We start from the raw sequence: 130,647 nt of genomic DNA, 5'->3' as shown, positions 1-130,647 counted from the left end.
GAGATGTTTTGGCCTGTTTAGATGCTATGGACGATGAGATGCAAGTCCTCAGGATGCAAAACAGTTTTGGTCCCTGGGGAATCAGCTTGACAGGATAGGGGAAGCCAGGGGCATTGATGTTGCGCCTCTAATGAAAGTCCCTGAATCAAAGAGGTACAATGGTGCTCGGGATGCTAAGGAATTTGAGAACTTCTTGTATCATATTGAGAAGTACCAAAGGTAAACCAGATTTATGATGATGAGATGAAGATCACGACCACCTCAATGTTTCTGACTGATGATGCCTTGCTGTGGTAACAGAGGTGGGATAATGATGTTGAGAACTGTCTTTGCACTATTGATACTTGGGATGAATTCAAACACAATGTGTGAGCATTTCCTGCCAAAAGACACAAAATACATGGCAAGACGACAACTTATGAAACTCAAACAGACATGTTCGATCCATGACTATGTGCAGGCATTCACAACTAAGGTGTGGAGATATTGAAGATGTCCGATGAGGATCGACTATTCCACTTCATGAATGGACTGCAACCTTGGGCTGAGCAGGAACTTCGACGGCAAGATCCTAAGGACTTGAGCAGTGCCCTTGCAGTTGTCGAATGCTTGGTTGACACATCTAGGTGGCCCAAGTTCGAGTATAAGCCGTACAACTCAAGGAAAGGTGGAAACGGCAATCACAATAATGGTTGGAATAGCAAGAAAACTGGACAATAAGAAAAGGGAAACATTTAATGTAGCTGTTCAGATGAGCAGGGGCGGGAGTGGGCAAGATGACAACAGTTACAAGCCTCATCGACCACCTTCGAGATTGAAGTTCTGACATTGTAGTGGAAATCATTTTGCATCAAAATGCCTAAATATTGGGAGCAACTAGGCAAACTCTTCAAAACAATCTGCTTATGTTGTGCAAGGTTAGGAGGATGAAAATCCGCATATAGGAGTCCTCCAACTCTTCAATGTCTTGAAGGAGACGGAAAAGGTATCCTTGTAAATAGGGAGTCCACGACAGCAATGGTGGAGATAAGTGCAACCCATAATTGCGTCTCAGAAGAAGAGGCGAAGAGATTGTTCATCCTTGAGAAGGGAGAGTTACACATAAAGGCAGTGAACTCAAAGGCAAAACTCATTCACGGAGTGGCCTGGGTTGTGCTTGTGAAGATTGAGAGTTGGTTGGGAAAAGCCAATTTCTCAGTGGCACTGATGGAGGATTTTAAGATGATTCTAGGCATGAATCTCCTTAGTTTAGGAAGATGGTCCTGATGCCGCATATGCGAGTCATTAGCATTCTTGACGAAAGGTCCCCATGTATGATTTCGACATTGGCATCGAGGAAGGATAAGGGCAAGGTTGTGATGTTGCCCACCATCCAGTTAATGAAAGGCCTGAAGCGTGGAGTTGGAACGTATTTGGTGGCAACCAGGAAAGTGTTTGAGGATTTCCTTGGTTTGGTCCCAAAGACGCTTGTGCTGTCTTGGAAGAATTCACATAAATGATGCATGTGAAACTCCCTAGACGACTGCCACCTTGACGTGAAGTGGACCGCGCCATTGAACCAAAAACCACATGCGTCACCTGCTATGGAGCCTACGAGTTTCTAGTAATGTCATTCAAGTTGACAAATACCCCTATCACCTTTTCAACGTTGATGAAAAAGATTTTCTACCTATATCTAGTCAAGTTCGTGGTATTCTATCTCGATGATATTGTGGTGTTCAACAACAACTTGGAAGAGCATGTGGAACATCTACAAACGGTGTTCAAAGTGTTGAAGGAGAATGATGTTTATGTGAAAGGGAGAAATGCCTCTTTGGCCAAGGAGAAATAAGTTTTCTCGGCTATGTTGTTGGGCATGGTCAATTGCGGATGGACACAAAGACGGTAAAGGCCATCTAGGAGTAGAACCTGCCAACTAAAGTTCAAGAGTTGCGGTCCTTCCTTGGGTTGGCGAACTACTATCAGTGGTTTGCTTAGGGGTTTTCTCTGATTGTTGTGCTCTCATTGATTTGTTGAAGAGGAATAGGATATGGACCTGGCGGAGCCAGCTCAAAATGCTATCGGTTGGCTGAATAAAGTCCTTATGCAAAAACCTATACTGAAGTTGCCTGATCATTCAAAACAATTTGAAGTCCACACGAATGCTATGAGAGCCGAAAGCTAAAGGATGTGGAGTGGCACTACTCCGTGCACGAATGAGAGATGACAACAATCGTGCATTGTCTCCGTGTTTGGAAAGATGATCTACTAGGAGCTCAATTCGTTGTGAAAACGGACAATGTGGTTACAAGCTATTTCAAAACTTAGAAGAAGTTGACCCCTAAGCAAGCCCATTGGCAGGAATTTCTAGCTGAGTTTGATTTTGTACTGGAGTACAAAGCAGGAAGAACTAATGTCTTGGCCGATGCACTGAGTTGTAAAGCGGAACTTACGGCCACTCGGGCAAAAGCCTCTGAAGCACAACTGGAGGGTGATCTCCTCGAGCGTGTTTGCGAAGGCATGCAACCGGACTCCACTGCAAAGCACCTAGTGGTCTTGGCTGAGGCAAGAAAGACTCAAAGATTCTGGCTGCCAGATGGACTTCTCTTCACCAGAGGTGGATGCATATTCATGCCGAGATGGGGCAATCTTTGGCGGGATCTATTAAATGAATCCCATGAGACATTGTGGGCAGGCCATCCTAGCCAGGATCAGACCTTAGCACTGCTTGAAACTGGCTATTATTGGCTACAGATGAGAGATGATGTAGAGACTTATGTAAAGACGTGCCTCATTTGCTAGTAGGGCAAGGCGATGAATCAGAATACTGCTTGCCTCTTGGAACCTCTTCTTATTCCTGAACGTACATGGGAAAGCCTTTATATGGACTTCATTGTGAGCATTCCAAAAGCATATGGTTTCAGCTCTGTCTTTATGGTTGTAGATCGATTTTCTATATATGCCACCTTCATCCCGACTTCAAAAGAGTGTCATGCAGAAAAGATGGCAGAGATGTTTGTAAAGAACATAATGAAGTATTGGGGCATGCCAAAAAGCATTGTAAATGACCACGATGCTCGCTTCACAGGTAAGTTCTGGCGTGAAGTGTTCCAATTGTTAGACTCAGACCTATTATCTTCAACAAGTTGTTATCCACAAACAGATGCCCAGACCGAGTGCATCAACATTTTGTTGGAGCAATATTTACGACACTTTGTTAGTGCAAATCAGAAAAATTGGGTGAAATTGGTGGATGTAGCACAATTTTGCTATAACTTACAGAAGGGTGAGTCTTTAGGGCATAGTCCATTTGACATATCCACAGGCCAGCAGCCGCTGATGTCACATACTCTTGCTGCCCAAGAGAATGAAAGGCCAACCTTCGCCTACCAGTTTGTCAGAGACTGGGCAGTAGAAAACAAAGTTAGCTAAAACATTCTTGCACAAAACTGCCAAGAATATGAAGAAGTGGACTGACAAAAGCGACGACGTGCAGAGTTCAGAATTGGAGATCACGTCCTCGTGAAGTTGCACCCAAACTGCACAGGAATCTTTCGTGGGTGACATAGTGCTTTGACACGAAAGTATGGAGGACCATTCAAGGTAGTCAAAAGGATCGAAAAGCTGAAGTACAAGCTATACCTGCCGCAAGACTTCAAAGTACATTCAGTGTTCCATATATGCAACTTGAAACCCTTCTATGTCAATGGTGAAGACTCAGAATGAAGCACACCGCAGTGCGAGCCTATCTTACAGAGAGCACTATCAATCAAGCGAGCAGCAGACTGACAAATAGAGTAAATTCATCGACACAAAATTAAGTGAAGTGGGTAGGCAAGGAACAACTGACGTGGAAGTATGTAAAAAGCATGGAGGAAGTTTCAGTCTACCCTGCAGCGTTTAGCACCGAGGACGACAAATGATTTAAAGGGGTGAGCATGTTCTCCTGCGCCCGAGTTTGTTTTGTCACAATTTTTCTTTTGATTATAATGTCTTTAGTTTATGCTTGTTTACTTGTAGTTGAGCATCCTCCCACTGGTCTCAATGCATGTTGAGGATTATGTGTTTTGGGTGGTCAACATTTGAGTCCTATGTAAGCGGCTTCAGCCATTTTATGTAAGTAAAGTCGAGCTTTCTTCAAAACCTCCTTGCTTACGTTGTCTTTCTGATGAATGTAATCTATGCTCATTGCAAGTGCCTCCCTTCATTTCTCTACGTCTTTTGATTTCTGCACACACTCGTTGTTTTTAAGTTATCTGCGTGCTGCTTTTATCTCCTAAGGCTTACGATATATAGGCAACCGTCGTGCCACACGGACCTAAGAAAGTAGGCCTGTGACACCATATGCATTTTTGTCACATCTACTTCAGCACAATGGCAGGCAAAATTCTGCACTATGGGTCTGCCTGTGAAAGGTAAAATAGAAGAGGCCTAGTTTTGTGCATTACCGACTATGGGGGTTCCATAAGACATCTCTATCTTATCATCGTATAAGAGAATGGATTGACAACTTGTACTTATACTTTTACCTGAGCATCTTTTTTGTGCTTTTACTTTTTCAAAAGCTTGTATTGCAAGTTTGCATGATTTCCTTCCGCTGTAAGCAGTCGGTTCGGAAGAGTCGATTGTCATCTTCAATTACATATATTCCTTCTCGTGTAGGGTGTGGCTTTAATTATATTGACGGTCGACTTGTTCCACCTTAATGGAGAAAGGCCCTTCATTGGTGGAAAAGAAAGCATTTTGCGAAGACATCAAACCGCGTATTCATCTTTGTCTTCGTCAGGCACAATGACACGAAGCGAAGAAAAGAATAACATTGTAGGAAGCCATGTCGAAGAAATGACTCGAGAAATGAAGCTACAGGAACCATTAAAAGTCGTGGGACTTTAAGGAATGAGTAGGTATTCATGTCAAATGAAGCTACAGGAACCATTAAAAGACGTGGGACTTTAAGGAATGAGAAGGCATTCATGTCATCATGCTTTTGTCGAAGATCGTGTGCCATATATTTACATCATATTGTCGTCTCAAATTCAGAACAACATGCTTGCTTGGCTGCAAATATGGCGACAGAATGCCACGTAAAAAAGCTATGGTCCGTCATTTCATGTAATTTAACTTAAATTGTGCGCTGAAGCAAATTAGTGCACTTGCTTTTGCATAACTAGCCTCTGCTTCATCTCCATGATTGGATTGCTCGCTAAACTAAAAAACATATTTTTTCATTAAAGTTACATATACTATAACTTAATTGTCTGAGTTGGATATACTGTTTCTTGAGTCACTCCCTATAACTAAATCACCTCTTGGCATCTAGTTGAAACTAAATTATGCATATGTTTTCAGCCATAAATTAATAAAATAGACACTCCGTGGAACTGAATCGCCTTTTTTTTTTCTCATTTATCTTTTCAAGTAAATTGTCCATCTGCTTTTTTTGCCTAATCTATTTTTGTAATTAACTTTAAGCTAGTTCTGCCAATAATATAAATTGCTTGTCTGCAATGGCCATCAACGAACTGAGCTTTATTGTAAAATGGATTAGATGTGAACTTAGACAAATGTGCACATACCATTAAAATTTATGCACAAAATTATGTAACCAAAATAAGAATTAAAGTCAGTTATGTGCATCAACGCATATCACCAGTCCCAAATGCTCATAACTCAATCTTAAAGAGATTCAATGTGTGACAGTGCTTGTCGGTCTTGCCATGACCTGCTAGAAACATCCAAGAATATCACTACAGTGCATTCTCTATGCATCTTTCTTTGAAACAAGTCCCAAATGCTGTTGAGTTAAAGAAAATAGATAAGCTTATAAAGAAAAAAGAAAAAAAGGATAATGATGGAATGATCAAGACAGCTTTTTTTTTTTAACATCCTCTCTTTAACATAAATTGCTGAAAAAGTTGTTTTTTTTTTTATTTATCTACGTCCTTTTATATAGATATTCTAAAAAAAAACAAACAACTTTTCTCAAGCACTTTCCATTTGCATAGAATGGAAGATGATCAAGAAGAACTATGTCTTAAATCGGTCATTCACATCTATTTGCATTATAAGTACATCGATTTTCCTTAAGCTAACCATTTTTGGTATTCCAAAGAGTTGAGTTCATATATAATGGTAGTAGATTGAAATGGTCCTCAACCGATTTTGTGCCTTTTCTACAACTTTAAGAGATAGACCACAACCATATGTTGCCCTTCAAGTGGCTCTAATGCTTCGAGGTAGGGATGAGGGGGATTTTATTAACACCAATCAAGTTAAAACAATAGGTCTTTGTGAATTAGAATATTGTGAATTGTTGAACATTACAATGTTTAGGTAGGCATGGTTGACACCTGTTAGATAGACTGTGGATGTGACTGCTATGTTTATCATGAATTGTCAAATTGTGAAAACAATGAGTCTTTACTGTGATTCCAAATTACCTTTGGACCTATTTGTTTAAACTAAACCATACGTTTATTCTTGCCTATAAAGTAATGAAACAACCCTTTCATGGAACTAAAATGCAAGTCCTTTTTGCCTACAAAATAATGAAATGATTCCTAGAAACAATTCCTCTACAGAACTAAATGGCACATTTACTTTCACATGTAAACTAATGAGATAGCCCCTCCATAGAACTAAATCAACCATATGTTTTCCCCTATAAACTAATGAAACAACCACTGCTAGGAATGTCAGGGATTGGATTTGAATTGGATATATACTTAACCATATATGCTTTTCCGAATATTCATATATTTGGATTTGAATTGGGACACCAATATGAATTGAAAAAAGCCATATCTGAATCTGAATTTTGAACCAAATTTTGCCATGTTTCAAAATGTAAGAGCATTAGATAGAGGATATTTGTCTAAAAATAAATCCGATCTAAATCCGTATCTGAATCCAATCAAATATTATGTATATCTGAATTCAATTGGATGTCATTTCCTAAATTTGAATTTGATCTGATTTCTTAATCATATATTAAATTTCTTTTCATATCTGATTTTTTCAGATCTGTTCAATTGGATATCTAATTCAAGCCAGATCTGTTGACATCCCTAACCGCATATAATTGTATCACCAATTTGCTTTTGCCTCTTGTAAGTTACATCATAACCTAAATCACCTAATCTACTTTTCTGATGTATTTAAAGCTAGCTAATCCACCAATAGTACAAGTCACTTAATTGTTTTAACCATCAACAAAGGTGTGCTTTGTCACATGTAAAATCTAGTGAAATTTGATTCATTTAGTTTTCATACTGCAAATCGTTTGGTGACATTGTTATCATCATCATTTAGTAATAGTGGAGAAGAATATGAATCTCAATTATTGGAAAGTGAATATAATAAGGATACAATTGCATGAACAACATAGATGGCAGGATTGTTTTACATGAAAACTTTATGGTTGATGATATTTTACTTGAATGCATGAATGTTGCATTTGTACATGATAGACGTGTTATTTCTAGTTATTAGAACAAGATAAATGTTGACATTTATAATATTATTCTAGTCAAATGAATACAATGCAATAATGCCTAAATTGATCTAATGTTTAAAGTATTTTGTTTCTTAGTGTTATATTGATTAATCTCATTTGATGCAACAGTGGACTCATTTCTCCTAGTTAAGTTGCTTGATTGAATTAGAGGTGGCCTTAAACAAGACAAGGCCATCTGCTTTCTCCACCCACAAAATCTAACAAATGGGCTAAACAAATTCATATCTTACGATCAAATAGCGACCTACTATTGCTACCTAAAAAGTCACACTCTTTATGTTTCAAAGGTAGTTGGCTTAGTATAATCCTTCAGTAACATTTCAATAACTTTAAATCGTATGGAAAATGAAACGATTTATATCTCATTCAATTGTTATGTAAACATTCCAATAAATGTAGAGCTCTATGTTTGGATACAAAATCACATCATCATACATGTGCTTCACTATGTCACACATATCTACCTCCGGAATTCAGTTACATTGTAAGTTATAGCAATGCAACCGATAATATAGGGTGACAAACATTAGTAAAATAAGTAACTTACACAGTGGAATGTTTGTTCTTGTCTATTGCAGATTGCATCCACATACTTCATGATATACTCTAAGACTATAGCCATTATTTTGGTGGGAAGCTTCTTCATATAACTGGCTGGTGTCTCTTGTTGATTCCCCACTCACTCTCAAAAAATCACTTATATGAATACAACAAAAGAGCGTGTGGAAGGTTGCCATCAACCATTGTAGTTATGCCCCCAGTCTAGCTCTAATGGCTACATGCATGTGACTATTGCATGCCCCCTTTTTGTTTATTGGCTGAGCTGGTATAACAACCGCCATTTGGTTTGACTATTACCTAGATATGGTTCTGACCCTCATTGGAGTTGCAAAAATGGTAGTTGTAGGTAACGGTTCTAAGTCCTCAAATTTGTTCCCTCTGGTTCAATGAATGAGTTCTAAGGAAGATGATAGACTATTTATTAGAATTGAGAATATTAGACATATTGATGATAAACAATAGATCACACATGCTGGAAACATAGTTGAAGGAGAAGACAGGTGCTTGAATGTCTGGGGTGGTAGAAGAAGATCACCTCCTAACCCTACTCAAATTTTTATAAAACATAGTTACACTTGGACCAAAATACATCATATAAAAAACAATATTACAAGACTGCCATTAATAAGACACCTGTGAGTAAGAAGACATCAATAATACATTTAATATCTATGTATGGATATGGATCCAGATCCAGATGACTTCACCCCTTAATACCCTCAAGTTGTACATAGTTCATGATCATGTACAACTTTTTCTTCAATAACCAAAATAGTCAATCTATCAATCCTTTTATAAATAATTTTGCAACTTGATCTTTTGTCTTTACATGCCATGGTTCTATCTCTATCAGCTCCACTTTCTGCTGAACAAAGTGATGATCTATCTCAATATCCTTCGTTCTATTGTGTTGAATGAAATTGAAAGCAATATTAATTGCATTTTGATTATCACATAATAACATTGACCGTAAAATATTTTCTCCTAGATCACCCCATAGATGTCTCACCCATGTGATCTCAGCAATGTTCACTGCCATGGATATATACTCAAGTCTTTGTCTTGGACTATATTACTGCCTTTTGTTTCTGACTACCCAATGATACAAGATTGTTTCTAATGAATACACAATAGACAAAAATTGATAGTCTCTCATCTGATCACCAACCTAATCTGTGTCTGCATATGTAATAACTTCATGTCTTTGGCCCACATACTTATTTTTTCAATACACAAATAAGTCCCTTATGGTTCCTTTTAAAATATCACAGGATGCACTTCATAGTCTCCATATGACCTTTTTTTAGAGAATGCATAATTGAGACACTTGATTAACTGCATATACAATATCTAGTCTAACAAAAGTGAGACATTGTAGCATACTTTCCAAACTCGGCTTAATCTTTAGTGCAGTGCACTTGGAGTATTAATTTTCTTGCAATTACACATCTATGCTCTTTCTAATAAACCATGTAAATTTATGCTAGACAAGTATGAATCTTGCCTATCAATTTTCACACCTAGAAAATATCTTAGTTCTCCTAAGTCTTTCATTTTGAAGACTTTCATTAAATACTATTCTTTAAAAACGTTTTTCAGAGCTACCAGCCACACAATGTCATCCACATATGTTAGAAGAAGAGTAGTAATATACTTTTCTTGATAAATGAAAAGGGAATGATCAAGGGAGCACATTCTAAAACTATACCTTTTAATCTATAGAGGAAACTTGTCAAACCGAGAGTGAGATGCTTGCTTCAAGTCATACAAAGATTTCCCAAGTTTGTATACCCATGTAGTAGGAACACTCTCAGCATATTTAGGGGGTTGTTTCATATACACCTCCTCCTTTAAATCACCATATAAGAACATATTTTTGACATCCATCTCAGCTTCCATCCTCAGTCAATGGCTAAAGATATAACAACACAAATGATATGTATCTTCACTACTAGCCTAAAATTCTCATCATAGTCCTCTCCATAACGTTGTGTGAATCCTCAGCCACCAGTTGAGCTTTATGCCTATCGATACTTCCATTAGGTTTATACTTTATTTTACAAACCCAATTTAAGCCAACCACATTCTTTCCTTCGAGTCATGGATTGAGCACCCACATTGAAGCTAGTAGACTTATTTTTCATTGCAAGATGAAACATAAACAACAGAAATTCAATTGAAAAGTTATTATAACTCACCTATCACTGAATGGGATACATGATGGGGGCCGACCTACGAGCTAAACTGTTAGAAACCTCTTCTAATATTGACAGACTTGTATCTCTATGTCTCATAGTATAGTGTAGATATGTCTAGAAACCCTTGTATATGACATACCCTTATACTTGACTAAGGACTATCTTATTCTCAATCAGCATTGGAAGTATGACAAGTTTCTCTACACCCTTCACCAACATTGATAAAAAAATCTGCACTTAGCCTTGGATATCACTTCCTTCTCGCTAGTAGACACCTGTGTAGGCCTACAAGATTTAAAATTATGCTCGTCAAAGATAACATTTCTGAAAGTCCTGATGTGTTTGGTGATGAGATCATAACATCTGTACCATTCATAAACATCTGCATAACCAACAAACCTGCACTTAACTTCCTTATTTTGAAACTTATTCCTTAGAGGCAAATCAATATGTATATAACAAATGCAACCAAAAACATGTAACTTGTCATAGGAAGGATGTTGCCCATACAAAACATGATATGGGGACTTGTGTCTCAAAAGTATCACAAGAAGACAATTTATAATGTGAACTAAAGTGTCAAATGCTTCTCTCGAGAGATTAACAGACACATGATTGACAAGAAGCATACTTATAGCACTTTCTACAACATGCCTATGTTTTCTCTCCACAACTCCTTTTTTGTTGTGGAGGATGTAAGTAACAAATTTGCAGCCCAATGCATACTCTCCTCCATAATCACATTGCAAATGCACAATATTATAAGGAAACTTAGGTTTGACACTAGAATAGAAAGCTCACAAAATTGAAAACACTTTATGCTTATGTTTCATAAAATACATCCAAGTATATCAAGAATAGGAGTTAATACAAATCACATAATAATGACTTCTAGATAAAGAAGTAATGGGGGTGAACCCCCAAACATCAGAAAACACAATTTCCAATGTTTTTGGAAGCTCTTTCATTAATGAAATGGAAAGGAAGTACATGGATCTTGCTAGAACACTTTATTTTTGGAAAAGAATAAGAAACTAGACTTTGGAATAAGGTGATCGCACAGAAGCTTCTCAACAAATCCCTAACCATAATGCCCCAAATGACTATGCCAAACATTTGGCTTATTACAATAAGAAAACTCAGAAACCCCCAAGCAGACAAAAACTCCTAGACAATGGCTCAAAGAATGAAGACAATGATGCAGACTACATGGATGGCCCCGACTAAAGAACTGGGATAGAAGGCATCTCTTTGAAGATGTATATGTTTCCTTGTCTTTTCCCTTCAATAAACATCTCATTTGTTTAAAGATCCTTAACATAAACAGGGGAGAATTCAACAAAAGAGTTCATATCGTCTACAAGTTTAGCAACAAAAGCAATATTCTTGCATGGAGCAAAGAGAGCATAGACTTAGACATAGGAATACATGCATTCCCAACATGAGTGGTAGAGTGGTAAGCTCTATGTCATGTTATAATGTACCTCTTTGAGAATGAATGGATATGTCAAACAACTTACCCTCATTACCCATAACATTTGAGGTAGCACTAGAATCAACGTACCACTCCTTTTACTCATTTTGTTTGACCATCATTTATGATATGGCTGTAAGATTTTGATATATAATACCAAACCACCGAATGAACTTAGATGCAAGAGGAGGAAGAGAGAAGTGGACTGCACGTTCAAGCAAGAGAGAGATGAAAGAGAGCAGCAACAAATGACGTCTGCCTCTTGTTATCATTATATACTAAACACGATTTAGGGTACATCATAAAATACACAAAATAACATTAAGATTTACAAGTATGTCACCGCCCACGATGTGTTGGGCGTGTGGATCAAATGGGTCGGGTCTGGGCGACCTGATCCACATTGTACAAACTTAACAACCCCCCTCAAGTTGTGCATGGGGTTTGATCATATGCACAACTTGTTCTTCAATTCCCAGAAATGGTGCCCTATGAGTCCCTTTGTAAAAAGATCAGCCACTTGTTCAGACATGGATATATAAGTGGAAACAATCTCGTCTTCCGCAACCTTTTGATGAATGAAGTGTTGATCACTCTTTATATGCTTAGTGCGATTATGTAGAACAAGATTGAAGGCAATCTTGATCGCACTTTGGTTGTGACAAAATAGAAATGACTGAGCAATGGGAAGAGAGAGTTCCCCAAGTAGATGACGTAACCATGAGGCTTTAGCTGTGCTTGCAGTCATTGCCCTATAATCTACCTCTGTGCTAGATCTGGCAACTGCATGCTATTTCCTGCTACTCCAACAAATAAGATTGGAATCAAGGAAGAGACAATAACCAGAAACTGATCGTCTATCGTCTGGATCACCTGCCCAATCTGCATCAGTATAAGTGGAAATGTTGTGGCCATGCAAAACAGTTGACTGTCTTGTGTAGATGAGTCCATCCCCAAGAGTAGCCTTAAGATAATGGAAAATACGTTTGGTAGCATCCATATGCCCTTTTGTGGGTGCGTGCATAAACTGAGAGACTTGATTCACAGCATATACTACGTCTGGGTGTGTAAAAGTGAGATATTGCAACATGCCAACTATACTCCGATAGAAACTAGGATTTGGGTAGGCATCACTCCCATCAGAGACATTTAATTTTGTGTTGAGAACACTAGGTATATTTATGGGCTTGCAATTTGTCATACTTGTCCTATCCAAAATATCAAGAGTGTATTTATGTTGTGTAAGAGTTAATGTGTCACCTTTTCTATCAAGCTCAACACCCAAGAAATATCGTAGTTCGTGGAGATCTTTCATCTTGAATTCTTGTTGCAATACCTCCTTAACATGAGACATATGACATGAAGAGTTTTCAATAAGAACTATGTCATCTACATATATGAGTAGCCAAGTGGTAACTTTACATGAATGATAGATGAATAAGGAATGATCAAGTGAATTTCTGAGGAAACCAACCTGTTGTATATGGAGGGAAAATCTATCGAACCATGAATGAAATGTTTGCTTAAGCCCATACATTGATTTTTGTAATTTGCACACCCATTTGGTTGGATCATTGGAAACATATCCTGGAGGTTGTTCCATATAAACTTCCTCCTTTAGAAAGCCATGAAGAAAAGCATTTTTAACATCCAACTGATATAAATTCCAACCAAATGAGACAGCAGGAGAGATGATAACCCAGATCGTTCCCATCTTGATGACTGGACTGAAAGTCTCATCATAATCTTTCCCGTACTGCTGAGTGAAGCCTCTACCCACGAGTCGAGCCTTATATCTATCAATGCTTCCATCAGGTTTATACTTGAGTTTGTAAACCCATTTTGAGCCCACTACATTCTTACCATCTGGACGAGGAACAATCTCCCATGTTTGACATTCATTTAAGGCAGTCATTTCTTCATTCATCGATCCAATGTTTGCTTTTGCACGCTTGCTCATAGCATTTTGGCTCCACCTTTTTGTTCAATTCTGTCATGAAGAGCTGAAAATCCAAAGAGAAATTACCATAACTTACCCACCTATCAATAGGGTGCCGCACACGTTATGATCTACATGGACAAGTAGTGGCAGTTTTTGGATCAACTGGAACTGATCGTCGATTATACACCACTCCTGAAAACTGATTAGGTGATGTCATGCTCATGTTGTTGGTCTGAGTAGATGAAGGTATGTTGTCCATCTGAGTGTTTGTGGCCATCCCGGGCTCATCAATAGTTCTGTCACTTTGTGCCCTGGTGTGTATCAGCTCTTTGATCTAATATTTCAGCATTTAGCCATGAGTCATATACATCATTTCTAACATTAAGTGTTGCATGTGGCTCCTTTATATCCTTCAACCTGAGCTCATAAAAAACAACATGTCATGAAATATGCACACGTCTAGTTTTTGGATTGTAACAGTGATAGCCTTTATAATTTTCTGCATAACCCACAAATCTACACATGACAGCTCGATCTTAAAACTTATTTCTCAAAGAAAATCAACATGAACATAACAGATGCGTCCAAAAACACGTAGCTCATCATAATTTGGTTGTTCTTGATGTAAAATAAAGAATGGAGATTTTCCTTCAAGCATGGATAGTGGCAGTCGATTAATAACATGAACAATAGTATGGAAGGCTTCAGTCCATAAACTCATGGGCACATCAGTGTTATGTATCATACTGAGAGCACTTTCAACTATGTGCCTATGTTTTCTTTCAGCAATACCATTCTGTTGTGGTGTGTAAGGATAGGAAATCTGTCTAGTGATCCCATAATTTAGTAAGTACTCAGTAAATTCATTTGAAATAAACTCACCACCATCATCACATTGAAAATGCACGATATTACTAGAGTATTTATTTTGGACCAAGGCGTGGAATTGGGTGAACAAGCAGAAAACTTCTGATTTGCTTTTCATGAAGTGGATCCAAGTGTAACGAGAATAAGAATCAATGAAAACAACATAATATTTACTCCCGGAAGATGAAGAAATAGGAGCAGCCCCCCAAACATCAGAATAAATGGTGTCAAATAACTTCGAAGCTCGCTTATTTATTGATTGAAAAGGAAGAGCATGGCTCTTACAAATATGACAACTTGAGTACATGTTAGACTCACTGACAGGACTTGGACTGGACTTTTGTAATAGTTCGTCTGCAACAAGACTTTGAATGAAAGACTAACTACAATGTGCTAAACGACCGTGCCAAAGAGATGACATATCATACTTTGTGATATTGACTTCACTATGACTTGGAAAGGATGAATCTGAAACACAAGACTTAGACATTTTTGGAGCTTCTTCAATGACGTACATGTCTCCTTTACGAACACCCTCAGCGAATGTCTTCTTGGTTCGAGCATCATTAACATAAACAGAAGAAGGAGTAAACTCAACAGAGGAATGAGTATCATCAATCAGCTTTGACACAGAAATAATATTTTTCTTGACATTTGGAACAACAAGAACATTCTTTAAAGGTATTGAGGAATGAGCCATGGATAAGTGTGCACTTCTAATATGTGATATATTGTGATGGGAACCATCTCGTATGACAACTGAGCCTTTAGCTAAATAAGGGAGAGCACTAGAAAGCTTACCTGCGTCACCAGTTACATGAGCTGCAGCACTGGAATCCACATACCATTGTCCTTCCTCATTTTGCTTGAGATTGATTTTAGACAACGCTGTCATTAGAATTTGCTACACATCAGGGGAAATGTTCGATGCCACAGTCATGTTCGAAACAGATGACCCTGCTCCCTTATTGTCACACCGGACCTGTTTTCCTTTGTTCTGTGGGTTATGCCAACATTCTGACTTCACATGACCTCTCTTATTAAAATAAAAACAAGTAGGTATCCTTCGTGGTACATTTGCATGTGCATTTGTGTTAGGTGTTAGGTGTAGGAAGGACACCTCTCCTCTCCCCATCCCTGCCTGTGAGTTCCAAACTCTTGGACGACTTCCTTGTAAAGCATGGGTCCAAGTGACAAATACATTGTGACCGCCAAAATGAACTAATTCATGTCGTTGTACACGACTTGCTTCATGTTGAATCAACTTTGCTTTCAAGTCTTCAAAAGAGGGAAGAACAGGCAATACCTCTAAAGCAGTGCAGAAAACATCAAATTCTGGCTCCAATCCACTCAAAGCCTGTTGTACCTTGTTCTTGTCACTGACTGGATGCCCTATGATGGCAAGCTGATCGCTAACATTTTTTATCTCATGTATACATTCCAAGACTGAACGTGTACTTCGCTTGATATCCTGAAATTGCCTCTTGAGTTGTAGAAATCTCGCTTCTGATATTTGAGAATATGTGGTAGCAAGTACATTACACAACTCAAGTGCTGAAAGATCATCATCAACACCCGCCAAAACTTCATCTGATAGTGTGGAGGTGATATAAGCAATGAGAGATTGATCATGAGCCATCCACATCTCATATTCAGGATTGATTTCTGCAATAGTCTCTCGAACTTGCCCTGCAGCATTCTTCATCTCTCGCATAATCCATTCAGGTGGCGCAGGTGTGGTGCCATTGAGATGTCCATAGAGACGGTGACTCTTGATGAACGGGACTATTTGACGTTTCCATGTCAAATAATTGGTATGATTTAGCTTTTGTGAGATAAGTTGAGTGATGAAATTGGACGACAAGATGCTGTAATTGCGGTGGGGATCCATAAATGCAATAATCAGAAAATAAGAGAAAAATAGAAATTTTGAGATTAGGGTTAGGTGGCTGACGGTATGGCAGATTAGGGCAGACAGTAGGATTAGGGCAGATGGTAGGGTTAGGGCAGATTAGGACAGACGGTAGGATTAGGGCAGATTAGGGTAGACAATAGGATTAAGGAAGATTATGGCAGAAAATTTGGGGATTAGGGCAGAAATTTGGGGATTAGGGTTAGGGCAGAAATTTGGGGATTAGGGCAGAAAATAGAGATTTGAGGATTAGGAGAGAAAAGAAACAAAAATTAGGGCAGAAATTAGAGATTCTTACCGAACATTCTCAGTGGCAAAACCTGACTCTGATACCATGTAAGATTTTGATATCTAATACCAAACCACCGAATGAACTTAGATGCAAGAGGAGGAAGAGAGAAGTGGGCTGCACGTCCAAGCAAGAGAGAGATGAAAGAGAGCAGCAACAAATGACGTCTGCCTCTTGTTATCATTGTATACTAATCACGATTTAGGGTACATCATAAAATACACAAAATAACAATAAGATTTACAAGTATGCCACCACCCATGATGTGTTGGGCATGTGGATCAAATGGGTCGGGTTTGGGTGACCCGATCCATATGTACAAACTTAACAATGGCTAATGGTAAGAGTTGTTGTACTTTTGTAGGCTGCCCTTTTGTGCCCTAAGTGTTGACTGGTTTGTTTTGTCCCTTATTCACCTTTTCTTTTTCTTGAGAGTTGAACCAGCAATCTGCCTTTACATCTACCTTTGTGTTACATTGAAACAAATGGACACTCTTCTTTAGTTCCCTGCATTAAATGTCAGATGTATGAAGAAGGCCAGGTCCTCCTTATCCAAAATGTCCTCTACCTTCCCCACCTTGATACCCTTAATTTCCTCATCCATAACCTATGGAGGCATTCATAGCAACCATTGAATGAGAATTTGTGGTGAAATCATTCACTTTTGATCTTTGCTTCATAGTGCTCTCATGTTCAAGAAGTTTGCCTAAAGATCTTCAAAATTGAGCATATGAGAAAGACACTGCAAAACAATAGTAAGTGTATCAAAATCAGGCCCTAGACCATTGATGAGTTGTTGCAATGTCTTTGTCTAAAACCACAATACCAATAACAACCAACTAATATGTAATTCCCTTCATACGACCTATGTACTTCATCACAATCATGAAACATTTCTTATGATTCTGTAACTCCTTCAACAATAATAAAATTCAAGCCCCCGAGATCTAAGAGTAAGTCTGAGTTAAGTGTTTACATAGTCTAACTACTGTGTAGTCATCTGAGAGAGTAGATAACACCTCCTAAGAGATTGGTCACGCTTTCTCCAAACTGTATATTCCAGGTTCTCCATGGTTTTGGAAGACGTGACACCCTTCTTGTCCTTCATTTCCTGCACAATAAAACATAGTGGTGTGAGAGCAGAACCATCAAGATTCTCATTGAGATCATGACTCTGTATAAATAGGGGTATCTATCTCTTCTATTGTCAAGAAATTAGTATGGGTGAACTTTTCACTAACAAGCAAACATTTAGGAAGCTGGCTGAGGGGCTGGAACTCGAGGAAAAATCCATAATGAGAATAAAAAAATAGGAAGTCAAGGACAAAGAGAAACAAGAGATATTTATGAGGACAAGAAAAAGAATGAGGAGTCTCCAAATCAATTAGCATTATAGGTGAAAACACCTACCAACATACCAAAGTTCGCCTTTTTTTTTTTTGTGGCGGGGGTTGGGGGGGGGGTACAAGGGATGGAGGAGGGATGAGAAAAAAGGAGCAGAACTGCTGCAACCTACTCAAACTAAAAAGCAAAAGCTCAAATTAATGTTTAACAACTTCCCTTCTTTTTCTTCTTCTTCTTCTTAGTTTATTTTGCTAATTGCTTGACAGCAAGAATGACCACTAAAAAACAATACAAGACTGTATAAGGAGAAATAGAGGTGATGTCAAAAAACAAGAGTAGGTGAGATCGAGAACAATAGCTCAGACATATGATGTTGAAGCTAAAAACAATATGATACTGTGCAAGGAGAAATAAAAGTGACATCAAACAGCAATAGTAGATGACATCAACTGCAATAGCTCAGAAATATGACGTTGAACCAAGAAATGTAACAGATCATATTCTTAATCAGATTGCACCCAGAATAACGACTAAGAGGCGGCAGAAATATAAGGGCATGAAAACTAGGGAGAAAAAGTTACAACATGAATAGAATATAACAAAACAATAAGACAGGAAGAAGACTAGAAGACGAGGAAATTCAGCATAGAACCAATTTCTTGAAAGGAGAAATAGATTGGATCTCTTAGATGATAAACCACATATCAAAATTTTCAACAGAAACACTATCAAATGCATTTAAAGCAGCTTCAACAGGAACGTCCACATACATCCTTTGCTCATAAAGCATTCTCAACTAGAGCAATTTTAAAAAATATGACTATAAGAAACAAAATAAAAGCATCTATACAAGTGAAAAATTGTTTAAAAAGAAAAACCTTCTTAGTTAAAGAACTTTCCAATAATATACAAAGATCAAATATGAAGGGAAAGCGTAGAGTCAAATCAGCCATAGATGAGTAACAAATCATGCCAAGTACTGAAAAAAAAAAACATAGTTGGGAATTGTAAGACTATAAAATATAGCACAAGAAAACAAATCATACAGTAAACACCAATCTATCAAGGACCTTTTAGTTGTCTCCATCACAGTGGAAAAGAATGGGCCATCGTACATTACATCTAAGTAAGTGCATCACTCACACAAGCAGCAAATTTTGTCACTTTTCTCCACCAAAAGAGAGATTAAGAATTTCCCATTAAGAAAAAAGTTCCATGTAGATAAGAAGTGAAAAAACGAACGGACCATTGAGACAAGAGAGTGAGTGTCACCTAAACAAGAGACAAAGATCTCTAGAAAATTGCTTGATCGGGGCTAGCAGAAACAAGTTGTCAAAGGAGAAGCCATGGCGAACAACGGAAGATAAGCTATTTCAAAGTTGCAGCTGGTCTCCCAAAGTCATGCAAAAACACCTTGAATGTTGAAAATTAGGTCAGCTAGATGAGAAACAACAGTGAGCCATGCGATGTCGCTAAAGGAGGAACAAAGCAAGTCATTAGAATAGTGAAAGAATAGAGGTCGATCACCAGAACAACACAATGCCACTAGAAAAGGAGTGAAACAATGTGATTGATTATTGAAATACACAAATGGATTGTAGAAAATTCAAAATGCTACCAGATTAGGAGGAAAGAAGCTGGTGGTGGATCACAAGAACAATGACCCTTCCTGTGGTGGAATGCCATAACAACGAGCCTTCGTAAGAAAAAGAGAACCTGCAAAAAAGAAAGGAATAAAAGAGTATTGGTAAAATAAGGCTGTGCTAAAATATGTGTCTTTGCTGTGGCACAAGGGAAACTAGACCAAAGAAGATCCACTACAAAAAGCTGATGAATTACTGGTGGCCAAAAAATGTTGGTGAAACATAAGTGCACGTTGGTAATGGTTTTTTTTTTTTAATGTTTGTGATGATCGTTGGCGAAGACATGTCGGCAAAAACCATCACCGATATCTTGGAGCCCTACGTTGGTGTAGAGGCCATCATAGACACGCTAAGCATGTAGGTAACATAAGATTATTACTGATGTCCAAAGCATGTCAATAATAATTTTTTACTGACACCTAGTAGATGTCAGTAAAATGTTTTACCGATAATCAAATGGGAGTCGATAAAGATGTTTACCAACAACTATCATAAACATCTTACAATTGTCCTGAATGTTGGTAATACTTTAACCGGCATCTCATAGACGTCACCATTAATTTTTATCGGTGCAATTTCATGCGTGGGTGAAAATATTTAATTTTTTGTACTAGTCCACGTATGACATATTTCATTTTTCAAAAATCGGAATAAATATACAAATAATTAACTTGCTTACATGTTGCATGTATCAAACGAATTAAACGAAATAGTTAAATGTTCATAAACCAAACAAATATTTATAACAAACGTTCAACCTTATTTTACAATAGAACTGATTAAGTAAGGTTCAGAGTTACAAAAACATGAACATAAATTGTTCCCATGGTAATGTCATCGTAGAGGTGAAAATCGTGCAAAGTTTGGTGGTGTCGGAATGTCTATAATGAATATTAAGAAAACTAACTTCTTTATATCAACGTCTGCAAAATAGTTGTCAACAAAGTCACTTTTTACATACGTTCATTGCTGGACGTCCATAAAAATTACTTGTTTAGTGATGTTTGCAAACAGATGTGGAGAAAAGCCCAAGTTCAACGACACCCTATCGTCACATGTCCGTGAAGGCTACTTTTCACCGACGTTTTTTTCCTCATATGTTGATAAAAAATAATTTTCATCAACATATACCACTGCACGTCAGTAAAGGTGGCCTTTCACAGACATTCATTTCACATGTCAATGAATTCATCCTTGTTTTTTTTTTTTTTTTTTGTAGTGTTCACATGTTTAACACGAAGGAGGCTATTGTATGAGACAAATTCATTTTCTTACATGTCAGTGAATCCATCTTTTTTTTTTTGCAGTGATCACATGTTTAACACAAAATGAAGCCATTATGTGAGACAAATGATCATAAAGGTGTTAAAATTAATGGTGTTTGAATTCTTCGCCACTCATTGTGCACTTCCACTCCTATGATGCAGGAACCTATTCATCACAGAAAACAAGTACTAAACCATGAAATTTTAACGCAGCCCACCTTGCGCTACAATAGATGGGATTTCTTAGCCTTCAACCAGAGTTTTCATTGCCATAGCACCAAACGCTACTTTCCCAAGTCATGCACGATTAGTTCTATGCTGCTATGCTCTCTTTTAAGTTTCACACAGTCGATTCAGACAAACAAGCAGCATGCTAGGAGTCGATGGAGTTTGCACATCACAGTAGACTAAAGGAATAGTACATGGGCAGACTCGTCGGGACTCGGTAGGAAGGGCAATGTCTCGATGCGAGGGCAGGGCATCATTGTCGAGAAAACGGCGGGCGGCGGATAGGTTTATAATGGGACTGACTTGAGGGCGGGACCACAAGATACGTGACAACCAAGGGGTTGGTCTACCATCGAGGAGACAAAGAGAGATGGGGCCAACCTGGCTTTGGTTTGTCTCCGGAGGCCCTTAGGGGTTGAGGCACCGTGGTCAGAGGTAGATAAGAGAGCGTGACGGGACACGTGGCTATCTTTGGCCTGCCGAAACTTCAGCACAGCTCCCTTATCGTCTTAGGTGCTGGTGGACGTTTGCTTTCGCCTTGCGCGCCCGACCGGTAGAGAGCACAGGAGGACGAGGAAGCGGGGGAAGTGAGGGAGGTGCATTTTGGTGTTCTATTTGTTGAGGAGGTCAAAGATGTCAGCTGCATCGGCCTGCTGCGGCAGTCAATCCTTCCACCCTCGCCTGGTGATCGAGGGGTCGCGACGAAGTGCTGTTCTCACCTCAGTTAACCCAACAGCTTCATTTCTTTCTGCCAACAGGCTGGTGAATTCAAGCAGGTCCTCTCTCCCTCTCTCTCTTTCTCTGGGTGGGAGAGTTCCTGTCAGTATATCATAGAGAATTTTTTGTTCGTGGGTTGTCTGTCTCCTTGAGGTAAGAAGTTCGTGTAAATATGAGATGCGAAGAAGGGTGAGTCGAAACTGTCTTTGTCCTAGTGTGTTTAATTTCCGCATTTCGTAGCGTTTGGGGATCTAGTTTTTCAATATTCAGCTATACGCTACTCGATTGGAAGAGCCATGAATGAAACGAGGTCCTTAATTTGCTAATGTTTGAACTTCGTTTGCTGCCCGTCTTTTCGCTCGGTCGGTCCCTAAATGAGTTGTTGGCGTTCATTGAAAGTCTAGATTTATCTTCCATCCCGTCCCTCCATTTTCTGGCGCAAAATAGCAAGTCTGGTTCTTCTTTTTCTCAGTGGCGACTTCTGCCGAACCGGAAGACTTGCATCTGATTCGAAATAGAATGGAAATTCTACTTCTTCTCCAGTGGTTAATTCTACTGGAAGAACAATATATAAAGGACTAGAATGGAAATTCTGGAGATTCCTTTTGGTTTTGGCAGATTGGATTTTATCCTTGAGACCTATTGTTAGATCTGTTTGTCCTGCATCCTCCACCTTCTTTTGACTGGTAGGTGGAATAGACTAGAAGAAAGGTAGAAAGAGAAAGAAAAACGAGATAAGTAGATGAAGCTTTTTAGTTACAATGAGTTTATAATTGCCAGTATTACCATTAGGCATCCCTTGGACAAACAACATTAACTGCAAGTAATCCAATGCGACGAGATGATGTGAGACTTGCCACTTGTTTGGGAAATTCCACAAAAATTGGTTATGGTCAATTAGTCTATGCAACCTAATTTTGGAATTAAAAGGAAAGACAGAGAACGGAGTTAAAAGGAAAGCAGGAAGCCGAAGAAAACTTATTTTTTCTTAACAATGATCATGCTGCTTGGTGTAGTCTGTTGGCCTTCTTAACAAACTCCTACTTTTTAAGAACAGATAAACAGAAAAGAACAACTTTGAACAGAATGAGGAAATTGCAAAAAACAGAACAGTGGAAGTTCTTTTAAAGTTGAGTAGAAATCATTACAATTAATCTGGATTCTTCTAAGAGACTACAGAAAAAGAAAGCACTGAAAAATCAAATTCCTACGGCACAGGAAAAATTCTAACAATGTGGTCAAAGTTCTAGATTCTGAGAATCTTGAATTTTATTAATATAGACTAATTTGGCTCTGAAGTTTCCCAAATTTGATTCTATGCACCTAAACTTGCCACATACAGAAAATAAGGCAAACCTTGGTATATGAAATTTTCCCCCACAAGTCTCTAGTCTATCTAGAGAACAGGAAGCTGCAATTTCTGCGTGGTTTCAAAGATCGACCAATACACCGGCCTAAAATAGTGAATTGAATCCAAACTAAGACCAGGACTAACTTGGGATACATTAGAGAACAACTAGGAAAAAAAAATCAGATTTCTTCCTAATTTATTGATCACTTAAAAGTAATTAAAAGGAAAAATAAAAAACCTGACACATGCTCAACCCGTTTTGTCAGGTCAACTTCAAAATTTTTTTACAAATTAACTCTTAGAAATTATGGAATTTGCACTATAGTTTCTATACATCTAAGGTCACCTGTTCCTGAAATTTTAAAGACCTCACAAAAAATCCACATGAAATGTCATCTTGAGTCTTTTAATATTCAGGCCTGACACTGAACTGGGCCAGATTGAAACCTTAAATCCTACCCTATTTCTACCTATTTTAATGACTAGACCAAGGTGTAATCTACTTGATCAAAATAGAAACTCTGAAATCTACAGTAAAACAACATAAAAGCATTAACTAAAATAGGAAAACAGGCCAACCCATATGCTAAATAAATGAAACTAAAACTAATGAATGCAACGAGGGACTGATTCTCAAACCAGTCCTTCTCCGCTTTAGTTAATTATTTCACAAACTCAGAAACAATGTTCATTCACCTCAAAATATCTAAAAAAATGTAGTAATTAAAATGAAATAGGTAAACTACAGCTGGATTAAAAAAGAGGATAGACAAGAGGAATACCAAGTTTGCTTAGCTGTGGGTAAGTCGGGGAGCCTCAGGGAATCAGGTTGACCACTAGGCTCCATTTGGTCACCCATTTGCCTTCAGAATCAATGAGGACAAAATAATCTCTCCGGCTTAGGACCAAAGGGATATAATGAGATACATACGTAGGTAGTTGTAGCAGTTATGGCCCATGATCTAACTATGGTTTTCTAACCTAACCCAAGTTACCTAACATACACATGTAATCAGACTCTCAGGTGAAATCTAGTGACCAAATTGCTAATTGTATACCCAACTAATAGTAAAATCAAGATTGTAGATACTAATAAATCAAGCAAAAGAACAATGAACCTATGTATAGTAACTAAGTTCAATAACATATTTAGTATGTTAAAAATCTTATATTTACTTACAAAAGAGGTAAGAAATAAAACAATAGTTCAATTGTAATGTGCCCTAAATCAAAGTCCCTAGCTATCTCACATGGATGTGCCTAAATAGCTACAACACGTGCCTTGACATGTTGCAGGTGATGGTGCTGGTGTGGCTTCAACACGACACTTGACGTGGTCAATGAGCATCCACTAAGGCCAGTTGCACCGGGCCATTGTCCTCTCTATTAGAAAAAGATATTCTTAAGGGATCAATTGAAACCCTTGCCTGTGTTTGCACTTACATGCCTCCTTGCTTCTACAACCATCTCCAGCAGGTTCTCCTTTGGCAATGTCCCCTCCGGCGAGCTTCTCACCAATGTTTTGTGTGGTTGTCTAGTAACCAGTTCTCTATTAAAGAGTGTTTTTGAAATATTAGAAAGTTAGAGAGGAGGTCTTTAAATACTTTCTTATAGTAGTTGGACTGTTTTTGTACTGCCAGCCCTAATCTCTTTAAAAGGAGATTAGGGTTACGTTAATGAATGATCTCTTTGGCTCATCTCTCTCTCTCTCTCGTCCTCTCCTTTCCTCAACATCTCTCTCTCGTCTCCTGCAATCTGTAACATGGTATCAGAGCCCTAGACCTAGGACTGTGCTATCTAGGGTTTCACATTCCTTCTTTTATTTCTTGCCTCTTCCTCCAAGTTAGGGTTCACGTCTATATTTTTTTTTCTACTGATTTCAAGAAAAGCAAGTAATCTGTTTGGTGAAAGGGGCTAATCATGTTTAACATGTAGAAACGTGATTAGCACCCTTGTGTTGTTGCTGCCGTGGAAGACATGGAGAAACCTTGATGACGTTGCTGCCGTGGAAGATCAGATCTGATTTTCTGCTGATTGGTTGGAAGCAAATCTATGAAGTCTTGTATCAGATCTGCCCTAAACAGATCTGATTTTTTTTGTTTTTTTTTGTTGTTGTAGAAGAAGATCTGTGAAGTTATATATCAGAGCTGCCCTTTTGCTGTTGTGTGTGGAGTCATGCTGTTTGAAGGCTGTTGATTGGCGTGTGGAGCATAAATAACCTGCTGATCGTGGAGGCTTTAGCTGCTGTTTGTGGGTGTAGTTTGGCATGTGGAGCAGAAATGATCTGCTGATCATGGAGGCTATTTTAGCAACAACTTGACGTGGATGATGTTACGCTGATCATATGTGGGGGGCAACAACAACAGTCAGCCATAAGTAGCAGAGATCAGCAGCTGTCTTTTGGAGTTGTGTTCGTGGGCCTGCTATCATCCGCAGCAATTGATTCAAATCTCTGTAATCTGTTATCTACTCCCTTTTATACGGTTCAGATTTGGTTAGTTTCTGTGATTACAGATTCTCCCTTATTGCATAGCGTGTGATATTCGTATAATCTTTGAGGATAGTAGAGATTTTTTTCTGTGGTGTCTGACTGCTGCTTCCTATATATTGTGTGCCATACGTGGGTGGTATTAAGACATGATCTGATTATCACATAGTTCATGTGGAGCAGAATGGTAGACTGCTAGACATATGTCAGTTGTGTGCAGAGTTACTAAGTGTGTTGTTGTAGCAGCCATCTAATATTCAGGTGGAGTAGAATTGTGGACTGTTGGGGGTGTGTGCAGTCACATGTGGGTCAGTTGGCATTGGGACTGTTGGGACTGCTTATTATTATTATTTTTTTGGAGTTCTGTGATCCGTAAAGATACATTTCTTGATTGAAGTTGACTGCTGCATCTGTACATACATATTATGCCCAAAATTTTGATTGGAATTTTACTATGGCTGATGGTAATGTGTTCGAGAGTTCCAATGACTACAAGATGACTGGAAATTCCTTCTCATATGCCAATACTACTGGAATAGACTCAGCCTTCTCTTTTGGTGCTCCTACCGATGGCCTAGATATGATGTGGATGATAGATTCTGGTGCCTCCAGGCATTGTTGTAATCAATCACACATTTTTTCATCTTTAGTCAGATTCTCTACACCACAGCATGTCAGACTCGCTGATGGCAAACTATCTCCTGTGTTGGGCAGCGGTGATATTTATCTCCCACATTTAGACACTATTACTCACGTGCTCTATATTCCTCAGTTTCTTGTTAATTTGTTATCTGTTAAGCAGCTGGCTATTGACTTATAGTGTAAAGTCATTTTTGACCCTGGTTCATGTTCTTTTCAGGACTTACTAACTGGGAAGGTGATTGGTGGTGGCCATGAACGTGAGGGTCTCTATTTCTTGTCTGTTCCAGTAAATGTTGCTGGATCATCATTCTCCTTGAAGACTTCTTCTTTCCAGTGGCATCTCAGACTAGGTCATCCATCAGTGTCTAAACTTCGTCGCATGTTTCCAGGTATTACTGCATCAGAGTCCTTCTTATGTGATGCTTGCCAGTTAGGCAAACATACACAGAGCAGCTTTCCATCGAGTCAGAGTCCATCTAGTCAAAGTCCATTTGGTCTCATTCATGTGGATGTGTGGGGTCCTAGTCGGGTTCCTTTTCACTCACGTTTTCGGTATTATCTTGTTTTGGTTGATGATTTTACTAGAGTCAGTTGGGTATTCTTGTTACGGGAAAGATTGGAAATCATATGTATTCTTCCGAAATTTGTCAAAGAAATAAAAACTCAGTTTGGTTTTATTGTCAAAAATATTCGCACTGATAATGCTCTTGAATTCAAATCATCCGTGCTACTTCAATTTTATGCCAATCATGGAATTCGACCTCAATATACTTGTCCTCACACGTCCCAACAAAATGGTGTTGCCGAACGTAAACATCGACAACTTCTAAATGTGACCCGTACCCTCATGTTGCATTCACACATGCCTGCCTCTTTTTGGGGTGATGCGTTCTTACCGCATGCTATCTCATTAATAGATTACCCTCGTCAGCCATCCAAGAACGTATTCCCATTCAACTTTTATATCCATATCGATCATTATTTCATATACCTCCCAAAGTGTTTGGATGCACCTGCTTTGCACACATCCTAAGCCCAGACAAAAACAAACTTGCTGCCCAAGCCATCAAATGTGTATTCATTGGATACTCTGCCAATCAAAAAGGATATAAGTGCTTTGATCCCCAGACCAAGAAAGAGATTATTAGTGCGGATGTTACATTCTTTGAATCTCGTCCTTATTTTTCTCCTTCGACTTCTTCTTCGTCTGAGATGCTTATACCGGTTCCTCTTCCTATTCCACCAGTGTCACTTGTGTCGATCCCTCAATCTCAATCTATGTCATGTGAACGTTTCCTTGATCCTCCATTAGTTTACACTCATCGTCTGGGTCCCTTTCTCAACCGCCCACCAGCGCCTTCTCAAGAGGTAAGCTCCGCTGATAAGACTGACTCAGGTTTCAATGATGATCACACTGCAGATGATCTCCCCATTGCTATTCGCAAGGGCAAGCGATAGTGCACACTACATGCGATTTCTAATTCTGTCTCTACTGACCATTTGAGTACAAGTTTGATGCAGTTTGATAGAGCTTTGTCTAGCCACATCATCCCGTCTTCTCACCATCAATCTCACCATCAAGCCTTGTTAGCCATCAAGCCTTGTTAGATTCAAGGTGGCTGCAAGCCATGCAGGAGGAAATGGATGCTCTTCTCTCTTGGGAGACTTGGGATTTGGTGGATCCAGCGATGCACTGTGATGTGGTTGGCTCCAAATGACTGGAACTAAACCAGCATTTATTCTTATGAATTCTCGTACTCACGTATATGATAAATATATCATTTGCTGTGAGAAAACTAAGCCAGTTTATGGATAAACAAAGAAAAGCTCATTGGGATGCAGCTATGTTATTATTGAAATTTCTAAAAGGCTCCCCTGGAAAGGGTCTATTATTTAGAAGAAGCTCTTCACTTCAGATAGAACCTTATTTTGATGCAGATTATGCAGGCTCAATTGATGACAGAAAGTCCACTACGGGATTTTGTATCTTTGTTGGTGGCAACTTAGTCTCTTGGAGAAGTAAAAAGCAGGCTGTTGTTGCTTGATCTAGTGCAAAGTCAGAATATCGAGCCATGGCCCAAACAGCCATTGAAATCACATGGGTGAGAGCCATGCTAGAAGGTCTTGGAATTCAGATAGAATTGCCTATAAAAATGCAATGTGATAATAAAGCGGCTACTTATATAGCAAATAATCCGGTCTTCCACGAACGGACTAAGCATATTAAAGTTGATTGTCATTACATTAGAGACTTGGTCCAAGCAGGGATTATTTTTACTGAGTATGTTGCTTCAGAAGACCAACCTGCAGATATATTTATCAAAGCTCTTCCGATATCCAATTTCATGAAGTGTTGTAGCAAGTTGAGCATGATAGACATCTATGCTCCAGCTTGAGAGGGAGTGTTGAGAAAACGTGCTGCTTTGGTATTTAAAGTTTTATGTATTTTGGAATTTAAGATTAGGTAGCTTTTTGAATTTTTAAAATTTTGTTGGACTATTTATGTAAAGGGCTAAACATAACCCTAATCCTTATTTAGTCTAATTGAAAAGGAGCAGCCGAAAGATTGATGAAGGCTACCTATTCTCTCCTCCTTCCTCACGTTCTCCTCTTCTCCCTCTTCTCCACCTCTCTACGCAACAAAACACAACTTATGTCATAAAAGAAATGAACAAGCTTGACCAAAGGCTGGCATTTAAGCCCCAATATGAGTTCTCTTGATGCAACACTTGAAAATGATTGGTCCAGAAAAAAATAGTCAGTAAAAAATGACCATATAGCTCAGACTGACCAGATTTATCGCACTGACATACGTTGGATAAAGCTCTAGAAATTCTATGGCTCATTGAAACTTGATACAACCTAGGTTCATGTGACTCCTACCATGGAAAACCCAAGCCCAATGTTTGAGGTTGGTGCAGATCGTTCAAGAGGAGAACACAAATACACCTGCTAATCTCCTCAGCTCATATGTACTTCTTTTCCAACTTGAAGCCTTATAGTAACTATCTGCTTCTCTTACTTCAGGGGTCTGAAAGAGAGTGAGGAAAGGAAGTAGAAGTCCAAGAGATAGATGAAGTTTCTCTTGTTTAACGCAATAAAAAGAGTTACAAGGAAGAATATAGAGGGCATCTTTCTCAGCCCTAGGAAAAAAACTACGCTGAGACAAAAGTCTCTAATACATTATTACTGTTACAAGTATGTTACAGGGACTAGAATACCGCTTAAGAATATAGCAAAAGGCATGTACAGTAAGATGCAACCCTTAGCAATTTGCATATGTAAGAAGAAGAATGGATCTGTCCTTTTTTCTTTGTTGCCATGCTCAGGATGTTCTACAGCAAGTGCACCCTATTCTTTACTATAATGATAGTGGGATGTGTTTTCAGCAGTTTAGTCAAATTTTTAAATCTCTATGAGATTTAAAAAGTCTTAACAGGTTGGAAATAGGTAGTTTGCATTCACAAATGATCAAATTATTTAGATGGCTTTTTGCCACGATATCGAGTTTATTGCTTCTAGTGTATATCAAGTTTCCTGTTGAATTCTCAGGAAAAACCACAAGCCTCTCTATTCTTGTTTCTTTCTGCCAGAAGGATCAAATTATTTGGTTTTGTATGATGTGATTGTAAAGCTTACTTTAATCATCATGTAATGCATCCTTGTTGTCACCTTTCCTAGAAAGTCCACACTCTCCTTTCCAGAGTTTACTCTCTTATCTGTTTATTATACTTGAATAGACAATATCTTGAGTTTAATGTATTGAATTCCATTTTCATGAGAAAGGCTGCTGATTTCCTGCTTATATTGTTTGTTAACCAGTGCCTGCTCCATGGTAAATGTTTTGATAATATTTGCCACCTTTCAAGACATTATCATAGTATGACTACTATGACTATTTCATTCTCTGATGTTTCACATATTCTATTTTTCACTGAATCCATCTATGCATTAATCATCAGCAGAAAAGCCAGACTGGTAGTTAAGGCCTCGGCTAGAGTGGATAAGTGCTCAAAGAATGACATTATGGTGGCTCCTTCAATTCTTTCTGCTAACTTTGCAAAGTTGGGAGAACAGGTTTCTTCTTCTTCTTCTTCTTCTTCTTCTTCTTCTTCTTACTTCCATTGATAATGGGGCAAATGAGGTAACTGTCGTAACTCTGATATCTGAGGTTAGAGGACCTAGAAAAAACACTGTGATCTCATGTTTAAGTTCCTGAAAGAAGAAAAAAATTGCCTTTAACATTGTACTTCTACTATGTGTTGAACTCTTATTCTTACTTACCTAAGTAATGGTGAACTCATATCTGAAATATTTGCCATCTAAAAGGTGCAGTCTGGTTTTTTCTGCCTCTCTTTTCCAAAATATAAATCCAAATTTGGTTGACATTGAGACAAAAAAGGTTCAAGCAAAAGGTTAAGAACCTAATAATATTTCTTGTTGACTAAAATTTTGATGAGATTTAATTTTGTCAAAATAGGCTCTATCCGCAAAATCAGTCCAAAAGAAATTTTGGCAATTAATCATAAGACATACGATAAGCAATCAATTTGCTAAATCTTCATATTTGAAGCAATATAGAACTTCATGCTACATCAACCACTAATACTTTACGCACTTACTTTCAAAATGAGAAAGCATAATGACTTTGTATCCTTTACGCACAAAATCCTTTTTTCATTTCCACTTTCATGCTTTATGGAAAAATCCTAATTTTGTCAAAAGCTATTATGCTAGTACCATATTCATGAGAACAAAATTCGAGAAAAAAATGCATACATATGTAAACGTTAGCTTATATTGGCATGTGACCATAGGGTTAAAAAAACCTGTACCTTATTATATCAGCAAATCACCATAAATGTCATTTAATGTTGTATTGATGATTTAACTTACAACTCTGGCAACAGAATATGTTCATGGTTGGACAACCATGCTCAAATTTTGTCCTGTATAATTAAGATAAATGTTTCATAAGGTGATTGTGGTAGTGTGAATCTGAATATAGCAACTTGCAGGTTAAAGCTGTGGAAAAAGCAGGTTGTGATTGGATTCATGTTGATGTGATGGATGGACGTTTCGTACCGAATATCACCATTGGGCCACTTGTTGTTGATGCCTTGCGTCCTGTGACAGATCTGCCACTGGATGTGCATTTGGTAAGATTTTGTATCTGTGTATTCTTTTATGGCCTATATGTTGCACATATGTTAGATAGAAAGTAAAATTTTGAAGAGATTTCTTTTTGAAGCAAATATGAGGACCTTTTATAGAATTTAATTGCCAGCTGCTCTTATATGTCCAATAGATGATTGTGGAGCCTGAGCAGCGTGTACCAGATTTTGTGAAGGCTGGTGCTGACATTGTCAGTATCCACTGTGAGCAGTCCTCCACTATTCATTTGCACAGAACAATTAATCAAGTGAGTCCAGCTTTTTTTGTCATTTAACATAAATAGGGCTACATTTATATGCTAATTTATTTATAGTCTTTGCCAAAGAGAGCATATGAAGCAATTTAAGGAGAATCTTATGTATTATAAACATGTGGATGCAAACACACATATATTAAATGTTCTGCATTTGTGTGTGAGAGGATGCCCGAAGAAGGCCTAAAGATGTACATGTATGTTTGCATGGTGAAAATTTATTATTGCCATGTGTGCAAGATAACAGTCTAAATAGTGTCTCATTATGATTAAACAGAATCAAGATTTCATGACCTAATATCATGATTTTATTTCAAGAAACATGAGGTGCAGTTGTGCGGTATAGAAAACCAATACTATATATGTATATATCTCCAAGCCTTTTTAGGTTGAACTTGAATGCACATGGTTTGTCTCTTTTAAGGTTTTCCCAACATGAATTTCAAAAAGATATCTTCTGTTCAATCATTCTTTAAACTAAAACTTGCTAACCTAATGATTTTATTCTGAATAAAGAAAAAGGTGAATGTTCTTGTTTTTATTGAAAAAAACAGCATTATGTAAAGGTAAATATATTTGACAAAGCTAAATATCTATTTTAAAGAGAGCATTTTTAGATTTTATTGTGTCAAATTAAAGAAATTTATCTTTGTAGAAACACACACCAAGATGGAGAGAAAGAAAAGGAACACACAATATACGTGGAAAACCTCAAAGAGAGGTGAAAAACCACGGAGAAGCTCTAACCTAGGGGCAAAACCGCAACCCTAGGAGAGAGAAAATGTTATTCCACTTAATCAACAATTACACCATAAGTGGGATTAAATAAGAGGGAAACCCGCCTAGGGTACCGAGCCACTCTCGGTACCCGTGCCCATGGGACCGGGTCTGGATCCAGACCCGGTTCCCTATACATGATATGTTAACACTCCCCCTCAAGCTTGGCATACATGTCAAACATGCCAAGCTTGCTTACATTTTTCTCGAATTGAGATGTACATAAGGCTTTGGTTAGAACATCTGCAATTTGATCTTCAGACTTCATATAAGGTAGGATCAACTCCTTTGAATCTATGCGTTCCCGTATGAAGTGGCGATCAATCTCCACATGTTTAGTTCTGTCATGCAGAACGGGATTATTCGCAAGGTTAATTGCAGACTTGTTGTCGCAGTACATCCTCATCTTCTCTTCTGTTTCAACACCAATATCTGCTAGGAGAATCTTTAACCATAACATTTCTGTAACTCCTATAGCCACAGCCCTGTATTCAGCCTCAGCACTGGATCTAGAGCAAACTTCCTGCCTTTTACTTCTCCATACAACCAGGTTACCCCCAGAAAGATGCAGTACCCTGTGGTAGACCTCCTAGTATCAGTACATCCTGCCCAATCTGCGTCAGAGTATCCTTCAATATTAAGTTGGTCTTGCTGAGTATAGAGTAATCCTTTTCCTGGGTCATTCTTTAGGTACCCCAACACTCTTTCTGCACTCTTCCAGTGACAATCAGTAGGAGCATGCATAAACTGACTCAACACATTCACAGCATAAGTAATATCAGGATGAGTAAGAGTAAGATAGATGAGCTTACCAACCAGCCTCTGATACCGCCCTTTTCCTTCCTCATCTAGGATGTTGCCAGTTTTGATGCTTATCTTTGTACCAGACTCCATTGGAGTTAGAAAGGGTCTGCATCCAAGTTTGCCTGTCTCCTTTAGAAGATCCAGAGTGTATTTTCTTTTGGCTCATAACCAGCCCTGTCTCTGACCGAGCAATCTCTATCCCCAGAAAGTACCTTAGTTTACCCAAATCTTTAAGATCAAATTCAGCAGCTAACCTCTCCTTCATCTTCTTTTTCTCTTCTTCATCGTCACCTGTGACTATCATATCATCAACATACACAAGCAGAAGACTCACCAGGCCATCTCTCTGCTTAATGAATAGGGTGTGATCACCATTTCCCTGTTTGTATCCATTTGTCTTAATCATTATCCTCAGTCTTTCAAACCATGCTCTAGGAGACTGCTTTAATCCATACAAGGCTTTCTTGAGATGACAGCATTTTCTGCTTTGAACATATCCAGGAGGCATACTCATATAGACCTCTTCTTCTAGATGGCCATTCAAGAATGCGTTCTTAACATCAAGTTGATCCATGCTCCACCCCTTTTTCACGGCAAGTGCTAATATGACCCTCACAGTTTTCAGTTTGGCAACAGGGGCAAAGGTTTTAAGATAATCAATACCATATTTCTGGCTGAACCCCTTTGCAACAAGCCGAGCCTTATACTTTTCCACAGTACCATCTGGTTTGTACTTCACATTGAACACCCACTTTGAACCAACTAAATGAGTCCCTTTGGGAATATCCACAACTTCTCAAGTGTCATTCTTTGCCAAGGCATTCATCTCCTCTGTCATGGCCTGTAGCCATTTAGGATTCTCTCTAGCATCTTCCACACACCTGGGAATAACAGACTTAGACAAGGATGTTATAAAGCATTTGTAATTCTTACTCAATTTCGCATAAGAGACAAATCTCTGAATAGGATGAGAAGTGCAAGACCTGGTGCCCTTGCGCAGGGCTATAGGAAGCTCTTCATTGATTAGACTTTGGTCATCCGGGGAACTCACAGGATTGGGATTGGTTACATCAACATTTTCAATCACGGAACTCACAAGATTGGGATTGGTTACATCAACATTTTCAATCACATCTGTCTTCTTCCTTCTGTACACCTGGCCAAACAAATGATCACAGGCTGTAGGCTGATTATCAACAAGGCCCTCGTCCATGTGACGGTCTCTATCATCTCTGACTGTGTCTGCCACACTGTCACTGGCCTTGTAATCCAAGAAATCCGTAAACTGAATCAACTGATTTGAGGAATACTCTTCACTACTGTGCCCTAGATACTCCCCCTGAAGAGGATTCACCTAAAAGTATGCCTCATGTTCATGGAAGGTGACGTCCCGGGAAACATAGACTTTAGAGGTGGTAGGATCAACACATTTGTATCCCTTCTGAGTGGAGGAATACCCCAGGAAGACAGCCTTGATAGACCGAGGATCAAGTTTCTTGAGGGTGGGACTATGGTCATGAACAAAACAGACACACCCGAACACCCGAGGAGTAAGAGGCCAGGGATTCTGAGTAGGCCAAAGCATAGAGTACGGGGAATGGCCCTGCAACACACGGGTAGGCATACGGTTGATAAGGTGGGCACTAGTGAGAAGCGCATCACCCCAGTAGCGCTTGGGAACCTGTCGATGGAACAGAAGAGCCCGGGTAACATCAAGCAAATGGCGATTCTTTCGTTCAGCCACGCCATTTTGGGGAGGTGTGTAACTACATGACGTTTCATGAACAATACCCTTGCTCTTCAAGAAATCATCTAGGGATTGAGAGACATACTCTCTAGCATTATCGGTGCGAAAAGCTTGGACAGACGTCTGAAACTGAGTCTCAACAAAGGCCACAAAATTTTTGACAATAACGGGAACTTCACTACGTTCTTTCAACAGATACACGAACGTACAACGGGAGTAATCATCAATAAGGGTCATAAAGTAATGAAAACCACGACAAGTGGGTACTCCCGAAGGACCCCAAACATCAGAGTGAACCAAAGCAAATGGACGAGTGGTTTTATTGAATGAAATAGGGTACGAGGCCCTAACATGTTTAGCCAACTGACACACTTCACAGGTGAAGGAGTCCATGGAAACAGAATGAAACAAACTAGGAAACAACTTCTTAATCAATGGAAACGGAAGATGACCAAGCCACTCGTGCCATCGCATAATAGTAGATCTGTCTTCCATGCCTGACACCTGTCCACTAGTGGCTGAAATAAGAGCGGACGCAACCTGCACAGGCAGTCTGTAGAGTCCATCAATAGCCGAACCAATCCCAATCTTCTGCCCCGTCACCAAGTCCTGCAGAAAACACCGATCAGCAGAAAAGATCAGATTACAGTTGAGTTCTTTAGTAATGCTGCTGACAGATAACAAATTCACAGGAATATTGGGAACATGAAGAGCATTATGAAGACAGTATTTATTTAACAAGGACAAACTTCCTTTTCCAGCCACAGAGATAGAAGAACCATCAGCCATAGATACACGTTGCTGCCCCGAAGACAATTTGTATTCTTGGAACATCTTAGGGTCCCCTGTCATATGATGCGTAGCGCCACTGTCAACAATCCAATCACCATGTGAGGAATTACCTTGGTCACTAGTGGCCACGAGAGCTTGGGCTAACTTAGCGCCCTCAGACGTGGAAGTATCCTCCTGAGTAGTAGACAGCCGGCTGATATACGCTTGCAGTTCTTTGATTTGATCGGAGGAAAGCTTAGATTTGGCAACATTTGAAGAACTACTCTGACTAGGCTCAGGCACAGAAGGACTCCGGCGGCTAGAAGGAGGACGACCCCGGACAAGCCGCCTCTCAGGATGAAGATCCCAACAAAAATCAACAGAATGTCTTGATTTGTTGCAATGGCTACACCGCCGAACAGGACGCTGTCCAATCCCAGAAGCACGACTAACAAAGGCTGAAGGAGAACTCCCCTGACTGGTGTCAATATGCATCACCTGACGACGTTGTTCCTCAGATTCCACACGGGCATACACCTCTTCAATTCCGGGGACCTCGTCACAATTGAGAATTTGGCTCCTAATGGATTCAAATTCATCGCGTAAGCCTCCAAGGAAAATAAACGTCCGATCCATCCATTCTTTGTCCCAGTACAAGGCATGATCAGACCCACAGTGCCAGTCATCATTCACATGGTAGTCAAGTTCCTCCCACTTAGTCTTTAGGGCTGCAAAGAAAGCGGCTACAGACAAGTCACCCTGTTTAAGAGAGTATATGCTACGTTTGATTTGGTACGTACGCAATACTCTCTTCTTACGGCCATACATCCGTGCAAGCACAGTCCACATGTCGTAGGCAGTCGATTTACGCAAGATCAAAGGATGAATATCTGCAGAAACAGAACTAATAATCCATACTTTAACCTGACTATCTTCCAACGCCCAAGTAGCCCATCGCGGATCGGTTTTTGAAGGTGCAGGCTTCTCCCCAGTAATGTAGGACAGGCGACCACGACTGGTTATCCCAATTTCTAGGGCAGCCGACCAAGAGAGATAGTTATCCTTGTTCAGCCGGATGGAGGTGACTTGAACAGGCAAGATCTCGCTCTTGGTATTGCTGCCCGAGTCTAGGGCATCATCGATCTTGAGGGACATATCCTCGGCCATCACAATCACCAAGGAGAAAGAATACCCAGCACCAGAGACGACAAACAAGAGGCAGCGGCGCTGGACGGCGGCGGTGCTGAAGAGAGCGACGGCGGTGGGCAGCGGTGGCGCTGGACGGCGGCGGCGCTGAAGCGGGCGACGACGCTGGACTGCGACGGCGCTGGAGGGCGGCAGCGCAGCAGAGAACAACCACGCTGGACGGTGGCGGCGCAGCTGGCAGCGCTGGACGGCGGCGGCGCAGCAGAGAGCGACGGCGCTGGATGGCGGCGCAGCAGCGACAGAAAAAACAGTGGAAACAGCAGCGGCAAAAAACGGCGGAAACACGACGATCACACCAACGATCTCTCACGCGTTGGCTCTGATACCATGTAGAAACACACACCAAGATGGAGAGAAAGAAAAGGAACACACAATATACGTGGAAAACCTCAAAGAGAGGTGAAAAACCACGGAGAAGCTCTAACCTAGGGGCAAAACCGCAACCCTAGGAGAGAGAAAATGTTATTCCACTTAATCAACAATTACACCATAAGTGAGATTAAATAAGAGGGAAACCCGCCTAGGGTACCGAGCCACTCTCGGTACCCGTGCCCATGGGACCGGGTCTGGATCCAGACCCGGTTCCCTATACATGATATGTTAACAATCTTATATAAGTAATGAAGAGAATAAAAACTTAAAAGTGGTACTTAAGTAGATACTCGCTTCGATGTGCTTCCTCAAAGGGAAATCAAGTGAATAAATTTCTCTTTTTGAAGTTGAAATTTTGCTTCAAGGAAAAAAGTGAGAAATAAGGTAAGATATAAAAACAGTAAGTGACATTTCTGAAACTAGAGCCGAGGCAACTCTGAACATGCGAATCATAGTACCCGAGGAAGTTTTTGGCAGGGATTTCTGTGGTCCTGAAGCCGTTTCTAGGAAGCAGCTACTTGGTAAGGCTCACCACTAAAGAAGGTTCAGGCTTGCTTTAAGATAGGGCATTATTTTGCCTGGTATGATAGTAATGCACTTTTTCCATTGAAGCCGAATTTCAGGTGGGCTTGCCTTACATGAACTAAATGTGTGCATAATTTCTAATAAAAAAATATGCTTAGTTGAGGTTTGGTTCTGTGCGAGAGGTTCCTGATGTCAAGAACAATTCCGTTCAATCTAAAAGGTCTTCCAACTACTAATTTTTGTTATTTATGGTTGCCTGCTTTTTCGTTATCTCTATTTTTGGTGGTATACATTTACAGATTCCGCTGCTTAAACATTCTTCTGTGTTTATTTGTTTTGCAAGTTCCTTTTTGTTTAAAAAAATTGGATTGCATGTATTAGTTAAATGATACTTGTAGGATGGTGACTTTCATGTTTTTTTTTTGTTGTTTATACATTTTCTCCTCATTCAGGTGAAAAGCTTAGGAGCCAAAGCAGGAGTCGTATTAAACCCTGGAACTCCATTAAGTGCAATTGAATATGTTCTTGATGGTAAATATGAAAAGTCTTCCATGAATTCCCTTCTCTTTTTATTATGGATTTCATTGCACACACAAACCATTAGAGAAAAATTTTTCTTCATGAAAAAGTTCGAATTGTTGTTGGGAAAACAGTAGTTGTGGAGGAGTAGCTTATTTAAGGTACATAAAGTTCCTTTTAACTGAATGTTGCTATATCTTCAGTAAAGGAAAAAGGAAGCGTTTTTCTATACTCTATAGACGTGTAGGTTTTCCAAATGTGAACATAATATAAATGAAACATGAGTTGTGCTTGTTAAAAGCAATTTATTTTTTATTTTTAGTACTCATATGTAATTTAAAAAGATTACATATGCCTAATTATTTTCTACTTAACCCTAATCTCTATTTAAGAGTAGTTTAGGAGTCTAATGAATGTGACAATCTCTCTCTCTGTCTCTCGTCTGCATCTGGCCTGTTCTAATTGAATCCTCAACATGGTGAGAGAGCCAGGTTTCTTTTCTGTGGTTGATGCTACTGCAGGTCATGGGCATTAAAGAAGAACTAAGTGATCGTGGTTTCAGTTTTGCTGTAGATGTGTTGGACCACAATAATCAGAACTAATGGTTGTCGTAGAGATCTGACTACAGTCAGTGATTAGATCTGAAAAATAAACTGGATAGTCATTGAAGTTGTGGTAATAATCCTTTTGTTATCTGAGATTGTCACAGTGGAGATCTGAGTGTTGCTTTCCTCGTTTTGAGTTGCAAACAAATTGAAGAGCTGTAGATCTGAATATTAACTATGATCAGATCTAAAATTCTTATGATGACTGATGTTGCAGCTGATCGTTGATAGCAAGAGGATTTTTCTTTAAGGTAAAAAATTTCTTGACAGTTGAGATTAGATCTGGGAATATGTTTTATTGTTTGAGGAATGATGCCTACTGCAAATAACCTTTAGGCATTGAAATCAGATTGATGATTCAGATCTGAATTGGACTGGGTCGTTGTGATGGAGGGTCATCACTGAAAAGGAAGGGGCTTGGTATGCCAGTTGTGGTGGCTTGGTATGCCAGTTGTCTGGTGCCTTGGTGGTTGGGGCCCATTGCCCATAGTACGGCTTTGCTTCAGTCCTCTACCGCCATCACCCACCCCACAGAGCCTGGTCCCAATGCGTTTCAAGCCCAATGGCATGACCACCCTCAGTGAGCATGGTCTTGCAGCTACTAATCCCCATCGTCACCATTCTGCGGTTCGTCGTGCACCCCCGAATGCTATACTTGATTAACACAAACCGAACAAGACCAGGCCTCGTACCTGACCGGCCGTTCCTTTGCAGTATACACCTCTTCAGCCATCACCATCGTCTGTGCTGCCCCTCACTGCGGTTGACATGGGCCAACCTCCGAATGGTCGCATGAGCGGCTGGCCAGAGGTCGGCCACAGTTGAGGCAGGGTCGGACATAGGTGGGATTTGTGTATGCCATGTGCCGGCTAAGTCTGAGACACAACCGGCCACATCTGAGGTTGCGTCGACTAGAGAGTTTAGTCTTCAACTGCTTGTCAAGAAGGTGCCCGACCAAGGCCCAGACAAGGTGAATTTATGAAACATTTATGGTATACCAAGTGAATTTCGTATTTGCCCTTTTTACTTCGCAGCGATCGCCCACAACTCCTATATAGGAGACCCACTGATTGAAAAATTATGGTTGACCAAGTTCACTTTTGTCCACTACATAGGTTTTTCTTAAGCCATCATGTATATACAAGGAAATGAAGAGCCCTTGACAGAAAGGGCTGTTCATGTCCTTTGTCTAACACCTATTCAGCAGGATTTTCCGGTGACCGGCAACTTAGTTTTCTTTAATAGCACTTTCTATGTTGTTTATATTTCGTGTGTTGTCGACTGCTGTGTCCCCATAGCCAAATTTTTTGACAGTGCTCCACACCCGTACCTGTAGCGGAACCCATACTGGCACCCATACCCATACTTATGTGACATAGATTGCATCCCATTTTTAAGTTTGTTTCAAAAGCAAGACTTGGGTTCGTATGAAGAATTTTATCTCCACATTGTCAGCCATGTCAGTGCCACTTAATCATCAGTAGGCTTTGTTGGATCCTAAGTGGAAACAAGCTATGTAAGATGAGATCGATTCCTTTCTTACAAAAGGCACATATGACCTGGTTGTACCATCTTGTTATGCTGATATTAATGGATGCAAGTAGGTTAGGCTATACCATTAAATATAACTTAGATGGGTCTGTTGAACAATACTACTAAAGTTTACGAGATAAAGGAAGATAGTGGGCAAGGAGAAGAAATAAGAAGAGAGAAAGAGAGAGAATAATCGGTCTTAACTCATTACCATGATCCTTCCCTGTCCCCTCCATCAACACCTCTCTCTCTTTATTCTGCATTATCACCTGTCCTAATGTCATCTCAATGCCAATAATTTGTTTTGTTATGGCCAAATTGTTAAAGCTGAATTTTGTTGGATAGTGGAAATCTTTGGCCGACATTCTAACATTTTACAGATATGCTGAAATCTGCTGGATCAGGAGTCCACTTAATGCCTTGTTTGTCTCTTGGAAAAGACCTTCATTTTGTACAAGTGTCGTTTTTTCTCACATCCATTTCTGAGTTCTTTATCTCTAGGTTGAGGGCTTTTATCTGATCCTTCTATCCATGTTCGTAGAGGTTTCTTGGCCCGCAGACACTTTAATTAGGTAATGTGGGGATATTTTCAGTCTTTTCATGGGTTTGTGTTTCCAGTGTCTGCAACAAAAGAACCTTGATGCACATGGAAGAGATGTGATCCACAGATCTGCCTGTGCATGTTATGCATTTGCAAGGAGACATATGCATGAATGGAGTGAAGGCTAGCTTTACGTACCTTATTCTTTGGATGATACAAGGAGGAACATATATGGTGGATTTATTCTTTTAAAGTGGTATATGGGAGTGGTTAAATCAATGGTAGTGATAATGTTTGATAACTCCACAATCGTTCCTGATGATCAATCTTGTAATATGTGCAAGAGTTCATGGCTGTAATCTCTTTCCCATATTACATCTTTGGTTTTTTTTAATATGCAATGTCCTATTGATTGCATTGCTCCTATTATTGATATTTAAGGTTCGCTTATGCCACAGAAATGATACTAATGTTGCCCATTTGGATTTTTCAATTTCTTGAATAGCTGTGGATTTGATCTTGATAATGTCGGTCAATCCTGGTTTTGGTGGGCAGAGCTTCATTGAAAGTCAAGTAAAGAAAATATCAAACTTGAGAAGATTATGCGCTGAGAAGGTAGTCTGGAGCTTAATTTCTGTGACTAAATTTTGAATTCTTTAAACACTGTACATGAATGTATAAGTCACGAAGGGGAAAAATTGCAGGACGTGAATCCATGGATCGAAGTAGATGGTGGAGTAGGCCCTTCAAATGCTTACAAGGTTCCATCTGGACCTGCAATCCCCTCGATGTTATTTAATGATTTTGCTAATTTATCCACCATGATGACAGGTTATTGAAGCTGGGGCAAACGCTATAGTAGCAGGGTCTGCTGTATTTGGAGCTAAAGATTATGCAGAAGGTGCGTAGCCAATCAACTCAGATATTCTTGATGCAGAAGTTACTGCTATACATTTCAAATACTCCATACTAAGTTTCAGAAATTTCTTGCAGCAATCAAAGGGATCAAGACAAGCAAGAGGCCAGTAGCAGTTCCAGCGTGACTATATAAACTGAATTAGATCCCAAGAAATTTGATGGTTCATGGTGCAGGTGTTTGTGCTCTTGATAATAGATTTTATGATTTCCCTTATGGTCAGTGAACTGCTTATTATGTTCAAATCTATCAACTAAGAGGAAATGTCACAAATACCTTTTTTAGTCAGTCCATATTAATCTCTGATTTTGTGGGTCAGTGATTTTTACTAACTGGTGTTGTGATTCGCATCTTTGCAGGTACGAAATATTTTAGCCTCAGTAAGGGGGAGATGTTCCACGTTTATTATATGCCTTTTCTTAATTAGTTGCTGTGATTGGTATGCTCAGCATTGCATTTGCATGGAAACATCGATGGAAGCTTTGGCATGTTTTTTCAATAAAATAATTTGTTAATGTATATCTCGTTGTTTAGCACCTTGTATTCTCATCATCTCATCTCAAAATGCTGTGGATGTGCTGCGAATTTTGTTCTGCAAATATGGAATTAAATGTGCTAACCACGGCACTACACATTGGAGGATGTATTTTCGCATAAACTAGAGAGTTGGAAAATTTTACACAATATTGGACATTGTTAACACATTTGAATTTAATCGGATCAGATGCCAAGAATGGATATGCTAAGGTTAAGACCCAACCTTTTTCTTTCACATATAATACTGTTGGTTTTCTATTGGATATTGGCTTTGGATACCTGTTGTGCGACAAATTTTAGGCCAATTAGAATACAGATTCCTTTTTCCTTGATTTGACTAGAAAAATTAAGCTTCAAGTTGGGAATTCGATCATACGGACCAGTTGGGCATTCACCTCATGACATCCCCATTAGAATACCATTTAAATGCTCAGGTCATTTGTATTCATCTACACATTGAAGGATGTATTTTCGTTTTTCCCTCTTATGATGTATGTGCCAATTCTGTAAGGAATGCTATAATTTTTTTTTAAGTAGTCCAGCACACGAATCCTTAGAATCCTTCAGGTCGAGTATATATCATCTTTCATGGATCCTACTTATTATGTATCATGATGTGAAGATTTGGTAAATATTTGAGTGACGAAAGATGCTAGCGTTACTGCAAGGGTTGTCCTAATCAAGCATTTCAACTGCTACGATTCATCTAGGTGGTAATCCTTTTCCTTTCAAATTAGCAGTTTAAAAGTAAAAATTATCAAATGAATTTCAGAAAGTGGTTTTTTTAGTAAAAAGGCACTAACTAGTCTGATGGGAGCATGCATTAGATTTGGAAGGGGGAGAGAGATAAAGACATGGAGAACATTATTGCATAAATAAAATTCGCAATTTGGTTAACTGTTAGAGAAAAAGTACTGCAGTTAAACATTGAGAAAAAAAGGAAACTTCTTGCCTTGTCCATGCAGCAATGTGCCTTCCACCAGATTACGGGAACTGTACCCAATAGTAGTGACTGACGTTGCTAGAATAGCCGCCATGACAGACATCTCACGCTGAACCTACATCTATGACTTATTATGCCAATAAGATTCTTTCCGAATTTCTTGCAACTTGAAGCGTTCACTATATCGACAAGAGGAGTTTCATGATCATACCAATTAGAAGCAACAACTTGTATGCATCTCCACAAATGCAACTGGTAGTGTAGAGCCAATGGACTAAGCATTTACCGGTTTTAAGATAAAAGATGAGAATGTAAAAAAGTATATAATATTATTTTCTTGAGAATTCAATTTGTTTACTTACATTACGTTTTTTTTTTTTTTTTCGACTGGTGTGATGATAAATCTCACTCGTGCAGAGTATGGATATTTCAACGATCTTCCCGTTGCAATCCTTCTGGCTGTCATACCCCAAATTTTTTTATTACCAAAAAATAGGAAACAGTGAACAAAAACTGAGTAGAAGAATCTCTTCCCTAGTGGGATAGTTTTTAATGAGCTCCTAGAGGCTGAAGAACAAGGGCTTAGGGGAAGATGAAAAATCTGTACTTCAGGGTTACAACTAAAACTAATAACACCAATACTAAGCATGTATAGCATAGATGAATTATCTTCAAAATTCTATGGGGACCTAAGCAGCCTACGGCGTTCGGAGTGCCAAAATTTTAGACCTATGATTAGCTGAATCTTTCTCACCACAAAAGGAAGGAGATCAAACCTTCCTCCTGCACAAGCACTAGCGTCATGGTGTCGATCCAGTAAGCAGGCAATTGCTTGAATACAATGGCCTAGCGAGTTCTGAATGATGAGAGCTTATTGCACCTTATGTCCAGTTGCAAACCACAATCTGGACGGTATTATCTACCCTAGTGCTTCACAAATTTTATCAGGAACTAGCCCATTAGGGAACCATATCTTTACTTATTTTTCTGATCATTACCATCAAGCCCCAACCACCATGCTTGAACGGTATCCCATACCGTGCTGATCATAGTGGCCGTTGGGAGAGCAATTGGTCGTGGACACTTCATTTTGTTTTTCCATATTCAATCTCATTGCCATCAATGGCATCATCACCCATAGCTTAAGCATCCAACCTCTCCTAAAAGAGTAAATGACCCACTTCCTCATAAGAACTCTGATTTCTACATCAAATTTCTACTCAAGATTTGACCATATGGACTTAGTCTTATCATAAAGCAGCATGAAATGGTCCACATATTTCTCATGGCATTGGCACAAACAAAACTTATTTGGGAGAGGAATGCCAGTGCTTTTGGGTCTATCTAAGGTGGGAAGCCAAGGATGACCCACAGTAAACAAAAAACAAGTAGAAGAAGGTGGAGCTTTACTATGTCAGAAAGCCTCCCTCCACTTCTCATGTCAGTGACTTCAAGAAGCTCCTAGATTTGATTGGAGTTGAACTCGCGAACGTTCAGTCCACGATATATTGGACCATATGAAATCTCAGAGAGAATCAGGGATGTAGCATATCGACTCCAGATGCAGGCATAACTATCTAGGATGCATAATGTTTTTCATGTATCTATGTTGTGAAAATACATTTATGATCCTTCTCATGTTATTAAAGAACAACCAATACAGTTAAATGAGGATCTGACTTATTGAGTGAAACCGATAGACATTATGGAACAAAAGGATTCTCTAATTGATGAAGAAATTGTATCACTTGTGAAAGTACAGTATGACGTCCTCTATGTTAGACACTTGTTGAAGGCCAAGTTATTGATGAATCAAGATATTAGAGGTCACTCCTTTGATCATTTCCAAGAATTGATATGCTTGGATCACCGACAAAGACATCATCCTCTAAACTCTATACAAAGTTTGAACTTCCCAACAGTTCTTGGATTAATCTAATGCCCATGATTCATTTCAAAATGGCATTCTTTCACCACTCTTAGGGCTCCAATCAATGAGGTGGCTTGGATCATCCTAGTCCCACAACATGGCATTCCATGCCTACAAAGTTTTTGACGAGCTCTTGGCTGTCCAAACCCTTGCTTTTTGGAGGTACTTGGATAGAACCAGCCTAGCCAACAACATCACATTCAACCAAACCTTCAGTGCAAGCTATAACATGTAAACTCAGTTAAGGACAATGAGGTCTTTGTGGTTGACCCCTCCTTCACTGTATGGGAGGCAGATTCTGTCAGTTGACCAAATGCCAACCTTTGCTATCTTCCCACCCACTCTAAATGAAGTCCAAAGCTACTTTAGTGATTCTCATGGCCACATTCAAGGCAATGCAGAATGTCTTAACCCAATAGTAGTAAAGCTACATTAAGACCAACTTGATTAGGCATAGCCTCTCTACAAAGGAGAGAAGTCAGGTTTTCCATCTAGATAAAATAAAATCAATTGACAATCAATGTCACACCCCGAATTTGTACCCTTATGTATTTTTTTTTTCTTTTAACACAATACATCAAAGTGAGCCAACACAACAATCAAAACAGAGCTACACATTTTAAAATTAGAATGGGAAACTAATTTATTTATATACTGTAGAAATAGTAAAAGAGTAGAATACTGAACGAACACGGATGTAACGTGGAAAACCCCTCAACTAGAAGAAAAAAACTACAGGTGAGGAGAACTGGTGCTCACTAGCAACCAGACACTCTCTCTCTTAGATTCTCATTCACACACATAAATTAGGGTTTACACATGTTAAGTAGGGCCATAACAGTAACACACTGGATCGGGTCTAGATCCAGACCCAGATAGGTGACCCAAATACAATATATGTCAACACTATCCCTCAAGTTGGGCATACATATCAAACATGCCCAACTTAGATATATTTCCCTCAAACTGAGTCACAAGTAAGACTTTAGTCAGAACATCAGCAATTTGGTCTTCAGATTTCATATATGGTAGAATCAACTCTCTGGAATAAATTCTCTCCCAGATGAAGTGACGGTCAATCTCGACATGCTTTGTTCGGTCATGTAACACAGGGTTGTTGGCCAGATTGATTGTGGACTTGTTATCATAATACGTCTTCATAGGTTCTTCAGTCTCTATCCCAATATCAGTCAGCAATATTTTCAGCTACAGTAATTCTAACACTCCAATAGCAGTAGCCTTATATTCAGCCTTTGCACTTGAGTAGGAACAAACATCGTGTCTCTTGCTCCTCCAAACAACAAGATTTTTCTCCAAGTAGACGCAGTATCCTGAAGTAGATCTTCTAGTATCAACACAACTTGCCCAGTCTGCATTTGAATACCCTTCAATTTCAATAGGCCATTGTTTCATATATAGAAGCCCTTTGTCAGGATTCCTCTTCAAGTAACACAAGATTCTGTCGATAGCCTTCAAGTGAGTATCTGTAGGTGCATGCATGAACTGGCTCATCACATTTATAGCAAATGTGATATCAGGTCTAGTCAGAGTGAGGTAGATCAATCTTCCAACCAGACATTGGTACCTCCCCTTAGCTTCTTCACAAAGAGGTTTTCCATCCTTAATACTGAGTTTGTGTCCAGCATCCAGAAGAGTAGAAGTCGGTCTACACCCTAGTTTTCCTATCTCCTTCAGTAAATCCAATGTATACTTCCTTTGATTCAGCACAAGGGTTGTACCTGATTTAGCAATTTCAATACCAAGAAAATATCTTAGTTTGCTAAGGTCCTTCAGATCAAATTCAATAGCCAGTAAACACTTTAATCTTATTATCTCATCATCATCATCACCTGTAACAATCATATCATCAACATAGACTAACAAAAGAGTAACCTTACCCTCCTCATTTTTTACAAACAGAGTATGATCTCTGTTCCATTGATTATAGCCATGTTGTCTCATTACAAGTTTAAGACGTTCAAACCATGCTTGGGGAGATAGCTTGAGCCCATACAAAGCCTTCTTCAGTTTACAACATTTTTCTGGTTTCTCATATCCTGGGGGCATACACATATATACTTCTTCTTCAAGATCTCCATTGAGAAAAGCATTCTTAACGTCAAGTTGGTACATCTTTCATTCCTTCAACACTACTGGAGAAATAATAACTCTAACAGTCTTCATCTTTGCAACAGGAGCAAACGTCTCCAAGTAGTCAATCCCATATTTCTGATTAAATCCCTTGGTAACCAGGCAAGCTTTGTACCTCTCAACATTTCCATGTGGTTTGTACTTAATGGTGTAGACCCATTTGGATTCAACTAGATGAGCTGCTTCATGGATCTCTACCACTTCCCATGTTCAGTTTCTGCTCAAGGCTTCTATCTCTTCTTGCATAGCATGAGTTCACTTGGGATCACTCTGAGCCTCTGTCACAGTCTTGAGAATCACAGCCAAAGAAAGAGATGATACAAAATATTTGTAATCCGTGCTCAGTCTAAAATATGATACAAAGTTACCGATAGGGTGTTGAGTCAATGACCTGACACCCTTTCTCAGGGCAATGAGTAGCTCTTCATTTTCAGTTTCTGTCTGAATGTCTTCCTCAACAAGTTTCTTCTGAGCACGACTTGGGTCATCTAGGGAAAAAGTAGGATTGGGATTATGAGTATAATTCTCACCATTATTCACCTTATCTATACAAACTCTTCGCCTAGAGTACACCTGCTCAAACAAGCGATTACATTCCTCTTCCATTCTAGTGGAACACCCTTCATTCCTCTCATGTTCAAACACCTCAACAACCGGTGGACTCTCTTCCCACTTGTACTCCAAGAAATTTGTAAATTGGATTTCCTGACTCGGAGAATACTCTTCCCCTGACATAGATTTCTCCTCCTGAAGAGGATTCTCACCAAAATAAGGGACATGTTCCAAGAATGTGACATCCTTAGTAACGTAAACACGGCCAGTGGTAGGATCAAGACATTTATACCCTTTTTGAGTAGAAGGATACCCAACGAAAATTCCCTTAATTGACCTTGGATCAAGTTTTTTAACATTAAGGTTGTGATCATGAATGAAGTAAACACATTCAAAGACACGAAGGGGGAGGTGAAAGGGTTGATGATTCCCTGAAAGCATAAAGTGGGGGGTCCGTCTATTTAACACACAACTAGATATGCGGTTAATCAAGTATGCACTAGTAAGAACAGCATCTCCCCAATAATAGTTTGGAAGATTCATTTGAAACAAGAGGGCTCTAGTGACATTAAGCAGCTGGCGATTTTTCCTCTCAACGATCCCATTTTAAGGAGGGGTATAACTGCAAGATGTCGCATGGGCCCACCGTGCTATACCAGTAGGTTACTCTACAGCTTGATATACATACTCATGAGCATTATCAGACCGAAAGGTTTTAATAGAACCACCATATTAGTTTTCCACAAGAAGAATGAAGGTATCTATGACATGAGGCACTTCGCTACGATCTTTCAACAAGTAAACAAAGGTACTTCTTGAGTAATCATCTATAAAGGTTATAAAATACTGAAAACGATAACGGGTATGAATTCCTGAATGCCCCCATACATCAGAATGGATCAAGGAAAAAACTTCATTAGCACGACTGTTGGAAACAGGGTATGAAGCCGTAACATGTTTAGCAAACTGACATATATCACAAGATATCATAGATATGTCCAAACTAGAACATAACCCAGGAAATACTGTTTCAAAACTCCAAAAGGGAGATGCCCAAGGCGTTCATGCCAATACAAAAATAATTGAAGACAATCTTCTCTCTTCTTTTCGGTTTTGCTAACTGTTGTCATAAGAGCATTGGCCACACAGATGGGAAGTTGATATAAGCCTTCAGACACCAAACAAATCCCAATCCTCTTCCCTATCACCAAGTGCTGCAAAGCACAACAATTTGCAGAGAATCTGAGTTCACAATTCAACTCATTTGTAATCTTGCTGACAGATAAGATTCAAGGGAAGATGAGGAACATGTAAGGCACCATGCACTAAAAATTTTTTTAACAAAGAAAGACCCCCTTTTCCTGCAACAGAGATAAGGGAACCATCGGCAAGAGAAACAAATTCCTTCATAGAAAATAACTTATACTCATGAAAGAGCTTAGGATTGTCAGTCATGTGATGGGTGGCACCACTGTCGACAACCCATTCTCCCATGCCAGAATTACCTTTTTCACCAAAAAATGGCCAGAGCATGGTTAACATTCACATCATCTGACACTTCGGTCTGACCAACATCAATCTTCTTAGATAAGCACGAAGCTCACGAATCTATTCAGCTGAGATAGAGGCTTTCCCTCCACTAGAGTTGGTAGCATCAGAAATAGATTTCTTCCCACTAGGTCTCCCTCGACTATTCTTCTTTTCTGGATGGAGGTCCCAATAAAAATCTACTGTATGACCAGTCTTCTTGTAGTGAGTGCACTTGCGAGGAGGTCGAGCAGCTTCTACAGGACCATGGCTAACATGGGTAGACCTCTCATTATATGAGATGTGATCCCCCTTTTTTCCAGTAATAACAAGGCGTCTTTGCTCTTCAGCCTCTACACGGGAGTAAACATCTTCAATACTAGGCAGTCCGTCAGAATTAAGGATTTGACTCGTTATACCTTCAAAGTCATCATTTAATCCTGCCAAAAATAGGAACACCCTATTCTCCCATTCTTTGGCTAAATGGCGCACTTGATCTTGGGGACAATCCCAAGTGTCATCAGAATAGTAGTCAAGTTCCTCCCACTTAGATTTCAAGGCTGCACAGAAATCTGCTACAGAGTGTTCACATTGCCGTAGAGAATAGACATCCTTCATCAACTGAAACACCCAAACAACTTTCTTCTTTTGGCCATACATCTGCTCAAGTATAACCCACATATTCCTCGTAGTCCTCTTGCAAAGAATGAGGGGCTGAATCTTGGGGAACACAGAGTTGACAATCCAAGTCCTAACTTGGTTGTCCTCAAGAAACCATGTGTCCCAAGCAACATTCGTCTCAGCCGATTCAATCTTCCTCCCATTTATAAATGCAATTCTGCTCGACCAGCGATCCCCATGGCGATAGCAGCAGACCATTGAAGATAGTTTTCTTTGGTAAGATAAATAATGGTGACATGAACAGGTATATTTTTAGTTCTAACTTCTAACACCCCCAACATCAACATAATTAGTGTTAACAGTAGAGGAGGATGAAATAGCCATCTCACAATAGTAAAATAGTCAACAACAAAAAGAGAAGGCATGTAGAGCACAACATCGAGCACAAAATAGCAGTACCAGAGGATACCAGAAGGGGGAACGAGTGGAAACAAGGATAGTCGTGGCTGAAACCCAGCTTCGTTGTAGCAGGGAGACGGCAATGAGCCGTAAGCAGCAGACCCGTGCAGCTCAGGTGACAACAAGGTAGGCGACAATGGGCAGAGCTCACGGTAGAAGGGGTTGTAGTCGACAGCAGAGCTCCACGAGCAACAACAGAGAGTCGGGCGACAACGTTGAGCAACAGAGCGCTGATCGTCTGGAAGACCAAGTAGCCCAGGTGAAAACGATGCCAGGAGAGCTGTTGCCACGCCGAAGAAGGGAGTCAACCACATAGAAGGTGCCTTCCTCAACAGGGCGAGCTGAGGGACTGATCGACGACCAAGGAGCAGACGACAGGCGATGGCGGGAGACCAGTAGACGACAGGGCGATGGAGGCTGACAGTAGGCGATGGTGAAACCTTAGGCAACCGCAAGAAGGCAGAGAGACGCTGCAGACGGCACCATGCGAGCTAGCATCAGGCGACAAAGAGGCAGGCAGCGTCGGGCGAGCTAGGAGGTCTGAAGTTGGGCGACGATGACGGACGACAAAACTGGGCAACATGAAGCCAACCAATGTCGGGCAATGCATCAGGAGATGGAGAACAGCACCAGGTGAGCAATGGAACAGAGCCAGAACTTCACGGCAAACTAAAAAATTTTCAGAACCTTTGGCTCTGATACCATGTAGAAATAGTAAAAGAGTAGGTTAAGGACTATGTTTGTAACAATAATTGGAGTGAGCAGTTGTAAGCGCTTTTGCCCACTAATATTAGGGATCAGCTTTCATTTGTGCAGCTTCAATAGGATGAGCAAGATAGGAATTTTTGGCAAGCTTCAGACGATGGCAACTTCTTTCTTTCCTCTGCTTATAAGTTGCTTATTGCTGATGTTCACACAGATAGCATCTGGTCTAAACTATGAAAACTGGATATTCCCCCTCAGGTTAAGTTTTTTATTTGGATATTATTTCATAATCATCTTCTTACTAGATCTACTTGTGTATGTCGTAATATTGTGACTAATGCAGTTTGTCCTTGGTGTGGTGCACTTGAGGAAAATACTCTGCATGTCCTCTAGGATTGTAGTTCTTCTCAAGCTATATGAGATGCTTATCTTCATGGGGCTAAATTGTTAGAGTTTAATATAGCTAATTTGAAGGTTTGACTGAGAAATAATATTTCTAGGCATCGCTTTCTGATTAACGATATGATTCCTTAGTCTATTTTCTTTTGCTTCACTTGTTGGCATATCTGGCGATGGCAGAATCGAGTTGTATTTGAAGATGGATTTTTCTGGTCTAATGATGCTTTATTTCACATATTTGCTTCTATTGAAGAGTTCAAAAACCATATGGCCCAACTTCAATTACCCCAATGGAAAGTTCATACCTTTATTACATGAATGTCATGGTTTTGTTAAGTTGAATGTTGATTGGGCTGCTAGAACAAATCTAGGTGACTGAACCGCTGGTGGTTTATTTCGCAATGATAATGGAAAATGGCTATTTGGCTTCACTTGTGATGCAGGTTGTAGTCATATAACTAAGGTTGAAATTAATGTTATTCTTCATGGTTTGAAATTAACTTGAGAACGTGGCTTCATAAAGTTATTGTTGAATTAGATTCCTTGCTAGCTGTGAACAATGTTCTAAATGAAATGCAACCTCGTGACCCTTTATTCCAAATAGTGAAGCAATGTCAAGAATTGCTGATACGAGATTGGAAGTGTGTCTTATATCATATGTATAGAAAAATTAATATGTATGCTGATTTTCTTGCCTTATGGATCTTTCAAAAATCCTTTGGAGTAATTGCTCTTATCAATCTACCTGGTCATTTGCATCGGTTGATTGATGATGATTTAATTGGTGTAGCTCAACCTCGTGTTATTCAGTTAATGTGGTTCTAAATCGCTCTTACGTACCAAAAAAAAAAAAAATTCCTAGGGGCCATTCTTTCTAAGGCAATGGCAAATTCATTCAGATACAGGTTAGTAAAAATGAAAAAATAACATTCCCATTCTAATTGAAACACAAATTTTTTCAATGTGAAAAGCTCTGGCTACAACAATTTCAAAGTTTTTGGCTGCCACTTTGCTACTTGTTTCTTTACGCACCACCTATAATGGCTGCCATGGAAGCCCTTCTTGGCTGATGAGAGAGAGAGAGAGAAGTGGATTAACAAGTGCACAGGGCAAGGGCTACGTCAGCCACATAGAGAAAGAAAAAGAGAGAGAGGGCCTTCCTTCCTCCTTTTAATCATGTTAAAATGAAAAACGGAAAAAGAAGAGAAAAACGCTCTTAATTTAGGCCATCTGATCTGATTTGATAGGAGGGCCCATACGATCCCATTTTTCATTTGGGAACAAGTTTCTTGGAAGGACCAGTCTCTCTCTCTCTCTCCCCCCCCCCTGAGTATGTGTGTGTGTGGTACAACTCTCAATCATTAAATAAAAGTTGTTCCAACAAAAATGTGCTCAACAAAAAAATTATATATATATATATATATATATATATATATATATATATATATATATATATATATATATATATATATATATATATATATATTCCTCAATACACTTTTGTCACTTCACAAAAGTACTTGTTGAACTTTCACTTACAAGCATTCTAACCACACATTCTCTCTTCCAAACTAAATAGCTGACAAGATACATATGTAACAGAACTAAGAGCGTAAACAGTTTAACTCACCTGAAAATAAGGAACTTCTCTGGATTAGCTTTCTTTGTACAATTTGCCAGCAGGATTAAAAATATCTTCATTTGATTCCACAGCTAAAGACGCATTGGGAACTAACTAGATACAAGACACTTGGTAAGCTGCATCAATGAAGTTTGATATGAATGACAGACCTGGCTTCTGTCAAAATCTGGAATTAACTATATAGTATATACTACTAAATACATTTGTAGCCTAGGTCGTGTGACCTCCATCAAATAACTAGAAATCAGACGCTGAAATATTATTGGCTTCACAATTTGAAGTGTAGCAGAGGCATTCCTGAGGATTTGCATAGAAGTAGTCTTCTTCCTTCGGTCTGTCTGGTACTATTCTGCGCAAAACAGGTTGACCCATTCGTTGTCTGTGCATCTGACGAACCGCAACAACAAACTCCTCCCATGAAAGTGTGCCATTTTGGCGCAAATCTAGAAACTCCACTAGTTTCTTTCGATCTAGCAAAATGGTTTTTCGAAAACCCAAATATCTACACAGTAATAAAAAAATAACTTATCACAAACACATCCATAATGTTCTTCAAGAAGCGCAAGGTGAGGTTTCCTCAATACCCAGGAAAAGTACCCGATTTCCTGGACTGTAGAGGCTTCCTGGGTTTGGTGACCTAGGAGGTGCAGTTTTATTATGCTTGCTTTTTGCCGTATCTTTGGTGTAAGACCCTGAGATACCCCCACATGCCCCTCCCAGTACCCATAATGCCCCTCTCGGTAAGGATTTCTCATTGCTTTCGCCAGTAAACTCCTAGCTTTGAACTCTAAGCCACCTTCAACACTCAGTACCCTTTTGGGCAAGGTGAACTATTTTTATCTATCTTGTAAAAGTATATGCACACAAATACACCCACTATGATAGAGTCATAAACACACCTGCGATGGCCTTCAACCAGTTTTGCCATGTTTCCATCGTAGGTAGGAATAAATATATCACTTCCAACGGAGACAAGATAATCCAGTGCGGCCATTTGGGAAGAATGATTGCGGAATTGCTTTAATTCTTCAGAATCAAGTAGCATCTCCTTTTTCACCTGAAATAAACATTATAAGGAGTAAAATCGGCTCAAAAAAATTTTGAGAACAAATATATGCTTCAAGCAAAATTAATCAGAGCCATTCAGTCATTGACTGATCACAAAGCAATTTGAGCCACTTCATGTCACAGATAACCCCTCCTTCCGAGGAAGTGACAACATACATTCAATGATATATGGAGTATGGACACAGATACTGCAAAGCCATCTTTTTTCATTTTGCAAAAGTGCAGCAAGGCATTGGCATAGCTATTCTCTGAAATTTGCTAAAGCAATGCAAAATTAGCTTTTCATGATGAGTTGATGAGAACTCACAATGTGAGGATAAGCAGCATGTAATGCTGAAAGCCTTCGTTTACTCCCATAGGTTTCACCAGAAGCAACATATATCTGTGTTTCCTTTCCAAAACCTAGTGCACGCAAGGTTAGTGTAGCCTCCTCTGGAGTAAGAGGGCACAAACCCTCTAGTCTTCTTTTTTCAGAAACAATCTCTTTCTGCCTCCACCATGGATATGCATACCTGACAACACGGGTCCACGTGGATAAGAGAGGCTTTTAAGGCCAAAAAAAAAAAAAACTTAAGGGATTTAGTTAATAACAGAAAAGACTGCTAACTATGACAGAAACCAGAATTGCACCTTCCCCTTCTGACTGACAAAGGCTGCGTACAATTGCATTAGGCCAAATAATTAAGAATTTCATGAAAAAAAACAGTTAAATTTTACCACAATAATAGAAAAAACCCAAGTTTCAAAAGTTTTGTTTTACCCACTTGAATTAGGAAACACAATATGATAAGTAGGCTGTGATATGAAGCATTTAGAAATATGAGTGTTTTTTTATCTGTTTGTCTAGTTGTCATTTTGTAGGTTTTCCAACTAATACTTGGTTATCTATTTCTTCTTTTTCTTTTTGGTATTGGAAAGATGAAAATGGTACCAGATTTTGCTGGGAGATAAATCCAACAAGGTGGATGGAGCTCTCATTGGCATTAATATTTGAGATTGACAAAAGAAGCAAAACGACAATCCTTGCTCAAACTTCAAATGTATTTAGAACAAGATCAGGTATGAACAGAAAATTGAAAATTGACTTCAAGTATTTTGTAATAATGATTAGATAGTAAGCTAAACCGAAAACATGAAATCCACTATTCATAATCTCCAATCACCAAACCTCATCCTCTTCAGTTCTTCTGCTTCTTCTTCAGAGCAACCATGGGTACAACCAGAGAATGCTAGAATGTCCATTTCATATCTCAAGTGTAATGCAACAAATGGTCCCTTTGCATGGAGGACTTTTACCAGTTTCCTCCCTAGAGCCTCGATTCGGCGGTTGAACTTTAGTGCCTGAAAATTAACATGGCACCGGAGTTTCTGAAGCTCAGCTGGAAGTCCATTATTTGCTAACCGTGCATCTGTCTTGTTAAAATTAATTACTCTGTACTTGCTAAAAAGTGGTAAAATCTGCAACGCAAATTGCAAATAGTTCATATCAGCAGACAACAGCAAGAAAATCAAGTGAAAGTTGAGACTTAATCATGTCAATTTGCAATATAAAGCAACCTACATGCACAACAATCTCAGCATGTAGTTCTTCACAAGATCTTGTCAAAGTTATTTCAGGGAACTTATCAGTGTTAAGTTTGTACAATGTGGATCGGGTCACCCAGACCCGACCCATTTGATCCACACGCCCAACACATCATGGGCGGTGGCATACTTGTAAATCTTAATGTTATTTTGTGTATTTTATGATGCACCCTAAATCGTGATTAGTATATAATGATAACAAGAGGCAGACGTCATTTGTTGCCGCTCTCTTTCATCTCTCTCTTACTTGGACATGCAGCCCACTTCTCTCTTCCTCCTCTTGCATCTAACTTCATTCGGTGGTTTGGTATTAGATATCAAAATCTTACATGGTATCAGAGCAGGGTTTTGCCACTGAGAATGTCCGGTAAGAATCTTTAATTTCTGCCCTAATCTTTGTTTCTTTCCTGTCCTAATCCTCAAATCTCTATTTTCTACCCTAATCCCCAAATTTCTACCCTAATCCTAAACCCCAAATTTTCTACCCTAATCTGCCATAATCCTACTGTCTGCCCTAACCCTAATCTGCCCTACCTTCGGCCACCTAACCCTAATATCAAAATTTCTATTTTTCCCCTATTTTCTGATTATTGCATCTATGGATCCCCACCGCAATTCCAACATCTTGTCGTCCAATTTCCTCTCCCAACTCATCTCACAAAAGCTAAATCATACCAATTATTTGACATGGAAATGTCAAATAGTCCCGTTCATCAAAAGTCACCGTCTCTATGGACATCTCAATAGCACTACATCTGCGCCACCTGAATGAATTATGCGAGAGGTGAAGAATGTTGCAGGGCAAGTTCAAGAGACCATTGCAGAAATCAATCCTGAATATGAGATGTGGATGGCTCATGAGTCATGATCAATCTCTCGTTGCTTATATCACCTCCACACTATCAGAGGAAGTTTAGGCGGGTGTTGATGATGATCTTTCAGCACTTGAGTTGTGGAATGTACTTGCTATCACGTATTCTCAAGTATTAGAAGCGAGATTTCTACAACTCAAGAGGCAATTTCATGATATCAAGCGAGGCACACGTTCAGTCCTGGAATATATACATGAGATAAAAAATGTCAGTGATCAGCTTGCCATCATAGGGCATCCGGTCAGCGACAAGGACAAGGTACAACAAGCTTTGAGTGGATTGAGGCCAAAATTTGATGTTTTCTGCACTGCTTTAGAGGTATTGCATGTTCTTTCCTCTTTTGAAGACCTGAAAGCAAAATCGATTCAGCATGAAGCTAGTCGTGCACAGCGACATGAATTAATTCATTCTAGCTGTCACAATGTGTTGGTCACTGGGACCCATGCTTCGCAAGGAAGTCGTCCAAGAGTTTGGAACTCACAGGTAGGGATAGAGAGATGTATCCTTCCTACACCTAACACAAATGCATAGGTAAATGTACCACGAATGATACCTACTTGTTTATATTGCAATAAGAGAGGTAATGTGAAGTCAGAATGTTGGCATAACCCTCAGAACAAGGGAAAACAGGTCAGGTGTGACAATAAGGCAGCAGGGTCATCTGTTTCGAACACGACTGCGGCATCGAACATTTCCCCTGATGTGCAGCAGATTCTAATGACAGCATTGTCTAAAGTCAATCTCAAGCAAAATGAGGAAGGACAATGGTATGTGGATTCTAGTGTTGCAGCTCATGTAACTGGTGACGCAGGTACGCTTTCTAGTGCTCTCCCTTATTTAGCTAAAGACTCAGTCGTCACAAGTGATGGTTCCCATAACAAAATATCGCATATTGGAAATGCACACTTATCCATGGCTCATTCCTCAATACCCTTAAGGAATGTTCTTGTTGTTCCAAATGTCAAGAAAAATATCATTTCTGTGTAAAAGCTTATTGATGATACTCATTCCTCTATTGAGTTTACTCCTTCTTTTGTTTATGTTAAGGATGCTCGAACCAAGAAGACATTCGCTGAGGGTGTTCGCAAAGGAGACATGTACGTCATTGAAGAAACTCCAAAAGTGTCTAAGTCTTGTGTTTCAGATTCATCATTTCGCAGTCATAGTGAAGTCAATATCACAAAGTATGATATGCCATCTCTTTGGCACGGTCATTTAACACATTGTAGTCGGTCTTTCATTCAAAGTCTTGTTGCAGACGGACTATTAAAAAAGTCCAGTCTAAGTCCTGTCAGTGAGTCTAGCATGTGCTCAAGTTGTCATATTTATAAGAGCCATGCTCATCCTTTTATGTGATGGTGGTGGTGAGTTCATTTCGAATGAATTTACTAAGTACTTACTAAATCATGGGATCACTAGATAGATTTCTTATCCACACACACCACAACGGAATGGTATTGTTGAAAGAAAACATAGGCACATAGTTGAAAGTGCTCTCAGTATGATGCATAACAGTAATGTGCCCATGACTTTATGGACTGAAGCCTTCCATACTGTTGTTCATGTTATTAATCGACTGCCACTATCCATGCTTGAAGGAAAATCTCCATCCTTTATTTTACATCAAGAACAGCCAAATTATGACGAGCTGCGCGTTTTTCGATGCATCTGTTATGTTCATGTTGATGTTTCTTTGAGAAATAAGTTTCAAGATCGAGCTGCCATGTGTAGATCTATGGGTTATGCAGAAAATTATAAAGGCTATCGCTGCTACAATCCAAAGTCTGGACGTGTGCATGTTTCACGATATGTTGTTTTTGATGAGCTCAGGATGATGGATTTAAAGGAGCCACATGCAACACTTAATGTTAGAAATGATGTATATGACTCATGATTTAATGCTGAAATATTAGACCAAGAAACTGATACACACCACGCACGAAGTGACAGAACTATTGATGAGCTCAAGACAGCCACAGATGGACAGCATACCTTCATCTACTCAGACCAACAGCATGAACATGACTTCACCTAATCGGTTTTTAGGAGTGGTGTATCAATCGACGATCAGTTCCAGCTGATCCAGAAATTGCCACTACTTATCCACGTAAATCAAAACGTGTGTGGAACCCTATTGATAGATGGGTAAGTTATGATCATTTCTCTTTGGATTTTCAGCTCTTCATGATAGAATTGAAAAAAAGGGTGGAGCCAAAATGCTATGAGCAAGCGTGCAAAAGCAAACATTGGATCGAGGCCATGAATGAAGAAATGGCTGCCTTAAATGAATGTCAAACATGGGAGATCGTTCCTCGTCCAGATGGTAAGAACGTAGTGGGCTCAAAATGGGTTTACAAACTCAAATATAAACCCGATGGAAGCATTGATAGATACAAGGCTTGACTCGTGGCTAGAGGCTTCACTCAACAGTACGGGGAAGATTATGATGAGACTTTCAGTCTAGTCGTCAAGATGGGAACGATCCGGGTTATCATCTCTCTTGTCGTCTCACATGGTTGGAATTTACATCAGTTGGATGTTAAAAATGTTTTTCTTCATGGTTTTTTAAAGGAAGAAGTTTACATGGAACAACCTCTAGGATATGCTACCAATGATCCAACCAAATGGGTGTGCAAATTACAAAAATCGCTGCATGGGCTTAAGCAAACATCTCCTTCATGGTTCGATAGATTTTCCCTCCATATACAACAGGCTGGTTTCCTCAGAAATTCACTTGGTCATTCCTTATTCATCTATCATTCATGTGAAGTTACCACTTGGCTACTCATATATGTAGATGACATAGTTCTTATTGAAAACTCTTCATGTCATATGTCCCATGTTAAGGAGGTATTGCAACAAGAATTCAAGATGAAGGATCTCAGCGAACTACGATATTTCTTGGGTGTTGAGCTTGATAGAAAAGGTGACACATTAACTCTTACACAACATAAATACACTCTTGATATTTTGGATAGGACAAGTATGACAAATTGCAAGCCCATAAATACACCTAGTGTTCTCAACACAAAATTAAATGTCTCTAATGGGAGTGATGCCTACCCAAATCCTAGTTTCTATCGGAGTATAGTTGGCATGTTGCAATATCTCACTTTTACACACCCAGACATAGTATATGTTGTGAATCAAGTCTCTCAGTTTATGCACGCACCCACAAAAGGGCATATGGATGCTACCAAACGTATTTTGTGTTATCTTAAGGCTACTCTTGGGGATGGACTCATCTACACAAGACAGTCAACTGTTTTGCATGGCCACAACATTTCCACTTATACTGATGCAAATTGGGCAGGTGATCCACACGATAAACGATCAGTTTCCAGTTATTGTCTCTTCCTTGATTTCAATCTTATTTGTTGGAGTAGCAGGAATCAGCGTGCAGTTGCCAGATCTAGCACTGAGGTAGATTATACGGCAATGACTGCAGGCACAACTGAAGCCTCATGGTTACGTCATCTACTTGGGGAACTCTCTCTTCCCATTGCTCAGTCATTTCGATTTTGTCACAACCAAAGCGCGATCAAGATTGCCTTCAATCCTGTTCTACATAATCGCACTAAGCATATAGAGATTGATCAACACTTCATTCGTCAAAAGGTTGCAGAAGACGAGATTGTTTCCACTTATATATCCACGTCTGAACAAGTGGCTGATCTTTTTACCAAGGGACTCACAAGGCACCATTTCTGGGAATTGAAGAACAAGTTGTGTGTTAAAGATACAAAAAAGGGTTTTCTGAAATATTAGGAAGTTAGGGAGGATCTCTTTAAATGTTTTGTTATTTTTAGTGGACTTCTCTTGTAATTTTCCCTGACCCTAATCTCTTAATAGAGATTAGGGTCACGTAATGAACTTTAGCTTTTTGCCGCCTCTCTCTCTCTCTCGCAACATGGTATCAGAGCGGGTGTGGGCGTCGACGGCAGGGTGCGCTTTCCGATGACCTTCTCCGGCGACCATCTTCTCTGGCGACAATCTTTCCAGCGAACAACCAAGTGAGTTACTTTTTTTTTCGTCCTCTCTCTTGTCATCGCTACTCCTTATTCCCTCTTATCACCCAATAAGGAGACAGTGAGGGAATAGGGGTTGGGCGTGCCGTGTGAAGGAGGACCTGATCACGCCTATGTGGAAGGCGTGATCAGATCCTCATATTGGTCGTATGAAGCATACTATTGTGGATGCAGCGTGACGTGTGACGCTGTGGTTTGTGATGATCGTAAATACAATTTCGGTAAAGTCAGGCTGCGTGAGTTGTTGTGGATACTTTGTGGAGTCTATATGCTGCTTATAAATTCAGTTTTTTGAATATGATCAGAATTTTTCTATAGATCGTGGATACAAATTCAGTAAAGTAAGGCTGCGTGAGGACTGTTGCTGATCCTTAGTACAAGTTTTTGTTTGATTTCGTGGACTTCTTTGACACGTGGACAGGAAGTTTTATGAGAACTAGCTGCTGTTATAAGTGGCAGCAGTCTTCAGTCGTTGGGAGCAGCAGTCTTCAGTCGTTGGGAGTTCATTCTTGTTTTTGTCATCGGCTGAACCAGATCTGAAGTGACAGTAATTTCCTAGCCCTCTTTCTTTAAACGTTTGCATCAATCTGGTCTTCTTTATTTACTATGGCTGAAAACAGTAAATCTGAAGGGTCTACTGACTACAAGATGGCTGGGAATTCATTCTCTTATGGAACCACGATGAAACTTAATGGCTCAAATTATGAAATATGGTCTAGGGTATTCATAATGTCGGTGGCTGGTCATAGGAAGAAATATATTCTTGAGGAGGATGAACCTATTGAGAAAAAAGGAATATATGCTGCGTGGGATGAAGATAATTATATTGTTATGTCTTGGATTATGAATAGTGTGGAGTCTCATATAGCCCCAACTATTGCATATTATACCAAGGCCAAGGATATGTGGTCTTTCTTGAGAAAGACATAATCGCATGCCACTAATGTAATCAAAATCCTACAACTAGAAGAGGAGTTATGCAACATTCGACAAGGGGATCAGGACCTATCTCAATATTTTGCTACTTTGACTGCTGCATATGAACGGTTAAAGGCTCTTCGTCCACCTTGCCAGCATTGTTATGCATCACACGTTGAGACTGGTATGGTGGCGAAGTTTTTATCTGGCCTATCTTCAGAATACTCTGTGGCAAAGTCTCAAATTCTAACAAGCAGTGAACTTCCAGATTTAGCAGACACGTATAATAGGCTGAGTCGTTTTGCAGCCACTATTTCTCAGACTACGCATGACACACCAGTCTCTGCACTTGTGATATCAGGAGGATGGGGCCCTAATTCTTTTGGAGGCACTAGGGGACGTGGTACAGGCCGTGGTGCTAGACGTGGCAGATTTCAGTGCTCTTATTGTGGAAAAATTGGTCATCTAGAGGATCGTTGTTGGGACAAACATCCTCACCTCAGGTCTAATGTTTCCTCTGGACGTGGTGGAGGTAGAATCACCACAAGCAGAGGTCCTTCTTCATCCCAAGCAACCCATTCAAAGGCAACAATATCTATGGTTGAGTCTTCTATTGATCCTTCTATATCTATGTCATATTCTCTTAACCTAAGTAAGGATGAATATGATCGTGTTCTTGCTCAGAGGTCTGCCTCTACATCTACCAATGCTGCTGTTGTAGATTCAGCATTCTCTGTTGGTGCTCCTACTGCTGATCCAAGTATGACATGGATGATAGACTCGGGCGCTTCTAGACATTGTTGTAATCAACCACAAAATTTTTCATCATTTGTCAGATTTTCTACACCACAGCATGTTAAGCTGGCTGATGGCAAGTTGTCCCCTGTTTTGGGTAGCAGTGATATTTACCTTCCACATTTACGCACTATTACACATGTGCTATATGCTCCTCAGTTTCCTGTTAATTTGATATCTGTGAAGCAGCTAGCTATCGCCTTACAATGTAAAGTCATTTTTTAATCTGACTCTTGTCCTTTTCAGGACTTACCAACTGGGAAGATGATTGGTGGCGGCCATGAGCGTGAGGGCCTTTATTTTTTGTCAATCCCAGTTGATGTTGCTGCATCTTCAGTCCCTTCCAAGCCTTCTCCCTTCCAATGGCATCTCAGACTGGGTCATCCTTCAGTACCAAAACTTCGTCGCATGTTTCCAGATATTCCTGCATCAGAGTCCTTCTTATGTGATGTCTGCCAGTTGGGCAAGCATACACGGAGCAGCTTTCCTTCGAGTCAGAGTCCGTCGAGTCAGAGTCCTTTTGATCTCATTCATGTGGATGTATGGGGTCCTAGTCGGGTTCCTTTTCGATCATGTTTTCGATATTATCTTGTTCTAGTTGATGATTTTACTAGAGTCAGTTGGGTTTTCTTGTTAAGGGAAAGATCTGAAGTCATATGTATTCTTCAAAAATTTATCAAGGAAATAAAAACTCAGTTTGGACTCATTGTCAAAAATATTCGCACTGATAATGCTCTTGAATTCAAGTCTTCCATTCTACTTCAGTTTTATGCCGACCATGGAATTCGACCTCAATATACTTGTCCACATACGTCCCAACAGAATGGTGTAGCCGAACGCAAACATCGGCAACTCCTAAACGTAGCTCGTACCCTCATGTTACATTCTCACATGTCTGCCTATTTTTGGGGTGATGCTATTCTTACTGCGTGTTACCTCATTAATAGATTACCCACTTCCTCCATTCAAGACCGTATTCCAATTCAAATTCTATATCCAGGGCGTTCATTATTTCATTTACCTCCCAAAGTTTTTGGATGCACTTGCTTTGCACATATCCTAGGCCCGAACAAAAGCAAACCTGCTGCCCAAGCCATCAAATGTATCTTTATTGGCTATTCAGTCAATCAAAAGGGATACAAATGCTTTGATCCCTTGACCAAGAAAGACATTATCAGTGCGGATGTTACCTTCTTTGAGTCTCGTCCTTATTTCCCTCTGTCAAGTCCCTCTTCATCTGAAATGCATGCACCTATACCTCTTCCTATTCCACCAGTGTCACTTGAGTCATTTCCATCATCTCAACCTAGGTCACATGAACGTTTTCTTGAGCCTCCGTTGGTTTACACTCGTCGTCTAGGTCCCTCTCTCAACCGTCCACCAGCATCGTCTCAAGAGGTAAGCTCTACTGATAAGACTGACTCAGGTTTAAGTGATGACTATTCTGCAGCAGATCTCCCTATTGCTATTCGCAAGGGCAAGCGACAGTGTACCTTACATCCTATATTTAATTCTGTCTCTACTGCTCATCTGAGTACACGCTTAGTACAGTTTGATCAAGCTCTATCTAGTCATGTTATCCCGTCCTCGCACCATCACGCACTGTTAAATCCACGTTGGCGACAAGCTATGCAGGAGGAAATGGATGCTCTTATTTCTCGGGAGACTTGGGATTTGGTAGACCCCCCAACACGCTGTGATGTGGTTGGCTCATGATGGGTATTCACCATCAAGTATCATTCTGATGGGTCAGTTGAAAGGTTCAAGGCCCGTCTTGTCGCAAAAGGGTATACTCAGACTTATGGTGTTGACTTCTTTGAGACCTTTTCGCCTGTGGCCCGGTTGGGTACTATTCGCTTGATTATCTCTCTTGCTGTCCAACGAGAGTGGCCTCTTTTTCAATTGGATGTAAAAAATGTCTTTCTGTATGGAGACCTTTCTGAAATCGTTTATATGCAGCAACCACCTGGTTTTGAGCGGCAAGGGGAGTGTTCCAAGGTATGCAAGTTAAAGAAGGCTATTTATGGACTCAAACAGAGTCCCCGTGCATGGTTCCAAAAGCTTACTGAAGTGTTATCTAAGTGTGGATTTCGCCGATCCCAGCTTGATCACTCATTGTTTATCAAGCGAGGCTCAGCAGGACTTGTGATATTGATTGTCTACGTGGATGATATTGTTCTTACAGGGGAAAATGATCAAGAGATAGCTCAAACAAAGGAGTTTTTACAGCAACATTTTGTTACGAAAGACCTTGGACAACTTCGTTATTTTCTTGGTATTGAGGTGGCTCATAGTAATAAAGGAGTTGTAGTGTCTCAAAGGAAATATGTTCTTGATCTTCTACAGGAAACGGGACTATTGGGGGCTAAACCTGCCACACTTCCCATGAATCCTCGCATTCATATACATGATGATGATTCAGAGCCGTTTGACTCTAGATCTTACAGATCTCTGATAGGGAAACTGTTATATTTGACTGTCACTCGTCCCGACATTAGCTTTGCTGTGAATAAGTTGAGCCAATTCATGGAAAAACCCCGAAAAGTTCACTGGGATGCAGCTCTAATGATTGTAAGATACTTGAAATCAGCCCCGGGAAAGGGGCTATGGTTCAAGAAAGGAGAATGTGTTGACATCGAGGCGTATAGTGATGCTGATTATGCTGGATCTGTAGATGACAGGAAGTCTACTACCGGTTTTTGTGTCTTTGTGGGTGGTAATCTTATTTTCTGGAGGAGCAAGAAGCAGAATGTTGTGGCTCGTTCTAGTGCTGAGTCGGAATATAGGGCTATGGCTCAAACTGCAGCTGAAATGTCGTGGGTTAGATCACTACTTGTAGAGTTGGGTGTCTCAGTGAATCTCCCAATGAAGATGTATTGTGACAACAAGGCAGCAAAATATATCGCTAACAATCATGTCTTCCATGAAAGGACTAAACACATTGAAGTGGATTGCCACTATATTCGGGACTTAGTTCAAGGAGGAATTGTTAGCACTATTCATGTCTCCTCAGAAGATCAGGCAGCAGATATTCTCACTAAAGCTCTTCCCATAGGCGATTTCCTGAGATGTTGTAACAAGCTGAGCATGATTGATATATATGCTCCAGCTTGAGGGGAAGTGTTAAAGATACAAAAAAGGGTTTTCTGAAATATTAGGAAGTTAGGGAGGATCTCTTTAAATGTTTTGTTATTTTTAGTGGACTTCTCTTGTAATTTTCCCTAACCCTAATCTCTTAATAGAGATTAGGGTCACGTAATGAACTTTAGCTTTCTGCCGCCTCTCTCTCTCTCTCGCAACATTGTGCATATGATCAAACCCCATGCACAACTTGAGGGGGGTTGTTAAGTTTGTACAATGTGGATCAGGTCACCCAGACCCGACCCATTTGATCCACATGCCCAACACATCATGGGCGGTGACATACTTGTAAATCTTAATGTTATTTTGTGTATTTTATGATGTACCCTAAATCGTGATTAGTATATAATGATAACAAGAGGCAGACGTCATTTGTTGCTGCTCTCTTTCATCTCTCTCTTGCTTGGAGTCCACTTCTCTCTTCTTCCTCTTGCATCTAACTTCATTTGGTGGTTTGATATTAGATATCAAAAACTTACAATCAGCATTGACAAGCAGATATTCTTTGCAGATAGACAAAAGGATGTCTTAAATCTAACCTGTTGCATGTAGTATGTCAAATTTGACCAGCTTACTGGCCGCATAACATGAAAATTAGCATTTCCTCTGAGTTTATTTGGAAGCTTTCTTATGATACGAACTTCATTCCTCAATGCATGGATGAAATAATTCACATCAAAAATATCATCAAAGGAGCTGCAAATGGCACAGACACAGGTAGTAATTAAATATGGAAAATATAAATTTCTTGCTATTAATGGAACACAAACTTGTCGAAGTGGACAAATATACCTAGGATCTGCCCAAAATGAGCCCTTGTCAAGCTCTGGGATAAGCAGAGTCAAGTTTAAATAACGGGCAACAGTGACCATATCACAAATCTGCATCAAGAAGTCATCAATGTTTGTTAAATATAATAAACATATGAAGACTTGGAGCAGAATTAGGTATGAAACAAGTGTGGATCCACCAACCGCAGCACGCATTTGATTGAGTCCACCATTGCAGGACACTTTAAGATATCCATTACTTTTATAGATTCCTGAAAAGCATATGGTCAAATCAACTATCACTTCATGAACTCTCACAAAAAGTAAAAACTCTTGTAACAATTCCACAATCCACAGAGGTGTCCTAGTGCATTTCACCACTCTCTCTCTCTCTCTCTCTCCCCTTGTGTGTGCATGTGTGAGTGTGTATCTGTGTAGAAGAATGCAGATAAATCGAACCTTTTCTTTACAGCCCAATTTTAACTACCACAAAACACCAGAATGATAAACACAATGTTGTCAGCAGGAACATATGTACAACTTTATAGTGATTCAGAAGCTAAGCTTTCAACCTTAAAATCAACCCCCAAAGGCATATGTAGAGAAGAATGAGCTGAAGTTTATGCCACATTGACATGGCCAGGTGAGTGAACAACTATATTGTTAAAAGCATTAGGCAGAGCCTAGGCAGTGAGTAAAGCCTAGATCCTAAGCATGAAACAGTACACACACACACACCCCAAAACTATATGGCTTAAATGTGGTAATTAAAGTGCTTTTCTTGCAATCTAGGTATGAACTTAAGAATGGATTGATGGAAAACATTTATTAAGTTGATCCTTTTTTGGAGTTTAATGGTGCTTTTATACTAAGCAAAACTGAACATCTCCCATAACATCAATATTTTGATAGCAAAAAGTCCACATTTTTCATAAAAAAGACTTGAATCAAACAATGTTTTGTACTAATCACATTAGCATGTTCATATTTTGCTTAAAAAATTATATATATATATGTATATGTACAATGTTTTGTACTAATCAATACATTAGCATGTTCATATTTTGCTTAAAAAATTATATATATATGTATATGTATGTTGTTCCTATATATATACATATTTATATACATACATACATGTATATATAGAGAGTAATTGGTAGATCCCAGACCATTAGGTCAGAGATAAATGCTAGACCCTTTAAATTTTTTTATTTGCACTGGGTCTATCTTGACTGTCTGATCTTAGCATGAATGAATGATGGCTTCGTTAACCTTTTTTCCCCACCTTGCTCAGGTTTCTCTCACCCTGACTGAAACCCTCTCTCTCCCTCTTTCATTTCTACTTCCTTTTTCTTCAACCCATCACCCTCTCTTCTGCTCAAATCCGTTGCCCTTCACTTATGCAGCAAAGACTAAACCATCAGCACCACACAGCAGGGGACATCAGCCATCGGCCACATTTTTCCACTGGTGCCATCACTGCAGTCCGCGCCATATTATCATCTAACAGAAAGAGGATTCATTTCTCTGATTTCTCCTCAACCAATCAGTTGCATAGTATGGCTAAAAACGAGTCATGCTGGCCTTTGATTTGTTTTGAAAGGTTTAGGAGGATTTGAATTGAAATAAAGAGAAGAAAACGATTCTTTTCAATGAAATAAATATGTTTTTGAAAAAAACCCGCCGGTGGAAACTCACAAACCCAAATCCGCTCAAAAGTCAATTTTCAAGAGGTATATTGCTGTATTTTAATCACTTCAACTCATTAATCTGATCTAACTCATTCTCCTATATCTAAAATTGAAAATAAAAGCTGGATTTGCACCAAATCATGCCAAAATATGGTGGATTTCTGACAAAAAACTGAATTTCTTTAACAATCGGCACTGAGGGCATTTTGGGTTTCATTTTCGTGTTCAACCGGCATGTTTTACTAGAAAAAAAAATGAGAAAGATCAACTTTTTTGTGCCAAAAGCCTAAAACTACCAACGGCCAGTGGGCGACTGAGATGATGGACAGAAAAATGAAAATTGGGCGGTGGTCAGCAGTAAATTGCTGTGGGAAAATGGTGGCGACCAGCCAGGAACTCTACTGTCAGCTGAGCGATGGTGATGCCGGAGGTTCTCTGTCAGCTACCGTCTGGCAATGGATTTGTAGGTGCTATGTGAGACGGGAAAGGGGCAGGGAGTGAGGAGAAGGGGGAGAGAACTTTGAGTGTTCTCGGGGGGAGAGAAAGAACACATTGATGGGGGAAAGAAAAGAATAAAATGTAACCACCCGATCTTTCCCAGATCGATGGTTGAGATGAGCTGAGAGATGTGATTGGTTGAGTCTTTGTGTAAGCAAAGACTATATATATATATATATATATATATATATATATATATATATATATATATATTTATATTTATATGCCGAAGTGATTCCAATTTTCCATTGACTTATAACAATAAAAAAACAATTAAAATGCACAAGAACAGAACCACATTAAACATTTCATAACATGATAACAAACATAATTAAAAGTCTGAAAGATCAAATTTAATGAAGAGGGACAATTAAATTTTATAAGCTATATAGGACAACAGAAGAAGCTTACCAGTAAATGTCAATGTTTTTCAATGTTATTAATCACACAAGATCTTACCATTTCCTAAAGCATGGCTGTTATATCTCTAATCCTAGCTTTTAACATTAAATTCCTAAAACAAAGACGAACACAGATCCTCAGTATAATCCAAGCTTTCATGTTAGCATTGCTATATATACATATATACGTGTGTGTGTGTGTGTGTGTGTGTGTGTGTATGTCTGTGCAAAGCAGCATTAAAAATATAAAATAACATACAAATATTTACCATAATAAAATATGAATTGTAATTATATCTATAATTGTGTGCACACACACATAATTTAATGCGACGGCATGACTTTATGGTGACCTATGTAGTTACAAATCCTAGGCAGCATTAAGAACCTGACTGCCGAAAAATCTAGGCATCACCTAGGAGGGGCCCTAGGCAGGGCCTAGTTGGTCCTATCTGACAAAGCATATGGAGAAACAAAGAAATAAGGAAGAAAAGACGGAAGAAAAGCTGGTTTAAAAATTCCTCCACTGAAAACAACAAATTGGAAGATAAAACAAAAAAACGATTCTTCATGTTAAAATTTTAAAAAACAAAACACTTTTGTTTGAGGCGACAGGTAGTCTAGGCTGCTGCCAATGCCTAGGTACACTTTTGGCTACATAACATGGCAACCAGTTCTCCAAGCCTTCCATGTTTTTTCATGATAGGCTATGAATATCTTTTTCATTATTGATCAACTATGTCAAGTAAGTACTAGGGTGCAAAATGTGGCACTTTTCTAAAAAAATAATGGCTTAGGTTGTTCACAAACATTAAAATCAACAATTGACTCTACTGATGACTCAATGGAAAAAGAAAAAGCAAATTGTTCATTGCCATACTCAAGTCGCACTGTCAACTTGGTGCAGCAACTTACTTTGAAGAGTCTATGTTAATTGATCAACTAGATTGCCCATTCACTAATTTCTTCAATAAGCACAAGGATAGGCTTATTTTAGGATCCACCAGTAAACGCCCCATAAATCGTTCCCACCAGTTCGATGTTCCATGGTAGATGTCCATCTAACATAATTGGGGGGTCCTTAAGTTTCGGAAAACAGATGGAGCCAAATTCCTTATCTTTAGTTTACTCAATGGGCTTTTACTAACCTTTAAGAGGAGCCTTAGACCAAAAAAATATGCTCTTTGAAGCATGAGAAAGAGCCTTCTTCCAAACTCAAATATTTTAGGATGCTTCCCAAGACCACCATATGCTGTCACGTAAGAAGCAACTTTGCTTTTAAGACCAAAAAATGCTTCTTGAAATGGAGAAAGCTAGCACTGGTGCATAAACAAGATCTCCCTTCAAAAGATACTAAGATAGTGTCTGTCCACATGCAGGTTTCCCAAGGCAGCCACTGATTTGAATGAGTCACAGAAAACGTGTTTTTCAATAAAGACATGATAAAAATGTTGAAAATTAAAAACAATGAAAACAAAAAAACCCATGCATTTTTTGAATTTTTTAAAACTCCAAAATGAATTTTTCATGTCCTTTTCACATTTTTATCATATTAGTTTTACACTATGTTTATGTTATTTTTTTTTAAAGTTTAAAACTTAAGTTAAGTTATTGATCTTCATTTTTGTCATTATTAAAATATATCATGTTATTTAGTTAGTTTTTATATTTTTTGTTAATACTTCATTTATTTTACTTTTTCCTAATTTTTAGGATTTTTTCTTTTCTAAAAAAATTGCAAAGCTTTCCTGAGATTTTTAAATTTGCCAAAAGATGCCCAAGAAAAATCTCACCGTTTAAAATGCATTAATGATATTTGTGACTATGAGATAAGACAAAAACACGATTATTTTGAACACAAGCCCCAACCATGGGTCTGATACCATTCTTTCCATATAGAAATTAATAAAGAATCTACATTTAGCATAGGTTTTCAAGAACCTAGAATACAAATCACAACACTCAAAGAGCAAATGTTTCACAAATCACTCAGAGCAAATCTGGGAAATAATTCATTCAAGCATAGCAAACAGAGTTCACAAGCCTTGATTACAACAAAGGGGATCAACCCCTGTCCATACAAACAAGGAGGAGGAGAAGGGGATTGCAGATGAGCTTGCTCCAACTGCTATAAATCTAGTTGTTGGGGCTAGCCAACAGCTAGTACAGAAACAGCCTCTAATTGGTTGAAATGGAAAACAAGGAAAAAGATACTGAAAAAACAAGAAACAGAGAAGGTAAAAGAATATACAAGACTATGTGAGATTTTTTGTTGCTTCTTAAATCTCCAAAAAATAAATGATCATCCTAGAACAACAAAAAAACCAGCAGCAGACTGACGATTATTTAAGTTTTGTATCTGCATAAGCAATTAATCTAGTTAAGCAGATGAAGATTAGAATAATCTCTTAGAAGTTGGATTATTGATGTATTGACCAATGCATATTCTTTGCCCCCTCCATGAACAGAAGTTGAAGCATGTTGAAATTGGCTTGCAATGTGAATAGAATAACCAAGGCCTATTCAAGTAATTGTAAGATGAGATAATGCTACAATTTAGTGTTGATAGGGTTGGGATTTTCCAATGCTTCTCCTTCATTGATCCTCATTTTCATTCCAATAATTTTTCAACAATTTTTTCATATATTACAAATAACCTTTTAATAACACTAGAGGCAAATTTAGTTTGACATGAAAAATATCCTCAATGAGCATAAGCAACTTAAGTTCCAATTAAATATGCTAAAAATTTTAAACCTAACAACTCAAATTCCTTTAGAGCCATGGACATCACGACCTCCATGATCATAGTAAGCAAGTTTCTATGCAAAAAACACATTTTTACATCAGTATGATTCAATTGTCCATCTATAATCCACAGCCAAGTATAAAATAAAATGGACTACTCCCATCTCTATGACAAGACTAGAGATTTAATTATAGCCTAACATATTTTCTTAAGAAATCAATTTAGACAGTAGTTTAGCCTTATACCTTTTAATACTGCCATCAGGATTATATTTTGTTTTATAAACCCATTTTGCTCCAACCACATTTTTGCTTTGTGGTCTTTTGACAACCTCCCATATTTGACATCTATGTAATGCTGTTGTTTCTTTGTACATCGGCTCAATCTATGCCTTTGGACTGATAAGCATGAGAAGATATTTGGGTTTGAATTTTGTCCTTAGATTCTATTATGGCTGCAAAAGAAGAATGATAATTGGTGTGAAAATTTTCACGTCACCATCTTTCCACAATGTCATACACGACAAGATCTTAAGATCGAAGATCTCTCAGCTCATTCATGGGCAATTGTTCTCATTCTGAAATTCTGCAATTCCAAACCAATCACTTTTACCTGTAACATAGATTCCTTTCTCTCTAAATGCGTTAATTGATGGTTCCTCGATTGTACTTGTCTCGTTCATAATCGTCATATATAGTTGGATAAACAAAGTGAAAATCCTAAACCTCTTTTTGAACCAGTGACAGGCCTTTCATCTATCATGACAGAAAATAACTGGGCACTAAGCTATGGTTGATCAAACTCTAGTCGTCTGTTGTTTCTGCAATGCATGAGACTCGATTTTTCTAGAAGTGATAAAAGTGGTAAGTGGCAAACAGGGATAACCAAATGGAGGCATTCAAGAACTCACTCCAAGGATGGGATTTGGCACGTGAAGAAGCAGCAGCAGCAGCAGCAGAGGAAGAAGAAGAGAGAGAAGAAAAATAGGGACAAGACGGGGCAACCGAGTCGCCGGCAAGCGTGATCTTCACCAACTGATTGGGGAAGCCCCTGAAGCTGAAGCAGGCATGCCATCCCTTAGGCAATTGAGGTTGCCAGAGCCTCCCCAGGGCCACCAGCTGAACCAGGCACGTCCACACCAGGATGCTTGAGCACACCCCGAAGAACCAAACATGCAGACGATTCTTCGGGAGAAGAATCGTGGTCGTAGTGGGAGAGAGAGGGGCTGAAGAGGAAAAGGTCCACCAGCATTTGCATCGGCACCTATCGAGCCTCATCAGAGTCATGGCCTCCTCCTCCTCCTCCTCAAATTCGCCCTTGCACCTTTATGTCAGTACGTAAGCAGCATCAACAATCCGATGAACGCATATCTGGATGACATACTGATCGATCAACCAGGAAACCGCCGTGGCATTGCTCAGGATAGGAGGTAGAAATCGATACGACCTCCACGCCCAGGCAACGAGTGAAAAGTTTCAGGAATCAGGGGAAAAGGTTGCCTCTGGATCTAAGGCAAATCGAGGGCGGATCGAAGCCTGCATTGAACCTGCAGTATCTCATCGTTAGCCTCCGTCTCTCTCTCTCTCTCTCTCTCTCTAGTCTGGCTCTAAAACCAAATCGACGGCGGATCGAAGCTGGCAGTATCTCACCATTGGCCTCTCGCCCTTTCTATCTCTCTGATTCCTCCTAGCTTGAGGGGAACGGGTGATGATGGATAAGAAGGGAAGACCGCAGATAGAGAGAAACGCTGGAGCCGGTGGCGCGTGACCTCCAGCCGTACGCTTCCGTCCACGAAAGAAACGCGTTTTCGGAGAGCGCCGTCCGTCAATGACCGGGTCGACCGTAGAGCGCTCGTTGTTCTGATCTAAAACCAAGCGGTATGTCCATGCCATCTCCATAGTCCCACGGTCCGTAATTTCGGCAAAAGACGGTAGAAGCGGACGGATGCGGAATGACCGGCCTACTCATACGTCTCTCCCATTGGAAACCGATTTTTTCCTTAAGACACCTACGCTCACACGCCAACAAACATAGATACCAGCCAGTAGAACCATCAGAATAAGTTTCTGCCCTCTAATACAAGTCTCACCGTATAGGATAGCCACTCTCTATGAATGTGCGTGAAGTGCTTAGTGTTGAGGTGCATTTGTAAGCCCAAAGGACATGATATTAAATTCATAGTGGCCTTCATGAACTTGAGAGGCTGTTTTAGGAATGTTTTGAGGAAACGTCCCAACTTAATGGTATCCCGCTTGGAGGTTAAGTTTAGAAAAATATTATTGCCCCTTCCAACCCTCTATAGTCCATGTAAAACTGTCATGTCTCATGCTTCTTGTTTTACTAATAGGGCGGAAGAAGAATAACAACTCCTACCTGACTGAATTACTCCTTCCGTAAGCATTTATTTCACTAGTTGTTCAATGGCCTTCTTTTGAACATGAATATACCTGTCACGGAGCGACTCTCCTCACCGACCCGTGTGGCATGACAGCCCTCAAACTGCAGCAAGCCTAAAGGGGCAAGCAAGTGTACAAATAACTTGAAAACAAAGAGTGTGTAAATAGACACAAGCATAGGAAGAACTTGCAATGAACTGTTTCATTCACTTAGAAAGACAATATATCATAAGAGAAGGTAAGCAAGAAGATTGACTTTACTTTACTTACAAGGGTGCTCGAAGGCTCATACATGGATCCTCTTGCCGAACACCCAAAGCAACAAATCCCAAACATGACACTTAGACCGGTAGGAGGGTACTCTCTTACAAGTGAACAGACATATACAAATGGTCCTTGTAAACAAAAGAAAAGACTATACAAACACATACACAAGGAAACAAGCTCCACTCTTCAAATCATGCATTGTCTCGGTACCAACTACGTCTTGGTATGCCCTGACTTCTCCTGAGTAGTGTTCCTTCATCTGAATGCGTACTCCCAGGTATGATACTCTTTATCTGCCCACTTGACAAAATACTTGTTTGGCTCAAAAAGATAGTTGATCTTGTGTTGAAGAATTTGCTCCAATTGTAGATTGGCTCCTGCTACGGCTAGCTCCGCTTCAAGTTGCATATGTGAAATATTAGATGCACCTTGAAGTCTGGTGGCAGATTTAGCTTGTACATTAGCTTCTCAACCTTCTTAATCATAGTGAATGACCATTCATACTTCTGAATAAAGGCACAATGTCACCCACAAAAATACCAATGCGATTAGGATACAGCTTCACGAGGACCTGGCCTCCAACTTAAAACTCGATCGGTCGTCGATCTTTGTCAACCCACTTTTTTATGTTTTGGCAACCTTATGCAAGAATGCCTTAGCGAGTTTTGTTTGCTCTTGTCAATTCCTGACAAACTAATAGGCAAATGTAGGTCTTCCCTTTTCCTAGGCAACAAGAGTGTGTGGTGTTAGTGGTTGTTACATTGTAGCTATCTCAAATAGACTGTGCCCAAAAGACTCGTTCTTCTGTAAGTTGTAGCAGAATTGAGCAAAATCGAGCAGCTTCACCCAATTTTCTGGTTTGCATTGATGAAGTGTCACAAGTACTGTTCCAACAAGGCATTGATATACTCTATTTGGCCATCTGTCTATGGGTAGAAACTCGTGGAAAATAGCAAGTTTGAGCCCAACATGTGAAATACTTCATGCCAAAACTTTTATACAAAGCAAGCATCATGGTCACTCACAATGCTCTTTAGACGCCCCAGTGTCTCACTGTGTCCTTTACGAAGAATTCCGCCTTCTTTTCTGTAGGACACTCCTTTGAGGTTGGGATAAAGGTAGCACACTTTGAAAACTTATCCACAACCACAAGGATAGAGCTAAAGACATCTACTTTTGAGAGACTCACAATGAACTTCATGGAGAGACTTTTCCATGAACATTTCAAGACAAGTAGTGGTTCCAAGAGGCCAGCAGGTTTCTGGTTCGACCCCTTATCTTACTGGCAGATGAGGTACGTCTTTACATATGCCTCGACATTATCCCGCATCAACGACCAATAATAGTCGTGTTCAAATAGTGCTAGGGTGCGTTTTTGGCTAGAGTGGCCAGCCTATAATATATCATGGCACTCTTTTAAGAGCTCCCATCGAAGGTTGCCCACCTTCGCACAAATAGGAGAAGTCTGTCTCGCAGCTAGAACTTCTGAGCCTTCCTTGCTTCGGCCAAGGCCACCAAGTATTGTGTTGTTGGGTCCTATCACATCCCTTCGCAAACATGGTCGAGGAGAGTAGCCTCCAGCTATACTTCAGAGGCCTCCACTCGAGTTGCGGCAAATTCAGCCTTCTGATTCAATGCATCTGTAACGACATTGGCCTTTCCCTTCTTGTACTCCAAAGCAAAGTCGAACTCAGCCAAGAATTCATGCTAGCGAGCCTGCTTTGGGGATAGTTTCTTTTACTTTTAAAAATAGCTTGTGGCTACATTGTCAGTCTTCACAATGAATTGAGCTCCCAGCAAATAATGCCTCCATATATGAAGGCAATGTATAATAGCAGTCATTTCTCACTAGTGCATAGTGTAGCACTTCTCCGCCTCTTTCAATTTTCGGCTCTCATAGGTGATCAAATGACCCTCTTGCATCAATACCCCACCAATGACAAAGTCCAAGGCGTTAGTGTGGACCTCAAAAGGTTTCAAGTGGTCTGGCAACTTAAGCATAAGCTCTCACACGAGCTCTCTTCAAACCTTCAAAAGCATCATGGGCAAATTGCATACAAACTTAGGTCGTGTTCTTCTTGAGCAAGTTAGTGAGGGGAGCAAGAAGCAATGAATACTCCTAGATGAACTACTCATAGTAATTGACTAACCCAAGGAAGGACCGCAATTCTAGTTGGTGGCTTCTATTACTAGAGGGCTCTCACCCTCTCTAAATCCATTCGTAGCTAGCCTTGCCCAACAATATGGCCAAAAAAGCTGATCTCCTATTGGCCAAAGAGACACTTCTCTTTTCAATCATTCTCCTTCAATACTTGGAACATTGTCTATAAATGACTAACATGCTCTTCCATACTGCTACTAAATACCACTATATCATCAAGATAGACCACTACAAACTTGTCAAGGTACAGACAAAAGATCTTGTTCATCAAATTTTGAGAAGGTCATTAGGGCATTGGTCAATTTGAAAGGCATGACTAGGAATTCATAAGCACCATAATGAGTGACACAAGTGGTCTTTGGTTCATCTCCTTCTGCAATCTTGACTTGCCAGTAGCTTGATCAAAAGTCCAATTTTGAGAAGATTCATGCATTGCACAACTGTTCAAACAAGTCAACAATGAACGACAAAGGGTAGTTGTTCTTGACTACTACCTTGTTCAATGCACGATAGTCCACACATAGATGTTTCGAGCATCATGCTTTATCTGGAACAGCACTGAGGCTTTGAATGGAGCCTTTGAAGGTCAGATGATGCTTGTTTCTAACATCTGATCAATATGTCTTTGTAGCTCCTTCAATCAAGCCGGTCACATATGTTAAGGAACCATGGCTGGGGCCCTAACTCCAGGAACCAGTTCAATTTGGTGATCAACTTCCTACCTCAACAGTAATTGCATTGGTAGTTCAGGTGGCATTATTTTTTGAAACTCTTTTAGCAAGGAAACTAGGTTATGTTAGACAATAACTGACCTGGCTTCATCCTCTGCATGAATGGACATGAGGAACGTTTTCTCTCCATGCCTCATGCCCCTTCTTTAACTACATAGCTCACAACATGAAAGGTGACTTTTCACTGATAGAGTAGCAATGCACTGTGTGCGAGCAATCTAGCCCATCAATGTCAATGAATTGAATTGTGGCAACATCATAAGGTTTTGGTCCCGAAGAAACTCAATACGAAGAATTACATTAAAATTGTCTAGGGAACAATTAAGAAGCTTGTAGTGCCACCCCAACTCAGGATCTAGATGGCTACACCCTTTGCTTTTCCAAGGGTAGGGTTCGGCATAGAGTTCACCATCTTCAAGGTTCTCTGTTTAGGCTTAAGCTTGAACCCCAATCTCTTCACCTCTTCTTTCAAATGAAGTTGTGCATTGCCCTGAGTTTACCATAGCCAAAGTAGACTTCCCTTTTAGAGTAATATCCAAGTACATCAGTTCCTTATTCACCATTGTGCTTGATGCCGCTCGACTTTGGACAATGTTGAGCATTTGAACAGCCCCCATCTGTGACTGTGCTCCTTCACCCTCGGCCTCGACAACTTTTGCAACATTCACCTCTTGTCGTCTTTTGTAAGGTGCTTCCAATATTGTCCGGCTATGTGCTTATCTCCACAGAACCAATAAGTTACCACTTTGCTTTAGTTATTTTTGCTCTTTCAAAAGAAAGGCTTCTTATCAACTCATGTTGGGCTGATGACTCATCTTTATTGTCCCTTCAGTTCTCTTTCTTTCTTTCATGGTTAGATTTCTTCAAAGACTTGAAGGTGTTAGTGTAGTTCTTGCACTGGGTATCAGTCAAGCACTTTGCTGCTACATAAGCATCCTCCAAGGTCTCTAGGTTACCTCTTTCCACTTCGGATTGTGCCCAAGGTTGAAGTCCCAAAACAAACAAGTCAAGTTTATCCTATTTTGGCATATCAAGTATACCTACCATCTGATAGGCATGTCGTTTTGCATTTGGGGCATGAAGTAGTTCCTCAACGCTCATTGAAAGTTGTCGAATGTATTTATTTTGCAAATCCCTTTTGAATGTCACGCCATTTTTGCCTCCACCAAGCAACATCTCCCTCAAGTAGCATGGCTGCGGTTTTGATCTAGAGGTCATCTTCCACAACGCTCTGAAGATCCATGTAATATTCTACTTGGAATAAAAAGTTGTCGATCACCCAACTATCCTAACTGTCATTGTAGTTTGCTGGTCTTTGATAAAAAAATGTCGACCTTTGATAGTAAATCATCACTGCCACCTACAGAAATATGCCATTGCAACGTGCAGTTCTTTGCATGAAGTTTCTTAACTTTAGCTTGCAGTGTGGTCACCGCATCAGGAACTGACCTATTCGTGACCACAAGTTCAACCATTTTTTTCCACATTGTCTTCACTTCGTCCCTTAGCTCCTCGATTATCCAACACTTCTTTCTATGTGGCTGCATAGGCAACTAGCTTGTTCACAATTTTGATCACGTCTTTTCGGCCATGGGATGTGCCCATATCATCAGACTGAGCCACTCCCTTACCCATGGCACTTCACAAATTATATCGAGTCACATGACGTCTTCCTCGATTGCCACTTGTCGGTGTGTTTTTCTACACCAACACTCCAACCGCTTCCCTAGTTTGAGCCAAACGTGGCTCCAATATTAGTTATCATGGGGTGATTGCTCTCACCACATCGTATGGTGCAACAACTCATCAAACTGCTATGAGCCTAAAGGGGTAAGCAAGTGAGCAGATAATTTGAAAACAAAGAGTACATAAATAGACACAAGAAGGAGAAGAACTTGCAATGAGTTGTTTCATTCACTAGAAACAGTATATCACAAAAGAAGGTAAGCAAGCATATTGACTCTACTTTACTTACAAGGGTGCCCAAAAGGCTCATACGAGATTTGTCATGCCAAACAACCAAAGCAAAGAATCCCAAACATGACACTTAGACCGGTGGGAGGGTACTCCCTTACAAGTGAACAAACATATACAAATAGTATTTGTAAACAAAAGAAAAGACTATACAAACATAGACACAAGGGAACAATATAGATGATGTCTAAAATTCACCAACTATTAGGCATTACATCTTGTATGGTTCTTTTTCCATCAACACCTCCAAATTTTATTCGCATTTCAACAAAGTCCCATTCTATCCAACCCAGCTGCTTTAACCATTGTGTAATGCTCGCTTTTTATTTTAGGTAGGGCTGGAGTGGGTCCAAACCCGGACCCGAGCCTCTCACGCGAGGAGGAGCCCCACGCGATGGCTCTCCTCCCTCATCTTCCTCTCGGTCTCCCTCTTCGTTGCCTCTCATGCTGCAAGTGAACATCCGACGCAGAGAAGAAGAAGACGGAGGTTAGTGCAGCGGCGACGGAGGTGAAGACGATAGCAGCGGCAGCGACGACGTGTAGGTAAGCCCGTCGATCTCTCTCTCTGTCTCTTCCTTTTCCTTCTTCTTTCTTCTCCTCCTCCCTCTCTCGCTGTTTCTATCGCCTCTCCCTGTCTCCCAACTCTCCCTGTCGAGTTGCCCTCTTCCTCCCGTGCTTTTCACACTTCCTGTCTCCTACATTGTCTCCCTCTGCCACTCTCTCGTCTCTCTGCATGCTTTCTCTCTCTCTCTCTCTCTCTCTCTCTCTCTCTCTCTCTCTCTCTCTCTCTTTGTTCGAGCTCTCTCCCCGTCTCTTCCATCTCCTCCACTCTATCTCCCCATTTCTCGCTCGATTTCCCCTCTCTGTCTGTCTCTCCCTTCTATCCGAACTCTCTCTACTGGTCACCCCTTTCTGTCAACACCCTCGCTGTCGCACGCTCTTTCTCTTCTCTACTCTCCCATCTCTCTGCTCGCACCCCCTCCTTACCGCCAACCTCCTCCCACTCACATGTCTCATGTTCTCTCTCTTGTTTTCAACATCCCTCTCTCTTGTTGTCCCCTGCCTCCTCCAACCGAACCATCCCTCTTAGCTGAACCTCTTTCTCACAACGGAATGCCTTCTTTTTACAACAAACCCCTCTTTGGATCTATCTTTCGCTAAACCTCACCCTATTTATTGCTGGTTAGTCAGTTTGCATTTTGGGGATGCATCTTTCACCGAATACCAGTGAAGTGAAGGTGTTGGTGCAACGACATTTTGTGATTTTGGCCATTTGAAGATCAATCGAATATTTGAGGTGGCTGCCGGGAGCATTGCAGCAGTTTGGACTTTAAAAGTGGGGTGAGCGAGGCCTAATCGAGCCTAAATTGTTTAATATTCTATGTTAGCACATGTATAATTATTGATTGAGCATGCTAGACTTAAGATTGGAAAATTTAGAATGCATGTTAGCGGCGTTGCTATTTTTGGGAAAGTCTAGGACTATTTTGAGAAGGACGAGGATCTCCGTGTATAATTATCTTTCTAGCATGATGGGTTAATTTTCAAGGTGATTATGAAACATGGTAGAGATTTGATATGGTTGAGAAGATGTAAGACCGTCATTATGAACACATGGCGCACGCTATTGCCGATGTGCTTATTACGTTGTTGGTTGGGAAAGAATATGTAAGTTGGTAAACTTAATTGTGGGGTTGATGCCTTGGCTTGAAAAGCAAGGGAGAAACGTATTATTGATTGGTGCAATCGAAAGAGCATAGCTTAAGTTGTTTGGTCATGAGAAGAGACCTATTGGAGGGCTTTGTGGGTCAACACTACCCATTGACACCCTCTTGAGGCGATGACCTATGCCTCAATGATTATATTTCATACTTGTAGAGATTATAAAGCAAAACGAGTAGAAATCTTATCTCTTGATTATGTTTTCATGTACACCGGGCATGTCGAGTAGACCTTGAGTGACAAGAATCGAAGCTTGAGGCATTTTGGGTATTTTGGCAACATGGGACAGATATGACGACATTTCAGGCAAATCCTGAGGTCAACTTTTGAATGTGTGTTTCCATGATTGTTGGATCCTATCATTGTGATGTGATTAAATAATTGTGATGTGATTGAATGAATGTATGCATGAGAATTGAATGCTTATGTGATTAGTTTTGTTTTCAAAATTACTACACAATTGCATTTGCATGCTAGCAATGATAATTACTTAGGACAGATGAGGTGAGGTATCAAGTCAAGTATCTCTTCGACCCCAATTGTATATTAAAAAACGTCCTGCAATTAAAAGGACAACTACGAGCCAATCACGGATCGAGACTACTTTTCATGGTTTAACTAAGTTTTGAAAGATGTGATTGATGTGTGTGACTAATGTGAATGTTGTGATATGTTGTACATGCATTGTCGTGGGCATAAATGCAAATTAATGAAATTGAAGGGTAGTTGTACCCGTAATGTTATGATGGCTAGCCAATAATGTTAACTATATGTGTAGCCCTCGTATGGAGGCAATTGAAGGTATGGGTGCACTCGCGAAGTGAACCAACCTCATGAGCTAGCTGGTCATTTTGTGAATGTGCTTTCATAATGATAAGTAAGAAAAAATAAGAGATGAGATGCTAGTGGATTGTGGCAATGTGTTTGGGAGATGTCATGCCTTCGCCACTGGTCTCGCTTCGAGGTAGTGGAAGGCCCCAGGGTACCGTTGTGTGATGTGCTTGGAGCGTTGAGCAACCGTCTTTCCGAATTGGGTGTCTTAGGGAAAGCTGAGTAACTCTCATTAGAATTCACACATCCATGGACGAGTGCTCTTCCACTGCAACGTGAATGAATCCATATTGTTTTGGACTAAATGGAAGTTGTCTCCCGATTGTAGGTCGCCCGTAGTATGTACGTGTCTGTGTTTGCACCCACAGGAACTGTCAATTCACTAAAGTTAATGTAAATGAAAAGAATGTGAATGAAGTGAATGAGAATGATATGTTTATGTATGAATTGCATGTGACTTTTGAATGTGCTATTGTAGCCATGGAGTTGTCTTTACATGTCATAGTATATGTGAGGGATCTTCTTGACAAGTCATTCATGACATGATAGTGATTTAATTTTGTAATTGTTTATCTTAGATTTGAGCCCTTACCTAAGAGGGTTAGGGAATTATCTAGGGTGCCTGTAAAGGCTAAGTCTTCAGTTGTTCTTCTTTTTTCAGGTTCTGATGGACCTGGGACAACAGGTTGACGAGGTGGCCCTACTCACATCCTAATGGGGAGGTTTTGGGTCTATTGTAGTGCCGACGCATCATGTTTAAGTCTATTTGATGTCTTATTTTGTTTGACATCAATGTCATGGTTTTGGGGCATTTTTGTCATATGTGTTCTTGAAAAATGTGAAGTAATTTTATATGAACAAAATTTATGATATAATGAAAAGTTTCTCCCATTGTCTTTAATTTGCATAGCTCCTTTCCTTTTGAATCATGGTGTCATCGTATCTCAACGTTTTATGTTTTAACAAAAAAAAGTTATTTGAAGGTCAAAGTGTTGGGGTGTGACAGATTTGGTATCAGAGCTATGACAAAACCCCACTATGGATGTGAGTTAAAGCCTATCTATGAAGTCGTGTTACCCAGGTACGTGCTATTTGAGTTAGCTTTTATTGAAGTTTTAATTTTACTATGATATATACGTATGTGATGGATTGATGTCTTGATGATTGTGATACATCTTTGCAAATGGAACTTATAAAAGTTGTCTCAGACCTTGTAATAAGAATGACGGTTCTTGCTTGTACAGATGGAGTACCAATGTAGGGGTAAGAAGCAACGTGGGCCAGCTATAGAGGCACAAAGAGAGCCAAGTTCGGCCCACTCAGATGTGCATATCCCACTTGATGATAGTACATCAGGGCAACCATTCGCTCAGACTAGTGTGGGTGCCCAAACCCCACCAAGGCAGACTCCACCTATGGATCAGTATACTATACTGTCGATAACCTTGTAGACTCTGACCTCCCTAGTATAGTCGATGGTCAGTAATAAGAGGAGCCATGCATCTCCTACTAGGGACACCACTGCACCACTTAAGGAGAAGGTGACTTCGGTGTCATTCAAGTAATTTATGTCAATGCAGCCACTTGTCTTTACTAGAGATGACAATCCATACACGGTAGAGGAATGGTTTGAAGATGTAGAGCACATTTTTGAGCTTCTCAAGATGCCAGAAGGAGACAAAGTAAACTATGGCTCGTATTTGCTAAAAGGAGATGTTAAATGGTGGTGGCAATTGACACGTGAGATTCGGTTCGCAGGCCAATAGTCAATCTCATGGAAGTAGTTCAAAGATTCATTTTTCAGCACTTACTTCCCAGTGCATGCCAAAAACCAAAAGATGCAAGAGTTTCTTAAATTGTAACAAAATCATTTGAGCTTGGAAGAGTATGTTATAAAGTATGAGCACTTAGAGGTGTATTACCCACACCTCTATACCATTGATGACGCAAGAGCAGACAAGTTTGTACATAGTTTGCGCGATGGGCTGCAAAACAAAGTTATGTCCAGCAAACCTCGCATTTTGGATGAGACGGTCACCATGGCTAGACGCATGGAAGAGGATTGGGCTAGAACTCAGAAGGACCATCACAAGAAGTTAGACCAACACTCCCACGATGGGCAGGCTCAGGTCAAACACCAACATTTTGCAGGCAGGCAATATGAGAGGCATGATGACTGAGCATTCAGGCAGAACAGGCCAAACCACATTGACACCACATAGGGGGCAGTGACTACTCCGACCCTACTGAGGTGTCATACTTACTCACGTGTGCACTCTAGGAAGCGTGTTATCGGGAGACCGGAGCGTGTTTACACTATGGAAGGATGAGACACTTCATCAAAGATTACCCCATGATGCACGGAAAAGAGTTGAAGACCCGAGGCCAGTCCTTCTAGTGCTCAAAAGACCGATTGGATGTGTCTATGCAACTATCGTGGAGGAGCTTCGAGCACACAATCTCATCGAAGGTACTTTACTTGTTGGTTTTCACATTACTAGAGTGTTGTTTGATGTAGAGACGACTCATTCTTTTATATCTAGTTGATTTGCCACTTCACTAAAAGTGTCGGCTACAATGATGCCGTATGTTTTAAAAGTGGTCAGCCCTATGCATGCACAAGATTAGTGTAGCCAGTATCTACCTGATGTAGATGTGGAGATCCATCAACACCACTTACCTGCACAGTTGGTGGTCATAAGTCTTATTGGGTTTGATGTCATTTTGAGCATGGATTGGCTATACACGCATTATGCCAACATAGCTTGTAGAAAAAATCAGATACAATTGTTGACTAATGAGATGAAACCAATGGAATTCCAAGCACGAAAAGCCAGTCAAACTGATAAGATACTGGTGTATGCACTAAAGGCTAAACGATTGTTAGAAAATGGGAGCGTTGCATTTTTGGTCAACGTGTTGACTAGTGTGTCCGAGCCAGTGAAGTTGGAGGATGTTGCCATTGTGAGTGAGTACCCCGATGTGTTTCCCAAAGGGCTATCGAGTTTGCTTCCGACACGGGAAGTGGAATTCAAGATAGAGTTGTTACCAGGGATAACTCCTATTTCTAAGGCACCACACCATACCAGCTGAGTTAGAACAATTGAAGAAGCAATTACAGGAGCTCTTAGATAAGGACTTCATTCGTCCCAGCGTGTCACCTTGGGGAGCACCTGTATTGTTTGTTAAGAAGAAAGATGGAATGATGCGTTTGTGTATAGATTACTGTATGTTAAATCAAGTCACCATCAAGAATAAGTATCCACTTCCTAGAATTCAAGACTTGTTTAATCAGCTCAAGCATGCAAATGTATTCTCCAAGATCGATCTGAGGACAAGTTATCATCAACTTTTCATATGGGAAAAAGATGTTGCAAAGACTGTCTTTCGAACTAGATTTGGACACTATGAATTTAGGGTCATGCCTTTTGGGTTGACCAATGCTCCAACAGCATTTGTGGACCTCATGAATCGGGGTTTTCAAGACTACTTGGATTGGTTTGTTATTGTTTTTGTGGATGTTATTCTAGTGTACTCAAATAGTGAAGCAGAGCACAGAGATCACTTAAGAAGTGTATTGGGTATTTTGCACAAACATAAGTTATATGCCAAATATTCAAAATGTGAATTTTGGCTAGAAAAGGTAAACTTCATTGGTCATGTGATCTCAAAAGATAGAGTTTCCATAGATCATGCTAAGTTGTCGGTTGTATAGGACTGGAGGATGCCTTGCAATGTAACTAAGGTTATAAACTTTTTGGGATTGGTAGGATACTATCACAGGTTTATACATGACTTTTCAAAAATAGTTATGCCCATGACTAAACTATTGAGAAAAAGAGTGAGGTTTGTTTGGAATGAAGAGTGCAAGAAGAGTTTCCAAACTTTGAAGGACAAGCTTACTACTGCCCCTATTTTGACGTTTCTATCGGGTCATCCCGGGTTTCTATGCTCGCCACAAGGAAGATTCTCACGGTGCTGCCCGTGCTCTCTATCTATCCCACGCTTCGGCACCCAGATCTAGCCATCAAGGATCAGATCTAGGCTGAACCCCATGCTGACCTTAGATTGGGCATGCTGATTACTATCGAGTATGCCTTCGCATCCCCGATGGCAAGCAGTCGCTCTCGAATGCAGGCTTGCCATCTTTCCTCAGCCTGAGCCTTGGATAGCCAGCCGCATTTGTCGGCCAGCGTGCTCGTCAGGCCACTCCTCGGCCAACCGCCCTACTGCATGTAATTAGCAGCCCTCGACAATCTCAGTTATTTGCTATCATGACGCGCTAGCTAGGTGCAGACCGCCTTCCTTTTGCCTGCCTTAGTTTCAAGCCTAGGGCTGTTTACAAGCCAAGTTTGAGCCGAGCTGAGTCTGCTCAAACTCGGCTCTAGTATTTTAGACCAATGTTTTTCGTATCGTACGATACGGACGCGTATAGGTCGAAGAAACCTATACGATACGTGTTTGATAAGCGATACACATTCGTATCGAACGAGTATCATCCGTATTATGCGATACGGGGGCCGTATCGCATGATACGTGCGATACACCCCCGTATCGTACAATACGGGTTAAAACACATTTTTTTTTTATTTTTGAAAGTTTAAACCTCTTCCCTCTCTCTCTTCTTATATTTAAAGACTCCAAGAGAAGTAGGAGGGAGAGATTTTGCTCATTTTCATAAAAAATAACCGAGGATTCATTGATTTGAGAGATATTATCGTTGAATCATGAAAGATGATAACGATATGTTTTAAACTGTGATGTAATCTAAGTCCTAAAACTCCAAGTCTTAAGGCTCCAAGTCCTAAGATTCTATAAAATTTTCAAGTTTAAAATTGTGATAGATGCTTATTATGTTATTTTGTATATCTAATTTCTTATTTTTGAATGTGTTGTTGATAATTTGATATACATGAATGTTTCTTATGTATGATGATCTTTTTTATATTTGAATACTTTTTTCTTGATTTCTATTTTTTTGTTCATTTTTTCAGATTTGTAATGTTTTTTCTCTATTTTTTCAGATTTTTAAATATTTTTTAAAATTAAAAAATTAATTTTACGATACGCTACGCTACGTTTGCGATACGGCGTATAGGTCGGCCCGACCGATACATGATACGCTACGCCTTTTATAACATTGTTTTAGACAAAACTCAAACTCGGCTCGAGCGGCTTGATTAAACTCAAGTTGACGAGTTTGAGCTGTGCCAAGCATTTTATTAAAATATTTTGTTTGTAAAAGAAAAGGCAGTATGGGAACTTTATCACTAAACCTCACGTTTGCTAGCCAAGGTACAAACTGAGGTGAACAATTGGCAGAAAATGAGTGGACTTTGTAACTCGATCAACAATCACCCATATGACATCATGTTGTCTTCTGGTGGGAGGCAAACCAACCACAAAATCCATCGTTATGTCCTCCCATTTCCACACTAGGATATCTATTTTCTGTAGCAAGCCTCCTGGTCATTGATGCTCTGCTTTGACCCACTGTCAAACATCTTTGTACTGCCATGATATATGGAGAATTTATATTTGTGTGCTTCATCAAGCAACTGACCATTCACCTCTTCATCTCTAGGAACCCACAATCGTTGTCGAAACTACAATGAATCATCTCCATCTTGATACCAAAGAGAATCTGCCTTCTTACTTTCTTCCATATTTTTAGCAAAATCAGGATTTTTTTTTTTGCTTTAAGATAAGCTCTTCTAACCGAGGATGTTGCATCAAAGTAGTCATTATTGCTTTGTTCTCATCACATAGGTGAGGTTGCCAAAATATCTCATCTTGCAACAATGTCCAAGAGTGATTTACCATGTTGCATAAGCATCAACCACTACATTCACTTTTCTTGGATGATATGATATTTTGAAATCGTAATTTTTTAAGTATTCAATCCATCTTCTTTGCCTCAGATTGAGATCCTTTTCGGAGAATATATACTTCAATGACTTGTGGTTTGTGAACACTTCAAATATTGCCCCATAGAAATTGTGTCTCCATATCTTCAATGTGAACACAACCGCTCCCAATTCAAATCATGAGTGGGATAGTGTTTCTTATGTGCCTTCCGCAGAGTTATGCATTGACGAGATAGTGAGATTGCATGGAGTGCCAAAGTCTATTATTATGGATCGAGATCTATGTTTTACCTCTATGTTTTGGGGGCAACTACAAAAGGCATTGGGTACCAAGCTTAAGTTGAACACAACGTTCCACCCCTAAACTGATGGGTAATTTGAGAGCACCATTCAGACCTTAGAGGACATGTTACGTGTTTGTATTTTAGACTAGAAAGGAGAATGAGATAAACATGTGAACAGAGTTCACATATAATCGGGATGGTACCTTTTAAGGCATTGCATGAAAGGCCATGTAGATTGTCTACTTGTTGAATTGAATTGGGTGATGACAAGATCGAAAACACTTTGGCATTGCAACATTACACTGACAAAGTACACTTGATAAGGAAAAGGTTGTTGACTGCACAGAGTAGAGAGAAAAGTTATGCCGACATTCGACATAGAGAGTTGACTTTTGATGTCGGTAATCATGTGTTCTTGAAAATTTCACATACTAAAGGCGTTTTTCGATTTGGTATTAGGGGAAAGTTGAGCTCGAGGTTCATTGGACCTTTTGAGATATTAGAGAAGATCAGAGATGTGACATACAGATTGGCACTACCACCTAATTTTGAGTCATGCTCATGATGTTTTTCATATTTTCATGCTTTGAAAGTATGTGTCAGATCCTACACATGTGATTGATTTTCAGGGTATTTTAGTGCAAAATGATCTGACAATGGAAGAAAAACCTATTAGAATTGTGGATCAAAGAGAGCAAGTACTTCACACCAAAAGAATTCCTCTAGTAAGAGTGGAATGGCAACACCATGGGTTGATGGAGAGCACATGGGAACTCGAGGAGGATATGCGAAAGAAGTATCCACACTTATTCTTACATTGAGGTATGATCTAAATTTCGAGGACAAAATTTATTTTAAAGAGGGCAGGATGTAACACTCTTTTTTTTTTTTAAGTCAGGTTGGGTTGGAGCGGTCCAAACTCAGACTCGAACTCCAGCAGTGAAGAGGAGCCCAATGCTAGCTCTCTTCCTCTCCTTCTCTTCTCCCTTGCCTTCCTTAGTGCCTCTCCCTTCTTCGTTCTCTCGTCTCTCGTTGGTTCTAGCGGCACAGAGAAGCAGGCAGCAGAAGAAGGACAGTGGCGATGGAGTTGTAGGGCAGGGGCGACGTCGACGCTCGGGTGAGCCCTCTCGACAACTCTGTGTCTCTTCTTTCTTCTCCTCCTCCCTCTCTCGTTGTTCTGCCATCTCCCCTCTCAGCCGCACGGCCTCCCTCCTGTGCAACCCTCTCCCTCTTGTGTTGTCTCACTCCCTCACCCACACTCTCTCTGCTAGAGCTCTCTTTGTCTCTTCTGTCTCTTGCTCTCTCTCTCTCTCGTGTTATCCCCCTTTTTCTGCCACTCTCTCGCCCTCTCTGCCTGCCTCTCCATCTGTCCCGTTTTGTTTCTGTCGAGTCCCCCTCTTCATTCCACACTCCTCACACGCTCTCCCACTGCCCACGCTCCTGTCTCTTTGCTCGCATCCCTCCTTGCAGTCTCTCTCGCTCCCTCTGTCTGCCTCCTCTTTTCTGCCTTTTGTCTGCACTCTCTCTCACTCCCTCTGCCCATGCTCTCTCTCTCTACTCGACCTCCCTCTCTGTCTATGCTCCTCAGTCTCTCTCCCGCTCGCTCTTCCCTCTGCCCAAACCCTCTCAATCAATCTTCCCTCTTCCCTCGTGTGTTGTCTCTCTTCCACTTCCCCTCATACCAGCGAGTTGAAGGCTTGAGAGGTGACAACAACAGTTAATCTTAGCAGTTTGGGGATCAATCAAACATTTGAGGTGGCGGTCGGGAACACTACGACAGTTTGGACTCTAAAGTTAGGGTTAGTGAGGCCTAATCGAGTCTAAATTGTTTAATATTTTACGTTAGCACACATATGATTAATGATTGAACATGCTAGACTTAAGATTTGATGATTTAGAATGCATGCTAGCCATGTTGCTATTTGGAAAAAAATTATGATTATTTTGGGAAGGATGAAAATCCACGTGTATGTCTATCTCTTTAGCATGACGAGTTGATTTTCAAAGCGATTCGGAAGCATGGTAGAGATTGTGATATTGTGGAGAAGGTTTAAAACTGTTTTAGTGAGCTTGAGAAATATACTTCTATTGATGTGCATATACGTTGTAGGTTGAGAATCTTATTTGCGGGGTAAACGCCCCAACTAAGGAATGCAAGTGAGAAATGTGTTAGTGATAGATTGATCAAAGCTTTGAATTTAGACATTTGGTCACAACCTCAAAGAGTTGGGAAGAGACCTATTGGAGGGCTTTGGGCCGACATTACCCGTCGACACCCTCTTGAGGCGATGACCTATGCATCAATGATTGTATCTTATATTTGTATAGATTGTAAAACTGAATGAGTAGAGAATTTATCACTTAATTATGTTTGCAGGTACATCAAGCATGTCAAGTGGACCTTGAGCGACCAGATTTGAAGCTCGAGGCATTTTAGATAATTTTGGCGACGTGCGACAGGCATGGCTGCATTCTAGGCAAATCCCTGCTTGGGGGCCCACTTTTGAATGTGTGTTTTCAGGATCGTTGGATCATGTGATTGTGATGTGATTGAATGATTGTGATGTAATTGAATGAATGGGTACCTTAGAATTGAATGTTTATGTGATAAATTTTTATTTAAAATTACTACATAATTGCATGTGCATGCTAGAATTGGTAACTGCTTAGGACAGATGAGGTGTAGGTATCGAGTCGAGTATCTCCTCGACCCCAATTGTGCATTAGAAAGCATCCTAGAATGATAACTGCATAGGACAGCTACGAGCCAATCACAGATCAACATTGCTCTCCATGGTTCAGCTAAGTTTTGAAAGATATGATTGATGTGATGAGTGACGTGAATGTTGTAATGTTTCATATGCATCGCCATGGGCATAATACAAATGAATGAAATTGAAGGGCAGTTGTACCCGTATTGTTATGACGACTAGCTAAGAATGCTAATGATAGGTGCAGCCCTCGTGTGGAGGCAATGAGAGGTGTGAGAGCACTCGTGAAGTGAACCAACTTCATGAGCTAGCGAGTCATTTGTTAATGTGCAATCATAATGATAAGGAAGAAAAAATAAGAGATGAGAGGCCAGTGGATAGTGGCAATGTGTTTGGGAGTTGTCCCGCCTTCACCATTGGTCTTGCTTGTTTGGAGTGCAGATGGTGCAAGGCCCCAGGGTATTGTTGTGTGATGTGCTTGGAGCGTTGGACTCCCGCCTTCCCAAACTGGATGTCTTGGGGAAGGCTGAATATCTCTCATTGGAATTCACACATCCATGGATGAGTGCTCTATCGCTGCAGCATGAATGGATCCATATCATTTCGGGCCACCACAGGGGTTGCCTCCCAGCTATAGGTCACCCGTGGTGTGCACGTGCCTGTGTTTGCACCCACAGAAACTATCAATTTACTAAAGTTATTGTAAATGAAAAGAATGTGAATGAAGTCAATGAGAATGATATGTTTGTGCATGAGTTGCATGTGATTTGTGAAAGTGTTATCGTGGCCATCAAGTGGCCTTTACATGTTGTGGATTATGTGAGAGACTTTCATGTCAAGTCATGGAAATGTATGCCCTATCATGACATGATGGTGATTTGCTTTGATATTTGTTATATCTCATATTGGAGCTTTCACATTACAGGGTTAAGGATTTATCTAGCTTGTTGTCATACTGTGAAGGCTAAGTCTTCTGTTGTTTTATTTTTCATGTTTTGGTGGACCCGGGGTAGCAGGTTGATCAAATGCTTGAACTCACATCATACCGGAGAGGTTTTGGGTCAATTGTAGTGCTGGCGCGTCTTGTTTTGGTCTTATTGATCTCTTGTTTTTCTTAAGCATCAATGTCATGGTTTTGGGGCATTTTGTCACGTGTTATTGAGAAATGTAGAGTAATTTTGTATGAATGAAGTTGATTATATATAGAAAGTTTGCCCCTTTGTTTTCAATTGCATTGCTCATTTTTTTTTGAATTGTTGTGTCGTCGCACCTCAATGTTTTATGTTTTTTTTTTAAAAGGGGTTATTTGAGGAACAAAAGGGTGGGGGTGTGATAGTAGCAGCGATAGAGGTGAAGATGGTAGTAGCGGCAGCACATAGGTAAGCCCATCGGTCTCTCTCTCTACCTCTTCCTTCTCCTTCTTCTTTCTTCTCCTCCTCCCTCTCTCGCTATTTTTGTTGCCTCTCCCTCTATCCCGATCCTCCCTGTCGAGTTCCCCTCTTCCTCCCACTCTCCTCACATGTCCTCTCTCTTGCATTGTCTCCCTCCGCCACTCTCTCGTCTCTCTTCACGCTCTCTTTCTCTGCAGTCTCTCTCGCTCTCTCTCTGTCTCCACTCCCTCTCTGTCTGTGCCTTCTCTCTACATGCTCTTTTTCTCTGCATTCTCTCTCTCTGCTCGAGCTCTCTCCCCGTCTCTTCTGTCTCCTTCTCTCCATCTCCCCATTTCCTGCTCGATTTCCCCTCTCTGCCTGTCTCTCCCCTCTATCCAAACTCTCTCTACCTGTCTCCCCTCTCTGTCAACACCTTCTCTCTCGCACGCTCTTTCTCTTTTCTACTCTCCCATCTCACTGCTCGCACCCCTCTTTACCGCCAGCCTCCTCCCACTCACATCTCTCTTGTTCTCTCTCTCATTTTTAACCTCCCTCTCTTGTTGTCCCCTACCTCCTCCAACCAAACCATCCCCCTTAGCCGAACCTCATTCTCACAGTGGAATGCCTTCCTTTTACAGTGGACCCCTCTTTGGATCTATCCTTCGTTAAACTTCACCCTATTTATTGCTATTTGGTCGGTTTGCAGCTTGGTAACACATCATTCCTCTCATACCAATGAAGTGAAGGTGTTGGTGGCAACAACATTTTGTGATTTTAGATGTTTGGTGGTCAATGAAATATTTGAGATGGCTGCCGAGAGCATTGCAGCAATTTGAACTCTAAGTGGGGTGAGTGAGGCTTAATCGAGTCTAAATTGTTTAGTATTCTATATTAGCACATGTATAATTATTGATTGAGCATGATAGACTTAATATTAGAAGATTTAGAATGCATGTTAGTGGCATTGCTATTTTGGGAAAAGTCTAGGACTATTTTGAGAAGGACGAAAACCTCCGTATATAATTATCTTTCTAGCATGATTAATTTTTTAAGCGATTAGGAAACATGGTAGAGATTTGATGTAGTTGAAAAGATGTAGGACCGTCATTATGAACACGTGGCGCACATTATTGTCAATGTGCAAAAGAATACATAAGTTGGTAGGCTTAATTGCAGGGTTGACGCCTCGGCTTGAAAAGCAAGGGAGAAACGTATTATTCATTGGTGCAATCAAAAGCATAGAGCTTAAATTGTTTGGTCACGGGAAGAGACCTATTGGAGGGCATTGTGGGTCGATACTACCCGTCGACACCCTTTTGAGGCGATGACCTATGCCTCAATTATTATATTTCATACTTGTAGAGATTATAAAGCAAAACAAATAGAAATCTTATTGTCTGATTATGTTTGTAGGTACACCGGGTACGTTGAGTAGACCTTGAGTGGCAGGAATTGAAGGTCCAGGTATTTTGGTTATTTTGGCGATGCGCGACAGGTATGGCAGCATTCCAGACAAATCCCTGTATGGGGCCAACTTTTGAATGTGTGTTTTTAGGATCATTGGATCCTATGATTGTGATGTGATTGAATGATTGTGATGTAATTGAATGAATATATGCACGAGAATTGAATGCTTATGCGATTAGTTTTATTTTTAAAATTACTACGCACTTGCATTTGCATGCTAGCAATGATAACTGCTTAAGACAGATGAGGTGGGGTATCGAGTCAAGTATCTCCTTGACCCCAATTGCGCATTAAAAAGCATCCTAGAATGATAATTGCCTAGGACAGCTGCGAGCCAATCATGGATCGAGACTACTCTTTGTGGTTTGGCTAAGTTTTGAAAGATGTGATTGATGTGTGTGACTAATGTGAATGTTGTGATATGTTGCACATGTATTGTCGTGGTTATGAATGCAAATGAATGAAATTGAATGGTAGTTGTACCTGTAATGTTATGACGGCTAGGTAATAATATTAACTATATCTGTAGCCCTCGTATGGAGGCAATTGGAGGTATGGGTGCATTCGCAAAGCGAACCAACCTCATGAGCTAGCCGGTCATTTTGTGGATTATGCATTCAGATTCAGATTTAGATATGATTCAAACTTTTTTTCATTTGTACTTGAATCCAAATATGTAAACATCAAATAAAACAGATATGATACACAGTGCATCTAATTTTAATGTGATTCATTGACATCCCTACAATCCAATATGGATAAACTGATGCAAATATAAATTCTGAAGAAAATTGGGCTCCAACAATGTCAAGGCTTGAATTAATCTTCGTTTCTATCTTCTTCATGTCGTTATGTGCGCATGAGTTTGAGCCAATCCAGGAACATTTAACGTTTGATTCACTGGAAACACTGCATATTCCTGTCCACGTATGGTGAGAATATGGAACACAACTCCCATAGAGTTGATTCTGTTGAAAATCTGGAACACAACTCCAATATTAGAGGTTGTGTTTGTGAGACGCTAGGAACAAGGTGTCCTCCTGGCATCGGGTCGCCCCTAGCCAATTCAAAGTCGGTCTCAGGCCAGCACTGAGCCCATGATCCAAGCCCAGCCAGACCACAAGGCCCAGGTCCAACCATGATCATAAATTTATAATAAAAAAATATGTAAAATATATAAAGTTAATATATAAACACATATTTATAATGAAAAATACACATATAAATAATTTTTATGTATGTCGTATCCAACGAGGCCATTTTCCGAAGCATGTCTCGGTCTAGGTACCAACCTCTGGTTCGACGGATCCCAACCCGCCCCCCTCGCAGTTTCGGTTTCAACCTTAAAAATGATAAGAACCAGGACAATCTTCTCATCAATGGCCCCCTTTATAAACCCTTGAAGATTCCTCACAATCTTCGATACAGGACTAAACATTTGGGGCATTACACATATAGCACTCTAACCAAAATGAAGTATTTACATGGCATCCTCTGGGTAGCTTTTTTGCTCCTTCTTTAGCATGTCTAGAGGAAACTCTTTTGTTTCGAGATAACCGTTGATATTCAAATACCATGGGACATCTTCTCACTTGATCCTATTGATTTGTTCTGATAAATCACATGCTGGTTGTGTGGGTTTCCCAACTTTAAAAGCTCTGCATAGTTTGTTCTTCTTAAATGTGAAAATGAAGCCCAAAATGGCTAGGCCATTGGCAGATTGGTTATATTCCCGCTTGACAAGAAACAACTGAAATTCTTTGAATTGTTACCAAAGCTCAAGTGACCTCCTAGTAAGGGATCAATTTAAGATCTTTTACCTTTTGCTCTTTATTGACTTGGTTTACTATGAGCATAGAGTCTCCACATGCGTAGACGTTTCTTACTTTGAAAGTCAATAACATCTTCAATCTGTAAATTAAAACTTCATGTTCTACCATGTAATGAGTGCAGAAAAATTCTAACTTGAGGAAACATGAGATCATTTCCTCTGCCAAGTTGAGAAGAAGAATCTTGATACTGGTTCTTGCTATGTTTTTGGATTCATCTAAGGAAAGGGCCTACAGTTGCATGGTTTCAACACGTAGCACATGTTCATCTAGAGTCATTGTACTTTCATTTCATCTGTCAATGAAAAATTCGCCAATTGCTCGATCAATGGTTGTCCCTTAATTGATTTATGAGAAATGTACTCTAAGTCATATTACATTAGGAGAATTTGCCACTTAGCAATTATTCTTGTAAGAAACAATTGCTCTAAATGTACTTGAGGGGATGTAATCTACAAACTACTTTAGCTTCACGTGGGAACAAGTAGTGCTATTATTTCTCGCACATCCAAACAAGAGCATGACAAGTCTTTTCCATTATGGAATACCTTTTTTCATATTAAACAAAAGTCCTGTTGACATTGTATATTGCATGTTTAATCTTGCAACCATCCTTATATTGTGCTAGAAATCCTTGGCATGCTGAATTGTTCACAAAAATGTGTAATAGTAAGAGCTGTCCTAAATCTGGGATTTGATTATTGATAGGTTTAAAAGATACTGTTTCACTTGGTCAAGTTACTGCTGACACTTTGGATCCCATTTGAATTCGATGCCCTAAACGACTCGCAAGTAAGAGACAAATTTAATTTGTTTTTTCAAAAATATAAGACACAAATTATTTAGACATTAGAGAAATTCGAGACAAGATCAAAATATTATGAAATCAAACATATTTTTTCAATATGACTTGAACTCAATGATAGTAAGAAAGGGGCCACACTGACTCCTGCCTTCCACCACTCCACGTACACTCTAGACCTAACACGTTTTCCATACATATATATTTCATTCCCCACATATGACCAACTCATATAAACCTGGTTAGAATGCCCTAGCACTCCTCTTTATCTTGATCAAAACCTACCATGGTGCTATAATGTCGCCTGATAGTGTAAAAAGCATTGGCATCTCTCTGAATGATAGGGCACCACAAAGAAATGACCCAAAGAATTATGTATGTCCTCTTATAATGGTAAGCGTATTGTGTTGATTGTTCTTTTTTGTAGAAATAGTCCAAACAATCTACTCCTCAATGTGGTCATATAACATCTTCTTGTATGAGTGGAGACGGAGGATATTATCTCTTGTAGGTTTGAAAGCTGGCTATCCTAGGTAGTGTGTTGATTGAACCACTCTTGGAGAAACCACTGGCAACCTCCTATAACATTGACATCCTACAAAGCAAACCAGGTGAGTCCCATGTATAAAAAAGCTAAACCAATTGTGGAGACAGACAAACATCAAGTGATGCTACCTGTCACACCCCAACCCTTTTGACTTTTTAAACTTAAAACATTGAGGTGCGATGACACAATAATTCAAAAGAAACTGAGCTATGCAATTCAAAACAATGGAACAAACTTTATTTATATACCAATTTTCAGTTCATACAAAAATCACATCATACTTCTCAACAATACATATAATAAAAATGCCCCCAAATCACAATATTGATGCCTAACAAAAACAATACATCAATATGACCAAAACAAGACACGCTGACACTACAATAGACCCAAAACCTCTCCAGTAGGATGTGAGTAGAGCCATTTGATCAACCTATTGCTCCGAGTCCGCCAAAACCTGAAAAAGAAAGACAACTGAAGGATTAGCCTTCGTAGTATGACAACAAGCCAAATAAATCCCTAACTCTTTAAGGTAAGAGCTCAAATATGAGATATAATAAATATGAAAGCAAATCACTATCTTGTCGTGATAGGGCATATATTCGCATGACTTGTTATGGAAGCCCCTCACATATACCACGACAAGTAAAAGCCACTCACTGGCCATAATAGCACATTCATGGAATTCATGCATGAACACATCATTCACAATCACTTCATTTGCAAACTTCATTCAGATTCTTTTCATTTACATTAGCTTTAGTGAACTGACAGTTCTTGTGGGTGCAAACATAGGCACGTGCACACCGCAGGTGGCCTACAGTCGGGAGACAACCCCCGTGGTGGCCCGAAACGATATGGATCCATTCATGCTGCAGCGATAGAGCACTCGTCCATGGATGTGTGAATTTCAATGAGAGATACTCAGCCTTCCCTAGGTTGGGAAGGCGGGAACCCAACGCTCCAAGCACATCACACAATGATATCCTAGGGTCTTGCACCGCTTGTGCTCCGAGCAGGCGAGACCAGTGGCGAAGGTGAGACATCTCCTAAACACATTGCCACAACCCACTAGCCTCTCATCTCTTATTCTTTCTTACTTGTCATTATGATTACACATTCACAAAATGACCAATTAGCTCATGACGTTGGTTCACTTCACGGGTGCACCCACACCTCCAATTACCTCCACACGAGGGCTACACATATAGTTAACATTCTTAACTAGCCATCATAACAATACAGGTAGTACTACCCTTCAATTTCATTCAATTGCATTATTGCCCACGGTAATACATATGCAACATACCACAAGATTCACATTAATCAAATACATCAATCACATCTTTCAAAACTTAGCCAAACTATGGAGAGTAGTCTCGATCCGTGATTGGCTCGTAGCTATCCTATGCAGTTATCATTTCTAGCATGCACATGCAATTGCGTAGTAATTTTCAAAACAAAACTTATAGTAATTTCAAAACAAAACTTATCTCATAACAAAACGATCACAGGCACACAGTTATTGGATCTCACGATCGTGAAAACATACATTCAAAAGTTGGCCCTAGTCAAGGATTTGACTGGAATGCCGCCATACCTACCACGCGTTGCCAAACTACCCCAAAATGCTTTGAGCTTTGAATCTTCTCGCTCAAGGTCCACTTGACGTGCCCGATGTACCTGCGAACATAAGCACATGATAAATTCTGTACTCGTTCAGTTTTACAATCTATACAAATATAAAATACAATCATTGAGGCATAGGTCATCATCTCAAGAGGGAGTCGACAGGCAGTGTCAACCCTAGAGGTCGTCACCAAACGATCTATGTTCTGAGCTTTCGATTCAACCAATCACTAATACACTTTTCACTTGCTTTCATAGTTGAGGCGTCTACCCAATAGTTACACCCAACTTACATATTCTTCTCCAACTAACACTGTAATACGCACATCGACAATAGTGTTTGCCATAAGTTTGCAACAACGGTCCTACATCTTCTCAATCGCATCCCATCTCTAACATGTTTCCTAATCGCTTTGAAAATCAATCCATCATGCTAAAGAGATAAATATACACGTAAATTCTCGTGCTTCTCAAAATAGTCATAACCTTTCCCCAAAATAGCAACATCGCTAATATGCATTCTAAATCATCGAATCATGAGTCTAACATGCTCAAATAATAATTATACATGCACTAACAGTAAATTTTAGATAATTTAAGCTCGATTAGGCCTCGCTCACCACAATCTTAGTGCCCAAACTGCTATCATGTTCCCGACAGCCACATCAAATGTTCAATTGATCCCCAAGCGGCAAAAAACATGCAATGCTACCACCACCAACGCCTTATATTTGCTGTTAAGAAGAGAAAGATGCGCCCCAAGCTACAATTCCAATCCAACAACCACTAACTAGTGAGAAAAAGTAAAAATGAGTTCAAGTGGAGGAGTTCAGCTGAGAGGGATTGGTTCGGTTGGGGGAGGCAGAAAACAACAAGAGAGAGGGAGGTTGAAAAGGAGAGAGAAAACACAGAAGATATGAGTGGAAGGAGGCTAGCGGTAAGGAGAGAGTGCACAGAGAGTGTTCAATTGAGGGAGAGGGCTCAAGCAGAGAGAGCCATGGGCAAAGAGAGAGTGAGAGAGTGCAGACAAAGGGAGAAGAGACGAAGAGTGAGAGGGAATGCAGAGAGATAAAACGTGCGGGAGAAGGGGAGAAGACTCGGGTCGAAGGGAAAAAAAAACAAAAAATGGGGAGAGGGAGTGAGAAGCGTAATCAGAGAGGGAGGTCGAGAGGATCACCTGAGTGCCACCATTGCTGCCCTTCCTCCGCCGGCCCCGCCGTCACCGTAGCACCCTCGTCTGCCTCCTGCTTCTCACACGGTCGAGCCAGAGGAAGAGACGAAGAGGGAGACAAGGGAGAAAATCCCCCGCGTCAGGCTCCTCACGCAAGTGGGTTCGGGTCTGGGTCTGGGTCTGGACCCGATCCAGCCCACCTGCAAAATGTCGAGTGTCACACTACCTGACATTTAGAAAAGTTGGAGAACACGTAGGTCCTGATGCCTCCTCCATTGGCAAACATCATGAGCTAGCGGTGTAGATAGTCGTCATCTCCTTGGTCATGTGTTGTACCTTAGGCAACTTGGCCTTCATCTCCTATGTTGACCGTCTAAAGTGCATGTTAAAATCTACCAAGATGATTTTAGGTTCCAACTCTTGATACTTGTCAGTCTAAAGAGTAAGTTCTTGTAGTTACATTACTTGAAGTTGGTCATAAACTGATCATCTATAAGATACTTTGAGTGACCAATCGGCTCGGTTAACTCCAAAATGTATGTGAATTCATCCATATGAGGTATCATTTTGACAAAGGGAAGCCAGAATGTGGATGTGTAGGGATTTTATATCTCATCCAAAGTGAGACTGAAGTTGTCGTTTATAATGTGTGATGGCCACTATCTCCAAGCTACAATCATCTAAGTGGTGAAGGAAAGCATATGAACTATTCAACCCATTATGAATACCAGTCCAGCACAAGTTTGTTTGTGGAGATACATCTAATGTTTGGGTTACCTTTAAGAATATAATGAACAACCTAATCATGGTGACTAACAAAATAAACATGGTTGGGATTAGAGCAGACGTGAAAATCAACACACATAATCGAGAAATGGCAAACTAGATGAAGCAACAATGTCTACCAAAGCCTAGAAAGTTCATACATCAAAAATGACATTTTTCACCTTGACAGACTGAAGAAATAAGAGGAATGATAATTATGAAAAATTCTGAATTGTTTTGATAAGAGAAGAGGGAGAGACCTTTGAAACCTACTTTTAGTTTTTAACAGAAATGTTATGTATGTAAATGAGGGAACAATCAACCAAACATGATACATAGAGAATGCTCAAACAACATGCCCTAATGACATGGCTTTATTATGCAAACATTTTGAAAATAGGCTTGGTCACCTAAACTAGGTTCCAAAAGGTTTGAGATAATCAGTAGTTCTATATATGATATATGTCTATATGTTTGGAGAATAAGTCCGATGTATATATGGTTTAGACTTCTCCATATGAGTTCTAAGGTTATGGGGTCTTCATTCTTTTTGGTCAATCACCAATATATCGGGCTACTACCTCAATATGGGTGAGAGGATAGCCAATACCTATCACACCCCAACCTTTTGACCCTCAAACAAATTTTTTTCTAAACATAAAGCATTAAGGTGGGACGACACAATAATTTAAAATGGAAGGAGCTATGCCATTAGAAACAAAAGGACAAACTTTCATTTATATAACAATTTCAGTTGATACACAATTACATCAATGTGTATGACAAAATGCCCCAAACCATGTAATTGATGCCTAACAACAACAAGACATCAATATAACCAAAAATGTGATACGCCAGCACTACAAACGACCCAAAACCTCCCCAGTAGGATGTGAGTGAAGCCATCTGATCAACCTGCTGCCCCGGGTCGGCCAAAACCTGAAAAAAAAAAGAAACAATTGAAGGCTTAGCCTTCGCAGTATGGCAACAAGACAAGAAAATCCCAAACCCTCATAGGTAGGGCTCAAAAATGAGAACAATCATAAAAACAATCTGTCATCATGTCGTGTTAGGGCATAGTCACATCATTTACCAAGAAGGCCCCTCACATATACCACGACATGTAAAGGTCATTCAATGGCCACGATAACACAATCTCAATTCACATGTAAGACATGTATAAACATAGCATTCACATTCATTTCATTCACATGCATTTCATTCATATACTTTTCATTTTCATTAACTTCAGTGAATTGACAGTTTCTGTGGGTGCAAACACAGGCACATGCACACCGCGAGTGGCCTACAGCCGAGAGACAACCCCCGTAGTGGCCCATAACAATATGGATCCATTCACCCGCTACAGCGGTAGAGCACTCATCCATGGGTGTGTGAATTCTAAGGAGATATACTCAGCCTTCCCTAGGACACCCAGGTTAGGAAGGTGGGAGCCCAACGCTCCAAGCACATCATACAATAGTACCCTGGGGCCTTGCACCGCTTACGCTCCTACACCTGTGGCGAAGGTGGGACAACTCCCAAACACATAGCAACATCCCACTGGCCTCTCATCTCTTATTCTTTCATTATTATCATTACAATTGCACATTCACAAAATGACTGGCTAGCTCATGAAGTTGGTACACTTCACAAGTGCACTCATACCTCCAATTGCCTCCACACGAGGGCCACACATATCATTACATTCTTAACTAGCCGTCATACAGTACGGGTACAACTACCCTCCAATTCATTCATTTGTATCATTGCCCGCGGCAATGCATATGCAACAAATCACAACATTCACATTCATAAAAACTCACATCTTATCAAACACATCATTCACATCTTTCAAAACTTAGCCAAATCATGGAGAGTAGTTTCGATCTGTGATTGGCTCGTAGCTGTCCTAGGCAGTTATCATTCTAAGATGTTTTCTAAAGCACAAGTGGGGTCGAGGAGACACTCAACTCGATACCCTACCTCATTTGTCCTAAGAAGTTATCAATTCTAGCATGCACATGCAATGCATAACATTTTCAAAACAAACTTCTAATAGCTTTTCAAAACAGATCTTATCATATATCAAATCATTTGCATGCATACATACATTCATTCACAAAACAATCATTAAATTACATCACAATCCTAGGATCTCACGATCCTAGGAATACACAATCACACGTTGGCCCCAGGCAGGGATTTGCCTGGAATGCCGCCATACCTGTCGTGTGTCCACAAAACTCTTCAAAATGCCTCGAGTTTCGAATCTGGTCGCTCAAGGTCTACGAGACGTGCCCGGTGTACCTGTAGACATAAGCAAAAGATAAGATTTCTACTAGTTAGTTTCACGATCCAAACAAATACAAAACACATTGAGGCACATGTCATCGCCTCAAGAGGGCGTCGACAGGTAGTGTCGACCTACAAGCCCTCCAATAGGTCCACTCCTAACTTCTTGACGTTGCCACCAAACATCAAAACTCAATGCTTCGATCAATCCATCACTAACACATTTCTCATTAACTTTCTTTAGTTGAGGCGTCTTCCCAATAGTACACCCAACTTACATATTCTTCTCACCCACATCAAAATCTTTACCATGTTTCTAAATAGCTTTAAAATCAACATCATAAGCTTAAAAGATCATTATAGACATGAATAAACGCTTCTCCAAAATAATCCTAAACTTTTCCCAAAAAGCAAAGTCGCTAACATGTATCCCAAATCATAAATTCTTAATTCTAGCATGCCAAATTAATAATTATACATACTCTAATAGAAAATAATAGTTGATTTAGGCTTGGTTAAGCCTCACTCACCCCAATATTAGAGTCTAGACTGCTGCAATCCTCCCGGCAGCCACCTCATGAGTTCAATTGATCCTCAAACAGCTAAAATCTCTCAATGCCACCTCCACCAATGCATTCTAGTCACTGGTATGAGGTGAAAGATGCGTCTCCAAGCTGCAAATTGACCAAACAGCCATAAAAGAGTCAAAAATCGACAAAAGGGAGTTCAAAAAGTGGTCTATCATTAGAAGAGACCCATGGTAGTGGTGTGGGAAGCTGAAAATGAATGAGAGAGAGGGCGCTGACAGAGAGGGGAGACCGAGAGAGAGGGTTCAGACAAAAAGGGGGAAGACGGCAGTGAGGGTGAGAGTGCGTGAGAAGGGAGAAGAAAACGTGAGGGGACATGAAAGCTGTCGGGAGGGAGCTCGGATTAGAGAGGGAGATGACAAAAGAAGGGCGAGGGACAGAAGGGGAGTCGACAGAAAGCAACGAGAGAGGGAGGAGGAGAAAAAGAAGAAGGAAGAGAGGAGAAGAAGAGGCAGAGAGAGGTTGGGAGGGCTTACCAGAGCAGCACCGCCGCCCTTCCTCCGCTGGCCCAGGCATCGCCGCTGTCACCCTCGACCGCCTGCTTCTTCTTTGTGTGGAGCTTCCTAGCAATAAGAAAGGCAACAAAGGGGGAGAGCGAGAGGGGGACGAGAGTGAACAGCCCTCGTCGGGCTCTCACGCGGGTAAGTTGCGAGTCCGGGTCTGGACCCGCTCCAACCTGACCTGAAATAAAAACAAGCGTTACAATACCTACCTCCAGTTGGTGTGAGAGGATGGCCAATACCTACCTCCAGTTGGTTGGTTCAGCCATTGACCAAGCCAAGCTAATTATACAAGGAGTAAATTCTGCGATGTGATGGTGGGGACATGAGTGAAGAGAAACTTTCTAAATGAAGAATACATTCAGTGGACTCCAATGTAATGCCACCTAAGATGAGAGTTAAAATCAAGAGAGGAGCAAACATTTTCTTTTGTTAACACCTAAATTGAGAGGGGTTGTATGTAAATTGAATTTTGGGTGAGCATGAATAAATGCCAATCAATTCTTCGTCTTAATGAAAGCATGGAAATCACATGTCTTAAATCAAGAGGACTCCTAAATGGTTCTAGGGGTGGGATGACATCTAAGGCTGAGGCATTTAGAACATTTTGTATAGTCAAATAGTGACAGGTTTTAACATAGTCACCAATTTTTTATATATAAATTTTTTTATCTTACATGCAAACCATAATAAATGAGATTTATCAATTGTACTTGCCTCCATTTCTCATATGCTGGAATCCGAGAGATGGACCTAAGCCATCGGTATGAGGCCTAACTATTTCTAATACCTTTATTAAGGATAATCAAACTAAAGACTATACCTTATGCTCTAACTTCTATGAAGTGGATGTCATCCAAAACCTAAGAGAGACATATTATTCAGGTTCAATTCATCATTGATCCATGCACCGTGAAAACCTAAGTCTAGAAAGATACATGCACAACTAGATCATGTAAACACAAGGTCCAGCCTCTATTGGGCTTAAGGTAAGGGTCGTGGGCTTAGAATATGGAAATGAGATCCAAATCCAAATGACTGATCTTGTTCCAAGATACTTTATTCTGAAATCCAAAACATGACATATGATTTAAGGTGGAGATCAAATCATCCTTATCCAGGATCCAAATTGAGTTACTCATATCCTACCTCTAAACTTCAAATATTTTTGTCTACTTACTCTAGCCAATCTAAAGTTCTTGATCTAAGATCCAACATTTGAAATTCAAACTCTAAGTGAACCATAAGATAGATTAGCTGAAGGATTGGGTTTAGAGAGTCAAGCCTAGCTACATGTGATCATATTTTACATGAATCTTGCTAAGTTTTGTGATGAATCCACGTTGAAGGCTTCTATTATTGGGCATACAGTGGATTTTTGAAGGTCAATTAAGACTCTGGTCCTAAGGTTTATGGTCTTTGATTGATGGCACTAACACTAGTCTGGGCTAAGACTTGAGGACTAATTTTAAGATGTGCTAGGGTTGGACTTTGAGCCTACATGACCTAGGGTTGTTAGAAAACTATTTGAAAGAGAGTCTTGTTTTGAAATCATTTGAGTAGAACAATGGCTTTGAAAATGCGCCTGCATTGAAGTTAGGCTGCGTTAGACATTTGCATGCCAGTGCAACTACCTCAAGGCACACTATTAGGCTAACTTGACTTAGTCCTAAGCAAGTTGTGCACGTGTGTGACTTGTGGTTTAATATGCATACTGAAATAGTTTACATAATGCATGCGTAATTCTAAATAATGAAAGCAATCTATATGGTTGATGTTGTTTGAAGTCATAAGCTAATTAAAGAAGAAGACCTAGAAATTAAAAGATAGGAAAGTAAAAGAGAGGGATAATAAAGCATGTCTGGCCTCACACCTATCACGAAGATAGTAAACTAAAATCTAATCTATGAAACCAGAAAAACAATATAAAATATGTCTAAACCAAATAAACTAAATGGAAAGATGCTAAACAAAATGCGACAAACCTAGGAGCTAAAGCAAAAACGAACTTACCTAACTATGTAGAAAGCAAAAAGGAAAACCTAAGCATACTCATGAAAAGAAAAGTGAAAATGCAAATAAGAGAATAAAAGAAAAGGAAAAACAAAATTACCTAAACCTATTGAAGATCTAGCCGAGCCTACTCCCACAACCCCTGCTGCAAACCTAGCTTTGTTCTTGGCTGAGTGATGTTGCAGCTTGAACTCTGGTCCTTGCTAAGCCTCTAAAAATTTAATTTACTTTCAGCCCAGGAAACTAAGTACTACTTTGAAATTTTACCAAACTTCTAGTACCTTATGGAAGCTTAGAAAATTATGCCAAGGGTGGGGACTGCGGACCCTTTTTTATAGTGAATTTTTCTCGCAAGACCGACACATGATCAAATTTTGAGTGCTCTCATCTAGTGAAAGCACAATGCCATCTATCAAAATAAGAATTCTGATGCAGATTTGTTCATATCTTGCTCAATTCTAATTAGAATTCAATTCTATGAAAATCAGTGTTTATTGTCGAATAAGTGTTGATTAGTTCATGTAAGATGGTTTTAGTTGACATATGGCATAGAGAACAATCGATGCACGAACATGAAGGAGAGAAACATGCATCAAACCATATGTTCTAACTGATGTTCAACTCAGAATTCATTTGCACCAACTTGCTCAACTCAGCTGCAAAGTTTGTGTCCCGCTGTATAGACTAATATGTAGCACAAAGTGGGAACTTGAAGGTACATTAAATGAATATAATGCACATAAGTGCTCACATGTGGATAACATATCTATATTTGATACTAAGATCCACATAATATGGATCTGAGGAAGATTCTAGAATGCAAATCTAGACATGATGTGAAGATTTGGATCGTGATCTGACATTGACATCTAAGATCTAACATCTGAGATATTGGGCATGCCCTTGAACCTAGCTCGATGTGGACTAGGTGTGCTCAAACTCAGTGAGCTTGTTTTGGACCTGGCCTAGGATGAGGGCTAGGTTGGGTGCCGGCCTAACTGGGTTCACACTCGGTCTAGTTTTAGAAAATCAAGTTTAGCTGAATTCTGAGGTGGCTCAAGATGGGTGTATTGACTTGCACAAAAATGCGAACTTAGGTTCATGTGGCTCCAAACCTATGTTTATAAAAAAATATGCATGTAATGATGAAAGACCAAAATGAGCATGATGCAGAAACTAAGCTCAATGGGTCTTTTGGGAAGAAGACCACACATGAAGGTGTGCAAGGTAGCAGGGAGATAACTTGAAAAAATTGTCAAAAAAATGATCTTGTTTGCCCCTCCAAAATTCTCAATTTATAAATTGACACATATCAAAATTACTCATTTTTTGGCAATGTCCAAGGGCAAAATGAGAATTTTGAATTCAAGAAACGTTTGTCCGATCTGAAGCTAAACCTACTCTATCCAAGAATATTTGATCGCAACTATGCAAAAAAATTGAGAAATTCATTCCCAGATTGTTCATAATCTAGCTTAAAAGATTGAGCTACACTAAAGTGAGATGTCTAGAACTAAAAAACCCATAGTAAATCTTCATATTTGAAAATGAACTTAGTTAGGAATGAGTTAACTGAACTAATCTTGAAAAACATGATCTTAGTGCAAGCTGACATATTTGGATTGACGAGAATTTTGGCTCAAACCTGCCAAATAGATGAGATAGTGTCACTTTGATTTAAGGACAAATTCTCCAAAACTCAAATTTAAATCCTAGAACTGAAAATGATGAAAATACTTTCCTGGCATTAAAAAGATTCTATGTCAAGCTTGGCCATGTCCGACAAGATTTTTGTGATCTAGAAATGGTGGGTGACTTATCTCAGTAAGCTGATCAGATTAGAGTGAGCTGATCTTGAGTTAGGGAAACCTTAACAAGCTTATTCAAACAACTCCTAAGGACTTGTAAAGGTAATAATTATTCTAATTGCTCAAGTGTTAGGGAATTCTTGGGGTTCCATCCGGTCCCAACTTCAGAAATGGGGGCAAACCTAAATAAGTCATTGGGAGATCAGTGTTGTCTCAGCCCGATCAGTTCTGTACCTACACCCTTAAATCACTGTCCACATTAAAGAAAGTAACATGTTTGATTTGAAGCCAGTCTTCTCACTAAATTCCTCCAAAATCTCCCTTGATTTATGAATTGAACCATTCTTAGCTTTAAAGATCAGTCCTATGTTGTTAGCATAATCAATTCTTGGGCTAATCAGTTTACTCATACAAAACAATGAATGAAGGTATGCTGATTAGCCTTCTTCTATCTTAATTTTGCTAAAATTTCAATCACCAAGATGAACAAAAGATAGGACATCAGGTTGCATTAAAGCAACTATCATTTGCTTTCAAAGTAGTTCCCCATGCTGATTTATAACTAGGGTGAAAGAAGCAATGATACATGCATTACTGAAGAGGGGACATCGAATTGCATTGATGCAACCGTCAAAAAGTCTACTGAAATCATGCCTTCACAAAAATGGAGAACATGAGATTTATAGAAAACAACCTCCTAAGAAACCAATGAAAGGTAGACTAAATAAACATGGATTTGCTTCAAAATTGGTCGGTGAACACTATGAAGCACCTCCAAATGACAAATAGAAAGTCTCATCCTAGGTTATGGGATATGATCCTTGTCGATTATGATATGAACTAGGTCCTTATAGAAAAGAAAAGGTGGACAATTGTAGAAAACAATTTGTTGCAAAATCGATGAGAGACATATGAAACAAGCTTGTATAAGCTTCAAAATTGGTTTAAGAAAACTAAGGGCATATGAATAACAACTCCAAGTGACAAAACTGAAAAACATGTCCCAAAAGATGAGATAGGTTGTCTGTTAATTTGGATGAAAAATAGGTAAGTTTGCATAAAACATGAATAGTTTAGAATAGAAATGTGAAAATTTGTTAAAATATGGATTTGGATGAAATTTTGGTGGAGAAATCTAGACTTATCCTAGAAACAAATTCTATTTATAGAATTAAGAAACCCTTTTTTATATCTTGAATTTTAAAAATCAGATGTATTTTGCAGAAAATAAACCTCTATAAAATGGGTGAAAGCAAGGCCAAAATTACTTTGATTTTTTTAAAAATTGGCCTAGATATTTAAACACGTCATGAAGATGTTTTCTTTTATGGATTAAAAAAAAACTAGATCTATTATGGTTCTATAAAGTTAGGTCAAAGATTGAATTTTTACAAAACTGTAGTTAATGGAAAAGAATGCAATAGTGAAAATGGCTTAAAATGAACAAGAAAGAGCCTAATCACAACCCTAAGTTGACTAAAATGGAAAAAACAAAATCTAACACAGGTTATGCATAAAAAACGATGTGGCCTTATACATTCTTAAGTCAAAACTTCATGAAACATATAAGATCCTAGATGCTCACAAATTTAATAACATCAAAAAACAACTAAATGCACACAATAATTAATCCTAGCATGCCACTGAACATACACATGGTTAAGCTTAGCCAGATACCGTGTGACATTTAATGTCATCCTTTCTTGAGGGATTCCATCCATAGGATCGATCTCAATCCTTATCATTTTTCTGAAAGAAAATAAAGTGACAAAAAAGCAACGAAATTAACCAAAATAAAGTACAGGAGGAGGTAATGAATGAGTATGCTAGATCTCTTATGGAAGCTGAAACCCAATTTTCGCCCTTGATTAAAAGAAAATGAAAGTACAAAAGGAAAAAAATTGGATACCCACCTTGTTTAGAGCATTAGCTTCCAACACACCCATGAACCTCCTACACATAGCAAGTTTGAAGGCTTAAAGAGAAATGGTTCTTCTTCCAAGAATATTCCATCAATGGTGCTTCTAGGTTGGCTCCGTAGAGGAATGGTTGCCTCACCTGAAGCTATGATCACCTTGAGAACAATCCAGTGAAGAGATGGTTTCCTCTACAAGAGTAGACAGCCTAGGGAAGAAAGAGAGAAGAGGAAAAAGAAAAGAGAAACCCTAGAGGGGAGACCTATAAGGAAATATAAGATAATGAAAAAGGCAATGGGGATGACTAGAAACGAAGGGGAATCATAAGAAGAAGAAGAAGAAGAAGAAGAAGAAGAAGAAGAAGAAGAAGAAAAGAAGGCCTACATGGAGAAGGGGGCACCAACTTGGATAAACACCAAGAAGGAGGAGAGACAGATGCCTACAAGAAACCCCAGAAGTTGTTAGCTGATAATAGATGGGACATCCCTCCTCTAGGCTTTTATAAGCAACGTTGGGCCCTCAGATACCATTTGGTTGCAAGGACAACTGTTCTTAGGACACTTGTTTTTAGAACAAGTGTCCTAAGAACAAAGAGTTCTTGTCCATATGGACAAGTTGTAATAATGTCCAGTGTTTGTTTAAAAGGACAATTTTTCAACTTGTCTTGTTTGTCGTTTGTTTAAATAACTAGACAGACAAATTTAACATGTTTTGCATTTTTCTATCTTTATATATATATATATATATAATATGATAAAACAAATGAAATATATGTATAACTAATAAAAATACCTTCTCAATAAAAAGATTATCATATGGCAAAAGAAACCAGTCTGAATCTGTCTTGCAAAGTGCATATATTGGGATAGATTTACAATCAAAATAATGCAGGAGTGGACTCGTTAATAGCTTTAATTCAGGAAAGAATTTGGGGAAAGAAACAAATAAAAAATCATAGAAGGACAGTCTGAAAATTGATTAACAAACAAATTGTCAATGATTGGCTATTATTCAAGTGAATGAAATGGAATCGTGTAAAATCCATATATCGTCCGGGAAACTTTTGTCCTTACAAACAAACGATCAGCTTGTCCATATGAACAAAAACTCTTGGTTCTTAGGACATTTTTTCTAAGGACAAGTGTCCTAGGAATAGTTGTCCTTGCAACCAAACGGTATCCTAAGGTTACATGCAGATGATGGAGGAAAAAGACAAGGAGGGGGAGAGGAAGAAAGGAATGGAAAAGGAAAAAGGAAAAGGAGAGGTAGAAAAGAAATAGAGAGAGAGAGGGTCATGGGGTTGGCACCACCCCATACTTTCCTAGTGTAGAAAAATCTGGACTTTAGATATATCTCTAGACAAAAGATTTAAAATGCAGTATACATTGGGATTTGGCCCCCAAAGAAGATTTTGCTCTTCAACAATAAATAAAATAGAATATTTGAACTCAAAACAAAGGTCTAGATCCAATTGAATTGAGTTTCAAGGTTTTTATTTAATCCTAGATAAAAAGTGAGGTTGGAGATTGAAATATGGACTAAAATAGGTAATAGACCATGGATTACTTTGAGGTGATCTTGACACGAGAAACAATAATTAATTGTAATTGGAATATTGCATTTAAATTTGAGTCTCATATCTAAAAAGAGGATTGATGGTGGATTAAATAGAGATTGATCTAAATTTTGTTGGAACGTAGATCTAGAAAGTGATACTAGATTTGATGTTTAAAACATTGGATTGGAACTAAGGTTTAGATCTAAAATGAGTGAAAGATCATGGATTCAGATTGGATAATGAAACTATGTTATGGGAGATCCAAATCAAGAAAGTGATATTGGATAACAGATCAAAGTTGTTGGGGATTGTGTTCAATTGGGCTCAATGAGGCTGAATTTGGCAGAACTAAGTATAATGGGCTTACTGACATTAAATTTTGTAGGTTTCAGGAGCTAGGTTCAATGGACTCACTAAGGCTAAATCTAAGAGGTTTCCAAGAACTAAGTTCAGTGGGCTTACTACCACTAAATTTGGTAGGGTTTTGGGAACTAGATTCAATGGACTCATTGAGCCAAATTTGGCAAGTTTTAGAGTTTGCATTAAATAGTTTACCATGGCCATTTCTAGTAGGTTTCATGCTTAGTCGGTCTATTGGGACCAGATTTAACTCAATGGTGGCTACCAACAAACTTGAGCTAGATATGTCAGGTTTCCAAAATATGGTCATTTTGACATGTGTTCACATGCAATTTTTTTTCAATTTTCCATGCAGATTGTTGTCAATGAGAAAAATATGTTACTTGCACTCGCCTCTGTTCTATCAAACAAAAACTCGAGAGACGAAATCCAACCTGTCAGTATGATGTCTGACCATTCTTGACACCTTTACTAGGGGTAACCTAATGAAGTACTAGATATGGTTTTCCATAATCTAAGTAATAGTTTTTGCCCTCATCCTAAGTGCATAAAAAATAAACATGCTCTGAATTTGAAAGGTTCATATTTAAAATCTACATAAATCATTGGAAATATGACTTAAGAACTGGAAAAACCTCAAAGTGAAACTTAGTTTATGTCCAGCTCATCATTGATCCATGACCTGGAAAAACCTCAAAGTGAAGTACTAGATATGATGATGCAATTATAGGCCAAGCATAATTCAGACCTAGTTTCCAATGTTTATGAGATGTGGCTCCAAGAAGAGAGGAAATCCATATTTGGATCCAAAATCCATGATCCAAAATTTAAATTCATGATCTAAATTCTTAACTTGTAAATGGAGATCCAAAGTTCATTTGATTAATTTTCGTGGTTCAATTTCAAGATTTCCCCTAGAGGATGACTAGAGTCTGAGTTTGTGGAATCCATAATTAAGATCAAAATATTAAATATTCAAATCGTCAAGGTCTGTATTTGAAATCTAAGGTTCTACAATCTATATTTGAATCTTTTATAATTAAGGTCAAAGTCCTTGTATCCAATACCATTGTCAAGATCCAAATCACAATTAGACTTTATCTAGTTTCAATATTTCAGATCAGGATCCAATCCAATTTCAGTAAGGTCCAATCTTCAAATTTTAGAATCCAGTATTGACTTGTCTGAGATCTAAGGTCCATTCCACAAAGTTCTGATTTGAACTTCGATTTAGCTTAGATCTTAGAGTTTTAGGATGAGCTGACCCAATTGTGGTTTTAGGTTGATCATTATAAAGTCAACTTGACTAAGGTCTAAGTCAAGGTGAAATCAACTTGACTGGGTTTTCTACTGAGCCAAGGTCTGGTTTATGGTAGTAGACCCAATACCAACTCTTAATGTCTATCATTGGAAATCTAATAGAGGCTGGCTTGGTGAATTAAGTCTAAGATTTTTGGGTTCTACATAGTGGGTTCTGGAGCCCAGAAGACTTAAAACTTGGGAGGGTTCTAGACTCAGTCTCAATCATGCATGAACCTAGGGGTTTTGGAAAACTTCTATAAAAAGTATTTGGTTTTACGAAAATCATATTGGAACCTATGATTTTGAAAGTATACTCAATTATGATCTAACCTAAATTAAAGTTTGATGTGCTCAAACTACCATAAAAAGTACTTCTCATTAATTCCAAATTGATATGGTCATGTGTATAGTTTAAAAAACAAATATGCATGATTGTAAATCTAAACAATATATGATTTAACTGAAATGAGAAACTATATGATCGATGCAGATATAAAGCTTGAAATAAAGCTGAATAAACTTAGAAATAAACAAAAGGAAGATTGAAGAAGGCATACCTCACCTCCATGTTCATTCTAACCTTCGAGAATTTAAAATCTAATCTAAGGGAAAACTGAAATACACTATCCTAAGCACGCTAAAAGAGATTATACTAAACTAAAGCCTGCTTTAAACAAATCTAAAATCTAAAGCAGAAACAAACTAATATGCATGACAAAGGAAATTAAACAAAGGCATGCTTTTTACAAATCTAAGAACTAAAGCAGAAATAAAGTAAGCTAATCATGCAAAAGTGGAAAAACAAAACCTAAAGATGGTGCTAAGAAAGCTAAGCCAGGAAAGAATGAAACTGCAAATAAGGAAAATAAAGAAAGAGTGAAAAGAAATTACCTGAAACGATGACCTCTGACCTGCACCCGTTTGTAGAGCACTACCTGGTCTCACATATTGAGCTTCGGAAGTCTGGCTTGACCCTAACGGGAATGACACTATTAACCTAACTTAGACTAGGGCCTAAAATGACACAACAAATGTTCTAGAAGGCTCTTTTCAGCAAGATATAGTTTTTTAAAAACACTTGTTAGGAATTTCTCAACTTTTTGTGCTAGCTTTTGTTGGAATATTTTTGTATGTTAGAAACCCCCAAGTCTCAAGGGGTATTTATAGCTGCTAGGGGGAGACTCCTCTCAAAGTTTAGATATATGACTAAACTTTGGATAGGCCCTCCTCACAAGCAAACCAGAGGTTGAAGCTTTAAAACCTTATATTATATGACTTCTTCAAACAAAAAAATGCTCGTATCAGAGTCTTACAAGCACAGATTTCGATTTTGTCTGAACCAGCATGCTCAACATAGATCTCTGCACAAGTCATTAGCATATGTACGAGTTGATATCTGACATAATGAATGAAATCAAGCACAACATTTTTGGCATATATGCACACTTTTGCATTTGGACTTTTAGATTGGGATATGCTTCTGAAATTTAGGTCATGATCGAAATCCAAAGAAAATTCTCGCAAACAGATATAGGCATAGATTTAAGGTAGAGAAAGTTCTACAAAAATGGATCTTGGATGTGATAGGAGATTTGGATCAAAATTCCATATAAGAGACCTGGATGAAATAGTTCATGGATCTAAAAATGTGTATAAAAAGATTATAATTGATGCTATGATTGTTAACGGAAATGAAATGATCGTTTTGTCGTTGGGTGTGGGTAAGAATTTTAGAAGAAATGGCTATTTTGCCATTGGTTGTAGATCTAGATCACTTGTTATATATATATATTTATATATATATATATATATATATATATATATATATATATATATATATATATATATATATATATATATATATATAAAATAAAAAAATGCATTTTAAACTAAGCTTTGGAAGCCTGAAAATGATAAACTTGATTAACTAAGGCATATATGATATATACAATCTAAGTTCAGGTGAAAATTTTGGATAAGAAAAAAATGGTTGTCTTACCCCTAGGTGTGATCTTGGATTGGCATAGGTTCAAATTATGGATTTTTTTTTAACTCAAAGGTCTAGAAATCAAAGAAAGCAATAAACACAGTTATATGTAAGATATAACATGAGTTCATAAGAAAAACATGATTGGAAAAAGAAATAATGGTTTTACTCCTGGTATAGGTTTTGAACTAAAATAAACATAAATCATTGATTTGACTTGCTTTAAAGTTCTAAAAATCAAAGAAAGCCATAAACTAAGGTATATGTGGCATATGTCCTATGTTTGTGAATGAAAATTACTATTTTGCCCAGGTTCCTGATTTTAGAGCTTCTGGTGAGTATGGTCAATTTAACCATACCATCTTGTGGGCCTACTTTTGGATAGACTTTGGTTAAAGTTTCACTAAAAAATTATTCCCTGATTGTTCTAAAAAGTAGTTTTGAATGCGAATAAAATCCCAAATTATAAAGATGAACTAGGTTATCATTAGAATTTTCACTAGTGGAGCTAAGGGTGCTTAGATCAGCCACTTACCAATAAGGATATGTTGATAGATTGGAAATTTGTTTTGATTTGTCTGAAATGAGTTTGATAGTGATTATAGAGTGTAACACATACTAGCAATGAGTTAGAGGACTTTGGGAACTGAATCGCACACAAACCAAACTAAGAGAAGGCAGATTTAGACATGTAAACATGATCCTAGCTTGGTTTCAGTTCACTCCATCAGATTAAGCTCAACCGCAGCTCTAATGCCTAAAAATAGGGCAGAAAGAGACAGTAGGCTATGGGACTTTTAGAGTGGAATTGAACATAGACCTAAAGAATGAACTCAAACAAGATGTAGGGAAGATGGATTTATACATGATAAACATGATCATAGCTCCATTTTATTGACTTCATTGGGTTGTGTTCAAATTTAGCTCAAACCCCTAAAAAACAAGAGAAAGGGAAAGCTATGGGACTAGAACTAAACATAATCCTGATCTCAACTCAACTCCTAGTTTGCTCTTCTCGAGCTCAAATCGAGCTTTACAATGTTAGCTGGAGCTCCACTCGATTGACCATGTCAAAGCTAGAGATCGACTCGTTTCAGCTCTTTTAGCCTGATATGTTTTCACTATGCAACAAAGGAGGCACTTCCTGTTGGAGAGGTAAATCAATGGCAGTGGCGGTCAAAGGTGGTATTAAATATGCATCCTGTTGTTGTTGCTGCCAATGAGGAGAAGCAATCTGATTTTTAAAAAAATAAGAAAAAGGGAAACTCGTGAAAACTCTCCACTTGAAACCCCTTTACCAGCATCTAAAACCCTAGGTCAAGGATTTCATACTTCAGAAACCCAACCCTTGGTCAAGGGGTTCGATGGTTCAGATACCTGAAATACTTAATGAGCTTGAAACATTCATCGAGGGATTTAGGCATTTGAAAACCTCAATTGAAGGTTTCTTAAAGGCCTGAAACACTGATAGGGAGTTTCAGGCATCTAAAACCTTTGTCGGAAATTTCAGGTGTTTGGAACCATTGTTGGGGATTTTAGGCATCTGAAACCCTTGATTGAATATTTGTCAGACTCTAAAACCCTGAAAACCTAAGGGTTCCTTCACAAGGTACGTCCACGAAGGGTAAACCGGGGCCTAATATCAAGTCGAAATGCATAGTCGATGGACAATAGGTGAAAATTCATGTACCTGCTCTTTGTTGGTCCCAAGGGACAAATAAGGCTAGAGGTTAGCCAAAAGATGGTTGTCAGTTCAAGGATGCAAGGTGGCCTTGCTTTTTTCAAGGTAAGAAAGGGTAGAGGAAATGCTTCGGTTTGTCAAACATTTATGACTCTCGGTCAAGGGTTTCAAGCATCTAAGAAACCCTTGGTCGAGGGTTTAAAGCATCGGTTAGGGTTTCATGCATTTTTAACCCTCTTTCACTAATGCTTTCTTACAAGAAAAGGGATTTTATAAAATGAAAAGTAAACTTTAAGACGTGGTCTGTGCCATCAATGACGTTACTGGTTGCTAGAGGTGGCCGGCAATGACCACAACATTTTCCAGCAAGATTCAAACACTAAAAACCTAAAATGAACAAAATATAATGGAACAAAAAAGTGAACCCACCATGCAGTGCGAGAGGTTGACATCATGTCATCATCATGATGGCGAGCAGTTGGAGTCACTGGAGATCTCGACGACGGCCCTAATGGCCTGACTTGGTAGTTTGAGCCTTGAAGGCGAAAGCTCAAGAGACATTGAGAGGAGAGAGAAAGAACAATGAAAATAAAGGGCCGACATGTTATAACTTATAAAGGTTTGTGGGAATCTAGTCAACAACAACTAAATTGCATCTAAGACACGAGCCAAGGCAAGTTAGCTTACTCGAGTGTCGCAAACTTGAACTCGAATCAACTAAGTAAATGAGCCCACCTAGCCAACTTGAGCTCGGGTCATTTAGCAGAGATTGTGCTTGAACTCAAACTCGAGTTGCTCGACTTGTTGTTCAGTGTTGTTTGGGGCCTTTGGAATTGAATTAACTCAATCATAAATGAGTGAACTCAATCCAACTAAGGGAAAATAAATATAAACATGATGAATGTGATCATATATCCCTTCAAGCTGACTCCACTCTACTGAACTGAAATTCAGCTCAAACCTTGCTAACTAGAAGAGATAGTGACCAAGTAGAAATCTCTGAGTTACTCTAGAACTGAATTTTGGGTTTGGTAACTCAAAGTAAATGAAATAATACTTTCCTTCCACTAAGATAAACTAAGTTTGAATTTGGTTGGACTGAAGGATGTATGATCAAGCTAAAAATTGCAGTGTTAGGTTTTGATGAGCTACCTTAAGTTGGTCAACTGACCTAGTGAGCTGATTTTAACTACTTGGTGAGCTGATTTTAACTAGTCTAGGAGACTTGTAGAGCTAAGAACTAGCTTATTTGAGCTTGTTATAAATCATTACTATAGCTTTCTAAGATTTTCTAACAATTAGGGACAAAATGGTCATTTGTCATGATGGCAGCAATGTAGTGATCCTAGGTTATGTATTAGGTGCCTAAATGAGGTAGGCTTGGACCTAGTTTTATATGGCTAGCTCATACACTTGAAATCACTATTAAATGCTCAGTTCAAAATCTTCTTGTATAGAGGTAAAGTTGTGATTTGGTCATTGTGAAAAACTTGGGGTGTTTACTATATGATAACCGGACAATATAATGGAAACACAATGGGGTTTGTGCAAAAAAGAATTTGAAGAAGAAGGACGGAAGTTCAATGCGGTTCCAACTAGACAAGCCCAATTCACTTGTGTGGAGCAAGTGAAGTGAGTGAAATGTGGAGACATAGGTGATAGGGATAATCTAAGTTTGAAATGAAAGCAAATGACTGTAGCTCATGGGGAACTAAGGCTAGTATGGTATGATAGACTTGATCTAAAGTTTTTATTATGCTAAGGATGCTGAAGTGGGCTAGACACTGAGCATTTCTAAGGAAATGGGCCTTGCCAAACTCAATTGGGTTAGGTTGAACTAGAATGAGCATTGTGTCATTTGGGTTAGGTGAGCTCAAAGCAATTTTAATAGTGTAACGCTCGTTTTTTTTATGACATTTCAGGTTGGGCTGGAGCGGGTCCAAACTCAAACCCAACTCCAGGCGTGAAGAGGAGCTCGATGCCGGCTCTCTCTTCCTCTTAGTCTTTTCTACCTCGTCTTCCTCTTCGTTCTTCCTCTACTGTGTCGCAGAGAAACAGGAAGCAGAAAGAGCAGCGGCAACGGAGGAACGGCGGCGGCGGTGATGCACGGGTGAGCCGCCGATCTCTCTATCTCTTCTTTCTTCTTCTCCTCCCTGTCTCGCTGTTTTGTTTTTGATGCCTCTCCCTCAGTCCTGATTTCTCTGTCAGTGCCCACTCTCAGCCCACGCTCCTCCCTCTACCCAAACTCTCTCAATCGGCACTCCCCCTCTCTCCCGCAATCTCTCACTCCCCCGTGTGTTGTTGCTCCCACTCGCAGCCCCCTTCTCACTCTCGCATCTCTCTCTGCCCACGCTCTCTTCTCTGCAAGAGCTATCGCTCCCCGTCTCTTGTTTCCTCCACTCTCTCTCCCGCACACTCTCCCCTCCACCCAAACTTTCTTGGTCAGTCTCCCCTCTTCGTCTGCACTCTTCCCTCACGTATGTTGTCTCTGTTCCACTCCCCTCCTCTCGTGTCCTCTATCACCTGTCTTCAGCTCCCTCACTGCCAGAGGCCCTATTCTAATGGTATACTCTCCTCTTGAATTCTTTTTCACTCTTTTTCACTAGTTTTGGAGTTGTTGGTTTGGATTGCAGCTTGGGGACGCATCATTCCCCTCATACCAGCGAGTTGAAGGCTTGGGAAGTGGCGACAATAGTTAATTTTAGCCGTTTGGGAATCACTCGTATGCTTGAGGTGGCTGTTGGGAACCCTACGACAGTGTGGACTCTAAGATTGGGGTGAGCAAGGCCTAATCGGGCCTAAATTGTTTAAGATATGGTGTTAGCACATGTATAATTGATGAATGAGCATGCTAGACTTAAGATTTGATGATTTCAAATGCATGCTAGCGATGTTGCTATTTTGGGAAAAATTTAAGATTATTTTAAGAAGGACGAGAATCCATGTGTATATTTATCTCTTTAGCATGATGGGTTGATTTTCGAAGCGATTAAGAAGCATAGTAGAGATTGTGATGTTGTGGAGAAGACTTAAAACCGTTTTAGGGAGCTTGGGAAATATTATTCTATTGATATGCATATACGTTATATGTTGAGAATCTTAATTGTGGGGTAGACGCCTCAACTAAGGAAAGCAAGTGAGAAATGTGTTAGTGATAGATTGATCAAAGCTTTGAGTTTGACGTTTGATCACAACCTCAAATAGTTGAGAAGAGACCTATTGGAGGGCTTTGGGTCGATACTACCCTTCGACACCCTCTGGGATGAGTGAGGCCTAATCGAGCCAAAATTTTTTAATATTTTATGTTAGTGCACGTATAATTAATGATTGAGAATGATAGACTTAAGATTCGATGATTTGGAATGCATGTTAGCGATGTAGCAATTTTGGGGAAAGTTTAGGACTATTTTGAGAAGGACGAGAATCCACATGTATATCTATCTCTTTAGCATAATTGGTTGATTTTTGAAACAATTAAGAAGCATGGTAGAGACTGTGATGTTGTGGAGAAGGTTTAGAACCGTTTTATCAAGCTTGAGAAATATGCTTCTATTGATGTGCATATACATTGTATGTTGAGAATCTTAATTGTGGGCTAGACACCTCAACTAAGGAAAACAAGTGAGAAATGTGTTAATGATAGATTGATCGAATCTTTGAGTTTAGACGTTTGGTCACAACCTCAAAGAGTTGAGAAGAGACCTATTGGAGGGCTTTGGGCCGATACTACCCATCGACACTCTCTTGAGGCGATGACCTATGCCTCAATGATTCTATTTCAAACATGTATAGATTGTAAAGCAAAACGAATAGAGAATTTATCATTTGCTTATGTTTGTAGGTACACTAGGCATGTCAAGTAGACCTTGAGCGACCAGACCGTTTTTGGGTGTTTTGTGGATGTGCGACATGTATGGCGGCATTTCTGGCAAAAATTCTTGCATGGGACTAACTTTTGAATGTGTGTTTTCAGGATCGTTGGATCCTATGATTGTGATGCGATTGAATGATTGTGATGTGAGTGAATGTATGCATGCATGAGATTGAATGATTATGTGATTGATGTTGTTTTTAAAATTACTAAGCAATTGCATTGCATGCTACAAATGATAACTGTTTAGGACAGAGGAGGTGGGGTGTCGAGTCGAGTATCTCATCGACTTCAATTCTACGTTAGAAAGCATCCTAGAATGATAACTGCATAAGACAACTATGAGCCAATCACAGATCAAGACTACTCTCCATGGTTTAGCTATATTTTGAAAGATATGATTGATGTGATGAGTGATGTGAATGTTGTAATGTTTTATATGCATTGCCATAAGCATAATATAAATGTCATAAGCATAATACAAATGAATAAAATTGAATGGTAGTTGTACCCGTATTGTTATGACGGCTAGCTAAGAATGTTAACTATATGTGTAGACCTCGTATGAAGGCAATTGGAGGTATGTGTGCACTCGTGAAGTGAACCAGCCTCATGAGCTAGCCGATCATTTTGTGAATGTGCTTACATAATGATAAGTAAGAAAGAATAAAAGATGAGAGGCCAGTAGGTTGTGGCAATGTGTTTGGGAGATGTCCTGCCTTCGCCATTGGTGTCGCCTATTCGGAGCGCATGTGGTGCAAGGCCCGTGGGTACCATTGTGTGATGTGCTTGGAGCGTTGGGCTCCCGCCTTATCAAACTGGGTGTCCTAGGAAGCGGAGTATTTTTCTTGGAATTTACACATCCATGAACAAGTGCTCTTCCGTTACAGCATGAATGGATCCATATCATTTCGGGCTACCACGGGAGTTGTCTCCCAGTTGTAGGCCACCCGCGGTATGCATTTGCCTATATTTGCACCCACAGGAACTGTCATTTCACTAAAGTTAATGTAAATGAAGTGAATGAGAATGATATGTTTATGCATGAGTTGCATGTGATTTGTGAATGTGTTATCATGACCATGACTTAGCCTTTACATGTCGTGGTATATGTGAGGGGCTTCCATGTCAAGTCATGTAAATGTATGTCCTATCATGACATGATAGTGATTTACTTTCATATTTGTTATATCTCATATTTGCGCCATTACCTTAGAGGGTTAGAGATTCATCTGGCTTGTTGTCATACTGCAAAGGCTAAGCCTTCAATTGTCTTTCTTTTTCAGGTTTTGGTAGACTTGGGGTAGCAGGTTGATCAGATGGCTCTACTCACATCCTACTGGGGAGGTATTGGGTCTATGGTAGTGCTGGAGCATCTTGTTTGGTCATATTGATGTCTTATTTTTGTTAGACATCAATGTTGTAATTTGGAGGCATTTTTGTCTTATGTATTATTGATAAGTATGACGTAATTTTTATATGAACTGAAAGTTGTTATATAAATGAAAGTTGTCTCATTGTTTTGAATTACATAGCTGATTTCCTTTTGAATTGTTGTGTCGTTGCACCTCAATGTCTTATGTTTTAAAAAAAAAAGTTATTTGAGGTTAAAGGGTTGGGGTGTGATAAATAGAGGTTGAATTACCTTTACTTGTTGATTTCTAAGCCCTCCAAAGAAAGAGGGGTAAAATGGAAAATTTGTATATGTATCAACTTAGTGGGTTGATTTTTTACTGGATGCTACATGGGTATGGGACAGGTTATACTGAGATCATTTTCTGGTAAAGAACCAACATGGATTCAAAACAATTAGAAACATTTAGAAAACAACTCAGGAAATAGTTCTTAAATGATTAGAAAAAAGTTAGAATCAAAGTAAAACATAGAAATGAAACAGTGGAAAAGTTAGGGTGTTTACTCCTACTCCAATAGAATTTGGCACCATGTCATGGTCAATTGTTGCTCTAAATCTTACGGTTGTGAAGGCACTACTTTAGATTAAGCCCAATTGAGCAAGCATTGTTTCTGTTGTTTGCGTGTACACATACACACACCCCAATTGTTCAAGCATTCTCTCTATCTGTGTGTCTATATATATATATATATATATATATATATATATATATATATATATATATTTGGTACCTCTGTTATATTTGTGCTAAGCATAATTTTCTGAAAAGGCAACCGGTTTGCCTTTGAGGTATCAAATGCGTGGCATGCTAATTCTATCTATGCTTAGCAAATTTTCCTTGCACTGCTTGCAGTGCAAGTGTGTCATTATTTTCTTGTTTCTGTCTTAAATTTTAAATCATTTTCTTTGTTTTAGTTTAAATTTTTAAGTCGAGATCTGATGTCTTCTCCTTGCAGATGTACTAAAGCGTCTATATCTATATGCACATGACATGAACTAGAATTGTGCAGTTCAAGCTATCTTAACCCGGTATTTGTAAGCTGGGTCTTTTAATTCCCGTTGTTCCTGGTTCCATGTCATTATTCATCCAGGCTGGCTAGGAATGCTGCCATATTGGTAGCAGTCTGAGTATTGAACTCTTAATTTTTTTTCCAACTTGGCCAGTCCAATTCCAAAAATGCAACTGAGGCTTAGCTTGTGGATATGGCAAATGAACTGACGGAGATCAAAATGGCACCATTGATTTTCCGAAGTACCCAAACATGATGGCTTGTAGGAGGAATATGGCTCTATAATGATTACTAAGAAATGGGATTCAACAGTAACCCCCCAAAAAAATTCCTGAATTTCGATCCATGTTTCGTCAAAAAACAGAATTTGAATTCTGAAATCAAATTTCCAGAACATCAAACACAATAGAAAAATGGAAAGTGGAATTTTGATTCCAACATCATATTACGGTGCATCAAACGCCCCTTAGTGATGCACTTTGATTGTGAAACGATATCAGTGTCTCTATTCCTGAGTATCAAATTTTTCCGTTGGGCCCTCAAAAGCAAATCAGTCTTAGAAAAGTACGACCAAGGTAAGCAAACAACCCTTAATGGATGGGATATCCTAATCATGGAATTCATGTATCTCTATATCATTTAGTTTTATGAATGACCGATTCAAACTTGTCCAGCTTTAATAGACGATAGGCTGTTCTGTAAAGCAAATTCGGAGTAGAAAAAAGGAAGCCACTGGTAGTTATATATCTTGGTGAAACTGGCGAAGATGGCAACAACAATAGAATTCTCGAGTCCAGAAGGAGGGGCAAAGCATTCATGGTACAAGCATGAGCATGGAGAGAAACCTTAAGCCACCCCTGCAATTTTGCATCGGGAAAAAGGAGAAAGCTTAAGTCATAAAAGAAGAGAAAATTTCAACACCAAGTATATATTAAACAATGACGGTAATTCAGAGTGTTTATATAAGTTCCCCTCCATTAATAGTCAGAGCACTCTGCTGAAAGTAGAGACTGCTTCAATCTGGCTAATCATCTCTCTCTCTCTCTCTCGTCGAATCCCCAAGTACCAGGGGCAGGGTAGATGGTTCTGCACGAAGGCCGAAGCAGAATCAAAGAAGACAAAGAAGTGAAAACCATATAATGTACAGCAGGCTAAAGCCCCCAACATGCAGTTACAGGCACTCGTGAAAATCCAGACGGCGAGATAGAGCAGCAGGATTTGCACGCAAGATCTTTGAGGAATCATTGTTCCGAACATCGCTGTGATTTTGGGAACTGATACCCTTGAAGAAACATCCTGACCTCGACGTCTCAACAGCCTTCCCCTTTAGGATTCCCAGCCTTTTAGCATCATCGGCATTCTTGGAGATACCATCCTCCTTCAAACTGCTTCTTCTCTTATCCTGGTTAGTTAAACAGAAATCTCAAGTTTAAGGCAACAATCCAGGAAGAAAAAGGAAAACAAGCGACTTAAAAAAACAATCCTCGTTCTTCAAATTCGTCTCGAAAGATAGTTAAAGCAACATAGAAAGCTGCAAAAATGCTGGCTCAAGTTGACTCTGAAACAAACTAAAGGTACAAGATTAATCGGAAGTCGGAACAAAGAAACTGCTTGATATTAATCTCCCGGAAGGATGTAAACTCGAAAACCTCAAGTTGGGCTGCCCGAATAACAGCTAAGAGCCTAAACCCACTCCCCAAATTCGAAAAAGGAAAAGGAAGCCATATCTTGCAGCAGTTTATAAAATGATGCACACCCAAAACTCATCTGCATATTAATTCAAATACTGCGCCAGTTTCGACCAACGGACAAGAAATTAGCAATTTCTCCCCAAAGTCTAAACTACAAATGTTCCCGTAACGTGAAAAACTCGGAGTACATCTGCACACGATATCGTCGGAATTTGAAAGAAACAAATCCCAAAGCCATCTGATCAGGGTTCAGAAAAGAAGAAGATCACCAAAAACGATTCCAAGATAAGGTCTTTCGACCTTGAAAAGTTTCAAGCACGATTATAGCTAGAAAAACTCCCCAAGAGCAAGTCCCAGACTCCCACGCCAAGAAAAACTCATCGCATCCGCATAATACTTTGAAGGCTATGGATTTGAAGGGCACAGTCACAAATTTCTTCAGAGGGAGAGAAGAAGAACGAGAACAGAAAAAGTGATCAGATCATTACCTCTCCTACCTCCATCTTCAGCCGGAACGGAATGCTTGTCCTCTATCTCTCTCTTTACAGTGCAGGGAGAACGGAAATCTGAGCAGGAAAACGCCAATGCCTTCAAATTTCAACCCTTTTTGTCAGTCCCCTTCCCCTTTCTGGCCCCTAACGGCGTCAAGCGAATGTAACTGGGACGGAAAACGTCGTCTCCGTGGTGCCACGTCAGTGAGAGAGGACGATCGTGAGCCACGAGTTTTTGATTCCCGAGGCTGACTTGCAAGGGAAAGCAAAAGCTCCCCCCTCGACCATGCCACGTTGGGTGCGCGCTGCCCCTTCTCCGCCACGAATTTGATACCCCCAAACCCGATACTCAACCCCTCCCACCCAGCCCACGGGTTCGCCTTTTTCTCCCTTTTCACATGCGGATAAGATTTGATCCGTATTTCTTAGCTGTCTAACTCCCTCGCTGGGTCCTCAACGCTTTCTAAAATTTGACTTGTACATCACATATTATCTTTTCTTTAACCATCTAACTGTTAGATGTTTTAAGTGCATCGATATAATAAGAATTGTGACTGATGGGAGGAGTTGGACGTCAAAAGATACTAATTGTTGTTCGTTAGGGAACAATTTGTTCTACAGCTATGTCTTTTAGGTTGAAGAATATTAGAGCCATTTGATAGTCATATTTTATGATCAGATGTACAAGTTCAAGGGTGTATATATAGATGATAAATTGTCAAATCTAAAACTTGAGAGGTTCATATTGAAACCCTTTCAAAGGTCTTTAATAGGTTGTTATTTTACAAGCTCCATTTAAATCCACAAATTTTTTGTGGGTTTGGAGTAGAATCTAACAAGTTTCTGAAATATAAGGTGCGCAACAAAAGAATCCTCCACCCACTAGTTTAAAAGAACTACCTACCCAGCAAGGGGTGCATTCAAGCCATCATAAAGTTCATTTCAAACGTAGTGTGAGTCATTTAATTAGTCATTGAAAAAATGAGCAAAATTTTAATGGAGGCAAGAATGTGTAGACACCGAAAATTTTCATTTTGGCCAAATAACTATTTTATTGTTCGTTAAGTTAATTACAAGAAATTTTAAAAAAATGTTGAGATTATTTGCGAATATTTCAAATTTTTAGAATTTTCAGAGAAATATTCACTTAATTCCAAAATCAATTTCTATACATCTTAAATCAATTTTTGAAGATCTTGGAATAAGTTCAAAACAAGTTGCGGATAATTTTAAATCGATTTTAAAGGATTTTCAGGTCAATTTCAAAGATTTAAAATCTAATCAAGCAAGATATTGGAGAAGAATTCTCAAACAATTTTGAAGATCAATTGCAGATGTGAATTTGCAAAAGTTTTTAGAATAAATCTCATTTTATCCTCTTTTTTATTTTTCTCTATCCATGTTTCTCTTTCTTCACGATTTTTCTTCTCTCTTCCGTTCTCACTCGTTCCCCATCCCCTCTTTTCCATTTTCCTCGGCGATGATCGGGGTAAAGCTTGAACGAAAACTTATTGTCCTTCATCGTCGTTGTGGATGACGAAGTCGTCCTAACAGAGCCTGGAAGATGTGATCAAGGGCCTGGCCATGATGCCATCCACCCCAGAGGTGAGCCCCTCTTCCTTTCCAAATACCTGGAGGAGGCGCTCTGGGAGTCACGTTCCATTGACGATGATGCAAGACCGCTGCATTGGCTACCTTGCTGCCTTCCTCTTATTCCCTAATTCGACCGAGGACCCCATGGCTCTCATCGCTACACAATTCCATTGCAACCTCCCTCTTCCCCGTTTTCATCTCCCAACCACCAGCAGCGACCCCACAGCAACCCAGCTCCAACATGCCTCATCCTCTGGTTTGGCCATCCGCCAGATGATGCTCTTCAATCCCACCTACTGATGACCGCTTATGGCCTAGAGAGCAGAAATTACTAGGCATTGATCTCTAATCTACTTCAATAGGATCGCCACCTGGCCACCTGCTCGAGCTCTTACTAGCAGCACAAGCCGTCAGATGTCTTCATAGCCACCAATTTTATTCGGATGAAGGAGTCCCCCTCTTCTCGACATCGATTTTAGGTCCTTCCTTTAATCGCTGCCATTTGAAACATCACCACCCTCCTCGGCTTTAATTGGAACCCAGAATTATCACTGCCCAACCCACCAGCACCTCCATCATCACTCTCTTTCTCGTTTTCTGAATCATCAAAACCACAACTAAACCACAACTGGGCAGCCCATCTTTCCTAAAGCCCCATCCCTGTTCATCACATGATGCCCTTGCTAACATGATGCCCTCGCTGTAACCCAGTTCATCATCAGCAGGCAGGAAGAATCGAAAATCATGAAAGGAAGATCATTGCATGATCCTGATACACATGATCAGGCACATTATCACATGATGCCCTTGCTGTAATCCAGTTCATCATCAGCCACCACCCTGCATTGGCCCTTCGCCTGAGCTGCAGTCATGTTTCAATGGCATGAATCTACCCTGACAGAAGGAGTTGACCTCAGGTTCGCTTACTGGGCACACTAGGTGTAGATCAGGCCCATCATCTATGGATATCTCCTGACACCTTCCTTGAACTCAAGGCAATAAGTCTTCAGTCATCACCCGTGAAGAAACATCTCACCAAAACAACATCCCTGTCACTGGCAGAAATTCCCAGTTTCTCCATCGGGCCTTGCCGTAGCCCTACCTTCTATTTTCGGTTCAGCATCTGTTGCTAGAGGGAGGAGCTCCCATCGCTTAATCCACCATTTCCACAGCTTACTAGACTGCCGATGCATCATCTCTACATTATGTCTAACGAGACCTCCATGCATGCAGTAAAGGGTCATCGAGCTCAACCTACACCTCCATTCTTCCCAAATCAACAGTCCGTCAGAAGCAGGCATTGTATTATTCCCATGGAAGTCCCTGTTCATTCCGCTTCAGAGCCATCCTTGCATTGTTTGGCTGATTCACAGAGGCACTTCGGTTACCCCATTAACATGTGTAAACCCCGTTCATTTCCTGCTTTTCATTATTGCTCCCCTTTCTTTTGCTGCCGGTATGTTTCTATTTTCCAAAATTGAGGATGTAGATGAGCTGGTTCAGTAATGGAGGCCGCCAAAAAATTGGTTGCGGCCGATTCCTTTGATGGCAACCGTGTGGAGGGGCCAATTGCAGAGGCTTCGCATCTAAGTACAACGGAAGTACTTGCATGATATTCTAGCAATAGATCACTGTGCTGCTGCTGTCATCAGGGATGGCTCAATCTCTTTCGTCCTGTGTACCATGGTTGTCGGTTGTTGCCCTGGGTCATGTGAGCTGACGTGTCCAATTCTTGCGAACAGCTGTTCCTTCAGGTAACCTTTGAACTTGCGTTTTGATTTAATTTTGTAAGGCCTGTTAAATTCCACGTTTGCTTGATTGTTGTGACTGAAGTAGGGTCGGGCATTTAATTTTTATTGCATTTCATTTGGTCATATCATGTTTAGATTCTCGTTCATGAACCGTTGAACTGATGATTAAATCCTTGTTATATACTACGAGTTTCTCCTTGGTTTGAACGTTTTTTGCCCCAATGGCCCTCCTTATGATTGTTCTGGTTAAATAATTCAATAAAAAAGAAGAACAATGAACGGCCAATACAAGTTATCGATATTTAGATTCAATTGGCATATATGGTTCGGCTCTAAGTCACACTATAACTATAGTGGTGCACCTGCACCCATGTGTGCGGGCCCGACACGGCACTCCACTCGATCAAATCGAATTTGATCTCCGATGCTGCTGCACCAGTTTTACTTTTTTTTAAAAAAAAATTATATATATATATATATATATATATATTTTTTCACTGCGCCCATGGATTTTCCAATTTGTTTTGTAACTTACGGTATTATATATATATATATATATCACTGCACCCATGAATTATCCAATTTGCTAATTTGCTTTGTAACTTGCCGTATCAGCATGGGCATCCACACTTAAGTGAAATAGGTTTGGCTTGGGGTGGGTATATACATGATTGAGTGAGATTTAGGTGCAATTTGGGGATTTCATATTTCGGATTTTGTGCTGTGGTCCTCTGGTCGGGCATGAGGTTTTCTAAAGTTCAGATAATTGTTCATTTTTCTCATATTTCTATTTACATGTGTGGTGGCAGAAATTCAAATCTCTCGTTGAATATCTTTTCTATATGCCACCTAAAGCAAAGGTAGGTGCGCGTTGAATGTTGATCCATGTGTCCTTCGGTAGAGTGTCGATCCGTGTGTCCCTAGGTGGAGAGAACTCTTGCGTTGGCATTCGAGTATGGAAGTCGACGCGTGGCCAAGTTCTCCATCCCTCACGGTGCCTCAAGGCTCACTCTAGGTTCGAGCTAGACTCGAGGCTACACTAACAATGTTCTGAAATGGATTTTAAGCCCAAAATCTCAATTTAAAAATCCAAATTTAGCTTCCAATTTCAATAAAATTTTCTCAGTCCATGTTAAAAGGATTCATTTCCAATAAATTTTCATATCTCAATAAAGTGGTTCTCAAATCAAATTGGATGTCATATCTGGACATAAATAAAACCAAGATATATTTGGATCCAAGTAAACTAGACTTCAGATCTAAGTCCAAGTTCTATTCAAAATCCTATATCAAATTCAAAGTCCAAACCTTATTTGCAAATAAAAGCTTGTTTCCATATCTAGAGCCATTTTTCATGGAAGCAGATTTCAAACTTGGATTCAAAATAAGTTAATCTAAAATAACATGATTTCCCATCAAGTCTGTCTCAAGTAACCTACATCTACTTTCTATTTTTAACATGTTCTTCTCGTTTTCAAATTAGAATTCCATTATTGAGAAACTTCGCGCGTGTATCCTTGTTGTGCTATGTATATCTCTTTTTTCTCGTTTTTCATTCTAATTCCATAGTCATACATTTTCATTAGTCATGCACTATATCACTTTACAGTCACATGCACCTTGTGTGTGAAACCAAACCAGGCCAGCTTAGTAACATAGCTTCAGGCATTGGCCCAAGCATGTTAAAACGTGAATGCAGTATGGTCTCATGCAAGAACCATTTCAAATCATAATTTTTTAAAATGTTTTCAAACTTAACTTGTTCAACTGATTTCAAAACCCTAGGTCATGTAAGCATTGAGTCCGATCTTAGTTTAGTTCTCGGAAACATAGCCCACACTAGTCTCAGAGCCAACTATCTATGAACTCAATCTCATAGCCTAGATCGAGTGAACCTCCTTAACATCCACATAAGAGGAATAAAGATCATATCAAGAATCGTATCTAAATATGATCAAACTTATATGTCCCAACCAAGATCACCCCAGATAGGTTCAAACCCAGCTTAGGTAAGACCGCACCAAGTCCTTGTAATTGGCCTAGCCTAGTGGCGAAGCTAGAAAAATATGTCTAGAGGGGCACTCGTTTCTAGCCTATTGACTTGTGACCAAGTGCCCACACAAGTCACCTTGTGGCTCCACCACTGACCTA

At 39.6% G+C, this 130,647-nt stretch overlaps 3 protein-coding genes and 1 long non-coding RNA gene across 8 annotated transcripts; 2 read left to right on the top strand and 2 right to left on the bottom strand.

The window, feature by feature from the left end:
* Positions 1-17,498: 17,498 nt before the first annotated feature.
* On the bottom strand, positions 17,499-20,059 carry LOC116246262 (uncharacterized). 2 transcript variants are annotated; one of them, XR_007572268.1, is made up of 4 exons: positions 19,922-20,059; positions 19,701-19,798; positions 19,355-19,495; positions 17,499-17,849 (listed from the first exon to the last, which is right to left on the bottom strand). It is a non-coding gene; the product is annotated as an uncharacterized LOC116246262 (long non-coding RNA). The 2 variants fall into 2 exon arrangements; XR_004170674.2 differs by lacking the exon at positions 19,922-20,059 and having other exon boundaries at positions 19,701-19,868.
* Positions 20,060-21,674: 1,615 nt separating this feature from the next.
* On the top strand, positions 21,675-42,679 carry LOC116255712 (ribulose-phosphate 3-epimerase, chloroplastic). Of its 3 annotated transcripts, none has more exons than XM_031631649.2 (10): positions 21,675-21,994; positions 30,382-30,493; positions 31,435-31,575; positions 31,725-31,838; positions 38,499-38,577; positions 41,750-41,859; positions 41,949-42,005; positions 42,076-42,145; positions 42,238-42,336; positions 42,520-42,679. In XM_031631649.2, exons 1-9 carry the CDS (start codon positions 21,852-21,854, stop codon positions 42,285-42,287), a joined length of 876 nt encoding a protein of 291 aa, XP_031487509.1. In that variant the 5' UTR covers positions 21,675-21,851; the 3' UTR covers positions 42,288-42,336; positions 42,520-42,679. The 3 variants fall into 3 exon arrangements, 2 of the variants coding, with proteins under 2 accessions (XP_031487509.1, XP_031487499.1); XR_004172926.2 differs by having other exon boundaries at positions 21,676-21,994; positions 30,379-30,493; positions 42,238-42,378; XM_031631639.2 differs by having other exon boundaries at positions 21,676-21,994; positions 30,379-30,493.
* Positions 42,680-53,615: 10,936 nt separating this feature from the next.
* LOC116256238 (rhamnogalacturonan I rhamnosyltransferase 1-like) lies at positions 53,616-73,990 on the bottom strand. 2 transcript variants are annotated; one of them, XM_031632549.2, is made up of 8 exons: positions 73,055-73,989; positions 67,007-67,074; positions 66,825-66,913; positions 66,572-66,728; positions 55,863-56,152; positions 55,002-55,206; positions 54,526-54,683; positions 53,616-54,128 (listed from the first exon to the last, which is right to left on the bottom strand). In XM_031632549.2, exons 1-8 carry the CDS (start codon positions 73,428-73,430, stop codon positions 53,864-53,866), a joined length of 1,608 nt encoding a protein of 535 aa, XP_031488409.1. In that variant the 5' UTR covers positions 73,431-73,989; the 3' UTR covers positions 53,616-53,863. The 2 variants fall into 2 exon arrangements, with proteins under 2 accessions (XP_031488409.1, XP_031488401.1); XM_031632541.2 differs by having other exon boundaries at positions 66,572-66,913; positions 73,055-73,990.
* Positions 56,159-66,543, top strand: LOC126410026 (uncharacterized mitochondrial protein AtMg00810-like). The gene is made up of 2 exons (XM_050077602.1): positions 56,159-60,901; positions 66,032-66,543. The coding sequence occupies exons 1-2, from the start codon at positions 59,623-59,625 to the stop codon at positions 66,055-66,057; spliced, it is 1,305 nt and encodes a 434-aa protein (XP_049933559.1). The 5' UTR covers positions 56,159-59,622; the 3' UTR covers positions 66,058-66,543.
* Positions 73,991-130,647: the final 56,657 nt, after the last annotated feature.

The sequence above is a fragment of the Nymphaea colorata genome, chromosome 1, assembly GCF_008831285.2.
Source record: "Nymphaea colorata isolate Beijing-Zhang1983 chromosome 1, ASM883128v2, whole genome shotgun sequence".
NCBI classification, from domain to species: Eukaryota; Viridiplantae; Streptophyta; class Magnoliopsida; order Nymphaeales; family Nymphaeaceae; genus Nymphaea; species Nymphaea colorata.
The sequence above is the reverse complement of the archived record's forward strand: the minus strand, read 5'-3'. Positions and strand labels throughout refer to the sequence as shown.

Bases quoted from the DNA above. Each gene is read 5' to 3' on its own strand.
- LOC126410026 (XM_050077602.1), top strand. From the start codon at position 59,623: ATGGGAACGATCCGGGTTATCATCTCTCTTGTCGTCTCACATGGTTGG. The intron at 60,902-66,031 runs GTTTTCTGAAAT...GATACAAAAAAG, and splicing joins TGTTAAAGATACAAAAAAGG to GGTTTTCTGAAATATTAGGA.
- LOC116255712 (XM_031631639.2), top strand. From the start codon at position 21,852: ATGTCAGCTGCATCGGCCTGCTGCGGCAGTCAATCCTTCCACCCTCGC. The intron at 21,995-30,378 runs GTCCTCTCTCCC...ATTAATCATCAG, and splicing joins AGGCTGGTGAATTCAAGCAG to CAGAAAAGCCAGACTGGTAG. The intron at 31,839-38,498 runs GTGAGTCCAGCT...CTCCTCATTCAG, and splicing joins TGCACAGAACAATTAATCAA to GTGAAAAGCTTAGGAGCCAA.
- LOC116256238 (XM_031632541.2), bottom strand. From the start codon at position 73,430: ATGACTCTGATGAGGCTCGATAGGTGCCGATGCAAATGCTGGTGGACC. The intron at 67,075-73,054 runs GTGAGTTCTTGA...TATGCTTTTCAG, and splicing joins TGCCAAATCCCATCCTTGGA to GAATCTATAAAAGTAATGGA. The intron at 54,129-54,525 runs GTGTGTTTATGA...ATTACTGTGTAG, and splicing joins CTGGTTGAAGGCCATCGCAG to ATATTTGGGTTTTCGAAAAA.